Genomic DNA, 144,179 nt, shown 5'->3' with positions numbered 1-144,179 from the left:
TAAGCTTGATTAATTGCATGTTTCTGCTTTTTTTTTTAAAGTGAAAACCATGTTAAAAGCCAATTAATTACTAAAGAGGTACTTTATTAAAGTATCCGAGCATTAGTTATGTTAAAAAAGTACATAGTTTATTAAGACTTAAGTATATTAGTCAATGTTAATTTTACTCCAATAAATATTTATGATTAAAATAGACATTCTATGTGCAGCTATTTATCATTAAAATTAATAAAGTGAATAAAAGTAAAACTTTAATTAATTTGACTAAAACTAAAATCAAAAGATAATTCAAATGTCACTAAAACTAAAACTGCGGCCCGCGAAGATTTTTGAAACTTGAAATTTGGCCCGCGAGCACCAACTGCCTGCCGACCCCTGATATAAAGATTCATATTTTAAACGAACATATAAAATTACTGAAAATGTATAGATCCTAAATAAAAAGATTTCATAAGATCTGGGATTGTAAGTGTTTATTAATGAAAAATTGAAAATATATTTAAAAATATATTATTTAATGTGTTTTTAAATGTGCTAACCGTAAAAAAATTCAAACATGTATGATAAACGCAAAGTAATATAATATAATAATATAATCGGTTCATAAAATTTAACAGATTAATGAGTCAGCCAAATATGCTATCAATTAAAGATAGTTTGATATAATTTGTATATTTCAAATTAAATTCATATTCAGATGGTAGTATCCATCTTTATATAGTATCTAGTATAGACTTTAAACGATTAAGCATTGCTACAGTTTTTTTTTAAATAATTAGAGTTAAATATTGTTCTGAACCAACAAATTGAAAACTTTTCCGACTGGTTTTCAGATTAGCTTTTGTTATTATCAATATGAAACCAAACCCTGTAGTTTTTCTGTTTTCAAAGCCACTAAAAATTGCTAAAAGTTCAATTTATTTAATCTAGATGTACAATATTTTTTAGATTAAATTTAAAGAAAATTTTGTCGTAGGATAGAAGCAAGATTTTTTAAATTGTAAAAATAATAAAAAACTTATGTATAAGTTTTTTAACTGTTGTTTTAGAAAGTTACAAATATTATATCAAAAATGCTAAAAAAGTTATACAATAAATGCATTTGAAAACTTTTGGCTCGTACTTACTAAGCTTTTTTTTTTGTTTCACTTAAAAAAAATATTATAATTAAAATAGTAATTTTAATTAAAATTTGCTTTCCATTAGTAACTAAAATTGAGTAATTGAGCCGAAAAGTAAAACTTACTACAGAAACATTTTTTTTTCAATTAATGTGAAATAAATCACTTTATGACGTAACGAGACGAAAACCCGCAAGTATTTGCAAACGTTTTTAATATCTTATTGCCGTATTCCGAAGCAAATGCAGCTTATCAGCGTATTTTTTTTTAAACCACTAGAATGTGGATAGAGTCTCGAAAAATAACAATTAAATAAAATTGTTTGATTGGAACTTTCTCGTTAACACAGATGTTTGTATAGATTATGAACTTACAAAAGCAAAACAAAACAATAAACATAAAACTTAACTTTTTTATTTTTAATTGAAGATCTTTTAAGACAAATTAAAAAAGATTCAAAATTTTGTTGTCTCTTCTAACACTTACTTTATACTTAGTACAAAGTTGCAAAATATTATAAGTTCAAAACTTTTTTTAAATAAATAATTGTAATAAACTTTGTTATAATTTTTTTTTAATAAATGTTTTTCAATCAAAAAGTTCCACTATACTAAAAAAATTTAATATTTTTTTGATTTGAAACGTAATTTTTGCCAACAAAGTTAATTTTTGCTTCTAATTTGTACAGTTTGAAATCTATGTGCGTTAGCTTTTTGAAGAAAACAACTGTTTAAGCCAAAAATGCAACGTTTTTTTACTAAATGTTACACAAAATAGTTTTAGTCTTAAAAAACTGGTGTATGTTTTTATATGTATTTATTTAAATACACACTTTTTATATGGGTTTTTAATGTCGGATTTACTAAATTAAAAATTTTTAAAGCAACTAGTTTGTAGTAATTATCTAAATTTTTTTGACTTTTAATTGATAGTGTGATCAGTATAACAGTTTTTGCACCTTAATGTTAAAATACTTAATAATAAACATTTAAAATTTACAGTTTAATTCAAAAATTTTAAAATATTTAATGAATTAAAAAATAAAAAAATAATTAACTGTCTATATGTTTTTAGAAACCAAAGGCCTATAATATTCTTCATTTACACAACTAGTCACAAATATCTGCATCAAATTACTTTTTTGTTATTGTAATCTTAACTTTTGTTAGACTATATTTGAGCAATTAATATTTAAGTTCCAGTTTTTATTTTATCAGTTAGTATGTTTACAAACGTTATTTATCAATGTGTAAGCATAATAATTTATGTGAGAAATACTAAGTTTACTAAAAAGCTTTGAATAATTTTCTTTTATAATTTTAAAGTAATCAAAAAATTTTAAGTGTTAATACAGTTGCAAACCTAAAAAATCAAGCAGAACTCAGAAAAAAAAAATTGCAAATATTGTTTAAAAAAATACTGTTGCTAAAAATCAGTATAACAACAAAAATAATTATAAAAGCTGTATGTAGCTGTCTTTTGCTTCTAGTTAAATTACAAAGTAAACATTGCTTAAGTTTAAGTCTAGTTAATAGTAGTAAGAGAGCTTTTAGTGAGATGCATTTTAATGTAGCTAATTTTAACTGTGACGTAACTATTAAAAGTTTAAACGATTTTGTAATTGTAATAGCAGTAAAAATTTAAGATTTTGCTTTAATACCTTATATAAAAAGTTTTAGTTAAGAACAAATTGAACAATTCCGTCACATTAGAAACAATTACATCACAATAAAAATTAGCTAAATTAAAATGCATCTCAACTCAAAGCTAATTAGTACTGTTAAGTAAATTTTTACTTAAGCAATGTGTACTTTGAAAATTAACTAGAAGAAAAAAGAAAGCTACATAATTTTTTTTTTATTCCTGTTCTTATAATGAATTGAAAACTTAATAAAAGTTTAAACTTTACCACAAATTAAATCTCAATACTGAAATTTAATTTGTTTTGTTTTTAAGTATAAATTTTGCATAAAATTCGTTTTTATTTAATTGTTTAAATGCCATTTTCCATGACTGTTACAAATCATTTTAGATTTATTAAAGGAGTAACGAGGTGTTTGACCAAAACTTAGTTTGTAAAATAGAGTCTTGAAAATATAAACTCATTATTTCTTCTCTAGTATTTAAGATCTCTTTATTTTTTTTCTAAAATTAAAAACTTATAACAAAACCATTAATAATAAAACAGTAAAATCACATTTTTTCAAACTGTTTTTTTTTATACTGTTCAATACATCTTCAAAAATCATACAACACAAATGTTGAATTTAAATACAAATAAAAATTAAATGTGGCAATAAGTAAAAAAAAAATATTGTTTAACAACAAATGACATCAATGGTACAAACAGCAAGTTTTTTTCTTGTATTTAGATACCAGCTATTTGTATTTATTTTCGTTTTATCTTACCTGAACTTTTAAGCAACTTGAAAACTACTACGAAGTGGTTAAAAACAAGTAAATTAAATTTGACACTATTGTCTAAAAAATGTTTATATGTTTTAAGAAACTTATATTTTCTTAGTACTAATATATGTTTGCAAAAACTTTGATTAGTATATTTTTAACAGATGATGAATGAATTTTCTGTTTTTGTTAAAGTATGAACAAAAAAGTATATCACTTCTTTTATATAATGCAATCGCTTTAAGACATGTTTTCATTTTCAAAGGCGTTTTAAAAATGTAGTATAAAAAAGGTTGCAACTTTATGACAAAACATTTATAAAAAAGAATTTAAAACTAAAACATGAAAACCAAGCAGCAAAACAATATAAAAAAAATATTAAAATTTTATTTTACTAGCTTCACGGTAATTATTAAAAAATCTTTTTTGATAATGCTCTTTAATATTGTTTTTTTTTTAATTTCAGGTGGATGCCTTCAAAAATTTATTTCACATATAACTTAAGTAACAATTTCTATTATCAATACATAAAGTGCGCAAACTAGTAACAATTAAATCAAAATATTTCTTACAACTTATGACGTCATTCGTATAAAATAAAAAACATTCGTTTAAATTTTTATATCTATATACAAGCTGATTACATCAAATGATGGACAACAATATCGCCGTTTATTTGGATACCACGTGAATGTGGTTAATAAAACAAAAATAATTTAAATTTTATACTATTATGTGAATAATTTCAATTTATTTCAGAACAACTGCTCTGTTTTTAGCAAAATCTAATTAAAAACCGACAAAGTTTTATCCTACTACTAGACAACCTATTTGTTGTAATACATTAAACAATCAGTAGAATACAGTTGGAAAAAAATAAAATTTTGTCAATTATTAGAAACATATTAGTGTTTAATAAGCAGTAAAACTTATAAAGATCTAAAACCATTTTTTTTCTGTCTAATCAAGTTGAACTTGAGATTTAAGTTTTAGCATTGTGACTAATTACACCTGACTAAACACTTTTTTTGTGTTCAAAAAATTAACAACATATATTTTTTGATAAAAACTATTAACACAACTATCTCTAATCACAATTTATTCCTTTATTTAATTTAATTTTCGTCTAATTATACAAATTCATTACTAGTCTTAAGAGTTGAACTTAAGAATTGTGAAAAAGTTAGTGATTAAGTTATACTTTATAAGCAACCAGTGGGACAAAAAGGTTTTATCTAAACTATTTTTTATATATTTTTCACAGACTGCCTCAAATTTTCTAATTGTAATTTGGTTTGATGTTAAACGATTTTGTGTTAAATGATTAAATATAAATTTCGTTGTAATATTTAAAATTAATTTTAAGGTCAGTGAAAGTGTACAAATTGTGAAAACAGTTTTAACCTAAAACGATTGAGAAAAAATTGAAGAAGATTTTTGCTATAAATATATAACAATATATTGTTGCAACTCGATTGACGTCACGATAGTAACTAAAACAGGTTTGCAATAACAAGTCTTAGTGTTTGCAATATTATTCATCCCACAAGTTTTATCTAGCTACAGAATATTTTTAATTATTACCAATTAATAAAAGAACAAAAGTTAAACTTAGGTCAATTTTTTTTCTTTTAATATTTTATTTAGATTAAAAGTTATTAGATTAGTGTGTTGTATAAACCCTTATTAAACGGTAAAAAACAAAAGTACAGTAAATAATAACTTAATAAAGTCGTTTCGTATTATTTAAACCGAGAAACACTCTAAAACTTTTGATAATTTTAAACAAGTTTGATTGTACGGAAAACTACTTAATAAATATATAAGTTTTCAGTTTCATTAAAAAATAAGAAGTAATAAAAAAAACCGTAAAATTGTTAAACCATTACTTTTAAACTTGCGTTATATTAGTTATTGTTTGATTTTTTTTTACTTATTTTGTAAACATATTATAAGTGTTAAAAATAATTGTGCTAACACATTTAGTTTTTTGAAAGATTATCAAATTCAGAAAAAAAAGGTAAATAATTTACAATTGCTTAATTATTAATTTAAAATCAATTATTAACTTATTTGATACAGTTTGACAGTCCTCGGTAAGTTTATTATGCTTAAAAAAATACAAAGCTGTGCGACCAAATTAAAGAAAAAATATTACTTTTGCAACTTGTGACGTCATTGATACAAAACGACAAACGTTCGTTTTACTTTCGTTTATTTATGAACAAAATTTTTCCATACTTTACCGTTCGTCTAGTACCAAAATTGTTTATTTGAGAACCATTTAAATGTGGAAAAAAGAAAAACTTAAGTCGTATACTTTAATTTCGGTGATTTATTAGTTTTGTATCAGTGACGTCACAAATTTAAATATTAATAATTTATGACGTCACTGTTACAAAATAGCAAATGCTTGTTTAGTTTACTTGCATTTATATACAAGCTGTTTATATATTAATTACTTCACAAAAATGGACACTCCAATTTAAAAACCACTAGAATGTATTTATGAAAAATAAAAAATAATAAGTAAATTTTAGACTTTATTAAACAGTATTATTATTAGATAATAAGTGCTTGAGTGTGCTTACCAAATAAAGTTATGTAGGGATTCAGTTATATTTACAAGGCTAATGATAATGAACTGAACAACATATAGATTTGTAAACCTAAGATTAACAAATTATGTTACAAAATCAAAATATAGATATATGATTTGTAGACATTGTTTTCAAAGATATTTTGATTGAAATATTCAATTCACTATAAGTGACTGGTAAACCAAAAATTAATAGCAATTTAGATATATTTTTTTTTGATCAAATAAAACATGTTTTTGAATCTAGTAACTTAATGCAAAAACCATAACTATGCTAATTATAAAACAATTTCATTCAAAAAGCTGACAATATTTCTTTTTTAAAGTATAGCCTTAAGTATTTTAGCTAAAACGTGGTTATAAAACATAAAATTGTTGTCAATGTGCACAAAATGACTAGTCTACCAATAAATTATAAATATAAACATTTTTTTTTTATTTACTAATTTAGTCAAGTTATCATTTAACTTAAGCTTTTTCAAAAGTGTTTAGTAATGCAAAAAATTATACTTTGTAAAAAAAATAGTTGGCCTAGAAAGATTTAATTTGTTGCATGAACACTTTTAAATTTGTATGGTCTAGTAATCAAAGTTATATTTTTGTAATTACTAAAAAAAGTTTATTCTAGTCTACGTAAATTTGCTATTTGTAATAAAAATTTTTAACTAACTACATTTTTATTCTATGTGTTATAAAATTATTTTATAATTCACTTAGAAATCACATAATAAAATAATAGTTATGATTTCTGTCAGTCTTACACAAATTGAAATTATTCAAAAGTTTTGTTACTTATTTTTATTGCTCAAAGGCATTAGTGAACTAGTTTTTTAACTGCATCCTCAGTCTTTACTTTCCCGTTTTTAAAAACTTAAGGTACGATATTATTTTAAGTTCCAGTATAGGGTTTTACTACCTCTCAGATGTACAAAACTATATTATGTTAAAAATTGTTAAACTTAAAAGGTAGTTTTTGTAAAGAAATATTAAAACACTTAAATTTTAGTTTAATTTTTAGTGAGACTAGTAGTCTATAGTTAATTTTTTTCTGTCAAAAATTTTATTTCTATTTCTGAGAAGTGAACTGCCAAAACTTTCTAAAAGATTACTAGTTAACTGTTACTAGTTTAAGCTTAAATTTTGCTTAATCTACTTTTACTTACTTATTACAACTTTATGATCGTTAAACATTTTTTATCTCCAGTATCCAGACAATAGGCAGAAACATTTACAGCTAGTAGTAACAGTTTTATAAAGTAAACAAAATTAGAGTTGAAAATAAAATTTTTTTGCCTATATAAATTTAAAATAAGTTTATTCCACAACAAAGCAATTAATTAGATAAATACAAATAAATTAAAAAAATTAATTTAATTAATAACTCAACAATGTATACAAGTAAACAAGCTAAAATTATTTACCAAAATTATCTTTTCACAATAATCGTACTATACTAAGCTCTAAAGTGTTAAGTTTTCATGAATTTCATTATTTACGTTAATTTTTGCATTAACTTTTATATTAATAATAGTTTCTTTTAGTCTATTTTTTTTAGTTAAGTTTGTTCTAAAATCATTATCTTGTAAGCACTGTCTAATCCTATATATTTAATATCAGTATGATGATTCTTAAATTAGTGTTTAAATAGATAGAATTTTCTCCTTTACTAATCGAGCTATAGTTTCCTTGGGAGTTTTTCCAGATACCTGTATGTGCGTTCCATCTTACATTGAAACTATTTTTAGTCTGGCCTACATAGATCTTTGAATTTTGAACATTAAGCAAAATATATTACTTATTTTTTACAGTTTAGTTTTAACTTTATCTCTATTATTCTGTTTTTTATAATTATTCTCATATATTTAGTTTTTATAATTGCTGTACTTCCCATATAGTACACAATTTCTGTATTTTTCTCGCATTTATTAAGAAGTACATTGCTTCCCTTTTTAGCTACCACAACTAAATGTGTTAAGCAGTTGAACAATAATTCTTTGCTTTGTGAAAGATGTTTATGCAAGTGGGACAGCTTCTTGGTTTTTTGTTGTAAATTTTAAAAACCTGAATTATTCTAATTTGTTTTTAACTTTGTAAGTAAAGTTTTGTTTTATAATAATTTTTTTTTGATTTATATAGCCTAAAAAGTGTAATCCTAAACCTTGACATAGTTTACTTTTTAACATTCTTACTAATAGTTGTATATGTTTTTAGCGGTTTTTCAATTAAAAATTTTTTAAATAAAACGAATTTACCTGTGAAATAAGAATCGTGTACATATTTTTTCAAATAAAGTAAAAGTAGTATTGTTTTCCAACAATAATTTTGATCTTAACTTCTTACTCTACTACTATTCTTGTTACTTATCAAACTAATGTAGTATAGTTATTTCACTGAATTTTCACTAAATTTACTACTTTTTTTTAGTTCAAGGTTGAAAAAAATGTTTACAGTAGGAAAAATCGCAAACTTTTGACCTGAAAACAAAAAACTTCGCATATTTCAATGCCAAAAAACGGTTGCAATTTTGCCTGACATCACATAACATTTAGAAAAAAAATTCCCAAAAAAAAGAGAACTTGACGAAATATATTGGAATGAAAAAAATTGAGTGTTCTTTTATTCATTAAAAAATTACAAGTTTATTGCTTCGGATGGGTGTTGTAATGTCAAAACAACACTTTAGCACGGACTTTAAGTGTATTTTTAGTTACTTATTTTGTAATTAATGTATGTTTTGTAATTTTTTATACTAACTGGTAATATAATAATCTAAACATCCTAAAGTTTTCATTCTATTTTTTTTAAAGGTAGAAAGTTTATTAAAATAAAATAATCTTTTAAATATTAACCCTATTTAATAAATTAAACACTAAAAACTTAATAAAATTAACAAAAAATTTTAATAATTTTATACTAAACTTTTTAAACAACTAAATTTTTTTAGCATTGAATTTAGTTTAATACAACATAACTTGTTTTATATTAAGTTTTATTTACTACTAGATTTTAAAAATCATCAAACTTATTCTAAAACAAAGCTTAAAATTAAGTTAGAATTTTCTATTAGTCTATGCAAATACGTTTCAATATTAGTAGCTATTGTTTTTAAAAATATGTGTGTTTTCAATAAATGAATTATAAACTAAAGATTGTGTGTACTTCTCAATTTTAAATTCTTAGCTATTAAATTTATAGTTTTTGATTTCAAATAAATCTATCGAAAGTGATTTAGTATAAATTGAACAGTGCTAAGTATTAATAGTATAAAAACCTTTATTGCAATCATGAAAAATATTTTTCTCTTAGAAGATAAAAAATCGTCAAGTAAAACAATTTAATGTTTATAAATTTGAATTATTTTTTTCGTATTAATCAAAAATTGTAAATGGAAGTCGTTTTGTATAACGTTTTTATTATATTACTAATTATTATAAGTTTAAAAAGACTATAATAAGTATAACCAAGTTTTGTAAAGTATATGATAATGCTTCTAGATAACTTGCTTTGTTTAAGATAAACTTACTGAATTTTCTGTAACTTACTGAAAACTTGTTATTAGTACCACACTGTTTTTAATATATATTTAATAAATTTATTCAAAATAAAACGACCCGCTGAAACATATTTTAGTTATTCGGCTATCATTATTAACTTTTTAATTTGGTTCTTCAATTAATATGTCGGTATAAAGTTAAATAATTTATTTTAAATGCTGAATTTATTACAATGAAAGAGTTATTTTACCACGCAGTATTCTCGTGGTGGCGTATTAAGTAGATGTGATGAGAATGTTAATATAAAAAATTAACTAAATTTAAAATATTTTTTATGTCAACATTGACAGTTATCAAATGCTTTATATAAAAAAAGTAAACATGTAATATGATGTTGTTTACAATCTTTAAAATTAAAACAATTATTAAACTTAATTAAACATTAACTCTTTATATAAAAATAAAATTTTTATCCGAAAACTGAGTTTCATAAACAAGAATATAACATAAACGATAACTAAGGTAAAAGTATTATAATAAACTTTAGTTAACAACTTAATTAATATTTGTTGTGTCTTTAGAATTATTTTCGACTAAATCTTAATATAACAAAAGTCAATGTTTTTTAGCAAAACGTCTGAGAAAAATCTTTTGAATTATTTCACTTCTTTTCTATGAAAAAAAATAATCAATTATACTTTAAATCAACAAATATTGTTTAGGTGTTTTACATAAAGTTTTTCTCGATTAGAAGTAGTATTAAAAAATGATTTAAGTTTAGCACAAACACTACGATATAAAAAGGCATTTACTATTAATGCGTTTTTATTACAACAAAATTAAATTCATAGAATACAAAAATAACTACAAGATAAAAATGAAAATGAACTCAGTTGTCAGTTATATTATAAAATTTAAAATAACAAAACTCCTATTTAAATATTTATGGGTTTTTGAGATTTTTGTTATAGATTAGGTAGTTTTTCAAAACTAAAATTAGCTGGAAAAATAAAATTATTTTCCAGTAGATTGTTTACAAAAACCCATTTATTATTATCGACGTTGTACACATACAACTCAGGACTACTACAAGAGTCTGCAAATACAATCAACTTGTTACTGATACGAAGTATTTTAAAATAAAACATGGTAAATTGACTTACTGGTCGTTTGATATTAAACAATGTAAATTTTCTAGAAATATTGTCATACATTTCAGAATGTGCTAAATAGCGTACATCTATTACAAACATTTTGTTAACCATACTAATTGCCGAATGGTTACTTTTAGCTGAATTCATATCAGATAAAAAAGTCCATTTGTTTTCATGATGATCATATGACTCGACTGTTTTCAAATGACCCTTTTTACTACTACCTCCAGTAACAACAATTTTACCTTCAAAAACTGTACAAGCTGAATCACTTCTTGCTATTTGTAAGCTTTCCACTTGATACCACTTATTGTCTTTTATCTCATACTTATAACAACTATTTGTATGTATAGATTTTTTGTTATAACCACCAACTGCATATACACGTTTCATAAACGAACAAACACTGTAATGATATGTTTCATCTAAAAAAGATGTTAAACTTTTCCATTCTTTTGTCCCTGAAGAATACATTTCAAAAGATGACGTCCAATCATAATTTCCATCATATCCACCAATTACATAAATATCAGAACCAATGACAGCTATTTTGCTGAAATACCTAGATGTTAACATTGAAGATTTATTAGGAGTTTGAAATTCAGGAACTTTTAGTTTAATAACCTCATTTGTAACAACATAATAACTTTTTCTTCCTCCACAAAAAACAATATCAAATTCATCCTGATTGCAAAAACGATTTTCATACAAAGTTGAAGGTACACTTCGACAAGGTAAGATCATATTTGTAAACTGAAAACTATTTTAAACCAAAATAAGCAAAAATTTAATAAACTTTTTAGAAGATAAAATTTCTGTAATACATTACGTCTAACAACATTTAAACTTAAGTTAGTGAACTAAAAACTGCTATTTTGATAATTTTATTACATATTTTGTTATTTCAAATATGGATTTAATATGAATTTAAAGTCATTATTTTATTTTTATCGTTTATCTTCAAAATGAAACTTATATTAGATAAATAAAATCTAAATTACTAATAAATTGATATGTTTTTTGAAATACGTTTTAGTAAACTATTTAAAAAGTTAACCTATCCTTTGACTTAATTTTACCGTTTTTGAGTGAAATTTAGATACTTCACAAAATTAAATGAAAGTTTATAGTTTTGTGGAGACTAACTACCTTTGTTTAGAATAATTTCACGGAGTTAGTAGATTTCATAGTAACTATAATTAGTGATTTAAATTGTGAATACCGAATAAAATAACATATCAATTTTTATTTGGTATTAAACATTTTCATTGTTATTTTAAGTGAGTTTTTGTTATTAAGGTTATAACTTTAATTAAACTAACATTTTTTTTTAATTACAGAAAACTAGCTTTTTTTTTAACACCCTATCAAACTGTATACTTTAGAAAATTTTTTTAAAAAAACATTATTTTTTAAATATTAAGCTCCAGTGCGGTGAAAGTTTTTCATCATGTATAAGAAAAGTGTTATAAAGTAGTCTTTAAATTTTTAATCTTTATATTTTTTAATAATGTTAGTTTGTATTTTAATATATAATTTTTGAAAAGCTTTAGGACACGACATAACATTAATAACTTTAAACTTTTACTTTTATCCAAAAAATATATATACTAGGACTTCTTTATACGGACTTTGAGATGTGTTCAAGAAGAAAAGTTTAAAGCTATTAATGTTATGTTGTGTCCTAAAGCTTTTCAAAAATTATATATTAAAATACAAACTAACATTATTAAAAAATTTAAAGATTTTTTGATTATTAAACTACTTAAATAAGTCTTTTAAATTTAGAAATTATTTTAAGATTTTTTGTGCTTACTAAATTAAGATATATTGACAAGTTTAATAAAATTTAAACAATGGCTTTTATTAAAAAAATTAAAAGTGTAGTATTTGATCGAAAATAAAATAAATTGAGGAAAAGTGAGTTAAAAAACAAAATTTACGGTGTTTCAGTTTTATTAAATATGCGAATTTGAATAAAATATTTCATAAAGTTCTTACTCGTAAAATTATTTATAACAATATATAGTTTAAGTAGTTGCACCACAATTTAAATGCGACAATATAGATCAGTATTTAACAGATAGCTTTGGTAAATAATAGAGCAAAAAAGTACAACTATAAAATTTTAAATCTTTAATAAAGCTGTGTTTGAATTTTTTTTTTTCAAAAATGTTTTATACATATAATTTCATATTAGAAGATAAAATTAAAAAAACAAGTAGAAATCATTACTTTGCAACTTGTGAATTGCTTTTAAAAACAGTAGTGTAATATATATTTAAATAAAGTGTAAACACTTAAATAAAGTTCAAACATTTGTTTCAGTGAAAATGGTAATGTTTAAAAACACAAACTTCGGAAGTTAGTAACAAAAACATTAAGTTTTTTATTGCAACATGTGACGTCGTTGGTAAAAAACAACGAACGCTCGTTTTATTTTCTTGTTGTTAGATATTGGCTACTTTCAGTTGTTACATATTTTATTAAAATGAACTTTACAAATTGGAAAACACTGTATTGTGATCATATAAATTCTTTTCAACATGTTAAGTTTTAGACATTCGTTTGAATGATATTTTCATTACAATTAATGCAACTACTTCGATAAGTTTTAAGTCAAACACCGGTAACGCTTTAGTTATGTTTTCAAGAAAAATTGCTAAGAATTATAAAATAATTAAAATTATAAGTCTAAGAATTACAAATAATGCAATAAGATTAAAATATAAAACGTCTAAAGAAAACATTAAATAAACTACTCAACTGGTATGAAATACATGAGTACAAATTTAATCGACAAAATACCATAAAAGTTGAAAAAAATTAAAAAAAAAAGAAATTTGCTACTTGTGACGTCATTTGTTTGAACCCGCTAACGCTAGTTTTACTTATTAACTTATATATGTTATAATTTATAGCTTTTTCATCAAATTTAGTTCACCAGTATTAAACGAAGTGTATGTTTAAAAATAACAAAAGCTTAATACAAATAAAATAATTTCTTATTATTTATTATTTATTGCAATTTTACTCAGCTGACGTCACAGTGGTTTATGAAAACAGTTTAGAACAATAAATTTTATTTTTACAACATTTTTACAAGATATTTTCGGAAATTCAGTAATAAGTTTCAATTAGCTTACGTTGACTTTGTATTATCTAACTTAAATTGATAATAAAATTTATACACATTTTATTGGTTATACTATAAAAGTTCACATAATTGTATTATTTTACAAACTTACTTGGTAAAATATAAAATAGCTAATATGAAAAACAAATAATTTTAAAAATTTTTCAATCATTTTAAAACTTCTCAAATATATTAAGTATTTTAAAAATCACTTTGTTCAAACCACTAATTTGTGATTAATAATTCAAAATACTTCTTACATACAAAAATATAAATGAAATACGTTTCAAGCAAATTTAGTTTCATTAAAACTAACTCACATAAGTTAAACATATTAGAATCATACTTTTGTAAAAGTTATAGTTGTTTACAGAAAATATTTTTAAAATTAGCCTAGTCATTTGAACAGGCTATAATTTTTATACTTTTAAACAATTCTGGATCACTAGTTTATACAACTTAATTTGCACTTTAATCTTGCATTTTATTAGTTTTGTAATAAAAGTTATGAAATAATTTGTCAAGTTAAGTGTAACAGAGCCCTTTATTAAGTAAGTCATCGGTTCTAGATAGCCTTGGAATCTCTTTTCTAAATTTTAACACTAAAGACTCTAGAACTACTGTTTAACTTATTTTGCTTAAATCTAAGCTTAAGATTTAGTTATACTCTGACTGCTAAATATATTAGAATTTATTTGTTTTTAAATGAAAACAGAAATTTATGAGTAAATCTTAAAATATATTTTTCACTTTGGTTTTATGTTCCTCAAAACTTTTAGGTCTTTAAAATTATAATAACTACTTAAACAAGCAAGTTTTTAATAAACAGCATACAAAACGAAAAGGAAAAAGTGAAAGTGTCGCATATAATAACGCAAAAATATTGCAATTTACTAGCTGACGTCACATAAGTTACTGAATTTTGTTTAGAATTAGTTTTTTTTTTTCAAAAAGGATTTCTTTATTTAACTAAAAAATTTATTTTAATTTTTTTTAAGTTTAAATATTCATTTTGGAAAATGGAAAAGTCATTGGTTAACAATTTGCACTTTGCTTTAAACAAACTTGTTTGATAAAAGTATAATAGTTATATTTTAAAGGAATCTATATTGCAAATTGAAGCAACTAATTACAAATAGTAAAACTTAAACCTGAAACAAAGTTGTTTTATGTTGTTTAATTGACAAATTCTTTATGGAAGAATTTTTTTATAAATAAAAACAATTTTATACGTAAAAGTACATGTATGGTTTTAGACATATACACTTTTAATTCTTGATTTAAACAAAATGAACAATTACAAAAAATCTAAAGTAATCGAACTTATTGTTTTGCGAAATATTTTTGTGACGTAATTTGCTATTTAACAGCGAAAGCTCGTTTTATTTTCCTGTATATTAATATATAATTCTAATATATAATTCAGGCTAGCAATCTTCGAGATTCAACTATTTTAAAACCACTAAAATGTGGTTTTGAAACTAAAATACTTTATAAAATAAAACTTTAGCATGTACTTAACTTTTTCTTTGTTTTTCTCTTTTAATTTTTTGTTACTCCTTTAGTTAAATTAGTTTATGCTATATTTTGTATAATTTTCGACACAATTAAATATTTTCGTGTGTATAACCTAAATTAACTTCTTTGAAAATTTTACTAAGTTTAATTTTTATTTAATTATATTACGAAAAGATAAAGTAGATTAGAAAAATATCACATAATAGATTTATACATAGAATTCTGTGATTATTTACTTAATAATTTTCTATATCTAGTTTTTGTCAGAAAAAAAAAACCACAAAACAAAACATTAAATTCAACATTTTACTGCTAGTGACGTATTTGGCTCCAAAACAGCAACCACTTGTATATAATACTTGTATTTAGATAAAATACTTTACATTAAATTAACAGCACATTGACGATCCATTATTTGAATCATTAATTTCAAAACCACTAGAATGTGGTTATAAAAAGTACTTATAACAGGTTTATAATTCACTGTAGACTTAGCTTTTTTACAAAAGCTAACTATTTTTTGATAATAAAGTTATGTAAAACTTTTTAGATTTGTTTTTTTTGACTAGATGATAATAAAATTTGTATTTTTTTTATTGCAGGGAATATAAATTAAGCATAAATAAATTAAAAAAGATATATGTTATAAACCTAAAAGATATACAAATATCATAATCAATTTAAAACTGCTATGATTAATAAATAAAAATATACTGTGGATATTTTCTGTACGACTTTTACAAGTTAAAGTTTAACGCAAACTCTCCAGTTGTTTAAAATCTAAAAAAATTTATTCTCTCAAAGCTTTTAGATGAGGTATAAAGTAGATATGGTAAAAAAATAGTTTGCAGCTTATTTTCCACTAAATGAAAACTACTTTAATTGTTTTAATATTTGTAAAATACGTACAGATATTTTCTCTAAAAATTTGCACTTCTAGAATTAAACAAATTCAAATTGAAAAAAAAACCTTGTATATCACATCGGAAAGTTGCTGCAATTTTACTCAGTTGACGTTTGAAAAAATAAATTTAGTTTTTACATTATTTTTACAAAATATTTTCAGAAAATCATTCATAAGCTTCTACAATTTAGGTTGACTTTGTTTTAAAAAAATTAAATTGATAATTAAATTTGTACACAGTTAATTGGTTATACTACAAAAGTTCACATAATTATATTTTTTTATAAACGATACTTACTAGATAAAATATAAAATAGTTTATTTGAAAAGCTAACATTTTTTTTAAATTTTTGAATCATTTTAAAATTTTTAAATATATTAATAATTTAAAAATCACTTTGTTCATATCACTAGTTTATAATTAATCATTTGAAATACTTCTTACAAACAAAAACATAAATGAAATACGTTTCAAGCACATTAAGTTTCATTATTTACTAATTCACATAAGTTAAACAGCTAGAAATCATACTTAAGTAAGGGTTATAGTTGTTTACAGCAAATGTTTTAAAAACTAGCCTAGTCTTATGAACAAGCTATATAATTTTAAAATTTTTCAATAATTCTGGATCACTAGTTTTTTATTATACAATTTGAAGGAAATCTTGCATTTTATTAGTTTTGCAATAAAAGTTATTAAAAAAATTTTCAAGTTAAGTGTAACATAGCTCTTTATATAGTAAGTCATCAGTTTTAGATTGCCTTAGGAATTCTTTTCTAAATTTTAACTATTGCACTAAAGTTTCTAGTACTACTTTTTAACTTATTTTGCCTACGTTTAAGCTTTAGTTAGAGTTTACTGCTAAATATATTAAAATTTATTTGTTTTTGACTTTAAAATGAAATTTATGAATAAATAAATCTTAACATATATTTTTTACTTTGTTTTATGTTCCTCACAACTTATAGGTCTTCAAAAGTACAAAAACTACTTAAACAAGCAAATTATTAAAAACAGCACAAAAAATGAAATAGAAAAAGTGTCGCAAAAATATTGCATTTTACTAGACTGATGTCACATAAGTTACTGAATTTTATTTGGAATTAGTTTTTACTTTCAAAATTTTTTGTTTATTTAATTTAAAACTTTACTTTAATTTTTTCTAAGTTTAAATATTCATTTTTGGAAATGAAAAAGTCATTGGTCAACAATTTGCACTTTTCATTAAACAAACTTATTTGATAAAAGTAAATTAGTTATATGTTAAAGGAATCAATATTGCATATTAAAGCAAGTAATTAACCTGAAACAAAGATGTTTTATGTTGTTTATAACCAAAAATTCTGTGAGGAAGAATTTTTATAAATAAATACAATTTTATACGTAAAAGTATATGTATTGTTTAAAACATATACACTTTTAATTTTTGATTCAAAACAAGTGTACAATTACAGAAAAATTTAAAAAAAGCAAATTTATGGTTTTGCGAAATATATTTGTGACGGAATTTGATTCTTAACAGCAAAACCTCGTTTTATTTTCATGTATTTAAATATATTTCAATTATATAATTCAGACTAGTAATCCTCGTGATTCAACTATTTATAATCCACTAGAATGTGGTTTTGAAAGTTAAATGCTTAATAGAATAAAACTTTAGCGTGAACTGAAGTTTATTTTTCTTCTTTATTATTTTAAAAATTTGTGTTACTCCTCTAATTAAATTAGTTTACGTAATATTGAATATAATTTTTGATACAATTAAATATTTTGGTGTGTCAAAACTAAATTAAGTTCTTTGAAAATTTTACTAAGTTTAACTTTTAAGTAATTATATTACAAAAGAAGAAATATATTAAAAAAAAAATCACATGATAGATTTATACATAGAATTCTGTCACTATTAAATTAATAATTTTCTAAAACAATAAGATAATAATTGTTACAACTAAAAAGGAAAATTCTTTAGTTACATTACTAAAAACAAAATCTAATATAAAAAAGTACTTGATGTAAAAGTATTAAACTAGTTTATTAAACTTATTAAACATACAAAATTGTGGTTGGTCATTACTAGAAAACCTTGTTAGAAATTTAAACACAAATAAACTTTATTTTAAATCGTTTTAAACATAATTGAAGAAAACATAATCTAAATATTTTTTTGATAAAGTTTTACGCAATACTTAATTTATATTTTGAGTTTTTAAAATCATTTTTATTAATTAAAAAAACTTGAAGCAAAACATAAAAGTTAAAGCCGAAGTATGAGAAACATAAAACTCTTAATGACCAAAATGAAGTAAATCAAAGTCATTTTCAACATGTTTCGATAAATTTTTTGACGATAAATATTGTTTCAGAACTTTAGTAATTATGTAACTCAGCACTAGTATACTTTTATCTTCATAACCAGTACTAATTGGATTGTTGTCTCAGTTTTATTATATTACTTTTAGTTACTGTGATCTCGACTTAATACATATTCATTACGTAGTTTACCGATAAATATTTTAATAAATTTATTCAAAATAAAACGACCCGCTGAAACATATTTTAGTTATTCGATTATCGTCAATAACACTTTAATTTGGTTTGTCAATTAATATGTCGGTATAAAGTTAAATAATTTATTTTAAATGCTGAATTTATTACAATGAAAGAGTTATTTTACAACGCAGTATTCTCGTGATGGCGTATTAAGTAGATGTGATGAGAATGTTAATATAAAAAACTGACTAAATTTAAAATATTTTTTATGTCAATATTAACAGTTATCAAATGCTTTATATAAAAAAAAGTAAACATGTAACATGATGTTGTTTACAATCTTTGAAACTAAAACAATTATTAAATTTAATTTAACATTAATTCTTTATATAAAAATAAAATTTTTATCTGAAAACTTAGTTTCATATATAACAATCCAACATACACGATGACTAAGGTAAAAGTATTATAACAAACTTTAGTTAACAACATAATTAATATTTGTTGTGTCTTTATAAATTATTTCGACTAAATCTTAAACATAACAAAAGTCAATGTTTTAAAAGCAAAACGTCTAAGAAAATCTTTTGAATTATTTCACTTCTTTTCTATGAAAAAATAAAACTTAATTAAAAGTACTTTAAATCTACAAACATTGTTTAGGTGTTTTACATAAAAGTTTTTTCTCGATTAGAAGTAGTAATAAAAAAAATGATTTAAGTTTAGCACAAACACTACGATATAAAAAGGCATCTACTATTAATGCGTTTTTATGACGACAAAATTAAATTCATAGAATACAAAAATAACTACAAGATAAAAATAAAAATGAACTCAGTTGTCAGTTATATTAAAAAATTTAAAATAACAAAACTTCTATTTAAAAATACTTATACGTTTTTGAGGTTTTTGTTATAGCCTCGGAAGTTTTTCAGAACTAAAATAAGCTGGAAAAATAAAATTATTTTCCAGTAGATTGTTTTCGGATACCCATTTATTTTTATCAACGTTTTACACATACAACTGAAGACTACTACAAGAGTCTACGTCATCAAATATGATCAACTTGTTACTGATACGAAGTGTTTTAAAACAAGAACTGGTGAAAGAACTTATCAATGGTTTAAAATTAAACAATGAAAATTTTCTAGAAACATTGTCAAACACTTCAGAACGTTCTAAATAACCTTTATCTATTACAAACATTTTGTTACCCATACTAATTGCAGAATGGTAATTTTTAGCTACAATCATATCAGATAAATAAGTCCATTTGTTTTCATGATGATCATATGACTCGACTGATTTCAAATGACATTTTTTACTATAACCTCCAGTAACAACAATTTTACCTTCAAAAACTGTACAAGCTGAATTACTTCTTGCTTTTTGTAAGCTTTCCACTTTATACCACTTATTGTCTTTTATCTCATACTTATAGCAACTACTTTTATATCTAGAATTTCCAATGTAACCACCAACTGCATATATACGTTTTATAAATGAACAAACACTGTAATGAACTGTTTCATTAAAAATTGATGTTAAACTTTTCCATTGTTTTGTCTCTGAAGAATACATTTCAAAAGAAGTTTTCCTATCATAATCTCCATCATATCTACCAAGTACATAAATATCGGAACCAATAATAGCTATTTTGCTGATAGACCTAGGTATTAACATAGGAGTCAATTTATAAGGAGTTTGAAATTCAGGAACTTTTAGTTTAATAACTTTATCTGTAGCATCATAATTACTTTTTCTTCCTCCACACAGAACAATATCAAACTCATCCTGATTGCAAAAACGATTTTCATACAAAACTGAAGGTATACCTCGACAAGGTAATATCATATTTGGAAAATGAAAAATGTTTTAAGCCTTAATAAGCAAAAATTTAGTAACCTTCTTAGAAGATTATTTTTTTTGGAAAACACTAAGTCTAACATTTTTTAAACTTGAGTTTTTAAACTAAAATCTGCTATTTTAATAACTTAATTGCATGTTCTGTTATCTCAAATAGGTACTTAATATAAATTTAAAGTCAATACTTAATTATTTTTATCTTTTTCAAAATGTAGCTTTTTCTAAAGAACTAATACTTAAACTATTGATAAGTTGACATGTTTTTAGATACACATTATAGTAAACTATTTAAAAAGTTAACCTAGCCTTTAACTTAATTTTACTGTTTTTGAGTGAAATTTAGATACTTCACTAATTAAATAAAAATTTATATTTATGTAGAGACTAACAACTTTTGTTTAGAATAATATCATGGAGTTAGTAAATTTCATAGTAACTATGATTAGTAATTTAAATTGTGAATACTAAATAAAATAACCTACCAATTATTTTTTTATATGTATTAAACCCTTACTTTGGTATTTTAAGATGAGTTTTTATATTAAGTGTTATAACTTAAATTAAACTGACAGTTTTTTTTTTTAATTTCAGAAAACTAGCTTATTTTTTTTAACACCTTATTAAATTATGTATTAAAAAGTTTTGTAAAAAAAAAAATTAATATGTTTAGCCATAATTCAGTCGAAGTTTTTTATATATTACATGAAAATTATCCTATACAAAAAGTAGTCTTCCTCTTGAACACACACGAAAGTGCGTATAAAGAAGTCTTTGTGTATATATATTGTTTAGATAGAAGTAAAAGTTTAAATTTACTAATGTTATGATGTGTCCTAATGCTTTCCAAAAATTAAATATTAACACTAGATCTAACAAAATTAAATGAAAATAAAGTTTATTTGATCTTTTTAAATAAGTTTTTATACTTATAAATTATTTTAAGATTATTTTTGCTTATTAAATTAAGATATTTTGTCAAATTAAATAAATTTTAAACAATGGTTTTTATTAAAACAATTAAAGATGTTACATTTTATTTTAGAACAAAAAAATTAAGACTAAGTTAGTTTTCAAATCAAATTTACCTTAATTTAGTTGTTTACATATGCGAGTTTAAATAAAATATTTAATTAAGCTCTATAATGATTTTTAATATATTATAGGTTTTTGGTCGCATTACATTTTAAATGCTACAATTCATATCAGTATTCAACAGATACCCTTGGTAAAAAATAGAGCAAGGAAGTAAAATTATACAACTTTAAACTTTTTACAAAGCTGTTTTAAAAAAAGTATATCATAAAAATGTTTTTTATACTAATAATCTCGTAGTTTAGGATAAATTAATAAACAAAATGAAATCATGAACTTGCAACTTGTGACATACTTTTGAAAAACAAATATTAAGTACATTTTGAAATATGAAATAAGTTTTTGAATAAAATTTGAATATTATTTCTAAGAAAATAATAATTTTAAAAAATATTAAATGCAGTAACTAGTAACAAAAACATAAATATTTTTTTGTAATTTGTGACGTCATTGGTGCAAAAAAATAATCGCTCGTTTTCTTTACTTTCATTTATAAATAAGTTTTTTGTAGCTTTTTATAGACTAACATGAACTTTTCAATTTAGAAACCACTAGAACGTAGTTAAAAATTTTCTGAATAATTAGTTTTAGACTTTTGTTTGAAAGGATTTATCTTTAGCAAATTATGCAACTACTTCGATTAAAACTTTAAAAATTAAACTATGACAACGTTTTAGTTATATTTTCAAGCAAAATGATTAAGAATCGAAAAATAGCTAAAATTATAAGTATAAGAATAGCGAATAATGCAATAAAATTAACATATAAAACGTCTAAATAAATATTATATAAACTACTTAACTGGTAAAAAAATACTTTAATACAAGTTTAAATGACAAAATAGCATAAAAACGAAAAAAAAAAAAATTTGCTATTTGTGAAGTAATTTGTTTAAACCAGCAAATGCTAGTTTTGTTTATTAATTTAAAATTGCTATAATTTAGAGATTTTTAATCAAGTATTTACACCAATATTATAGAGAGTGAATGTTTGAAAACAATAAAATTATAATATAAATGAAAGAATTTTTGTCATTTTGTACAGCCAGAAATATTTTATCAATAAGTGCTAAGTTTAAAGATATTCAATTACTTTTATTTTGTAAAATTAGTATTTTAGTTAATATTAAGTTAATTTGATTTTGTTTTTAATATGTTTTTTTAAAAACAACTACTAAATACAAAATGAAAAAAAAATCATTTGTGCATTTTAATTTTTTTTGTTAAGAATAGAGGAGTTATTTATTTATTTATTATTTAAAGAATAAAATCCACTAAATTTATCAATTATTAACAACATTATGATGGCATTAAAAAAAGCAAAAAAAAGTTCATAATATTACATCTTTATTGTTTTAAAAAGACGAATGATAATAAATATTTTATAATAAAGATTCAGTTTATATTTGCTGTTTAATTATGTTTCTTCACAAGGGGATATAAGTTGCAAGGTTTAAATATTTTAATTTGTATTTTTGGCTTATCATTGAAACAAATGCTTATCATTCAGTTCAAAATATAAGTCAACATTGTTTTGATGACTTTTAGATTATGAAAGCAGTTATCATTGCATTACTTAAAAGTTATTAAAATGATTTTAAGCTAAGCTTTCAACCCAAAGCAAATAAAACACAAAATTAGTAGTTCGTTACTCAAAAGCAACTTATTACAAACAAATGAAACAGTTTTTCACGTAAACTTGACCTAAATTTTAAAATATTAAGCTCTAAAAATAAAGTCCCCTAAACTTTCTTAAGTTTTGTGAAAACAAGTGCTTAGTGTATGTTTAGTTGTCGCATAAAATATATATTCATTATCTAAATGTTATATATCTTAAATCAGATATTAACTTCATTAAAATTTTATGATCTGCTTGACTAATGTCACATTAGTTTTGATAAGTCAGTTTAAAATACTCTTTTTTGTGTTTAAATTTATTAATTTTGTATAATATGCAGTTGTTCATTTTATAGTTTTTTTAATTGTTTTATTATAAAGCATTTATTTAGCAAGAGTAGTAGTATCACTTCACATCAAACAAATATAATAAAATACAAACATTTATTAATGTTTTAAAAAATAATGTTTGCTTCATATTTAAGCACATAATTTATTTTATGAATTCACATAACTTAAGCAAATAAAACTAAAACTATTAACAAAGTTGTTAATGTTTTAATCATCAAAAACGGTAATTAAATTTTTTGTTTATAGTTTAGTACAACATTATTCAAAAATTATTTTAAAAATATATTTATATCTGTTTTTGTTAAAAATAAAAATATACCAATAAAATAAAACACTAAATTTAGCATTTTGCTGCTAGCCTCGTATTTAGCTCCAAAACAGCAAACACTTGTATACAACAAGTGTTTATATATAAGACTTAACATTTAATTAGCGGCAAATCGAAGATCAACTATTTCGAAACCACTAGAATGTGGTTATAAAAAATACTTAAAATCATTTTACAATTCATTGTAGACTTATTTTTTTACAAAAGCCAATTTTTTTCTGATAAAAAAGTTGTGTGTAACTTTTAAGATTTGGTTTTTCTCACAAGATAATAATGAATTTTTTTATATTTTTAAATGCAGGGAACATATATTTAAAAGTTAAAACATTTTAACCTAAAATAACATGCATATAATATAATCAATTTAAAACTATTATGAATAATTAATAAAAATATTGTTGAAATTTCCTGTACGACTTTTACAAGTTAGAGTTTAATGCAAACTCCAGTAGTTTTATATCAATATAACTTTATTTTATTACAGATTTTTGATTAGATTTACAGCAGTTATTGTAAAAAAATAGTTTGCAGCTTATTTTCAACTATATTTAAATTATATTAATTGTTTTATGATTTTTAAAATACGTACAGATATCTTCTTAATAAATTTGTATTTGTGTGACCAAAGTATTAAAAATAAAATAAAACACGTAGCATATAAATTGAGAAACATGTTGAAATTTTACTCAGCTGACGTCACAGTAGTTTATTGAAACAGTTTTGAACAATGACTTTATTTTTTTACAATATTTTTACAAAATATTTTCGGAAATCCGGTAATAAGTTTAAACTAATTTAGACTATTTTTTGTTTTATTTTACTTAATCTGATTAATGAAATTCATACAGAGTTTATTGTTATTAATATAAAAGTTTACATAAGTGTATTTTCTTATAAATGATACTTACTAGATAAATTATAAAATAGCTAATATGAAAAGCAAACATTTGTTAAAACTTTTCAATCATTTCGAAACTTCTTAAGTATACTAAGCATTTTAAAAAACAAAATGTTAAATAAAATTGCGAAATGTTAACTATTAATCCAAAATTATATTAAAACATTCAAAAAAACTTTTAAGATTGCTGAATACAATAGTGATGTCATATTGTTTTATTTAAATTTTCATCACAGCTTTTCTTATAAAGATGTAATTTTTTTTTTACTTTAACATAGATCAACTTTAACACTAGCATCTTAAAATCACTAGAAAGTGGAAAATATATAAATAAAATATGTACAAACATTCCTTGCACTTTTTTAATTCTTTTTTAATAAATGTTAACGATTTAATTTGAATGTATGGAGGGTAAAGAAAAATTTCAAAAGCTTCTTAACTTATTTGATTATTTCAAAACCACTAAAATTTGGTAGAATAATTTTTTGATGCGATACGTTAAGTTTTTATCAATGACAATATAATATATGTACGTTGTAGAAATGCTATTAAAAACGACTTAACATTTCCAAAGTGTGTTTACAAAAGCTAGTGTAAAATTTTATTTTAAAAAATTTTAGCTTTTAGCATCTAAAACTACAAATCAATAAGGATAAATTAAAATAAAAAACAATTTAGCAAAAACGATATAAGAAAGATAAAGAAAAGTTTGTTTGTAAAAATTATTCAAGTAAACGTTAGTACTTTTTAATGAAAGTTTTACATGAAAAGAAATTCTTTTTAATGTTTTTTTTTTTAATATTGCTTTCAATATTTCAACTTTCGGATCGTTCTTTAAATAAGTCCATACAAAAGCGCTATAAACTTGGTGACTATTGTAAAGTAAAAATATATAATATCGAGTCTAATATTTAATTGACTAAAATATTTTAAATAGTTTATTGTTATATCATTCTCAAACTATTACATTCTAGTAGTAATAAATAAAATATGAAAAATTATTTTTTTTTGTTAATCTGTTTGTATTAAATTTAAATTTTTGAGATATAAAACACTATCCGGTGGCTTTGAAAAAACAAACTTAAACCAGTACACTTTACATTAGACCCTTTAAACATTTTGAAAATATGCAGTTACTATTTTTTGTTTAGATGCTGTTGCGTCGATAAGACATTAGAACTTTACTTTATTTGTTTAAGTTTTTTATTTCCGCTTAACCACTTTATTTCTTATTTGTTACTTTTCGAGTACAAGTCTATTGTTTTTTGTTAATATTAAGAGGTATAAGCAAATGTAAATCGCAAATTATTTTAACTAAATATAAAAAGTATTAGGTTAAAAACTGAAGTACTCTAAAATTTATGTGTTCAAACCACTTATTTGTGATTAAGAATTCAAAATTCTCTATTAAACAAAAACATATCAAAACTAAACTACATAAGCCAAACAACTTGAAAGTTGATACTTAGCTGTTTTTTCTCACCATGAAAAATATATCAAAATAGTCGTAAATATTAAAGATCAATTTTTTTTTTCCAATTTTACTCAACTGACGTCACTAAAGCAACTTGAATTTGCAATGTTGTATTATGGTATTTTTAATAACTGCTAGAACAGTTTTAGTAATAAAATTAAAAATAAAACCTAAAAAACACAATTTTGTGCTTTTAGCTATGTTTTGTATAAATACTTATTGCAAGTGTATTTTTTGTAGACGATGTGGGTTTTTAAGTTTAATTATAGTTTGCCTAGTCTTTTATAAGTTTTTAAATCAATATTTGAAGCTTCATCTTTATTTAGTTGTCTAGAGAAAAAAAAAGCACAAATAAAATAATTATCCAAATTTTTAAACTTAAAACTAAAATCCGACGATTAATACTATTTCAAACATTTAGTTAAAAGTTGAAAAAGTTTATACTATATCAATATCAAAGAACTATTTATATCTAAATTAAATACTTAGTAAGTTTATTTTACACAAAACATAAATACTAAAAACAAAGCAAAAAAATATCATATATTAGTAAAGGCAATTTTTGTTGCAATTCTATAAAACTAACGTTTCAGTAGTTTATAAAACAATTCAAAAGAATAGATTTAATCAATCAAAATATTTTATTAATTTTCAGTAAATTCATTTAATAGTATTCAAATAACAGTATTTATAGGTATTAATCATTTATTCTGCAAGAAAATTTTCGGCCAACAAATTTTTATATATTTTTGGTTATTTATAAAAAGATTTTTTTCAGAAAACAGTAATTAATAAAAAACTTGTCCTATAGAACTAAAATTTTGCAACTGGACAAGTCATCGCTTGAAACAGCAAGCGCTCGTTTTATTTATAAAATCATTTCACTATAAATAGTAGCTTTTTGATCAAGGTCATAGCACCAGGATCATTATATTGCTTGTTTAAAAACCACTAAATTGTAAATAAAATGGTTTAAAATGGTTTTAAATTTACAAAGCTTATTTAGTTTGTACAAACACACTAGTTTATCAACAAGATTTAAATTAAAATATTTAATTACTTTTATTGCGGTTCGTAGAATGTAAAAACAAGTAAAATCTTTAAATGAATAATACTAAGTTACCTTGATGATTTAAAAAAAATGTTTTATGAAAACCACTGGTTAAAACTAAAGGTAAAACGTTTATTGTTTATACACTTTATAAAGTTTTTTATTTGAATAAAAAAATTCTTTAAAATTTATTAAAACAATAAAATCAAATAGATTTGACCCAATTTTGAATTTAGACTTATTAACCACATTTTAGTGACTTTGGAAAACAGTAGAAAAGTGTTTATAAGTTCACCACTAGTACTGTTTTAAAAAACTAATTGTATGAAAAAAAGCATTTTACGACGAACAGTTTAATTTTTCTATTATAAACCAAAATATTGGTTTATTGTTTTAAGAAAATTAATGTATGAAACTAAATATTTATTATTTTTTGGTTTAGGCTGTTATTTGGTGAAGTCAAAACTAGTTACAATTAACATTTAATCAAAAAAGAATTTTTTGTGACAAATTTAATCATAAACAAATAAGTTGTTAATGAAAATTTTAACATCTAACGTAAAAATTTAGATATAAAAAAATAATCACACAAAGTAACAAAAAAGCGGCAATTTAGTATTCGTATTACATTATAGCAAGTAAAACGCTAACGATTACTGCAGGTTTGAATTTATTATTTGGTCTAAATATCTAACATTTAGATATCTATTTTAAATTCAGTCGACTTCGAAAGTATTTTTTTAATTCCACAAAAATGTGGTTTAAACTTAATCAATTTCGAATCACAAGTATAAACAATTTCTTCGTGTTTTCTTAAAGTAAGTATTTATTAGCATATATTGTTGTAACTAATTGGTTTATTATTTAAAATTGTCATACGTCGATACAAAATTAAGCAAAATTTAAAATTTTGAATTAGCTTTACTTATATAAAGTTTACTTATGACGGCTCTGTTCAAGACAAACATAAAACAGAAAACAATAATTTTTAATCATTCATTAATTATCATTCATTAATTATCATTTAATCATCAGTTCTTTTATACACATTATAAATTTTAAAATGGTTTTATAAATTTTGATATGCATACATTTTTTGTACAAATAAAAAAACAAATTGTGAATACTTTTTTATGAAGTCTAAAGCTAAAAATAAAATATTATTTTTGAGTAATAGTATAAATACTGCCTATTAGGTACAACAAACCAAAAAAATATTTTAGATTTTTCGTTAGACAAAAACTGTATTTTTGAATATTTTACTTATACTAATTTTTATTTATACTTAAACAAAATACAATTATTTTTGATATAATTTAAACACTGATTGCAATAATTTCATATTCTTTTACATAAATGTATTTTATCAGTATTGAAACTAGTTAGAAAAAAAAAACAAAACTTATAACTAAGTATACTTGCTTCTTAGTTTGACACTTACAAAAAGGTTTAGAAGGAGAATTAAAAATTGAAAACAATTTGCAATATTATAATGGTCAATCAAATAATAGATAAAATTTAAACTTATACGAACGCTAAATCTCATAGTTACGTCACTTTAATTTTACAGCAAACATTATATGCAGAACTGTTTATATATATCTATGGTCTTTTACTTTAAATGAGTTATTCTATGAGCGTCGTAAATAATGATAATTTCAATGCCGCCAGAATGTGGCTTAAAAGTATTAAAAAAATACAATAATAATTTGCACCTAGCTTTACTTATACGTATATAAATTTTATTTAAGATTAGTTTGTTACATTAAACTTTATAAATATAAATAATTGAACGTAAATTTTTAATGCATAATAATCTTCTAATTGTTGACTAGTTACTAACTTTACTTTAAATGTTGTTAAGCCAAAAACAATTTAGTGTTAATATCTTTCTAAACGTTTAATTATATAACTTTTAAGTGACATTTAATAATTTTGTATAGAGCTTTCATATTTTGATGTGTTTCTATATAACACCTTTGAAAATTTGAACTTTTAGGCTATCATAGCACTATAAAATAAGGTTTTTTATTTATTAATCTAATTAAAAATATCTAAAAGTATAATTATATTAAAATTGAAAAAAAAAACTTAAAATTTTTTTGTGACGTATGAAGCTTAAAATGACAAACGTTAAACATTTCTTTGTTATTATTGAAGATATTTTTTTTGCTATTAATCGGATTAAATACAAACTCTCTGTCATTTATAAGCCACTGAAATTTGATTTTAAAAAATATTCTATATATTTTTTAGGTCTTATTTACAACAAAAGTAAAAACAAAGTTACACAACATTGATTTATCTCTTCAGCAAAAACAAGCATTTCAGTACAGATTGATGATATTGTTTTAGGATTTGCTACTTTTATATTTTTTACTATTGTTAGTATTTTCTTCTTCTTAAACTGTAAGTTTCATGATTTTACTACAAATAAGTTAGTTTTTTAAAGTTTGTAATAATTTAATAGCATATATATTTTAAAATATATAAGTATCTAACTAGATTTTAGTAACTTAAAACATATAATAACGTTTTTAGTTTATGTAATCTAAATTAATTTTAATTATTTAAATATCTATATATTTATATCTTTACTCAGTTTTCTAAATACTTTCAAAAAGTAGTATAATAATAACTCAAGGATCATTGCCAAGTAAGCAGCTTAAACCAACAAACACTTAAAATATTTTCTTTAAATTAATAAATAATTAAAAAATATTTCAATTTTTTGTCTAACTATGTCGTAAGACAATGTTTAAAAGCCCCTAGATTATGGTTAAAAAGAATGCGTATTATAAGTAAATGTTTAAAAAAAATGCATAGTTTCTAAAGTTTATAAAGATAGCGTTATGTTAATGTTTAAGTGTAATTTGATTCCTTAAAACATTTCATTTAACTTTAGAATTTTTTAAAACATTTAACAACCAGTAAAAATTTTACAGATAACAGTAAAATAATGTGATCAATACTTAAATCTAAACTAAAATAAAATAACTTTCCAGCTATTATTTTAGCGAGACATTGTTTAAGATTTAATTTTATTTTGAAAAATATTGCAACAGCTATAATCTTGAAAAATACCTTTAATATAAAATGTATTAATACCATAAAAAAACAATTATTTTTGTACTTATGACGTATAGTTATAAAAACAGTAAGTGATTTTTTGAGTTTTATGTATATGAATAATAAAGAATTCATACTTACCGAATCATTTATTATACAGTCAGTTTAAAAACCATTGAAACGTGGTTAAAAAACAATAAAATTTTTATTTATTGGTATGATATATTGTACTAGTCGGTATAAAAAGTATACTATGCTTTCAGCAGTACAACTCATACTACCGGTTTAAAAATTTTAAAGCCATGACTAAAACATGTAAATCTAAAATTAATTTATAAATATCTAGAAAATTTCACATGTGATAAAATTAAATTTTATTGAGTTACTTTTACACATTTATAATGTTTTTAAATTAAACACGGCTAATTTTTTTCGTTTGCTTAAAATATTTTTGAATTCTAGTTTTAAAACCTATGATTAAAAAACCTAAATGTTTTAATTGAATCTAAAATTAACCAGTAATATCGAATTAATAACCACTGAATTATAAACTTCTTTAAATAAATACAGTCTAGAACTGCTGTTTTATATTATAGACGATAATGTTTAGACGAAATTAGTTTTTAGATATAAAAATCTTTCAATGCATAGCAAATGAAAATTTAAAAAACTATAGTAATGTTAAAAAATATTGACATTAAATAAACTTATTCGATAAAAAAAAAATTAGACCCTTTTTGTGCGAGGGCTTTGTTTTGCATCCGCATAAAACAATTTATAGTTTATAAGTTAATAAACCTTTGTTGTTAGTAAATATAATAAAGACTGGTTGGTTTTAATAAATTTTACCTAAATACATTTTATTTTAAACTTGTATAAACAAAAAAATTAAAAAAATATAGTATATAACGTAAAAATATTATGTTTTATTTGTTTCTACTATAAGTTTTTAGAAAAATAATAATTCAGTATTTAACAGATGTCTATGTTCTTAAAACTCAAAATTTAGTGTTTTTCCTATAATATTTTTTCGAAATATTTCTCAAATTTCAAACTAGGTCAAGTGGACTGTTTGGGGGTATATACAGAAATTTAGAAACTAAATCTCATTCTAGATCTAGAATAGAATTTCCCTAAGATTTTGTAAATGTCATAAAGTTTTCATGTAAATTTTTGAAAAAACCATAATTGCCTTGAGTTTCGATAAGTTAATAAAACTAATCAAAAATCCCTGAGTTTCCCAGAAATTTTCTACAACTTGAATAGAATAAAAAATTTGAAATAAATAAGTATTAAAAATTACTAGATTAGTAAACCTTAAACTTATTTATAAATAATTTTTACTCCAGCAATGTCATTAATGACACTATTAGTTATAATGAACACCTTATTCAAATATCTAATAATTTGTACATAAGTAAATTATGTTGTTTCAAATTAAAATGTGGTTTTTGTAATGTGGATAATAAGAAACTTCAGTTGAGTTAATATATAGCAACTTAATAGAATAATTAATCAATACAAAAAGTATTAGATAAAAAGCGTTGAAGAAATAGTTTCATCTAGGTGGAGATCTATTGATAAACAAAAATTTATAAGCCAAATTAAAAACGCTAAATCTCGCCGTGACGTCACATTTTTACCGAAAACGTTTAATACAGCTTTGCTTTAAAGTTGCTTTTAAATAATAAATGACTCTGTTTCCATTTCAGTCACTAAAAGACCAACTTCAAAGCTACTAAATAATGGCTAAATTTTTCAATTTTTTTTGTAAAAAACTAAATTTACTGTAAACTATGTAGTTAATTGCTTAAAGGTCTATGAGAAAAATTCAAAAAATTCATTTAAACCATTACTTTTTATTGTTTAAAAGCTTTCAGTTTTTGGTGTATGTTTTTAAATATCTTTACCAAAGTGAACTTTTAGCCTATATTACGGCTAAGCAAAAGGCTTTTTAAATAGTTTCAATATGTGTATTTAAAATTGTAAGTTTAATAAAATTCCATGCAAAAAAAAATTAACTTTATAAACACAAAAAGTAATTTTAGTTTTTTTGTCACGTATATAGCTTGAAATCACAAACTTTCAAAAATAAGTTTTTATAATATTCTACATAATAATGGAGCTATTGATTAATTTTATATTTAAATAATCAGTAATTTAAAGGCCGCTAAAATAGTGTTGAGTTATACAATTGTTTTAGCAGTACTTATTAACTATAAAATATATGTTTCTACATTTTTTATTTATACATAATTTTAATTATAGCAAAAATTCAGTGAACTTAGGTGAAACATTGTTAAAGTTTGCTATTTTTTATACTTTTTACTGTTGTTAGTGTTTTTTAAATGAAAAACTATAAGCTTTTTCATTAAAATATAAAAGTAAACTCTAACTTTTTTTAACATAATGACATACTTTATTATTTAAAAATGAAAACATATTTAGTTTAGTTTAAGTACCTAAAAACATTTAATAACGTTACTGTTTTATGTATTCTTAATGTTTTATTGAACGACAAAAGTAGAATTGCTCGAAATATTTGATCTTATGACCTGGTGCACGAAAAAACCTTTCGGTTTTCGAGTTATTAAATTTACGTAATTTATATATTTTCATTTTTTGATAAATCAAAAGAAAATACACTTTAAAACAGTTTTAAAACATACTTGAATGATAATTCAACGACTATTGTGTAAAGAAAGCAGCTTAAAATAAAAATGCATAAAGAGGTTTAAATCTTACTAATTATAAAACAACAGTTAAAAACTGCTATATAGCATTTAAAGAAAAAAAATTCAGTTTACAAATAGATGTATTTTACAATATAATATAAAAAATAGCACAGTTTTTAAAGTTTAATAACGATTTTCTTATATTAACTAAAACAAATTTTGGTTGTTGTGCTGCATAATCAGTAATAAAACCTATAACATTAAATGAAACATTTAAAATTTTTTAATATTTTAAATTAAGAAACTTAAATAACTTTTCAAGTTCTGACGTAATTGGCTACAAATAGTGATTGCCCTTTTTATTTTCTTTGTATTAAAATAATAAAAATCACATTTAGCCGAAAAACTCTAAAGTTAATAATTTGAAAACCACTAAAAGGTGGTTAATAAATTTAATAAAATTTCGAATTCAACAACAAATATTATATCAACTTGTTTAAAAAGGTTTTTATGTTATTTGCATTACAATTAATACTAGCAGTTTGAATATTTCTGAAGTGATGACTATAATATGTATTTATAAAATGAATTTATAACAAATTTCACAACAAGTAAGAATTAAGTTTCGTTTAATATCTTTTGCTTTTTAAAGGCTAAAATGAAGAATATTTATCTTTCCTTTCTTTCTTATAAAAACATGATTAAGTTAGAGTACCAAACACTGTGATTAAAAACAAAAAAAAAAGTTGAAGTTTAAAAATCAAAATTAATTCACTTAAAATAAAAAACTAAAGAATACGCTTAATACTTTCTAAATAGTCAAAGTTTAGAATCATATTGTGTTGTAATATTGATCATAATTTAGTAGCTTAGCGTAAATACAGTTTGTTCTCAGTTACTTATCTAAATGATGCATTTATATTTTTATATACTTATTGGTAAAAATGGAGCATATTAGTTTGTCTCTTTTGTAACAACTTATTTTGTGTTTTGATAATTTATTGAAATGTTAATCAATATTCCTAACTATTTTAATAAATAATTTTTATAATCTAGTGTGATTAAGTCATTTAAAAGGTGAAAATTTTTTAACTAAATGTGTTAATCGTATGATGAAAAAATACAAGTTTTGTGTCTTACTTAAATTATAAATTAGAAATTAAATACAAAAACTAATTAAGTGTTTTAGTATAAATTGTTGTACAAAAAAAAGATTTATTATTCAGGGTATTTGTTTTAAAATATCTTAATTTTAAGAATAAACGTTAAAAATGCAAAAACTTTTTATGCCACTGTTCTTAAAGAATAACATCAAACTAAAGATAGCAACAATTTAAAAATGGTGGTCACCTTTTAAGATTAATAGACATTAAAAAACAGTTTCATTACTAAATAAACTATAAACTAATTTCTTATTTTATTCATCATTCAATTTTGTTTTCACTATTTTATTTTGCAATAGGTTTTTTTTTTCTTAAGACTGTTTAGCAAGTGTCATAAAAGGGTATCAAAATTATATTTTTATAAAGCAGCTTTCGTAAAATTAAATTAAAACTAGTTTTACATGTTAAGTTATCTATAAGTTTTGGATAGCTTAAGCTAACCAGCTTTTTTTAATTATTCTACTTGATTTCAACTTGTCATAAGTTTCATTAAACATTTATTATTGTTGTTAAATGATTCTTTTTTTTGAAGATTTTTTTAAATAAAATTACTCGCTGAAATATATTTATTGTGTTTTACTATTATTCATTACACTTTTACTTTTCTTCAGTTACTTTTATGTTGGTCTAAAATTAGACAACATATTTAAAAGCTAAAATTTATTAATTTTTTTCCACACAGTTTTACACTCTTGTGCGATGGCCAAAAAAATAAATTTGATAAATATCTGAATATAGAAATTCAAGTAAAATTAAGTTAATTTTTTACCTAAATATTAGAAGTGATCAAATGATTTGCATATTAAGATGTAAATATATAATAAGATGCTTTTTAAATTTTTTAAAATGGAAAAACTAAAGTGAAGTTCAAATGGATGAAATCGTTTTATTAAATCTTAACTATTAAGTTAAAATAAAAACTTACTTAGTAAAAATGATTTATATATGAAGTTATTTAAGCTAGCAATAATATTACGATATAAAGAGAAACTTACTACTAAAGCGTTTTTATTACAACAAAACGATTTCCATACAACACAAAAAAACTAAAAATTGAAAATCATAATAAACTTAATTGTCACTTATAATATAAAACTTAATTTTACAAAACTTTTATTTAAAATTAATTGTGTGTTTTTTAGGTTTTTTTTTATAGTTTGGGAAGTTTTTCAAAACTACAATAAGGTGAAAAATTAATATTGTCTTTCTGTAGATTTTTTTCGAAAACCCATTTATATTATCGACATTGTACATATACAACTGAAGACTTCTATAAGAGTCTTCAAATAAAATAAACTTGTTACTGATACGAAGTATTTTAAAATTAGACCTGGTAAATTGACTCACTGGTTGTTTAATATTAAACAATGTAAATTTTCTAGAAATATTGTCATACACTTCAGAACGTGCTAAATTGTCTACATCTGTTACAAACATTTTGTTACCCAAACTAGTTGCATAATGGTATTTCTTAGCTACATTCATATCAGATAAAAAAGTCCATTTGTTTTCATGATGATCATATGACTCGACTGATTTCAAAGTACCTTTTTCACTATAACCTCCAGTAACAACAATTTTACCTTCAAAAACTGTACAAGCTGAATCACTTCTTGCTATTTGTAAGCTTTCCAATTGATACCACTTATTGTCTTTTATCTCATACTTATAAAAACTAGTTGTATATCTAGAATTTCCAATATAACCACCAATTGCATACACACGTTTCATAAACGAACAAACACTGTAATGTTTTCTTTTATTTAAAGAAGAACATAGACTTTTCCATTGTTTTGTCTCTGAAGAATACATTTCAAAAGAAGATGTCCAATGATCATTTTTATCATATCCTCCAAGTACATAAATGTCGGAACCAATAACAGCTATTTTGCTCCAAGACCTAGGTGTTAACATTGAAGTCAATTTATAGGGAGTTTGAAATTCAGGAACTTTTAGTTTAACAACCTCATCTGAAGCAGCATAATTACTTTTTCTTCCTCCACACAAAACAATATCAAATTCATCCTGATTGCAAAAACGGTTTTCATACAAGGCTGAAGGTATACCTCGACAAGATAATTCCATATTTGTAAAATTAAAACTGTTTTAAACCTTAATAAGCAAACATTTTTTAACGTTTTTAGAAGATTATAATTTATGTAAACCATTACGTCTAACAATCTTTAAACTGGAGTTATTAAACTAAATTCTGCTACTTTAATAACTTTATTACATTTTCTGTTATCTAATATATGTACTTAATATGAATTTAAAGTCAATACTTTGTTATTATGGTTTATCTTCAAAATGGGCCTTTTTTTAGAGAACTAAAATCTAAACTACTGGTAAATTGAAATATTTTTAGATACACATTTTTAGCTAACTATTTAAAAAGTTAACCTAGCCTTTAACTTAATTTTACTGTTTTTGAGTGAAATTCAGATACTTCAATAACTTAAATCAAAGTTTATGATTATGTAGAGACTGACAACCTTTGTTTACAATGATATTACGGCGTTTGTAGTTTTTATGGTAATTATAATTAGTCAATTAAAAATTTCAATATCAAATAAGAGTACTTATTAATTACTTTTTTCGAATACTAAAAATGTTTATTATTATTTGAGATTAATTTTATGTTAATAAATCTTATAACTTAATTTGAACTAACAGCATTTTTAAAACCACCCAAAATTAACTAACAAATTTAATTGTACACCTCACTATTTTATTTTCGATAGATTTAGTTAAAAAGTAAAGTTATAAATTATAAAAACTCTGGTGCTGTCGAAGTTTTTCAGGATGTTTACAAAATAATTATCTCCTTTAAAAAGTAGCCATACTCTTGAGTTCATGCCGAAAGTGCGTTAAAGAAGCCTTAGTGTGTATATTTTTTTGATAAAAGTAAAAGTTAAAAGTTACAAATGTCAGATATGTCCTTAAGCTTTCCAAAAGTTAAATATTAACATTAAAACTAACATAATTAAGTGAAAATAAAGTGTTTTTGATTATTAAACTTTTTAAATAAGTGTTTTATACTTATAAATTATTTTTAGATTGTATGTGATTACTAAATTTAGAAATGTTCACAAGTTAAATAAAACTTTAACAATAGCTTTTATTTAAACAGTTGAAATTGTAATGTTTATTTATATAAAAATTAAATTGAGACTAAGTTAGTTTCAAAGAAAATCTCAATGATTTATTTTTATTAAATATACGAGTTTTAATGTTACATCTCATTAATTTCTTATTTGTAAAATTAGTTAAAATTAAGTTAAGTTTAAGTCGTTGCATTACAATTCAATTTAAATGCGACAATTTAGATCAGTATTTGAGATATAGCCTTTGTAAAGAATAAGGCAACAAAGTAAAACTATAAAACGTTTAACCTTAAATAAAGCTGTTTTCAATAGTTGTTTCTGTCTTTAATTTAAGTTGAAAAAACTAAGCTCTATTTTAAAAAGTCTAAGTTATAAACTCAAAAAGATTAGAGAGAAAATTGTCTTTTTAGTTTTTTGCCAGTTTCATTTACAGAACGATTTAAAATCAACTACAGTGTAAATATTTAATTTGATTAAACATAGATTTGTTTTGCTTTTTACGGTTAATTTCTATTTGTTACATAGTAATTGCATTGTAAACAAAATTTAAGAATTATGATTAAGTTTTAAATGTGGTTTTAAGTTTACTGATTAAAAAATTGTGTACGTTTAATTTTTAGAACCATAAAGTAATTAAATTTGTCAAAATAGTAAAACTTTATTAAACAGACAAAGCTTACAATGACACGTTATAAATTTATTACGTAGACATATTAAGATATAAAAGTATAGTATTGTAAAATATAAAGATACTTTTACACCAATACTAACAAAGAATTTTAAATAACAATAAGGCTAGTAACAAAACAGCTCACAACTTTGCCACTTGTGATGTAACTCAGTTAATGACAGCAAACACTAGATTTACAAATCAATATATATAAGTTATTTGTTTGTATATTTTATGTTAAAATCGGCCACCACAGTGGAATTATAAGTTTTTTATCACTGACATTATGTGGTTTAAGTAAAACTGATTTCTTTTTTTACAATAATTTTTATTATAAAGATGTAAAAGTATCATTTTTTGGCCAAATCAAGTTTTAATGGAAATTAAGTTTTAATTAAACTATTTTAATGATAATTATTCTTTACAAAAACCTAAAAACAAAAAAGCTTAAGTAGAATACTAAGCTAGCCTAAATTAACAGATGTAAAATATAAAAACTATCTGCTAGAAATAAAGAGTTGATAAAATATTTTATTAAAAGTGTTAACTATTTATTGCCCTACTGTTAAAAAAATATTTTTTTAAACGTTTTAGATTTACCTTGTTGAAATGTAAAGTTATATGGAAATTTATCAAGTTATATTTATAGCTAAAATCTGAATCTTTTTAAAAAATTTAAAAACTACCCAATATAACAGTTCAATATAATTAAATGAAACTAAGAATGGTTAGTAAAACCTTATTTTTCAACAAAAATTTTAAACCAACAGAAAAATTATAGATGAAATTGATACAATTTGCCTGAATAAATAAAAAAAAAACCTTGATAGTTACCGATGTCCCAAAATATAATTTAGCTGTATCTTTAAACCAAAACTTGTTTATTTTATTTTAATTAAAACAAGGAACAGATTAAAATTGCACGAAGACACTTTTGCACCAAAGGTTAATTTCGTGCAAAATTGTCTGCGCGTGCAAAAGTATCTTCGTGCAAAAGTGTCTTTGTGCAAAAGTATATTCATGCAATTTTATGCACTCGTGCAATATAGTACGCTCGTGAAAATTTGACAGCCACCCACTTAAACATCTAGGTAAATATTTAACACATTTTTTAAGAAGAGTTTTTTATTTTAAACTTTATTTAGTTTTTGATATTCTAAACTAAATGTAAGCATAGCTACTACTAGTTCTCTTTCATACGTTTTTAAACATAAGTTTAAAGAGTAAAAATGCACACTTATTTAGCAGTTACGTAATTCAAGAAACTATTTTCAAATACAAAAGTTCGTTTTTTCAACAAAAATTAATTTAATGTTAACTATATAGTCAACTTCTAACAAAAATAAACATTAAAATTTATTTAAAAAAATAATTTTTGTAACTCTTTTGCAACAATTGTTTAAGATGCATCTATAAACTCTAAATTTTTACAATCTTTAATCTAAATTTAAAGATTTTTAAGTATTTTCATTAATACTAAGCTTAATACATATATTACAAAGAGGCATTTTAATTTTGTATGAATCAAGTATTACATACTATTTAGACTATATATAACCATGACTTTATAAATAAAACATGTTTTAGTGTTTCATCATACTTCCAAAATCTAATTTTTTAAATACTAAATTTTAAAAACAGTGGATATTCATAACAAAAAAAAAACATTTGTATCAAAAAATTAACAGAGAAAACAATGTTGCATAATAAAACAACTTATAATGTAAACGTTTGGTTTAAAAAAGAATGTTTGACGATGTTTCTAAAATAGGTTTTGATCGTTTATTTACATATATTTTTATGTTACACTTGTTAGTGCTTATAGAAAAGTAAATGTGTTGGATTTAATCTTCTGTTTCTTTTGATATTTCAAAATACATACACAAATTTAATTCAAAGAAAATACTACAAACATGTTAGTAATTATAATAAAAATAGACTCATAAAAGAGAAATAATATCAAACTAAATGTATTATATTAAAAATATGAAAACTTTACAATTCAACTTATTGGGCATTTTCTCAAATGAGGAGACCATAACTTATCAGGAGACTAATAAGCAAACTGAACATTAGCTAGTGAAAAACTGATATGTATTAATGAGAGCTAATTAGTTTTAAAATTTACTCTAAACCAGTATTAAAAATGAGTTTGGAAAACTTTTTTAAAAAGCTTTATTGTTGCGTAAAAAGCCTAAAATAGTAAATACTTCATATAATTTTTTTTATAAACACGATATATTAATATAACAAAGAGAGATAAAAAACTAATCCGTTTTTTAGCAACTGCATTTAAAAACCACTACAAAACGAATGTAAAACTTTGTTTTAAATATTAGACTACATGCAAATCAATATTAAGTTGCATTACTAAAACAACGATGTCTACACATAAATACACTCAATTACACTTTTTTATATAGTTTTATTTTATTTTATAGTTTGTATTTATTTGCATTAACACATTTTAAAAACTTATATATTAAATTAGAAGTTTATGAACGTATTATTTTGTATATATAATAAACAAAGACTTCATATATACGCATAGCTTAATTTTTTTTCTAAACATTAAACCGAATATAAAACCTACCTGTGTAATTTTATCCATTTTTTTTGTTAGGTAGCGAAGTCAAATAACTGGTATTAGCGTTGTCTTTTATTTTTTTTGTCTAGTTTTAGTGATAAAACTTTTTTACTTTTTTTAACTAAACTTTAACATGTTTAGACTTTATTTAGGTGCAACTTATGGTTTTTTGATTGTTGTTTTTTCTTTACCTAACCTAAATATAGAACATTCACTATAAAAGATTTTTTTTCATTTAGACTAATAATATTTACAGAAATTTTAAAGCCAAAAAAAAATTAAAAGTTGAGTTATATTGTATATAAAAAAGACTTAAACAAAACCATATCTCTTAGTAACGTCACAATATATTTTTTGCAAACATTTAGTTCAACTATCTTAATAAGAAAACATTTTTTGTTTGATTAACTGTCGACGTATGTAGAAACAAATTTGTATTTTAAACCACATAAATGGGGTTAATTATTAAAAGAAAAGAACTTAATAAAAGGTTTAAGTATATTTTTGTTTGTTAATATATGTTTAAGTATAAACTTTAAACTTGCACATTCTCTCTAAAACTCGATTAAAAAAAAGAAATATGTTAATATATCAAAATATTTAGTCAAAATATTAATGATAAGCTAAATTATTATTTTTTATTTAATATTTATATCTAAAGCTTTTTTATCTAATTAAATGAAGTTAGAACCCAAATTATATAAATAATATAGTATGATTTAACTCTTATATTCAATTTGTTTTTAGTTTTAGTATACAGTTGAAATATTTTTATATAACTGGTGTTTTGTTTTATAAGTTTGTCTTTAACGCCGAAATAATAATATATATTCGAGATACAAGTTACAGTAGTAAAACATTTTAGATTGAAACTTAAATTATACAATAATTAGGGGTTTATAAAAGGTAGCTTTTTTATTAACTTCTGTTGTAGCTTTAGTAACAAAAACTATATGATTACTTACACTTTAGTTTTAACATGTATAAATTTAGCCAATTATAGTTTAGAAATTATAACCAGCCATAATTCTAATCTACAAAATGTTTTTTTTACATACTAAAATTTTTTTTTAGTAATTTGTAGAAAAGTATCATTTTTGAACAGTTAAAAAAAATTCTTAATTTTATATTTATAATATAAACAGCAATGCATGACATTTTTGCTACATTTTGAATTCCTACTGACAAATTTTGTTCAATTTTTAATTACTTATTTTTTCAAAGATGATATAGACATTAAAAAAAAGATGAATAATACTTAAATGTTCAATAAAGTTAATTTTATCAACAACCATGTTTTACACATATAAGTTTATAGTTTTGATAAAAACTTGAAAAAAACATTTGAAATAAAACTAAAAGTTCTTACATAGAAACTTTTTTAAAATCGGTTATTTCTAATAATTCCAACACAATTTACATACTTTAACAAAGATCAAATATATTTTTTTATTACAATTTTGTTTAAAACCATACAATGCGGAAGTATTCAACTTATTGCTACTTGTGACGTCATTAGTAATAAAATCACAAACATACATTTTATTTTCTGTATATTAATATTAGTTATTTAAAATTTGTCATATATATGTCAGTGGCGTATTTAAATACCACTTAAACGTAGTAACTAATATATGGAAGAAATAAATTTTTACGCTTTTGTGTGATAAGTTTTTTTTTGAGTAAGAGTTCTTTTTTTAAATGTTTTTAGTACAACTACTGAACACGTCAGCGAGTTTTCATTTAAATATATATATCTATAACTTAGGTTTTTGTATAAACTATTTGTACAACTCATCTCCTGCCACCCTACTTATTGTCTATTTTATGTTCACTAGAATGTGGTTGCAACAAAAGGTTTTAAAGTATTATTAACACTTTTGTCTAACTATTAGAATAAGGTTTGGTATATTACAAAGCGACTATAACAATTTATTTTAGTCAAAAAGTAGAACTAAACTAAATATAAACTAAGTTTAAAAGAAAATTAATAAAACAAACACCTAAGCATTAAAATAAATGATTTATGAAATTCACACATATGGTACTTTTTTTTGCATATTCGATCATGGCTTCATTGAGCTATCAAAACAAAAATTTAATAAAAGACTAGTTTTTCTGTTGAATCAGATTTAATTTTATTAAAAATAAAATTGTTTCAAAAAAAGTTTACAGTATCAAATTCTTAATTCGATAACTAACATTTTAGTTTATACTTAGTTTTTTCACCTTTAAAAAGAATATTCAGTTTAAATTAGTTTAAGTAATTCAATTTTATACAATTTGTTTTTTTGTTATTTAAATATACTCACTAAGGAAAGGAGTTCTAAAATTTAAGCTTTATCAGTTTTTACGTTGCAGTTTTTTTAGTTAATTTTATTTCAAATATGCTTATTTAAAAAAAAAATTAGTTTAATATCTTTAAAACAAAAGTAGTAAAATATGTTAAATTTTAGTTTTAAATAGTTAAAAAAAATCAAACACTAATGGTGACGTAACAGCATTTACAAACAAAGTTTTATATACTTATTTTAACTATTTTTATTCTTTTTTTCTTCCTTTTTTAAGAATAATAGACTTTATTACCCTTTTTGCCAAACAACAAGAAAGCCACAAGAAAGTTGTTTACAATTAAATAAAAGAAAAGAAAAAAGTTCATAAATAACTGATAATTAGCTTAAAACTTGAGTTACATTAGTAGCAGTTTTAATTGTTTTAACGTTCATAAAAGTGTTCTATAAAATGCACGAATAAAACAATATTTACATCTGATTTTTGATAGTCTTGCTTTTTTTCATCCTATTGGCTCATAAAACTTTATGTAAACAACTATTTAGAAATTTTAATTGGTTGGTATATAAAAAGTATCATAAAGATTTTTCATAAAACAAAATATGTCCAAACTTTAGCATTTTTCTCTTGCAAAGAAGATCGAAGCTAAAATAATTCTACATAATATTAGGCTTCCACATAAAACTACAATTTGAATGTAAGTTATTCTATTTTTAATACCGTGATTTATAATATGTTTATTTACATCATTTGCCTCAGGCTATCTCAAATTGTTTATTATTTTTAAATATATTATACTGTAAAAAACTACTAAGAGGTGAAGCCTACTCAAGTTTTAATATAGGTTAGGTCAAGAAAATTATTTTCTGTTACAAATTGTTAGTCTGAAAAAAAAATTGTGAATAATAAAAGATGTTCAAATTTTTTAATTGATAACAATTTTAATGTTATTTAAATATCCATATTTTTTCTTTTTAAAAATGCGAATCTTTGGCGTAGAATTAAATACTATTAGTGAAACAATATTATGTTGCAAACAAGTTATATCTCAAAATTTTATCGAACTAACGTCAAAGTAATATGTTAAAACAATTTGCAATAATAACTTTTAGTGCCTAGAGTTTTTTTAAATGTACTTTATTGGTATTTTATTAAAAAGTTTTGTTTAATTTACGTTTAGGTTTTTGTTACTTTACTTAAAATTGTTTAATTTAATAATATTGAAAACAATTAAAAGTTTTTAGCATAAAGTTTTAAACAACCGTATTTTATATTAAAAAAAAAAATATGTTGCGAGAATTAAAAGACATTTACGGACTGTTTTGTGGCTTTTTAGTTCTTTCAATAATTTTTTTTAAAGATGAAAATATAACTTATATTTTATTTAAACTAATTTCACATATTTGATACTAGTTATTATTACTCAGTTATTATTACTTGAAAACTTTTTTTAACCAAATAAAGATAAAGGCAGGAAAACCATAATATTAGACCAAAACTTAAAAAACAAAAATTACATATATCTCAAAACATTAAGTTTATATAAAAGACTAAGACACTCGGAAATAAAGTTAATTCACTGAACAGTATTATAAACTTAATTAGAAGTTTGAATTTTAAGATAAAATTCATTGAATAAAAACAGTTAAAAGTTCCCATTTTCTCTATCTTTTCTAGCACCAACCTTATTAACCTAAACTAAGAACAAAAAAAAAAGTTTTAGCTCTATCATTTAGGTATGTACTTGGTAATTAATATAGTTTAAAACAAAGAAACTAATGTGTTTTGAAGTTTTGAATCATGGAAATGATTCGAATATCCCCTTATAATATATTTTTAAATATCCTCTTAATTTGCGATTAAAAATTAGTTTATGAATTATTTGTTAAAAGGTTTGTTCTAATGTAAGGAGCACAAAATAACAAATGCTTTATAAAAGCGTTTTGATTATTTTCATAATAAACTATAAATTTTTCTTTGCAATATTTTAACTAACTATTTTTAAATTTACAAGAATGTGATTGTAAACTAATTAAAAAAATTTTGACGTGCATTATGAAAAAAGTGACGTGACAAAAACAAAACAGTAAACTTTTAAATAAGCCATAAAAAAGTAAAATCCTGAACTTAATGTTTTTAAATATTTTTTGATTATTATATGAGCATTTAAATATATATAAAAGCACAAAGAGTTTGAAACTTTGCAGTGCATACTTTTTTTTGTATCAGGTAAACAATTTCGTTATGCATATTTCTAAGTTAAAGCTTCTTTTTTATAAATTAAAGTTGGAAGGAAAAAACTGTTTCTGAATAATCACATAAGTGTTTAAGTAATACAGGCTGAACATATATTTCGGCTTCATCTTTCAATCAAGGCTGGTTAAGGTTTTTGTCTTTATTATACCTATTTTGTTCAAACTTAACTGAATCAGAATTTATTTTAATTAGATTTCAAAATTGTTAATGGTTTTAAGCATAATGTTTTGCACAGTTTTAGTTTATTACAATTCATAATAGTTAGATTAAGTACAAAACAGTTACTTTTACAAATACTTTTTTTTAAGTTACTATACTTATCAAAAAAAATCTCAACTTAGAAAAAAAATAAATTAGAATATCTTAACTATTAATAGTTAAATATGCAAAATAAAAACATAAATGAACGCTTAACCTCATAGTGACGTCATACTACATTTATCGCAAACAATCATTGTTGGTCTTTGTAAACATGCATAACCTCTTTTCAGTAATATTTTTATATAAAGCCACAATTTAAAAGCCACTAGGATTTGGCAAAAATATAAAAGATAAAACAATTTATAAAATATTTAAACAAAAAATCATTGGCATTTAATTTTTATATTGCTAGTTAATTACAAAAAACAAAATACATAAATGCTTTAACTCAGTTACTTATAAATATTTAAAGTATAACAGAATGTGTCTCGATATCTAATATTATATTAACATCTAAGATATTTAAATATTTACTAGGAAACTTGGACAAGACATTAAAAGATATACGTGGTAATCTCGACAATCGGAAAGTTTTCTCGTGCACCAGGTCCTACAATAAAATATATTAAATGCTTTTATTTTGTAGTTCAATAACCAATATAAATGATAAAGAGCTTAAGAGTGTTTAATGGACATCTAAAAACTTTACTTTTAAGAAATTAATTAGCAAGTTCAAGTGAAAAACTAATTGCAATATTTCAATTATAATATATAAAACTGAAAAAAAACTTCAAATCTCGTTGTGACACCACTGAATTTTAAATACAAACATTTATTGTAGAATATCTTATATAAATATAAGTATTTTTTATATATAATTTTTGAAGCAACCACTTCAAACCGACAATTTGAAGACCACTAAAATGTGCGAGTTATAACTCAAAAACAAATTAAAAAAATATTTTCAAGTAATTTTACTTTTATTTGAAAACTTTTTAAGATTATTTTATTTCATTAAACTTTAAAAACAAAATATAGTGGCTAAGACAAAATAATCTAATTATGCTTAACAAAATTACTATGCTGTTCATAAAATAATAACGTAAATGAAAAGGTGAACAATTTTTTTACTGAATCCAATTGAAGTAAAAATAATTTTATCTGAAATCTCTTTTTGCTTTTCAGTACTGCAAATTTGGTACATATTAATTATTAGTTTTTATTTGTTAATTAAAATACAACAAAACTTATAATTGCAAAAATTAACTACGCAAACTTCAATTTTTATTTTCATACTATAATCTGTTTAATCCTAGCTGGATATAATAATATAATAAAAATAGAATGATTATAAACAACGTATGTGTTCTCAATTTTTTATAAATGTTTTAACAATTAATCTATGTATAGTAACATTTAGGCTGTATTTTCTTTTCGCACTCTTGTCTAGTAACGCGAGTTAGATTTCTCTTGATTTAGAGTTCTCTTTTTACTTTCCTCAAGAATCCTTTTAGGCTCTATGGGTTTACATTTTTTATTTTAGATGTGTTAACACTTCTTTATACCTTTAAGTCAAACAAGGTATATTAGTTTGAGAATCTTGAATACTGAAATATCAGTTACTTTTCATACTATTATCAAAAAATTAAAAGCAACATGTCTAGAATAACTATCTTTGTGATTTAACCTAGTGATAACTTTTTATAGTAATTTAATAATATTATATGATATATTATAAATTATCATATAATGAAAATACTTTTAATCAAAAAATTTAAGTTTAAAGTTTCTTTTAATGAGTTTAAATATTTTTTTTATTAAGTCAGTTTTCAGATAGAAAGCAAAATTTATACCTTAAAATATTTTTGTCATGCGTTCAAGTTATGATATACTGAGAGGTATAAGTATAGAGTAGTTTTTTTTAATTTTAGTTGTAGATTAAGCTGTAAAAATCATATAGTTTCATATCTAATTAAAAACAGATATATTTTTTGCCAATAAAAATAAGTATTTAACCACTAATTTAAAAACTAGTGTTTATATATATTAGAAAAAGTTCTTATGGCATATGTGTGAAAAACATTGCTATTAAATAGTTTTGATCAAAACTTTTTGCTTAACATTATATATATTAGCGGCATCTATGTGATTTTTTAAAAATCTTTAAAATCAGAAACATTTCACTAATTTTAAATATTTTGAAAATCTTATACTTCTGTATAATTAAAGTAGTTATATTTCACCATTAACTTTTACGACATCTTTTTTTTCAGGTTTTCGTCACATTAAAATAAAAAAGAGATTATAAACTTTTTTTTGTACAGTTTTAAACTTCTTTTATTTGAAAATATATAATTAAAAGTAAAATTAATTGTAAATTGTTATATAAAAAATAATAACAAAATACATATAAAATTAAAATAAACGATTGCTAAAAGACGTGGTGACGTCATAAAATAATTGTCGCAACTACTTGTTGCAAAACTTATTATAATAGTACAGGGGTCGGCAAACTGCGGCCCGCGGGCCAATTGCGGCCCGCGAAGGGTAAATCTGCGGCCCGCGAGCACCTTATATTTTTGAATGGAATGCGGCCCGCGAAATAAAATTTTGTGGCCCGCGAGCATGTAAAAGTGGCCCGCTGAGCAAAAATATATTTCAAGTAAAATTTTTTTCGGTAATTGGATTTAATTTGTTTAGTTTGGTGTTAAGTCTCTGTATAACATTTAAAAATAATTAGAAGAAGTTACTACTTTAATTTAAAATGTGAAAAAGACAGATTAGCATTCTAACAGGATATTTTTCTGAGTTTCATAATAACTTCTATTTTACAACGGCAAGTAATTATCTGAAAAAAGAGTGCTTGAATTTAATAATATAGTTATATTATACCTATTTATCAAATAAACTAAATGCAAATGTTTTCCATTTTGTACAAAAGTAATGCACAGTAATTAACTAAAGTGTCATTTCTTTATAGCTTAGATATTCTTTCCAATATTTTTTATACCTGAGTTTCTTTTATACATTTTTTATTTGTAAATGTTATGTTTTAGTGTAAAAACATTTAAGTTAACATAGTAATAAAAAAAAAAGTTTGTTTAAGTTTTGTTTTGACACATTTTATTTTTTTTAGAAGTTTTCTTTGCACTTGAACTAATTTATATGCACACAAACTAAAAAAATGCTCATATTTTAAACCCCTTTTTATAAAATACTTTAGTTAGTTTAAGTTTAGTTTATGCATAATTTTCTAAGTTTGTTTTTTTTACATGTAAAGTCTAAATTTGTACAGACACAATTAAAACAATATATAAGACAAAAACTAATATAGTTTTTGTTAGGTATACATTTTCATTTTTTAAACATTGATTTTGTCAAACTAAGTTAACTTTTATGCTTTCCATATCAATACACACATTTGCTGTTTTTTGGAGCTACCTATTTAATATAAACTAGACTTAGGGATAGTTTATAAACATTGACACACACTCAGACTATCACTATTTGAAGACTTCAAATCTCAGGCAAACTAAGTCATTTTATAAGTTTTTGGCTAGAATTGTTTTTTGTATACAAAATTATCAGGAATGTTTTTGTTAATTCAGGCTGGCTTTTTTGCTTAATAGAGTACCAAATTAAACTTACGATGTAAGTTTTGCTCAACCCAAAGTGTTAGTTTCAGTTATGATATATGTTGTGATATATCAAATTCAAGCTTTGAACTTGAAAATTTATGCTTAAAAATTTTGGAAAAAAACTTGAATTTGAGAACTTTTGAAAAAGCCTGGAGTTTCAAACAATTTTTACATGTAAAGTAGTGAAATTTCGATTTTACACAAAAAATTTAGCAAATAAACATTTCTTTATTAAAAAATATACTAAAGTAGCTTAACTGTGTTTTTTAATATTGATATACTTTATAAGACACTTTTTAAACTTTAATTAAACTTTATACTAAAAACAAAAGAAGGAATTGTAATTCTAAAAACTTTTAGTGCATTGCACCTTTACTTGTAAAATTTCACCGATTGTTGTGCTTTGTGTTTGAACTAAACCAAGAAATTATACTAAAGTGTCAATGTTAAAAAAACATCTCTAATAAAAATTCTCAGATGAGCAATAGTTTTTCTATCAGTGCTCTCATCTTAACATATTGATTAAAGTCATAATTCGATTTATGCGACTTTATAACCTTAATGGATATCCTAAATAGGACATTTTGTTGTCATGGAAGAAATAAACAAAAGTTTTCCATTACTGCCAACAAAAATTCTTTAAAAAGTTTTCAATTATAAACGGTATCTTATCATTAATAATAAATTTTGCTACTTCATAACTTGCCTTAACAATTTTTTTTCTGATAATTCTGTAGTTACTGAAGATAATCATGTGCTTTGTTGGAACTGACTTTGGTGATTTGTTTTTTTATCGTTTCTCGCAATAACTCCTAACTAACGATTTTTTTTGTTGCTCTTCTTTTATTTTACAACTGATATTTTTAAATTCTTGTTGCAGATAAAGAATTGCTGTAATGCTTAATTAAAAAGAGGTTTTTCTCTTCGCTAATGACTCGATAAAGTTTTATTCTTTTGTTAAAAATGTTTAAGAAAGTTAATTGTCCATTCCAGCTTACTTATATTTTTTTGGCATTTAATTTGTTTACTGTTAATAAGTTTCGTTATTTCTTTATGTTGTGAACTTTGTTTTAACTGGGTTGCTACACAAACAGGCTATTTTAAAAGTTTGAAAACTCAGATGTGTGTGAAACTTTTATTTTAAACATTTTAAATAAAACTTAGAATTCCCAGAATAGTTTTTATGACTTTAGTGTAGTTTACGAATTGTAGTTTTTTCTTGTTTTTTTACACTTTGTGTTCTTTTTAATGATGATGATATTTTTACTAGGTACTTAAGCTTGATTTACAACGATTTACTAGCTTTTTAAACTTTTAATGAACTTAGGCTGGTTTGATACATTTTTGCTTTTTAAGTGACAACCATGTAAAAGACTAGTTACTAATAAGATATTTAATTTAAGTATTCGAGAATAAATTATGTTCTAGAATTTGTTCTTGCTTTCTATAATACAAATAGGTATTAATTTTATTAAAATAACTAATTACTAAATTTTTTAATGAATGTAAACTATTTAACACGCAAAAACTTTTTTTTGAAGTTAATATTCTTAGAAATATGATAAAAGGGGTTGATAATATAACAAATATATAAAAGTAACTAATAAATTGTCTTTCAAATTTGGTTTTTATAGAGAGTTAAATTGTATGTAAAATTACAAAAGTATTAAATTTAACTTAGTAAATGCTTATGAAAGTATATAGTTTATTAACACTTTACTATACTAGTCAATGTAAATTTTATTCTAATTTTATTTTATTCAATTTTAATAGTCATTCTGTGTATAGCTAAAAGTTATTTAATATGATAAGGTGAATAAAAGTGAAACTTTTCTCTAGTGTGACTAAAACTAAAACCAAAAGATAATTCAAATGTCACTAAAACTAAAACTGCGGCCCGCGAAGACTTTGAAAACTTGTAATTTGGCCCGCGACCACCAACTGCCTGCCGATCCCTGATGTAAATCGTAACCTAATGAATATTAATTTGAATAGGCATTCTATGTATAGCTAAAAGTCATTTTAAATAATAAGGTGAATAACAGTAAAACTTTTCTCTAGTGTGACTAAAACTAAAACCATAAGATTATTCAAATGTCACTAAATCTAAAACTGCGGCCCGCAAAGGCTTTGGAAACTTGAAATTTGGCCCGCGACCACCAACTGCCTGCCGACCCCTGTAATAGTATTATTATGTTTTTGTACATTTGTTGAGTTCTCGGTTCACCGTAATAGATATATTTGGATTTAAAAGCCATAATAATATGGTTAAAATACTATAAAAATAATTCTTAGAAAGTTTTAAATAAACAAATACCAAAAACTTTTTAACGTGTCTTTAAAACTTTATTTTTTCAAATAAATTAATTAAACTAAAATCAAAAATTTTTAAAGTTAATTTGACTTTATTCGTTTATTAGGACTGCTTTTTTATATTTTTTAATTACTTGTTTTTTATATTTTTCATACACTAAAATAAAGTGATTGTTTTAACACAATATATTATAATGTTTAAGTTTTTTTATTAAGTAAAAAGATAACTTATAGTTTTTTGTAATAAGCAAAAAAAGTTGTTACTATGTTTAAATATTTAAAAAGTAAAACAACAGTATTAAAAAGAGAAAGTTAGGTTTTAAAATAGTATGCTGTACTTTTTAAAACAGTTTTTTTTAACTTACTTTGTTTTAGAGGTTTAATAAAAAGTAATTTTTGTACTTTTAATCACTTTAAAAAGTTAGAATTGTTCTCACTAAAATATTGTAAAAAAATATTTACTAAAATTTGTACTTTTAATTAAATTTAAAACATTTAAGCAATAATAATGTTACATTGCTCTGAATTGATAATAAAAACAAAGTATAAAACTGAAACAGAAATGCATCTTAAATCTCAAAGTGACATTAAAGTAACTTTAAATATGTTTTAAAAAAAAAATTACCGCAAAATTTTAATATAAGTTGAGTATATGACAGTCATTGATTTTGATAGAGAATTATGAAACGATCTTTTTAAATACTATAAATAAATTCAGTATTATGAGAATTTTTGAATCTTAAACTTCTTTTTATAGTAAAAGTTTTTAACTCTAAATTAAACTTTTCTACTTCTATAAATTACATTTTATAAATCAGCTGAAAAAATTAAAACTACTTGATTGTGTGACTTACTTTTTAGAATTAGAATAATTATTGAAAATAAAAATTTTATTAAAGTTATAGTTTGTTGAACTACAAAAAACGACGCTCAAAAAATTTGGTCCTTGGTGCACAAAGAACCTTTCGATTATCGTCGCATTACTTGTACTTAATGGAAATTTTTAAACTTACACTAGATACGACAGGATTTTTTTTAAACTAACAGTTGTTATTCTAAAGCTAATAATGAAGAGAAAAGAGGACTAAGGTGTATTTAAGGGAATTTAAAACTTCATTACGTAATTCAAAAATTTAGAAAAGCTACAACTTTGAAAAGTTGAGAGTTGCATAGAATCAATAAAACATTTAAGAATTAAATTATAAGTTGAATTGATATAAAGGTGTTCCTATCCTATAGTGAAATTTTAAGTTTTATCAACTACAAAAGACTTTAAGGAATATAAGTTGCACATTTTTGATAATAAAAATAACTGGAAGGGTTTATGCTGTTTAACGAAGAGCTTTGATTTTTTTGATTCATAGTATTAGCTTAAAGAATAACTATCATATTATGAGTATTACATGTTATATTAAAAGTGTTTTAAACTATTTAGTTTAACAACAAACCGTTGAAATGAGCTGCTGCAAAATACCTTGTATTGTCATTGTTTGAACTAGAGCTAATGAGTGTATTTAGAGCTTGATACGGTTGCATGCACGAGCCAAACAAAATACAGGCATATTCGTACACTGACGCAATGCTCAGATATATATACTGATGCAACTAAACATCAAAACATAACACTTAATGTGAGCAGCTATTCAGTTTGTTTTGTGCAGCTGGCTGATAGACCTCAATAAATCTTATCTTGAACTTATTGTATATCTTATTGTAATTATTGTTTTGTATAAAATTAATATTTCAACTGGTGTTTAATTGCTTAAATATTTGAGCAAAATTTACATATCAAATAGTTTATTAAACATTTTACAGTTTATTTCTTACTAAAAGTTTTATTTAAATTTACTTAATTATTTCTAGTATTTTGTTAAAGATTTCAATAGCTACAAGTTCTTAAAGTGTTATCATAATAGTTTATATTTTAATACTTTTCTTGTATTGTTTTATGGTTCTATATATAATAGATTTATCACTCCAAACTGATTTTTCTGATTATATAAAGTAGTCTCAAATAGAATTTAGTATTTATTAGATAGTAATTAAATAAGGTAGGATTTAATTATGATAGGTAGTACTAATAAGTTAAATGTACCACAATCAATACCTCATACCGTACACAAGTAGTTTTCATTATTTCAATAAGTTCTACATCCTTAAATAACAGCCTAAAAGCGGTTAATTAAGTGTTAAATTTTTAATTTGAATGATATAGATTGATTAATTAAAAGAAATTTATACAATAAGATATACGAGACATACAACTTCAATAAAACTAAATATATTTTGAGCAGTTCTCATCAGAAGAGTACAAAGCTAACAAGTAGTAAGATTTTACAAAATTATATAGTAACCAAATAATCAGGTAATCGAGAGATTGTTAAACGACAAAAACAATTGGTAACAGTTAAAAGCATTTAAGCTTACTTACGTTATAATATATCTACAGTTAAATTTAACATAAATAAAATAATATCAATCCCTACAAAGTTTTACAATAGTAAAGAAATAGTACAGTCAAATTTTTTTGCTTACACAAAACAGGTAACTTAACAAAATAAAAATGGCTTCTAATTTAATGAAATCGAAATTTTGCTGCTAGTTTTAATAACTTTAAATCTATTTAGATTATAACTGTTTGCACAAGTTAAATTTTTGTAATGCTTTATAGAGATTGATATCAATTAGCTTATGCTTAGTTTGACTGTAGATCAATTATAACGTAAGTAAGCTTAAATGTTTTAGCTGTTACTAATTACTTTTGTCTTTAATTAGTCTCTTGAATGTTTTATGATTACTTGATTACTTGGTTACTATATAATTTTTTAAAATCTTACTACTTGTTAGCTTTGTACTCTTCTGATGAGAATTGCTCAAAATGCATTTAGTTTTATTGAAATTGTGTGTCTTGTATATCTTATTGTACAAGTACTGGGCACTAATGTTCTAATATTTGAAAAATAAAGTTAACAAAACATTTTGGCTTATAAATAAATCTTTTTGAACGTGTATTTTGTTTTGTTTTAAATTATTAAGTTGCTATAAACAACTAAACCAACAAACATTAGCTAATTCAATGAAAACACTTTATAAGTAGCTTTAAAGTTAACTTTTATTCTTATAACTATGTTCAATGAAAGTTAAGTTCATGTAGCTAAATGTATATTATCGTTCTTACTAAAAAAACATAATTTTTAATTAATCTGTCTTATGTTTGTAAGAAGTATTCAAATAGTAGTTTAAGTTTCTGTCAAGTTAATAAAAATTCTCTAAAGTGCTTATAAACTTGAAAAAATATCTGGTCTATCTTTTGTAGCTGAAGTCTAAACTTTTATTTTTCTTTTAAGCACCTAATTTAATCTAAAGCTTCAAAAAGAAAAAGGTTTATTTAAAACCAAATTTTATTTCGTTTAAAACTTGTATACATTTTACAAAAATGTGATTAACATTACTCTTACTGTTACATTTTTCAGTTACTTTAACCCTTGCTCAACAATCTTATACAAAATGTAGATACTGAAAAACTAAAAATAAAAGAAAAAATTAGAAAACATTTTAAGATAAATCAAATAAAAAAAACTTTTGAGTTTGTTCAGTACTAAAAATACTAATAACTTCGTAATAAGTTAATAGATTATAGTTTAAATAAGGCAATTTTTATGATCTCTTAAAAGTATTTGTAGGACTCAAACCTTTAATAGTTATTGAAAACTATATAATTTTACAAGCATTACAATTTAATCTTAAAGCAAGGTATTTAAGGTACATTAACATTTTTTTTCTTAATAACTTAAACTACAGCAAACAAGTTTAAATTTTTAACTTTACCTTATATACAAAAAAAGTTCACAACTTGTTTAAAAGATCTAAGTTTTGGCATTAAAGGATTAATACATTCAAAAAGTAAATTTGAAATTTTCAGATAGTGTAATCCTATTCAGTTATTAAGGAAAATATAAAATTATAATATAAGTAAAATTAAGTTTTATTTTTGTTTTCATTTTAATAGTAGTTCAGCATTATAATATCTATCAAAAAATATTTCTATTTTCAAAATTGTTAGTACAAGTTTTTTTTAATAGAAAATGAGATTAAAAAAATTAAGTTTAAGTCAAAATTGATTAAAATTACACTTCAAAGCAAAACATGGAACATAATTTCAAAATTTTGGTTCCAATAGTTGTTCCTAGATTTAAAAAAATAACACAAACAATGTGACATCTAAAAATAGTTTGGAGAAATTTTAAATTCTAAAAACTTTTAATAAATCTTTCTTTAAATATTCTTTTAAACTTTTAAAAATTAATATTACAAATTTTAGTTTTAGTTCCAATTTCAAAAACAATTTTAAACTGTTTTTATATAAATAAAAATGATTAATTTAAACTGAGCAACTTATACTTTTTATGAATAATATAGCTAAAAAAACTTTTTTTTAATATCAAATTTAAATTTAGTATTTGAAAGATGGTTTTATGTTTTTAGCGTTATCTAAGAGCTTTTAATTCCTAAATTGTTCAAAAAGTATTTTCTTTAGAAGTTAAGTAAAAAATCTTTTTTTTTTTAAATTTAATAAATTTTTTATACAAAAATACTGTGACATCACCACAAGATCTAGCTTGCATTTGTTTTCTTTTTGTTTTAATTAGTTTTAAGTAGTGTTTTTAGACATTATTTTTACCTAAATGTTTTAGAATTATCCGAAACTACCACATGAAGTAAAACTTTGTCATTTATGTTTTGTAAGTAGTTTTCTAAACTTTTAAAGAAAGTTCAAAAAACAAGGAATACGCTTTATAAAACTTTTAAAACATAGTATTTTTTAAAGAAGTAAGATAATTAAGTATAGATAATTATTCTAAAACCTTAACCTCTTAATAATCTTATTAAACTTCCAAAGTATTTGAAATTGGTATTTTTTTTACTGTTTAATATAAAATTTTATAGCAAGATCTAATAAACATGTAAAGATAACTTAAAGTTTTAAATTCTTATTTTTTAGTTCTAATGACTAAACTATAGAAATTCAAGTTCATAGGAACGCAAAAAACAGTTTAGAATTTTATGTATAAAACATTTTTTAAAAACTACTTATAATAGTTTAACCACATTCTGATGGATTTTAAATTACAATTTGTGTATGATGATTTTGAAAAAAACTAATTATAATATATAGTTAAAATTGCAACAAATGTTTGTGACAAAGATATAGTGACGTCATTACAACTTTAGGTGTTTGTTTTTTAATTTGTGTCTAATAGTTTTATTAACAAAAAAATACTTTTTTTTTATTATTTATATAGCATTTTTTTTAAATATTATACTGAAAATAAAGACTAAAGTTTATAATGTAATTTTTTTCAATAATAAACATAATAAAATATAAAATAAATTCTTTTATAAATACATTATAAAAATAGGAATATTCTTAAAATGAAAAAATATCCATCAGACTGATTTTAGAAATATTGTAAAAAAGTTGTGTAATGCTGTTGATATTATAAAGGTATTACGGTATTATCTGGCCAGAAAATACTTTAATCACTACATTAAGGCAAAAAAAAAATTCATGGACTTAAACTTTACAGCCAAAAAGTTATGAATACTCTAAATAAGATTCATTTTTATAATTGCTATATTAACTCCAAAATGTAAGTCAAACAAACAGTAGTTTTAATTTTTTAGTTGGATTTCAAAAAGTACTTTATAGAAATAGAAAAGTTTAACTTTAAGTTAAAAATTTTTCTTAAAAAAAAATTGAGCTACTAAATTTCTTATTGTGTTGAATTTACTTATAGTGTTTAAAAAGATTTTCTTAAACTTTAAGTCACCGTGCATAAAAGGATTTACACTAAAATTGAGTTAAAAGCATTTATATTATACAAATAACTGTAATGAATATTTTCTATAAAAATACTGTATATCACTTTGAGGTTTATCATGTATTTCTGTTTCAATTTTGTTGTTTATTTTTTATCAATTTTAAGTAATAGTTTTTTTTAGACATATTTTTTGCTAAAATATTTTAGAACTTACTAAAAGTACAATGTTTAGTTAATAATTCTTCACTATGTTTCAAAAGAAACATTTCTAGTTTCTTAAAGTAAATTAAAGTACTAAGAATGCTTTCAATTAAAATTCTAAAACAAAGTAAGTTAAAAAAAAGTTATACGAAAACGTACAGAGAACTATTTTAAAACCTAGCTTTGTCGTTTCGTTACTTTTAATTATTTAAACTCAGTAATTTTTTTTTTTTTTTCATTAACAAAAATTGTAAATAGTTTTTTTTTTCCGTAAAAAAACAACAATATTTTAAAATTTTGTTTTAAAACGATTATTGTTTGTTTTTGTATGAAAAATATAAAAATTAAGTAGTTTAATCAATAAAAAATAGCAAGACCTAATAAACGAATATAGTTAACTTAATTTAGATAAATTTCTGATTTTAGTTCAGGTAATTCAATTTAATAAAAAAAAAACTCACATTAATAAAAGTTTAACATTTTATTTATTCACAGCAATCTAAAAATATTTTTATAGTATTTTAGCCATGTTTTTATGGCTTTTAAATTACAACATCTCTATTAACGTGTATCAAGAACTCAACAGTGAGCTTAAACAGATTATATAATATAATAAAAGCTGCAACGAATGTTTATGTTGAACATTTTATGACGTCACAACGTCTTTTAGCGATTGTTCCTGTTTTTTTTTAATTGTTGTTAATATTTTCGTATACCATAACACAATTAGCTTAAATTTTTTTTTGTATTTTTTTATGAGAAGTTTTTAGTAAAAATAGAAATTCACTACTTTATTTCATCTAAAAACTACTTAAATCATATATAAATGTTAAACATTAAATTTTCTACACAATCTTTTATTTTTGTTTTTTGGTTATATAAGTATTAAACATTTAAAGTTTTCTTAAAATGGCCATTCTTAAAAAAATTTTTAATTATCCCTCAAACAATTATTTTGAATTTAAGAGATAAAATAACTTTTAATTATTAATTATTTAATCTAAACACTTAGTTAAATTGCATGATAATCCTACAGATTTTAGTAGCTTTATCAGAAAAAAAAGTTTATAACGGGGAGTAGTCAAGTATGAAGGAATACACTTTCGCATAGAGAGTAAAATATGCACGAAGGGTCCCTTTTGCACGATGACAACTTAGCACGAAGAATAATCTTGAACTAATACACTTTTGCAGAAAGAAATTTTTGCACATACAGTTGATTTTTCACGATAATAATTAAAAAGTAACAATTATACTAATTGAAAAAAAAAATTGAATAAATACTTAAAAAAACGTAAGTTTTAAGGGTAACAGTGAAGGTAAATAACAGTAAAAATTAGTAAAAATATAAATAGTTCATCTAAAAATCATAAAATTCGACAAAAGTTACAGGTTAGAATAACATTGACATTGAAAAATAAAAAAAAAAAGTTACTAACACAGGGTAAGTATCAATGATTAAAAAATATTAATGAGATTAATAAATATAATAAAAAAAATTTAGTCAAGCAATGTAACTAAGTGTTTAGATTAATTAATTAATAATTAAAAGTGATTTTATCTCCTAAATTTAAAATAATTGTTTTGGGAGTAATTAGAAAAGTTTTTAAGAATGACCATTTTAAGAAAAACTTTAATTTTTATTACTTAGCACAAAAAACAAAAAAAATATTATGTACCAAATTTAATTTCAAAATTTATAGATTGTTCAAGTAGTTTTTCTTTCGTAAATATTACGACATTTTTTTCAGTTTTTAACCAAAATTTGTAACTGAATTTTAAATCGAGTAAATTAGTTTAATTAACATCTTTAAATTTTACTGTGGTTGTCTTTTATGATCAATACGTAAAAACTACCTTTTGTAAAATTTACTCTTCATCTTGAGTACTTTCTTTAAACATAATCAAAAATTTCGCAATCAAGAAGCTTAGTAAATTTGTTTTTATAAAAACTACGGAAATTTTAAGTTACCTATGTTCAAATATTTTCTTAAGCCTTGTAAAAATTAAAACTATTTTGAAAACGTGTCAAAAATGAAGAACGAATACTTTTGCACAGATTTAATTTTTTTATTATATTTATTTTATTAACTAATCTCATTAACATTTTTTCAATCACTGATACTTACCCTGTGTGAGTAACCTTTTTTTTTCAATGTCAATGATACCCTAACCTGTAACTTTTGTCGAGTTTTATATATTTACTAATTTTTACTGTTATTTGCTATTATATTATATTTATATTATATTTATATTATATTTACTGTTATTTTACTGTTAACCTTAAAACTTACGCTTTTTGAGTATTTTTTCAATTTTTTTTTTCAGTGCTTAATCTATTTAAAATTAAATAAAGTTTTAAAATGCACACAAGGTTAAATAAACATTATAAAAGTTAAGTTAAAATATTTAGCTACATTCCAGTAGCTTTGAAATTGGGATTTAAAATTTTCACCGACAAAGTTTTATCTAATACACAAACAATCTATATAAAATAAAACCTGCAATAAATGTTTGCGGTAAAAATTTAGTGACGTCACTACGAGATTTAGCATTACTTTACAATTTAGTTTTAATTCTTCAAATTATCATAATTTTCTTTCAACAATTTATAACTGTTTGTTAGAGCTAGTATTTGAGTTAGTATTATGTAGTGCTAAACAAACAAAGTATTTTAAGATTTTATAAAATCAGTCACAAAAGTACAAACTCGCTAAATGCGTTCAAAAAACTAAAATTTGCTAAGGATAACAGCTATTTAAAACTATAACTTGAACCTGATTTGATAGCTAGGTTTTTATAACTTAAGAATAAACGCATACTTTAATTTAAACTAAAAGGAAACATAAAGTTATATGTTCTGTCTATACATTTTATAACAGTTAAAAAAAATGTACTTATGTTACGAATTTAGTACATTTAGAAAATTTTTGCAAAGTTTTTTAAAAATATTTCTTTCAAAAATAGTTTATGACTTTTAAATAGACTTGAATTGATTAAAATTGTATAAGTGAAAATAAAATTTTACAGTAAATTATTTTAAAAGAGTTTAGGAAATAACATGACGTTAACAAATTTGAGATAGTTTAGTTGTTTTAAAATCATAGAAACCTTGTTATAGCTTATGAAAATTTTTTAGCTACCTTTTTATGCAATAAAAAGAAAATGTACCCTTTCAAAATAAAATTTGAAATAACAAGTAGCTGAGATAAAATAGCTTTTACTTCTTTTTATAAAATGTAGTATACTTATACTGTACTAAGATACATACGGTTGTTGTTAAACAAATAAAAAACTTTAAAAACTAATAAAGTGTAAACATAATTAATTTACTTTTTATAGACGTATTCTGGTAAAATATAAAAGTCAATAGCTTAGCACACAGGACAATGCATACGAGTTTATACAGAAATATAAAACGAAAACAATTGTTCGTTGTTTTGACTATGTTACGTCACAAGAAGCAAATGATGATTTTGCTGTTTTAGTTTTTATAGCATTATTTTTATCTAATACAATTTTTTAAAGAAATATATGACTAAACTATGTTTTCCTTATAGTACTATATTTGGTCAACAATAAAAGTTTACTTAACGGCTTTAGTTGATTTCAAAAGCAGTAAACAACTTGAACAAAAGTTTTAATTTCGTAGACTATAATGGTGTGCTTTAATTTACAATCCAGGCTTTTTCTTAAATTGTAATTTTTAAGTTATTTTGTTAAAAAGGGACTGAAACATCTAAAACAAAGTCTACTCTCAGACAAATAATTGCAACTAAAACACGTGTTATTAATATTCCAATTCAAATAACAGCGAATTTTTAAAAAACAAATAGTAATCGTATTAAACCTACTTTTGTTATTTAAAATGCTTTTTTGAATTTTTTAGCAAAACTTAGAGGCTTTCAAATACTTAAATTGTATAAAAGGACTTAGCATTACAAATTTGTTTGAACAGATTTAGAATGTATCATAGTTATATTTAAGTGTAAGAATATTGTTTTTGGAAAAAAACTTCAATATCAGATTTAGCACTCACTTCTTTTTTTAATTTTATAATTTTTTTTTTAATGTTTTTATATAATGATTTGTATTATATTCATACATTCTGATAGTTTCAAAATTTAAAATTAACCAAAATTGCACTATTTTGTTCATAATTCGTTACAGTTTTCTACCGAGTACTTTTCTTACGTTTTAAACAAGACTAAAAGTACAACAAATATTTTTTAAATAGTTTCTAAAACAAAGTAAATTAAAAAAATAGAAAATAAAGATGAAAATTATTTTAAAACTTTAACTTTGTCATATTGATAGATTTATTTTACTTTTAAGATATTTAATATCGGTATTCCTTTTTTACTATTTATAAAAAAATAAAAATCTCGTGTTAAATAAAAAATTTAAACAAACTAATTGTTTGTATTAGCAAACACCTTTTGTTAATGTATAAAAAATAAACATTAAGTAATTTAAGCAGTAAAAATAGCAAGACCTATTAAGCAAGTAAAGTAACTTAATTTTTAAAGCTACTTTAGTTTCAACGAAAAAATAAAAATTACAAAGCTTTAAAGGCACGTAAAGACTGTTTAGAGTTTATGAACTTACCCTTCGCTAAATACCAATTTTAATAGTTTATCCACGTTCATATGACATTTAAATTACAACATGTCAGATCACAAAACACTTGACGTACGTGAAGTAACTGATTGTAATATATAGTTAAAATTCTAACAAACATTTGTGGGAAAGATTTAGTGACATCAGCACAACTTTTAGCGTTTGTTTTCATTTTGTTCTTTAAAATTTTCTGAATTACAAATTACTATTTGGTTTGTTTTTAAAAATTCATTTTACCTTACTAAGTATTAAACTGAAAATAAAAACTAGACTTTTTAATGACTTTTTTCCAGAGTGGCTGAAAAAAAAACATAGTAAAAAATTATCTCGTAAAAGTTACAGGTTAAAACTGCCTTCATTAATACATACAGTAAACAGTTAGCAATTTATTCATAAAAATTCGACATTCTAAGTTTAGAAGGGTTGAAGAATTACTGTCAATGCTGTTGATATTATAAAAGTTTTAAAGTATCTGGCCGGATAATACTTAAGTCACTACAAAAAGACAAAATAATTAAATTTAAGGATTTAGACTTCACAGCCAAACATGAAAATTATTTTTCAATCTTTTGGTTCAAACAGTAGTTTACAAATTTTATAAAAAAAAGTAACATACCATAATGTAACTTTTGGGAAAGTGTAAAAAATATCATATTTTAAATACTCTTACCAAAATTTTTTTAGTACCTTTTTTAAATCGAAAAAGTTATTCACACAAACAGAAGTTTAATTTTTTTACTTGGATTTTAAACTGTACTATATAGAAAAAGAAAAGTTTAATTTTAAGTTATAAAATTTAGTTGAAAAAAAAATTATAGCTAAAACATTTCTTTTCATATTAAATATAGAATTTGTATTCGAAAAGGTGTTATTAAAGCTTTTATTTTGAGTCAATGGCTGTCATAAACTCAACTTTTATAAATGGATTTTGCAGTAAGAACTAGTTAAAAAACATTTTTAATATATAATTAATTGTTAACAATGTTTTTAATTAAAGTACTGTAATGTCACTCTGAGGTTAAGTATGCATTTCTATTTCAGTTTTATTTATTTTAATTTTGAGTAATGGTTTGTTTTTTTTTCTAAATTCTTTTTGCTTTAGTATTTTAGAACTAACTAAAAGTAAATACTTAGTAAATAATTCCCTATGATATTTTAGTAAGATCATTTATAACTTCTTAAAAAATATTAAAGTACAAAGTATATTTTTTAAACTTCCCAAGTAAAGAAAACTAAAACAAAATTATACAAAAGTATACAAAATTACTTCAAAGCCATAACTTTCTCTTCAAATGACTTAATAATATTTTTATTTTTACTGTTTCTAAAAAAAAACTAAACAACACTTTTTATTATTGTATGAAATATAAATCTCAAGTAATTTTAGCAGTATAAGAAAGCAAAATCCAATAAACAAGTTAAATTACTTAATTTTAAAAATTCTTATTTTACTTTTAATAATATATATTATAAGATAGGTTACAAAGGCACGTAGAAGACTGTTTAAAATTTTACGTTTTTAAATTTTTCAAAACACCATTTTTAATAGTTTAGCCACGTTCTTATGGCTTTTAAATTAAAACATGTCAGATTACAAAAACCTTAAACGTAAACAAACTGATTTTAATTTATAATTGAAATTGCAACAAACATTTGCAACGAAGATATAGTGACGTCAGCACAGCTTTTAGCGTTTGTATTTATTTGGTATTTATTTATTTAATTTAATGACCATCAGTATTACTGCAACACAACTTAAATAAAATAGAATTTTTTATATTTTTAACACAAGTATCACTGTTGTTGACATAATAAATATTGACAAACTAATAGCTTTCTTGTAAACAAGTCGAATATATAAACACCTAGTTTTGTCAGCAAATAGTTCTTTCAGATTATGTACCGAATGGCTTTAATGAGTTCGTTTAGTTATTAGCATATACATCTCACTAAATAGTAAATTGAATATATAGAGGTAAAAAACGTTTTAGGCTCAACTCTCTACTTAAGGAGTTGAAACAAAAAAGGCAGGTTATTTAACTACAATCATTGTATAATTTTTGTTTATGTTAAATTTGAATACATAATTTCAATTTAATGACCACCAATATTACTGCAACACAACTTAAACAAAATAGAAGTTTTTATATTTTTGAAACAAGTGTCACTGTTGTTGACATAATAAACATTCACTAATTAATAGCTTTTTTTTTTTGAACTAGCATAAATCATTTTTGTATGTGCAGAACCAAATTCCAAGTAACCTATTGCGAAAATAACATTTCTGTACAATAATAAAATGTTAGAGCAGACAAAAAGCTTTAAAGATAATAACAACTATTGTATTTAGTGCAAAATACAACAAATAAAAACAATCATCATAAAATCAACATTGATGTTGTTTAACTTTATAAGATTAACTTCTTACTTCCGATGAACAGTTACCTACCCATACAGACGAGGGACCATACTTTTTTACTTACAGGGATGAGTTTCATGTTTAGACCACGTTACACAGTGGTATGCAAATACTCACGCTTGGAGATGAATATCATGGTTTGATATATCCGGTTTTTAATATAGTGATTGTGTACAAGATTTTGCGTTTTTGTTCAGTTACGTCACAACTAAAAAGAGTTCAGATATCAATTATATCTTTTTTAATTTTAATGGTATTTAAAGGTTCAAAAAACTGTGATTAATAAAAATCAATAATAATCTAATTATGTAAGAAGTTGTTGATAGTAAAATATTTTGAAAGGTTACTCAATACTCCAAATGTTTAATTGTATTGAAAAAAATAATGAATTGATAGCGTATAAATGTTAAAAACTTATGTATGGTATACTTCATCTTGCAATAATTTTATTAAGAAGTTAAATTGTAAAAACATCTAGTTTTAAGACCAATTAATTCTATTAGAAATTGTATCAAATGATTTTAATAATATGTTTAATTTTATCATATACATCTCACTAAACAGTATTTATAAAAGCAGAAAAACTATTAAATTCTAGTCTCTACTTAAGAATGTAAAACAAAAATACCTGGTTATAAATTAACTACAAATATACTTTTTTTTGTATATTTAATTATTGAATACATGATTTTTTTTTCATAATCATCAAAATTAGTGATACACAACTTAAAATATAAAGGAATAATATTATACATTTTAGCAGATTGTCACTCTGTTGACACAACTAATTACTTTACTAGTGAATTAATTAAAGCTAGCTTAGTAGTAAGTTATTATTTAGTTAAGAAACTTTTGTTCATAAGTTATAAATAACTTAAAAGTTACTGAAAAAACTGTTTTTTTTTTGTATATTTGGTAGTTAATACAAAAGAACTTTTGACTTAATGATTTTTTATGGTCGAGTAAACATTGACAAAAAGTTTTCTGTACAGCATAAAAGAGTTGGATCAATTAGATCTGAGAACAGGGGTTCAAGCAAAAGATTACTTAAATTAAATAAGGGTAACAAACTACTTGCTTCAGAAAAGTGATGAACTTACCACACAGACACCCAAGTTAACTCTCTGTTTACAACATGATTTACATGTTTAAACCACATAGTATAGTGGTCTGCAAATACTCTTTACCGATCTGTCACTTATAAATTTGATGATCCGGTTTTTATTATACAAATATAGTGCACAACAGTTTGTGATTTTGTTCAGTTACGTCACTACAAGAGAGAATTCGGTTGATTCTCTCTTTTTTAAACTTTTTACTTACTATATTGTATGTGATCAATAGATGTATGTATAAAAATCTACAAAAATATGTATTCAGCAGAACTTTTTATAGAGAGAAAAACATGTTGAGAAACTTCAAAATCTTACATTCCAACTTGCAATACTTTTGTGAAATCTCATTTTTAAAAGAACATTTTGATTATTCTAATTTTAATAAATTTAAGTTGTACTTTTAGGTGTTCAACGTAAAGTTAAATTAGATTAAATTTAATTTAATACTTAACAACAACGAAGACACAATTACTCTTTAACAAACTATTAAGTTAATTTGTGTTAATAAAAAAATTAAACCGATTTAACATATTTTAAGTATAAAATCATTTGTAGTTCAATAGAACTACTTTACATAAACAATATTAACACTGCAATTTTGAACAAAACATTTCTTTTTATGTAACAGTACAACCTCTAAGTAATGGATTAAAGAACCAATTAAAATATGTGTATATGTGACTTTATATTATAAAAAAACATTTCTCGTCAAAATAAAAAAAATATTCACGTCATTGAACAGTTCAAAATGAAGTTTCATAAACTCTATCAGCACAATTGCTTGAGGGTCTCAAACTCTGATGTTCAATTTTACTTGTTGAATTTTTTAGTTGTACTGCATTAAGTGTTTTATTCAAAAAACGATTAAAAACTATTTTCGTTTGTTCAAGGTTTAATTTTTTTTACATTAAAAAAAGTGTGCTAAAATAAAACAACTTAAAATTCTGAGTCGAGTATTTTTCGAGTATTTTTCAAAATATAATAACTGCTTGTTCAGTAGATCATAAATACAAAAGGGGTTCAAACAAAATATTTTGAATATTAGTAAAAACTCTGCAAACATTTGTATATAATTACATAGAATGCAAACTTTCGGGTGTGAAATATTGAAAAGTTTTGTGCTAATAAAGAGGATAGCATCTTTAATCAAGTTTCCTGTTTTAACCACATAATGTAGTGGCTTGATTATATTAAGCTTAAGGTAATAATGTATCTTTTCAAAACTAGTTTTTAATATACAACTATAGATTACACTATTTTGCCATTTTGTTCAATTACGTCACTACAAAAAAGAGTTTAGTAGATTTCTTTTTACTTTTATATTTTTTAGCAACTAAATAATGTGTGAACTGTTTTACAAAACTTAATGTTTATACAGTCAATTTTTTTACTAAAATTATAACAAATACATATTTAACAAAAAACATCGGCGTAAGTCTGCAGAACAGAAGTTCGGACTTTCGTTTGCCGTGAGACAAGCTCAAATTTAACAAAAGGGTTGATCATGCCAATTCGATCATCAGACCACAAGTTTAGGTAGACTGAGACCGGTTTCGTCCTTATTAGGACTCAGCAGTCTGTCACAACCGAAAAACTTGCAGTCGTCAATCTTCAAACGGTTTATGATGCTTTCACATGAAGCAACCATTTGCTGGCAATGATTTGTTGGCAAAGACAATGCTGACGTCACTAATCATTGCCAGTAAATGGTTGCTTTATGTGAAAGCATGATAAACCGTTTGTAGATTGACGACTGCAGGTTTTTCGGTTGTGACAGACTGCTGAGTCCTAATAAGGACGTAACCGGTCTCAGTCTACCAAAACTTGTGGTCTGATGATCGAATTGACATGATCAACCCTTTTTTTAAAATAAATATTCAAGTAACAGAATTTTCGATAGAGTAAAATCAAAGATGCTCTAATTTAACTTGCAATACTTCTTGTAAAAAATTCATATGTACAAACCCTTAGTTTTAAATAAAAACAGTGTATTAAATTTGATACCAAATGAATTTAATTTGTTTAATTATTAGCATTTAAGGCCACTAAACAGTAGATTAAATTTATAAAAAATAGCAATCTTGTCTACTTAAGAATGTAAAACAAACATATGTTGTAATAATTTAACAACAATATATTTTTATACATGAAGTACTGAATACTTTTTTCATAACGATTAAGATTAGTTAGACAACTTCAGTTACAAAATATCGACTTTTTCTTTTCAGTAAACTAGCATGAAGTTAATTTTACGTTGGAAAAAATGCTAAGTAATTATTTAGAAAACATCTTACAGTAAATAAAAGTCAAAGAAGGCAAACAAAATATATAAAGATAAAAACAACAATTGTATTGAGTGCAAACTACAACAAACAAAACAAAAAAAAACATAAAATAACACTGATGCAGTTGTTCATCTTTACAAGTAACAGTAATATTCAACACTCGTATTGAACAACAACACCAGTGTTTTTTATTTGGTAGTTGATACAAAACAACTTTTAATTTAATAATATTTAAAAAAAAAGTTTGCATGACTAGCTCAAGCTCATTTATATGGACCTGTTAGTCCAGGGGTCGGCAGGTCAAAAAGGAACGTTTTTTTATGTGCTTTAAAAAACATTTTTAAAGACAATTTTTTTGAACAAAACAAAATTTAGGCGATAGAATATCCTTAAAATTTAATATTAATTTTTTTTTTGTGTTTTCGAAAATATTAGTATACTAAACTAGTTGAATAAAAACTTTAATGTGGCCCGGGGGCCGCAGTTTGACGACCCCTGTGTTAGTCTTAAAAGATCTCGCAAAGATAAACAAAAAGAAAGTTTTCTGTACAGCGTAAAAGAGTGGGATCCATTAGATCTGAGAATTAGGATTCAAGCAAAAGATCACTAATTTTTAAGCAAAGGCAAAAAACTCTTTTAGTGAAAAAGTCCAATTTAAAAACACATCATTTTAAAGGCAAAACAATTTAATTACATTTGATCGAATGGCTTTAAACAGTTTATTTAGTTATTAGCATATACATATCACTAAACAGTAAGTTGAATATATAGAATCAGAAAAATTATTAGGATCTACTCTCTACTTAAGAAGTTTACACTAAGAAAAAACAGTAGTATTTTAACTACAATCATTGTATAATATTTGTTTTTAATTAATTAATCTTAATTATTGATTACATAATTTTAGATCAGTTACTATCAAAATTAGTGATACCTAACTTAAAATAAAACATATTTTAAACACAAGTGTCACTGTTGTTGACATAATGAATATTGACTAACAAATATTTTTTGTACTCAAATAAATTCCAAGTAACCTTTCGAAAATAACTTTTTTTCAATAATAAAAAGGCGGAGCAAACGAAAAGCTATTAAGACAATAACAACTACTGTATTGAGTGCAAACTACAACAAATGAAACAAAACATTTGTAATAAAACCGAAACTGATGCAGGTGTTCTACTTTACAAGTAACAGTAATATTCAACATGCACAATGAACAACAACAACTGTATTTTTTGTTAATACTAAACAACTTTTAATTTTAATAATATTTTAACCGAATTCGCATGTTAACTGACTCGAGTTCGTTTTATCAACCTGTTAGTCGAGCAAAGATTAAAACAAAGTTTTCTGTAAAAAAAAAGGGATTCATTTAAGAATTGGGATTCAAGCAAAATATTTTTAAACAACGGTGACAAGCTCCTTGCCTCAGATGAGTTATGACCAGTTACCTATTATGCAGACCTGCACGTTGGCTTTTTGCTTACAAAGATGATTTTTAAATTTAAACCACGTAATAAAGTGGTCTGCAAATATCTTCCCTTAGTCTATAAATTATAGAATTTGATGATCCGGTTTTTAATATACAAATTTAATATACAACAATTTGTAATTTTGTTCAGTTACGTCACTACAAAGGAGAATTGGGTTGATTCTTTCCATTTAAAACTTTTTACTTACTGTATTGTATGTGATCAATAGATAAATGTATAAAAATGTACAAAAATATGTTTTTAGCAGAACTGTTTATTGAGAAAAAAATGTTGCAAATCTTACAGTCTAACTTGCAATACTTTTAGTAAAAATGTAATTTTTAAAAACATTTAGAATATTTATGGTAATATAGAAGCAGAAAAACTAATGGGTTCTAGTTTCTACTTCCAACTCAAATATGTAAAACTAAATACCTGGTAACAAAATAACTACAATTATATAAACTTATTGTTAAACTTTTATTGCGTTACGCCGTTTCCCTGCAGAGCAGTTCATCAGACACTAAAAAAAGCTGAAAACAAAAGTATACAGGGCGATGAATTGGAAAATAAAAATACACACATAAATGAAAATAATAATTACATTTGAAATATGAGTTTTAAATAATATGTAGTTTACAAAAGTTAAATTTTAAAGTTAAGTTAAATTAAAATGAAATATAGGTAAGTTTAGTTTAAATAATTTATTAACTATAGGTTTTATATGTTTTGAAAATTTATTTACTAAGCATTTAATATATTAGGATTTTGAAAAAATGTAAATACTAAGATTTGTAGGGGATTTTTAGAAAACAGAAATGGTCTTTTTACGGGAATGTTGTAACTTTAAAACAAAATCTTTACACAATACAAACATAAATACAATGTAACAATATAATTAAATAGAATGAAATAAACTAAATAAACTAAGTTAATGCGATAAAAAATAAACTAAAAGTATTCCTTAGGGTAATGAGGGCATTGCGTGACTAGTTCATTTCTTTTATTAAGGATTTTTCTCTGGTTAGCATTTGCTATAAACAGTCTTTCAAGGTTACATATCGAGCACATGAAGTTTGGTTTAAATCTGCTTTTTGTCTGTCGGAGAATTTTCCATTCAATAGTGGGTTTCTCGCCTTTTTCATATAATTTCCACATGTAGTTGGCGAGTTGTGTACAGTTGGCGGGCTTCTTCTTGTTGGGTTTTGGAAATGATACTCTATGTTCGTACAAACTATTTTTGAATGCTCTTCGGGTGGATCCAATATATGACATTCTCTTATTTTTCTCAGATGAGACGATTGCTTCGTATATTACATTTTCTAATTTACATTTATTCATTACTGGACATTGCTCTCTGTTTCTGCAGTTGCATAGCTTCGGTTCTATTTGTGGTTTTTCTAGCAGTTTCTTATTATGTCCACTTATTAGTGCTTTAATGTTTGGGGAACAACAGTATGATATCTTGGTGGAACTTCTATTGAAGATTTTGTGTAGTTCTGTTGATTGTGGGAAGTGCTTGTCAAGCAGTTTTAAAAAGAGGTTTCCGAATTTGGTTTTCACTGATTCACAGAAAGGTGGGTTGTAAAATATACATTTTCCTTTTCTGTTTTTTGCTTTGTTGTTATTAATTGTTGGATTATATTCGAGCTTATGATGGAAGTTGCTTTTGCTTAAAGCGTTTTGGTAGATTTGCTTCGCATTATCAAATGATTCTTTGCTTTTTGTTAGTTTTGAAATTCTATTTTCGATCATTTTTGGGATATTTTTCTTAATTGTTCTAGGATGGTTAGAATCTTTGTCAATATAGATGGTCTTTGCGTTTGGCTTTACATATGGGCAATAATCATCAGTTAGGAGGTTTAAATGTATGTCTAAAAAAAATAACTACAATGGTTAAAAAAGTATTTTTTTCTATATTTTTAGTATTGAACACATAATCTGTTTTAGATAACCTTTAAAACACGATTTCAAATATAATAAAAATTACATATTTTCACTGAGTATCACACTAAATTGTACAATTGGTGTCTTTTTATTTATAATACAAACAAATGCATTAATAAGCAAATTAAACCGATTTAATGTATCTCAAGTATATAAACTTTTGTAATCCAATAAAACTACTCTGTTTAAATAAAAGACTAGCAATATTTTCCTGAACAATACATTTCCTCTACATTTGTACTCAGTACAACCACTAAGTAATGGATTACATGTTGATTACAGCGAGATTTGAATTATGTGAGTGTATCGGTGGCTTTATTTTTTTATAAAAATTTTCCTGTTAAAATACTTTAAATAATTCACGTCAATAAACAGTTCAAAATGAAGTTTCATAATTTAATAACACAATTGCTTGAGGGTCTCAAACTATAATGTTCAATTCTAGTTGTTTTAACTTTTAGTTGTTATGCATTAAAAAAAATAGTTAAAAACTATAAATGAGGTTAATGTTTCTATTAGATGAAGGATTAATTAGTTTTTACATAAAACAAAATGTGCTAAAACTAAATAAGTAAATACTCTGAAATGCAAAAAGTAGAGCCGAGTGTTTTTCAAAACCATACCGTATAAAAACTTTTTTTTTTATAAAAAATTAAAACAAATGGGGATTCATACAAAATAGTTTGAATTAAAGTAAAAACTCTGCAAACATTTGTACACTGTTATCTTAAAAGCATACTTGGGGTGAGAAATATTAAAAAGTTTCTGCTAATCTGCTACTTAGTATTTTAAGATGAGTTTTCTGTTTAAACCACATAAGATAGTGGTTTTCATTTTTTTTTAATAAAAGTTAAATAATAGTAATAGGTTATCACCTATTTGGTTTTATATATGAAAATATATTGTACAAGACTTTGCAATTTTGTTCAATTACGTCACTACAAAAGATTAAATAATATTACTTATCTTTATTTTAAGAATTGCTTTCAAAACATTCAAAGTACTGTGAACAGTAGATCTGTGTACAAACATTTTCAAAAACATTTGAAAAAATCAGAATTCTTGACAGAGTAAGTTAAGCACGTTCCAGTTTGCAATGAAATTTTCATAACAATAAGACTAAACAATGGCGAAAAACGTGCAAAGTGTAAAACATTAAATTATTTGTTCAAATTTCCAGCGCAGACTTTGAAAGTTTGTTTTAACCACACAACAATGAATTTGAAAAAAAATCATAACTTCGTGTTTTATATTAACCTGACATACAGAAACGCTTACCATAATTTTGGTCGAGCAATATTTATTCCACTTAATACAGTGGGTTGCAAATTCAAAAACTGGGAGTGAATATGAGGACCGTCGCAATAATATATTTTAATATACAGTTATCCGTGTAAAAGATTTTGCGATTTTGTATAACTAAGTCACTACAATAAAGAATTCACTAGATTATCTCTTTTATTAAATTAATGATTTTACATAATCAAAATAGTGTCATCAGTAGATACATGTATAAAAATCTACATATAACAGTTATATAACAGAATTAGGAATAGAGAAAAAATTTACATAAAGTAAACGTTTACAAGAGTTATTTCTAAGTTTAAATCACATTAAACAAAGGCTTGCAAATTACTACGATAGTTGGTAGAGCCTTTTCTAAAACAATATGATGACTCGACAGTTTTTCATAAAAAAAAATTTTCAAAATGAATGGCTCTAGAGTAGAAGTGGGCAACGTACGGCCCGCGGGCCGGATCCCGTCCCCGGAGTCAAAATGACCGGCCCCCAAAACTTTTTTTAATTTAAATAGAATCCGGCCCGCGGACAACATTTATCCAGCCCGCGAGTGGATGATCCGGCCCGCTAGGCATTTCCAAAATTTATATGAATCCTACAAGCCAATGTAAATATTATAAAATTTGTACAAAACCTTTTTTTAATTATTTTCACAAAATAAACTGTGAGACTTTAACCTGAAAACGTTTTTAAAAATGGCTTTTAATTTTTATAGTAATAAAAACACTCTTTTGTTGTATTACCTTGTTCTGTTTCAAGTCAGTTGAATTAATTCTTTCTCAAATAATCCAAAAAAAATTGTTTGCTGAACTACCTTTGATGATCTTACCTATCATAATGATTTTCATAAAAATGACATGTAAAAAATTGATGTCTTTCCCAGATGTGCATTAATGAGTTGTTATTATAAATATTAAGAAAAGTAGTTTTTAATAACATTGACACCTAATTTAAGTAAAACTGCTCAACTTTACATTTTAGTAGAATATTCCAAGTTGAGACTACAGTTTGCACTCTTTTCTGCTATTGATATTTTAGTTAAAGAATTTTTGATTAATTAAATGATTAAGTTTAATGATGACCAACTGATGACAATATTTCAAAACAATATCTCATTAACTTTAAGTATGATATGTTCAGGAAATTTATTTGTGCATGTTGTAATAACAGTTTACAATCTAACAAAATTTTGAATGAATCTTTATGAATTTTTTAAATAAAAGATAGTAGTTTAATATTGTAATGTTAGTTAACTTTTGAATAATATTATTAATGTAGCCTCGAGCCAAGGATTACCAAAATTAGATAATTTCAAAAAGTTAAAAGTTGTTAATGTTTTAGTTAGAAATCTTAGGCTCGAGTATAGTAAGTAAATTATTGTTTTTATAAAACTAACTAGTATTAATTCGGTTCATAGTTGTAAAAATAGAGAATTATGAGTACTTAATAAAAATTAACATAAATTGCACACTTGAGAACCTTGGTAGTTAATAAATTGATTCAAAATTTTAAAACACCAGATCAATTAGCATCGAGCCGGATCCAAGTCTTTTGAAATTAGTTTTATTCGGATACGAAACCTTGTCTAAAATTAGTATTTAGTCGGATCCGGATAACATTTTTGATTAAAGATCCGGATCTAAAAATGGATCCAACTGAATCCGGTAGATCACTTTTAATATAATAAACAGCTAGTGAAAAAATACGTATCAAGATAAAAATAACTGTTTTACTATTTACATTAATGATTATTTACATGTTTAATGAAATTTGAAAATTATAAGTTATTTAAATGTGTTTCTAAAAGTTTAGTCTATTTTTTTTTATAAAAGTTAAATATTTATTTTTCTTTTAAGACCATTAAATAATTAAGTTAAACTGTTAGTTTTACAGTTGTATTTATGTTTTTTTACTGTTCAGTTGGGGTTTCTGGTACATACTAATCTGATCAAAATTGTTATTTAACTAAACTGTTAAACGAATAATATAATTTGCTGACTTTTTTAGATTATAACAACATAACAAATGTAAATTAAACAACACTTCTGAAAATTTTTTGAAAAAGAAAAATTTAAAACACTAAAGCTTGTTATTTCATAATTATTTTTATTACAGTAGTGACTTTAGTTCAGTTGCAATATTATTTTTTATTAAAAAAAATTAAAAAAATAAAATAATAATAAACAATTCATTAAAAAAAAGCCAGCGACCGAGGGTAAGGGTTAGCGGTAACATTGACAGAAAAATATAAGGAAAAACAAAAAAAAATTAAATTAAAAAAAACTAAAATTAAATAAAATACCGATCAAGAATAAGGGTTAGCGATAACAGTGATAATAATAAAAAACTAAATTAATAGAAAAATAATAAATGAATAAAGTTAATAAAAATTAAAAAAAATAAAGTACAATTCAACCCTCGCAAAAAAGTCTCCATGCAATTTTATGTTAGTTCGATTTTATCCCCTCGTTAAAAAGTGTCTTCGTGCAAAAATATATTCTTATAATATTGTGCCCTCGTGTAATTTTGTCCCCTCATGCAATTTTGTACGCTCGAGCAAATTTGACAGCTACCCATTTATTCTTAAATATAAAAGACTGATCAATATTTCATGAAGAAAAGTAAACAAAACAGTCTGTATACAAGGTCATAAAAATACTTAATAAACTAACTACTTACACTCTACGAGTATAAATTTTCAAAACTTGATTTATTTAGTTTGATTTCTTAATTATTTAGACTCTACTGTATCAATGTAATCAGTAAAATTACATGAACAAATTTAGTTATCAAAATTTTAATAAGTTTGAAACAATCAAATCTTTTAAATTAAATACATTTTATTACTTTAAACTGAGTTCTTAAATGTTACAATAAAATCAATAAAAGCTTTTTTTCTCAATAATAGTATTTCTATTCTTTTTAAAAATTGTTGCTACTTTTCAAAATACCTTTATTATCTCAAAAACATAATATTTTTATCGGCTTTAAATAAAACACAATTATAAAAAGTTAATAGTGTGAGAAACATCAATTTAATTTGGGTTTGTCTTATGTTTTATAACTTTAATAAAGTAATATAATGAAATTAATAATGCTAAAAAAGATGTTTTTGTTTTAAATATGGCACCAGATGTAAACTGAAGTATAATCAATAGGAAAAATATTTATTAGTTACATTATTATTAAACAACATTATTTATGAAAAGTTAAAATATATTTTAAAGTCTTATTTATAAGCTTGTAAAGATTGTTTTCTAAATACATACTAGAATAACATTTTTTTTACTCCTGTATACTACTCATGTACGTAATAAATTTCACGTATTTCAAAACTAAAAGTTTTTAATAACTCACAGTTAGATATGTATAAAAATGAGTAAAATTGATAGTTATTAAGTGTATAGTTAAAATTTTTAATATTTTTTACATCTAATATAAGTATTCTTTTTTAAATCATTTTGTTTTAATATTTATTCTCCTTTATTACTTTTAGCTAAAAGTCTCAAATCTTCAGTAAGTGTTGTTAACTACTAACAGAATTTATAATGTTAAACTTTTCTCTAATAACTTTATTATTTTATATATAAACTTTTTTATTATAAAAATATATTTACTAACCAGTTTAAGAAAAACAAAAAAAAAGTACAATAAACACTTACTGAGTTTTTAATCCTTAAATAGCTTAATTATTATTCTATTTAGACATTAAATCATATTAATGTATTGATGTTAATGTTTAAATGAATGTTAGGTTGTATTTTAGTTTGCAGGTAGTTTCATTTTTCTGATGTTTACTGCTTTTTAAACGTTGATTACTTCTTAGTTAGACAAACAAAACAACTTTTTTCTCTCTTTTCTTAGTCTCTTACGTCTTAATTTGACTCTAAATTATCATGACATCATATATTAAAAACAAGTATATTGTGCAAAACTACAAAAATAAATTGATTGAAAGTGAACGAAAGCTAATCTTCAAACATTTCGACGTCGATCCTATTTTTCAAAGCCACTTTGATGTGGTTTTTCTTTAACATTATATCAAAATGAGCAAACTAAAGTCTTTCGTAGCTTGCATACAATCACAACAAGAGGTTAATTTAACTAATACACTATATCTTAAGTGTGCTCATCAAAACACCTAACATCACTACTTTAAAAGAATATTGTTATAAACGTAATTTTCAAATTTATTCTTTGTATTTCTTGTACTTAAATACAGTTTCAGAAGACTACATACAATATAAACTGTATTTACATAAGACCGTTAGATTTAAATAGCCTAATTTACAGCAGGTAGAAGCTGAATTATTTCGAAGTAACTATTTAAAAAAGATATAAAGTACTTAAAACTTTACAGTTCTAAAATGAATATAAAAAATAATTGCACATCTTGTTAAAAGAAAAAACTCGTAGGCTTTTATCTAGTGAATTGTCTGACTTTATTGAAACCTTTTAACTTGTTACGTTTAAATTATTTAGACTAGCAAAGATAAATTAAATTTTCACTATGAGCTAGATATCAACTAAATAGAAGTAAAGTAAATCGAAAAAAAGTAAAGTTTGAAGTTCTGATTGCATTCCTAAATGGTCTTCTCTATAATCATTAGGCAGCCCTTGAACATCTAGGTTCGTAAAAAACTATTCATTAATACATTTTAAAGCACTTATAATTTGCCAAGTTTTTAAAGTCTCTTTTTTTCCTATTGATTCTATCAAATAATGTAAGAGAAATTAAAACAATCGGATTTTCTTCCAGAAGGCTGATGTGGAACACCCAGAGGATCTCTAAACTCTTCAAACTATCAGCAGTTAACCTGCGATAACAAATAAAGTGAATACAGCTGATAAAAATACAAACAAACATTTTTAAATTTTTAAAATTCATAAATATCTAATAAACAGAATATAATAAAGTTACTGTTAAAATTATTACATATTTCGTCTTTTCTAGAAATGTTTTTTTTGTTTATTATTTGTCATTTAGATCTATTTTTGACAATTATTTTTGTTATGTTATTGTTTATGAGTATTTCGTTTTTCAGTGCAGTTTAAACTTTTAAATAGTTTTTTTAAATAATTTTCTCCTTGAATTATTGGTTTACTTGGTTAATGTAAATCAATCTTATTCAAAAAAAATATTTTGTAAACATAAAACAATGTATGGTTTTGTCAAACTTTTGTGTTTTTTTTTTTGATTTGGCGCTACATTTTAAGTATTTGAGTTCAACGGAGCTGTTTGTCCTGCCTTTTCTTAACACGTTGGCAGAATTACTTTTCTGTTCAGACTTTAACTTGTTGCTCGAATTCCAGATCCCTATTTTGTTCGATATTCAGCTCGAACAACAATTTGTCGACCAACTTGATCATCGAGTTATTTTGTGAAGTTTTTGATGGATACTGTAACACATTTTTTTTAAATCAAAATTATTAAATTATTATTAATACAAATCTGAATTATTTGTTTTATCATGTCTAGTTAGAAGTATGATACGTACAACAAAAAATAGTTATGACACCTGTTCCAAAAAAAAAAGTCTACACTCTCTTTTAACCCTTTGGTAACCTTATTTTATTGTAAAAAATTTAAAGTTTTACAAACTGGATTGCTTAATATAGTTTTAAATTTCGTTGTTTATAATAAACTTTTAAACAATTTTTTTTTTTCATTTTCATAAAATTTTTAAACTTAATAGTTTTACATAACAAAACAATATAACGTTTTTAGAAGTTTTTAAATAGTTCAAGCATTATTAAGTTATTGAAAAAAATTCAGACTCACTTAAACTGTATCTTTTTTATTTAAACTTCGATATAAGTTATCTAAGAATAAATTTACAATGTTCATATCTAATATTTAACTAAAAAATGTCTTTCTAGTTCTATATAAGGAAAACTAAATACAATCTCATTAGATATTTAAACTAACTAGAATTTTAAGTAATAAGTTGAAGATATAACTGTACAAAAAATATTAAGTACATACAAAGTTTTAGTTTGTTCTAGTGAACGAAAATTAAGTTAAGACCTGCTTATGCTTCAAAAGTTATTAATGTTGCATGATCACTTATTAAAAAACATTTCTGTTTATAATATAATTATGTAAACATTTACAGCTGTTTACTAGATGTTCTGAGATAAACGATCGTTTTACAGCTTTCATGACATTATTAGGTTAGTTTTTTTCTATTTGTATTTAAACTATTTAATATACTTCTTTGTATATGTTTCTTATCAGTTTTTAGTAAATTGAATCGATGTCATTGCGGTAGAAATTGCTTCATAGATGCATTTAAACTAGTTACTTGTTTTTCTAGATAACAAATATTTTCCATAAGGTCTTAATAACTAAAATGATGCTGAATTATCACCCAATATTTACTCAATTTTCAGAAAATTACTTATCATTAGTTTTTGTACGTTCCCTAGTATTTCGTCGAAAATACCAATGTTTGTTAACATACGCTAAAGAATAGGAACTTTATTTTATAAACATAAATGCACCCTTTAATGTTTTTTGATTTTTTTTTGAGAAATCTTAGTATTTTTAATAAATAATTAAAAATATTTTTTTTTATGTTCTAAATCTAAATAAAAACTAGAAAGTTTTGACTCTTTTTTTTGTGATACTTGAAACTAACTTTTTGTTGTCATTCTTACATTGTATGTCTCTGAAAATATAAACTAAATTATTAACTAAACATGCAATCAAAGAAGTTAAGATTAACTCTGTCAAATTAGTAAAATAATTTTTTTATTCATTGGTTTTTCATAACTTGGTGTATGTTCATATGTTTTTTGTCTTAACGACTCTTAAGTTTCTTGTAAAATTGTCTAAATATTGCAATCTACTTTCAAATTAAAATAATATAGTTAGTGTCAAAGCACCATAACCGTTTTTGATATATAAAATCGATGTAACTGTTATTTTTCAAAGTAATAACATTTTTTGTTTTAATTTAGATACTGTCATTCAACAAATAGAACTACGATCAAATTTTTAAGCCTACGAACCACTGATGGTTATTTTTTTTTCTCTGAACATTAATCATACAACATAAAACTTAACTATAAAAATAGCTTACTTTATCATTTATTCATTATATTCAAAATATACGGTCTATAATTTAAACTATGTATACTGCTAAATATTGATTAGGCGATTAATAAAATAATATTAATTTTTTAAGCATAGTCTTGATTAAGTTTTCCGAAAAAATTTCACTAAAAAAGGCTACGGCACCTCCGACAAGATTTAAAAAACTATAAACTAATTAAAAAACTGCTTAAGACCTTTATTTTTGCTCTCCATCATCAACTCCATAATATCCACTTATTGACTTAAGGTCCATAAAGCTCCTTTAATATTCAAGGTACCTCTTTAGCTGTTTTGCAGCTTATGGCCACTAAATCTCAGAATTGGCCTGAACTGGTTTAGATCCGTTAAAATGCGACTAAATTTATATATATATGTGCTGATCAACTTATAAGGTGTTTATTAAACAAAGGCTATATTACGATAACTGAAATTACATAATATTTATAAAACTAAAATGTTAACAAACGAAACGAGGTTTAAAAAAGTTTCATATTAATCTAAATAGTACTTTACATAAGACACCGACCACAAATTTTCCAAAACTTTACAGTTCTTTTTTAGTGTTTGTTTTTTGCAAACATCATAAATATATATACAAGTGTGGAATTTATACGCTTCTCCATTTAAAGGCATTGAACAAAACACCACAATTTTACTTCCAATACATACGGCTTTGTAAATGAAATACAGTCCCATTTCATATCTGGGTAGCTTAAGTTCTATTGAAGTAAATTGTCTTGAAAAACTGTCGAACACCTCACAGTTCCCACTAAATAGACCACCAATAACAAACAGCTTGTTGCCCATGCTCACTGATGCGTGATGGCTTCTTTGTTCAGTCATTTCAGGTAAATAAGTCCATTGGTTACCATAAGAATCATGTGCTTCTGCTGATTTCAAATGTTTGCCGCCAGTGACAACAATTCTACCTTCATAAACTGTACAAGCAGCCCAATCTCTAATTTGCTGTGTGTCAGCTATTTGATTCCACTCGTCATTTGCCAAGGTGTAAACAAAACATGAACCGTTGTTTCGAATTAAATACAATTTTTTCATGAAGGAATGTACACAGCATTCAAGGTATCTGAACTCTGGCTCAGGTTTGGATGTCCAAGTTTTAGTTTCGTTGCAAAGTACTCTAAGTGAACGATTAACCTCAGGAACTTCCTCTGTAAAACCTCCATAAACAAGCAAATCAGAATGAATAACAGCTAATTTGCAACAGCTACAAGCTTGTGGCATGTAAGTGTGTTTTTTTAATTTTAGTTCAGTTTCGCAAAGATTGAAAACACTTTTCACAGGTTTGTTCTTTTTAGTCAATTCTCCACAAGTTAAAATGCTGAAACCATCTTGGTTGCAATACCTGTTTTGATACAGATAACTTGGTGGAAAATCTTGGATGTTTTTTTCTTCCAAAATTACAGCTAGTCTTGAACTTATTAAATTTGACTCCATCTAACAGTTAAATAAAAGCTTTAAATTATACAAAACAACTTTTGAAACAAAAGATAAAACTTAAGTATGAAATCACTTATATACCAAATAGATATGTATATGAATATTTTATGTTCTAAGTATTTAAATAAACATGTATAAGTTTAAAATCACAGTACTTTCTGTTTACTTAACTATTTTTCAAAATTATAAACATTTTAAAAACTCAATATCTTTTAAAAAGTAATTTAAAGTTAATCATTTGTTTGTTTAGTTAATTTTATCGTAATTCAACACTAATAATAGCAAACCAAAAAAGTTAAGATAAGTTTTAAAACATTTTTTCTATCTTTCTATTGAACATTGTTTGTTAGAATTTTAGTTTAAATTAACTTATTTCGAAAGTTAAACAGTAAAATCATTACTATAAACTTAAATAATTTTAAATTACAATTATAATTTTACGAAAAAAATACTTTTTTAATTTATCAAAAGCTATAGGTAGATAATTAACGGTTGTATTTAAAAAATATTTTTGTAATAGATGAAAGTTTGATTTAAGAAAAAAATTATCATTAACGTAGTTTAAAATCAAAACTTAATTATTTGATATCTAATAAACATCAAACTTTAAAACTTTAAAAGTTTTAAACTAAAAACTTTATCTAAAACCGTATAGCAATGTTTTATAAATGTTTTTTTTTAACAGTAAAAACTGCAGGACAATAATTTTAAATTAACGTTATGGCAAGCTAATTTTACATTATTATATTTAGTTGAACTTTTTTTTTTTAAAGTTTAGGTTAACAGATTTGAAAATTAAAAATTAACTTTAACAATTAAATTTATTGACATAATTTTGACAGATTAGTTCTAGAGTCGAAATAAATCAAAATACTTAGTTTTATAACAACTAACTTTAACTGTTATGAAAAAAACTAATCTCTAAGTTTTTTTTTGTAAAGTATTCTAAAGAGTACATAATATTTTTACAAATAACATTTTATTTAATAATAAAATATTTACCGTAATGGAATTTTTTACTGTTACTTTATTTAGTAATTTAAATAAAACTATTTGTTTATTTGTTGCATTTTAAACGTTATAATAAAGTTTTTATGCTACTTAGATTAAACTATTTATGTTGTTTCTGTCTGTTAGGCTAAAAGTAAAACGAACTTAGAATGGTAATGGAACAAGATTTTTTTAGTATTTGTTTTTACTTGTTTTTGAAGTTAATTTTATTTAAACTAAAAACTGTTTGAAACACAATAAGTATATATCAAAGTTTACACTATGGTAGTTCTTCAACTTATTTATTAAATAATAGTGGTGTACATTCAAAATTAATTTATTTAACAGGTTTAAAAATTTTCACTTTTTGTTATACCAAACCAAGTAACTACTTTAAATTAGCACTTTAAGCACAAAGTCTTTAACTTACAGCCAAACACTAACTTAAACTCTCACATTGTATAAAAAATATAAATTTATCGCAATGCTCCATAAGATAAATAAATAGTATAGTTGATTTTTCTAAATAGTGGTATATCATTTTATCGTGCAATTAGTAGTACTTAATTAATCTTCTAGAAACTTGTATGACTATATATCGTGTTAACACATTTTAATTTAAAACTAAGACTATTTTCATAAAATTTCAATTGTCTTTTGTTTACTTTATTCAATACCAATTTGGACACAAGTGCATAACGTTTTTTTTTATTTAGCGAAAATTAGTATAAATGAACTCTTCTGTTCTCATATTTATAAAATACTAACCAATTGTTTGATACTATCAAAAATTATAACATTATAAAAATAATTATTTTTTAATAAAACTTATTTTAAACTTAGCTTATTAAGTTTTAATAAATATGTTTTATAATAAAGTTAACGGCTAGAAAAAAATTGAGACAAAGGTTTTAAATATTAAATTAGTATAAATTATTATTAGTAATCTCTGAAATTTTAACAAAGTTTGAAAAATATTATTTAGTGTAGTAAAAGAAAGTTAAAATTAAAACTTAAAAATTTAAAGTTATAAAACATAACTTGATATATATAGGAACAGCTTATTTTACTAATACTTGTGTTTTAATATTGTGGTTTTGGTTTTTTATATTCGGATTTCAAGTGAAATTTAAGAACATTTTAAGATACTAAAGGAATTTTTAAATTTTTTATCAGAAAATATCATTTCCAGATCAAAAAATAAAGTTAAATTCTAAGTTTTAATAGTTATTCTAAAATAATGATTTTTTGCTTCATAAGCACGTAATTCCGGCAAATAAAATTAAAGAATTTAACAAAGTTGGTTATGTTTTAAAAACAACGAAGTTAATTAGTATAATTGTTTACAATTCAGTATAACTTTATAAGGTAAGTACTCTTAAAAATTTAAACATTTATGTTTTTGTCGGAAATAAAAAACAAACAAAAACACGATAAATTTAACATTTTACTGCTGGTGACGTATTTGGCTCTAAAACAGCAAACGCTTGTTTATAACATTTGTATATATAAAATACTTTACTTTCAATTTACAGCACATTGACAATCCATTATTTAAGTCATCAATTTCAAAACCACTAGAATGTGGTTATAAAAAAAACTTATAACAACTTTATAATTCAGTTTAGACTTATTTTTTTACAAAAGCCATTTTTTTGATAAAAAAATTGTGTATAACTTCTTAGATTTGGTTTTTTCACCAGATGTTAATGAAATCTTTATGTTTTTAAATGCAGAGAACATAAATTAAAAAGTTAAAAGTTATAAACCCAAAAAAATACGCAAAAATTATAATCAATTTAGAACTATCATAACTAATAGATAAAAATATTGAAGATATTTTCTGTACGACTTTTACAAGTTAAAGTTTAATGCAAACTTCAGAAGTTTTAGATCTAAAAAAATATTATTCTCTCAAAACTTTTTAGATTAGATATACAGCAGTTATTCTAAAGAAATATAGTTTGCAGTTTAATTTTCACCAAATGTAAATTACTTTAATTGTTTTAAGATTTTCAAAAGACATACATACATTTTTTAAAATTTTGCACATCTTTGACAAAAATTTATAAATTTAAATAAAACACGTAGCATATCAATTGAGAATGTTGTTGAAATTTTACTTAGCTGACGTCACAGTAGTTTATTAAAACAGTTTGGAACAACAACTTTTTTTTTACAATGTTTTTACAAAATTTTTTCGGAAATCCAGTAATAAGTTTCAAATAATTTAGACTAAATTTGTTACATTTTACTTGGATTGATTAATGATATTTATACACAGTTTATTGTTTCTACTATAAAAATTAAAATAGTTGTATTTTTTTACAAACGAAACTTACTAGGTAAAACATATAACATGAAAAGAAAACATTAAAAAAATTTTCAATATTTTTAAAACTTCTCAAATATATTAAGTATTTTAAAAATCACTTTGTTTAAACTACTGATTTGTGATTAATAATTTAAAATACTTCTTACAAACAAAAACATAAATGAAATATGTTTCAAGCAAATTTATTTTCATTAAAACTAACTTACATGAGTTAAACAGATTGAAATCATACTTTGGTAGGAGTTATAGTTTTTTACTTCAAATGTTTTTTAAATTTGCCTAGTCATTTGAACAGCCTATAATTTTTATAGTTTTAAATAATATTGGATCACTAGTTTTTAATTATACAGTTAGAAGGAAAACTTGCTCTTTATTAGTTTTGCACAAGTTATGAAAAAAATTGTCAAGTTAAGTGTAACAGAGCTCTCTATTAAGTAAGTCATGGATTTTAGATTTCCTTAAAAGTTCTTTGCTAAATTTTAACACTATAGACTCTAGTACTACTGTTTAACTTATTTTGCTTGAATCTAAGCTTAAGATTTAGTTATAGTTCGACTGCTAAATATATTAAAATTTATTTATTTTTAAAAGAAAACAAAAACTTATGAATAAGTCTTAAAATATATTTTTCACTTTGGTTTTATGTTCCTCAAAACTTTTAGGATTTCAAAAGTATAAAGACTGCTTAAACACGCAAATTATATTTAAATATTTTTACGTACTGTTTTTCGCAATACTTAACTTTTATTTTTAAATTTTGAAATTATTAGTTTTCATTAATCAAAAAAAAACTCCTAGAAAAACATAAAATTTAAAGCTAAAGTGTTTAAATATAAAACTCTTAATGACGTAAAATGAAGTAAACCGATGTCATTTTCAACATATTTTAATAAAATTTTTTGACTAAAAATATTGTACCAGAACATTTATAGAATAATATGTAGCACAAGTTCTTATTAAACAGTAAAACTCATAAGTACAATTATGAAACTCAAAACATAAAATTTAATAAAGTCGTTCTTAAAAGTCAGAAACGTTCTATACAACTTTAATAATTATAAATAAACTTAACAAGATAAAAAAGTTTTTGTAAACGTATAAATTTTCAGTTTTATAAATACATTATAAACCTTACAAAATTAAAACAGTAAAAACATCTTTTTTCAACTCGTAATATGTTTTTATCAAACTTTGTACGATATGCTCAAGTTTATTGCAAAACATTAAGTATTTATTAGTATTAAAAAAGTAAAATAACTTTATGATATAAATTTTTATATATAAATTAAATACCAAAATTATACGCATAAAAAATATTTGTTTACTTGTGACGTAATTTTCTTCCAAAGATAAACACTTGAAATAATTTTTCATATTTAAAAAACCTACAAAGAAATAAATTATAATTTGTTGTTTGTAGCTAAATATTTAAATGCACTGTTATGTGGATAAAAAAGCTTAAGTAACATTTTTAAGCTCTAATTAAGTTGTTATTTTTTTAAGATGTGTTCATAAACTTTTTCTTGTCTTTCTCTCAAGTATGTACTTTAAATATAATCCAGAAGCAGCTAGAAAGCCATTGTTTTTGTTTTACAAACTTCCTTATATAAAAGCTTCAAAAATTTAATATTCTGAAGATAACTTAATTCTCATAAAACTTTGTGTTTTGAAAAAGTTAAAATATAATTTCAAGCTATGAAGCTGTTTTTATTTCTGTTAATATAAATATTTTCTTTTATATTAGTATTCTTTCTCTTGAACTCGTACTTTGAACACTAATATTCAATAGTTTGTACTAAGAAAGCTCTTGTGTTTTTATATTTATGTTTGAAAACATTAAAATTTAAACTAAACATAATATGTGTTTTATTTTCACAATTAATTTTAAAAACCCTTGTACTTTCTTAAACTTATTAAAAAAATAAATTTAGATGACTTCTAAAAAAGTTTATTTTATATGGCTTTTCTTTTAATACTTTTAATGTGCAGTATTTGTATTAACAAGTGCAGTATATATGTTTAAACAAAATATATGACCTCGAGACATAGTTTGTTTATTTAATGAAGGTTACATTAATATATTTTTAGTTTGCAAGCGTTTTTATTTAATGATTTAATAAAGTCGTTACTTGTAAAATAATTTATAATCGAGTATAGTTTAAGTGGTCACATTAAAATTTAAATTTTTAATCATTCTAAAACTTTTCAAATTTACTAAGCATTTTAAAAATCACTAATTTAAAATTTTGTTCAAATCACTAATTTGTGATTAATTATTCAAAATATTTCCAACAAACAAAAACATAAATGAAATACGTTTCAAGCACATTTAGTTTCATTAACTACTAATTCACATAAGTTATACAGCTTGTAATCATACTTTGGTAAGAGTTATAGTTGTTTTCAGCAAATGTTTTTAAAATTAGCCTAGTAATTTGAAAAGGCTTGTTTATCTATTTTCTATTAAACTTTTATAAAATTAAACAATTATTTAGCGAAAAGCAAAATATTTAGATTAAAAAATGTCACTTCCTATTTAAAAAACATATTTAAAAACAAAGTTTTAGTAGTTATTCTAAAATAAGAACTTTTTGCTTTATAAGCAGATAATTCTGGCAAATAAAATTGAAACATTTAACAAAGTTGGTAATGTTTTGAAAACAACGACGTTAATTAATATTATAGTTTATAATTCAGTATAAGTTTATAAGATAATTATTTTTAGAAATAAGAACATTTATGTCTTTGAAAGAAAAAAAAAACAATAAAATAAGACATTAAATTTAACATTTTGCTGCTAGTGACGTATTTGGCTTCAAAACAGCAAACACTTGTATAGATAGAATATTTTAAATTCAATTTATAGCAAATCGAAGGTTCATCATTTAAGTCATTAATTTCAAAACCACTAATATGTGGTTATAAAAAGTACTTGGAAAGATTTTACGATTCAGTGTAGACTTAGTTTTTTTACAAAAGCTATTTTTTGTGGTATAAAGTTGTGTATAATTTATAAGATTTGATTTTTCTGACCAGATGATAATGAATTTTTTATAATCTTAAACGCAGGGAATATAAATTAAAAAGTTTATAGTTATAAACCTAAAAAACCATGCTAACATTATGATAAACTTAAAAATGTTATGATTAATAAGTAAAAATATTGTGGATATTTTCTTTAGGACTTTTACAAGTTAGAGTATAAAGCAAACTCCGGTAGTTTTATAATAAAAAATATTATTCTCTAGCAGCTTTTTAGATAAGATTTACAGTAGTTATTGTAAAAATAATAGTTTGCATCTTATTTTCCAATAAATTTAAATTATTTTGTCTGTTTTAAGATTTTTAAAATACGTACATTATTTTGTAAAAAAAAATGGCACATCATTGAGAAAAATATTAAAATTGAAAAGAATACGTAGCATAATTTTTGCAACAGAAAAATGTTGAAATTTTACTCAGCTGACGTCACAGTAGTTTGGAAAAATATTTTTTTTACAGAATTTTACAAAATAATTTCGAAAATCGAGTAATAAATTTAAATTAATTTAGACTGATTTTGTTTTATTTTATTTGAATTGATTGATGAAATTTATACACAGTTTATTGGTTATACTATAAAAGTTCACAAAATTGTATTTTCTTACAAACGATACTTACTAGGTATAACATAAAATAGCGAATTTGAAAAGCTAACATTTTTTTAATTTTTCAATCATTTTGCAACTTTACAAATATATTAAGCATTTTGAAAATCAATTTCTTTAAGTCACTAATTTGTGATTAATAGTTTAAAAATACTTCTTACAAACAAAAACATAAATGGAATACGTTTCAAGCACATTTAGTTTTATTAAAACAAACTCACATAAGTCAAACAGCTTGAAATGATACTTTAGTAAGAGTAATGGTTTTTTACAGCAAATGTTTTTAAAGTTAGCCTAGTCATTTAAACAGTCATTAATTTTTATGTTTTTTAAATAATTTTAGATCACTAGTTCTTGATTAAACAATTTAAAGGAAATGTTGCATTTTATAGTTTTGCAATTTTTATTAGTTATGAAAAAAATTGTCGAGTTAAAGTTAAGAGAGCTCTTTATTAACTAAGTCATTGGTTTCAGATTGCCTTTGAAGTTCTTTTCTAAATTTTAAATATTGCACTAAAGATTCTAGTACTACTGTTTAAGTTATTTTGTTTAAATTTAAGCTTGAGCTTTAGTTATAGTTTGACTGCTAAGTATATTAAATTTATTTATTTTTGAATGAAAATAGAAAATTATGAATAAATCTTACCACATACTTTTTACTTTGTTTTATGTTCCTCAAAACTTTTAGGTCTTCAAAAGTATAAAAATTGCTTAAACAAGCAAATTATTAAAAACAGCATACAAAGAGTTTTTGTTTATTTAACTAAAAACTTTAATTTATTTTATTTTAAGTGTAATTATTAATTTTTGGAAATTGAAAAGTCATTGGTGAACAATTAGCACTTTTCATTAACCAAACTTGTTTCATAAAAGTATATTATTTATATGTTAAAGGAATCTATATTGCAATATGAAGTAAGTAAATACAAATAGTAAAACTTAAACCTGAAATAATTTTTTTTTATGTTTAAAACGACAAAATCAGTATGGAATAATTTTCTATAATAAATACAGTTTTATACGTAAAAGTATATGTATTGTTTTAGACATATAAACTTTTAATTTTTGATTCTAATAAAATGAATAATTAAATAAAAATCTAATAAAAGCGAATTTATTGTTTTGCGAAATATTTTTGTGACATAATTTGCGTCTTAACAGCAAACAACCTCAATTTATTTTCATGTATTAATATATAATTAAATTATGAAATTCAAGCCAGTAATTTTTGTGTAAACTATTTAAAACCACTAGAATGTGGTTTTGAAAGTAAAATACTTAAGAAAATACAATTTATGCGTAAACGAAACTTTATTTTTATTTTTTAATTATTTAAAAAATTTATGTTACACATTTAGTTGAATTAATTTACGTTATATTTAGTAAAATTTTTGTTACAATCAAATATTTTGGTGTGAGTAAACTAAATTAAGTTCTCAAAATATTTTATTAAGTTTTGCTTTCAATTATTTTTATCAATAACAGAAAAAAGTTTAAAAAAATTTCACATAATAGATACATACATAGAATTCTGTCATTATTGTTTACTCAATAAAAATTAAAAAGAATAAAATAATTAGTCCTATATTATACAACTACAACTATCTTATCAATAATTATAAAGTTTAAAGATATTTAATTGTTTTTGTTTAAGTTTTTAGAATGTAAAAACTTGTAAAATGGTAAATAATTTATAATTTTGATTTTATTTTTTAATATATTTTTTATGAACAACTAGTAAAAACAAATGGTAAAACAATGGTTGTTTGTCCATTTTTCTTTTGAATAGAGAAGTTATTTGAATATTATTTAAACAAAATAAATTGATTAATCTGTGTTTATTTAAACTTCTCAATTATTAACAACATTATGATGGCATTTAAAAACAGCAGAAAAAATTAATAGTTTTACATCTTTTATTATTTCAAAAAAAACGTATAATAATAAATTTAGTATATTAAAGATACAGTTAATACTTGCTGTTTAATGTTGCTGCTTCACAAAGAAATTTAAATTGCAACGTTTTAAATATTTTGTTTTGTATTTTTCGCTTATCATTTAACCATTTTAACTATATTTGTTATTGGGATTGTATAAGTTTTTGTTATTTTTTACAAAATATTAGCCAACATTTTTTTTGATTATTTTTTGAGTTTGAAAGCAGTTATAATTGGATTGCTTAAAAATTATTAAAATTACTATAAGCAAAACTTCAAACTCATTGCAAAATAAAAACACAATATTAGTACTTTGTTAAGCAAAAGCATACTTATCACATATGTATGACACAGTTTTTTAATAAATTTTGAGCTAAATATTAATATTAATCTTGAAAATCAAAATCCTCTAAACTTTCTAAAGTTTAATGTTAACGAAAGCGTATTTATATATAGTTTTCGCATATAATCTATATTAATTCTTAAAATATCATCTGTTTTTTAATCGGTTATTAAATTTATTTAAACATTTTATGATGCACATGAACAATGTCACGATAGTTTTGAAAAGTCAGTTCAAAATACTTTTTTTGTGTTTGTACTTATTACCTGATAAATAATATGCAGTTGTTTATTTATTTTTTATTAAATTCTTTAGTATAAACAAAAATTTTTGATTACAAAATATCACATCCCATGCAAAAAATATAGTAGAAAACAAAGTTTTTGTAGTTATTTTGAAATAAGAATTTTTCGCTTTATAAGCACATAATGCTGGAAAATAAAGTTAAAACATTTAATAAAGTTAGTAATGTTTTAAAAACAACAATGTTAATTAGTATTATTGTTTATAATTCAGTATAACTTTATAAGATAATTTTTTTTTAATATAAACATGTATGTTTTAGTCAGAAAAAAAAAAGAAAAACAAAGAAAAAAAACGATTAAATTCAACATTTTCTGCTAGTGACGTATTTGGCTCCAAAGCAGCAAACACTTGTATATAACACTTGTATAGATAAAATACTTTACATTCAATTCACAGCACATTGACGATCCATTATTTGAATTATTAATTTCAAAACCACTAGAATGTGGTTATAATAAAGTAATTATAACAGTTTTACAATTCAGTGTAGACTTATTTTTTATACAAAAGCTTGTTTCGATAAAAAAATTGTGTAAAAATTTTTAGATTTGGTTTTTCTGACCAGATAATAATTAAATTTGTACATTTTTTATTGCAGGGAACATAAATTAAAAAGGTAAAAGTTATAAGCCTAAAAAGTATGCAAATATCATAATCAATTTAAAACTGCTATGATTAATAAATAAAAATTTACTGTGGAAATTTTCTGTGCGATTTTTACAAGTTAGAGTTTAACGCAAACTCCAGTAGTTTAAAATCTTAAAAATATTATTCTCTCACAGCTTTTAAGGTTATTAATACAGTAGTTATTCTAAAAAAATTACTTGCAGCTTATTTTCCACTAAATGAAAGTTATTTAAGTTGTTTTAAGATTTTAAAAATACGTACAGATATTTTCTTAAAAATTTGCACATCATTGAGAAAAATATTAAAATTGAAAAGAATACGTAGCATAATTTTTGCAACAGAAAATTGTTGAAATTTTACTCTGCTGACGTCACAATAGTTTGGAAAAATAATTTTTTTTTACAGAATTTTAGAAAATAATTTCGGAAATCCAGTAATAAGTTTGTATTAATTTAGACTGATTTTGTTTTATTTTACTTGAATTGATTAATGAAATTTATACACAGTTTATTGTTTTTACTATAAAAGCTTCATAAGTGTATTTTTTTACAACGGAAACATTCTAGGTAAAACATAAAACAGCTAATATGAAAAGAAAACTTTTAAAAAAATTTCTCAATTATTTTAAAACTTCTCAAATACATTAAGTATTTTAAAAACCACTTTGTTCAAACCAATGATTTGTGATTAATAATTCAAAATACTTCTTACAAACAAAAACATAAATGAAATATGTTTCAAGCAAATTTAGTTTCATTAAAATTAACTCACATAAGTTAAACCGATTAAAATCATACTTTGGTAAGAGTTATAGTTTTTTACAGCAATTGTTTTTAAAAACTAGCCCAGTCATTTGAACAGGCTCATTTCATTTTTATATTCTTAAATAATTTTGGATCAATAGTTTTTGACTATACATTTTAAAGAAAATCTTGCATTTTATTAGTTTTGCAATAAAAGTTATGAAAAAATTTCTCAAGTTATGTTTAACAGAACTCTTTATTAAGTAAGTCATCGGTTCAAGGAATTCTTTTCTAAATTTTAACTAATGCACTAAAGATTATAGTACTACTGTTTAACTTATTTTGCTTAAATTTAAGATTGAGCTTTAGTTATAGTTTGACTACTAAATATATTGACATTTAATTTTTGACTGTAAATAGAAATTTATAAATAAATCTGTAAATATATTTTTCACTTTAGTTTTGAGTTCCTCAAAACTTTTAGGTCTTCAAAAGTATAAAAACTATTTAAACAAGCAAATTATTTAAAACAGCATACAAAACGAAATGTAAAAAGTGTCGCATATTACAACGCAAAAATATTGCAATTTACTAGACTGAACTCACATAAATTTCTGAATATTTTATTCGTAATTAGTTTTTATTTTCATAGAGTTTTTGTTTATTTACCTAAAAACTTTTATTTCATTTTATTTTAGTTAAATTGATCATTTGGGAAATGGAAAAGTCATTTGTCAACAATTTCCACTTTTCATTAAACAAACTTATTTGATAAAAGTAAATAATTTATATGTTAAATGAATGTATATTGCAATATAAAGTACGTAATTACAAATAGAAAAATCTTAAATCTGAAACAAAGTTGTTTTATGTTGTTTAAAACGACAATTTCTGTATGGAAGAATTTTTTATAAACAAATACAATTTTATACGTAAAAGTGTATGTATTGTTTAAGACATATAAACTTTTAATTTTTGATTCAAATGAAATGTACAATTACAAAAAAAAAATCTAAAAAAGCGAATTTATGGTTTTGCGAAATATTTTTGTGACGTAATTTGCTTCTTAACAGCAAAACCTAGTTTTATTTTCATATACAATTCAATTTTACTATTCAAACTAGTAATCCTGATGATTTAACTATTTAACTACCACTAGAATGTGGTTTTGAAAATAAAATACTTAAGCGTGAAAGCTAAATACTTTAGCGTGAACTAAAGTTTATTTTTCTTTTCTATTATTTTAAAAATTGTGTTACTCTTTTAATTGAATAAATTTACGTTATATTTAATATAATTTTAAATATAATTAAAAATTTTGGTGTGTTTAAACTAAATTAAGTTCTTAAAAAATTTTATTAAATTTTTCTTTTAATTATTTATATTACGAAAAGCAAAAATTTTTATAAAAGATATCACATGATAGATTCATACAAAGAATTCTGTCACTGTTATTTACTTAATAATTTGATATAACAGTAAATACTAACTTAAACAGAAAAATTCTTTAGTTACATTACTAAAAATAAAATCTAATATCAAAAAGTATGTTATGTAAAAGTATTAAAATTGTTCATTAAACTAACAAATAATACAACATTGTGGTTAGTTATTATAAGAAAACCTTATTAAAAATAAAATTATTTTTTTAAGTCATTTTAAACATACCTGATGAAAAAGTGGTTAGTTTTTAATTAGATTTCTAAAAACAGAAAACTTAATAAAATTAAAAATATAATACAGTATAAAGATTTCGTATTTTTAATGAAATTAATGAGTTTTAATAATTTTAAAAGTTATTTGTGTTTAAGAGATAAATATAGAATAAACTAAAAAGTCAAGGAGTATATTTTATTGGGCAGCTGCCAAAATTGCACCAGCGTACAAAATTGCACGATGGGACATAATTGCAAGAAGAAACTTTTGCACGATGAGTCACTTTTGAACAAAGACATTTTTCAGCGGGTTGAATTTTTTTCAAAATATTTTTTTACTATCACTGTTGCCCCTAACCCTTACCCTCGGTCGGTAGCTTTTTTTTCGTGTTGAATAAGTTATTTTTATTAATAATTTATATTCTTATTAATTTTTCAAGTTACTTCTTTATATTTTTACTTTCACTGTTACCTCTAGTCTTAACTCTCAAAGGAATTATTTTTTCCATTTTTTTTTATTAATTTATGTGTTTTTTAAAATTTTTTGTTTTCTGTTTTTATATTACTCTAATGCGAAAATGTGCCTCTTTGTAAAATTGTCTTTGAGCAAAAGTATCTTCGTGAAATTTCGTCTTTGTGCTATTTTGACCTATTCCCATTTAATTAGTTGATTAGAAAACACAATTGATAATGACAAATTGTAATGTTTAGTATCTGTATTTACTGATTAAAACACTTAAGCAATAAAAATATAATAATAAAAAATAGTACAAAAAAAATCTATAATAATTTAAACTATATTTAATTAAAAATCATTTTTTTTTAAAGTTGTTAACTTATCATTATACATTTAAGTCTAAAAAAGTATGAGTTTGAAAATTATCGCAAATCTATGAACTAAAAAAAGCAAGCATAACAACAAAAAAGGAGCAAAATAAAATTATTTCAAGTATTAATTACAAAATGTTGTTGCAACTTAACGGACGTCACTGTAATAACTTAAAGTGATTTGCAATAAAAAGTTTCTGTATTTAAAATATATTTTTTATAAATCTCAAAGAGTTTGTTTTAAACTACTCTATTTTTTAACTTATTATTTTTTTTTTAAAGGCAAAGTTTTTGCCAAAAAACAACACTGTCCTTATAACATTCATTTGAATAAAATGTTAATAGAATAGTGAGCACAAGTTCTTATTAAACATTAAAACTCATAAGTAAAATAATTAATATCATACAATTAAATTTAATAAAGTCGTTTGTGTTCTTAAAAGTCAGAAACATCCTATACAACTTTTATAATTATAAATAAGCATAACTTTATAAAAAAGCAATTTTAAACATATAAAATTTCAATTTTATAAGTAAATTACAAATCTTATTGAAATTAAAACGCTATAAACATCATTTTTCAACTTGTAACATGTTTTTATTAAACTTTGTAAGATAATTTTAAACTTACCTATAAACATAAAGTAATTTTTAGTATTAAAAAATTAAATTACTATATGATTTAGATTTATATATTTAATTAAAATTAGTTATCAAAACTATAAACATAAAAAACATTTGGTTACTTGTGACGTAATTTGCTACGAACAAAAAACAGTCGTTTTAATTTTTCATATATTTCAAAAACTACAATAAAGTTATGACTTCTTTTTAGTAGCTATTTATTTAAAACCCATTGTTATGTGAGTAATAAAGCTTAACTAATATTTTGAAGCTCTATTGAAGTTGATATTTTCTATGATGTGTACTTAAACATTTCTTCAGTTGTATACTTTCTAGTCATTCTTTAGAGTACATACTTTAATACAGCCAAAAAGCAATCAGAAAACCGTCGATTTTTTTACAAACTTCTTTAAATAGAAATTTCAAATATCTTATACTTAGAAGAAGTCTTAATTCTCCTAAAACTTTGTGTTTTGAAATAGTTTAATTAGAATTTCAAGCTTATAAAGCTGTTTTTATTTCTGTTAATATAAGTATTTTCTTTTATATTTAGTATTCTTTCTCTTAAGCTCGTACTTTGGACACTAACATTCAATAGTTCGTGCTAAGGAAGCTGTTGCAATTTTTGTATATTTATATATATTTTTGATAACTGTGAGCTTAAACTAAGCATAAAATGTGTTTTATTTTCATAACTAATTAATAAATATTTTTACTTCCTTAAATTAAATAAAGAATTTAACTTTTTATATACTTAAAAAGTTAATTTTAAATGACTTTTCTTTTAATACTTTTAGTGGGTAATCTTTGTATGTAAAAACAAAGTATTTGACCTCGAGACTTAGTTGGTTTATTTAATTAAATTTAATGAGTTTTTCATAAACCAAGTTTAATAAAATAAAAAAATACTTTATAACTCTTTTCAAAATATTTAAATAAAATTTTGTTATGAACAGATTATACAACATTATTTTTCAGTAATTTTTTTTCTAGCGTTGGTATGTCATTAGCAACCACAAGTTTAAGTAAAAATAGATAAAAAAAGCTTTTTGTGACGCAATAGCTTTTTAACCACAGGTAGTTGCAACAAAATCAAGTCACTGGAACGTGGTTTACATTTAAGAATTCAAAAATTAAATATATGGTTAGTTTGAAATGTAACAAAAATTATAATTTAAATCACCTTATTTTATGATTTAAACACTTATTAAGTGCACATACAAAAAAACGTATTATCTTTAAATTTTTCACTAATTTTCTAAATATTTTACTTTTTATAATTTTGTTTTAGTAATGAACAAAATAATATGTTTACATTTGGCTAAAAACTATCTTTTTGTTTATGAAAAAAATAAACATTTAAAAAAAGATGTTCAAGTTAAATATTTTATTTATAAATAAGTAAAATTGCGACCTATTCAAAATAGTTTGTTTCTGAACTTATAATTATACACACTAAAACAAACTAGAACACTTTTAATAAGTCTCTTTTTGTTTAAAGTTTGTGAGTAAAGTCAAATAAATCTTTTAATAACAATTCTGAGTAAATATTTAAAGTAAACCCTTCTTTTTTTTATTTTCAGCGCAAAACCCTCCCTCCATGATCACGCAGAAAATGAGTAGAAGCCAAATTTGGTCGAAAACTTCGGGGTTATAATTGAATTTCGATGACGAAAAATTGCGACCTAATCAAGTAAATAAAAAAGTGAACTTTACATAACAATGTTGCTGATATATACTGTTTAACATCTTAATAAATGTACAGTTACTTGTTTAATTATACCTGTAGAGGTCACAATTTTTTGTCACTGAAACTTAGTTGTAAATAAAAAATTTAATTTGCACATCTTTATTTAAATAAGCTTTTACATTTCAGTAAATTGAGCAATCTTTTTTGGTTAAGACAAATAACTATATAGTACAAAAATTAACAAAATTAATCTTATATTCTAAATTGTTAATATATTTTAGCTTTTTCTCTGCAGTAAAAAATTAAAATTCATAGAATTCAAAAAACTAAAAGTAAATAAGTTTATACTATTATTTTTTCTTAATTAAATTGGGTCAAATGAAAAACATGAAAGTATTTTTAGTGCACAACTAATTGTCTTCCAAAGGTAACGTCAAGCTGTTACTTATATTAAAGTTTTATATAAATAAAATCTTTAATTATGCTCTAAAAGAATATACTAAAAAACTAAAATTCACCTTATAAATGTATAATTATTGGTGAAAATATTTCAAGAAACAAGTTATATAATTATTGCTAAAATCACTAATCTTAAGCTAAATTAAAATAATGAAAACTTTTGTATATATTAAATCACTATTATTAATACAATGCTGTACTGACATCACACTAGTTACTAAAATAGCTTGCCATAGTACTTTTTGGTTTTTACAAATTTTTTGTTTTTCCAAAAAATCAGTAACTTTATTCAACTTACACCTACTTTTCCTTTTTATCTTACATTTAAGTAAAGTTACTAAGAACATTATCAAATTTAGTTGTAAACAAAGTATAACTTCGCTTTCAACTAATTAGTTAAATTTAAAAAAAAAGTTTTTGATAAAAACCCAATCAAAAATTAAAGCACACAACTACAATTGTAAAACAGAAACTTTTAGTAGATTTTTTAAAAACAGTAATGAAAAATTATGCATGTGAATAAGTATAAATTTATATAGAAAATAAATTTTAGTACAATTAAATTTCTAGCTTTTTCATCACTTATGATTAAATAATTACTAACAAAACTGCTATGAAATATGGTATTTAGCTACTAGTGACGTAACTAACTACAAACAACAAACGGTTGTTTCATTTTTTTGTATATAAACATAAGCTATTTCTACTTATTACCAAATAATATTAGCATTCCACTATTTAAGAACCACAAGAATGTGGTTACAAAAACATGATATGATAATAATAGTTTGTAAATATCAAATTTTTCTAAAAAAAATGTATGTATTTTTCTATATTTGACTTTTTTATTAAAAATAAAATTCAAACGTAGTTATGTTTATTGACAGTGAGTATTTAGTAGAAAAATTAAAATTAGAAAACTAAAAGAAGACAAAAAACATTCAAATGTTATAAACAACATAAAACAATTATAAATTATAAAATTATAATTTGGTTTCGTTCTGTACGACTATTTCGGGTTTTTACTGAAAATCCAAAAATAAGACAATTGTTATATTACGGAATTGGGCAGCAATTCAACCAAGTCACTAATTTAACAGTTGTTTAAGCAATAACAAGTTTCAGTGTTTATAATGTTAAATGAACGATAAAAATAATTGCTTTAAAATAACTGGTGCAAGGTTATTCGTCTAACAAGTCGCACACCACGGACACTTTTTAACGTCTTGTCCAGGACATATTACAACATATTTTACAACATTACAATTAAGAATAACAAATAATGCAAAATAATTAAGATATAAAACTAAAAAAAAACTAAATAAACTACTTAACTGGTGAAAAAGAATACTTGAATACTAATTTATTCGACAATATAGCATAAAAACTTTAAAATAATAAAAAAGAGAACTTTGCTTCTTGTGACGCAATTTGTTTAAACCATCAAACACTAGTTTTATTTATTAATTAAAAAATTTTAAAATATATCGGTTTTAAATCAAATTTATTTCACTATGATTATACGGATTGTATATTTAAAAATAATAGTAATTTAACATAAATAAAATAGTTTTTTGTAATTTTATACAACTAAAACTATTTTATGACTAAGTTTTAAATTCAAAAATATTAAATTGCTTTTTCAAATTTTTTAGAATGTAAAAACTAGTAAAATAGTTAATATTAAGTTATTTTGATTTACTTTTTTTATATATTTAATTAAATACAATTAGTAAATTTAAAGGGTAAAACACTGATTGTTCGTGCATTTTAATATTTTTTTTTATTTGGATAGAGGAGTTATTCAAAAATTATTTAAACAATAAAATTAATTAGTTTGTATTTATTTTAAATTAGTAACAACATTATGGTGGCTTTAAGAAACAACAGAAAAAAGTTAATAAATTCACACCTTTAATCGTCTTAAAAAAAATTGTATAATAATAAACGCAATATAACAAAGATGCAGTTAGAATTTGCTGTTTAATGTTGCTGCTTCACAACAAAACTTAAACTGGACCGTTTAAAATAATTTGTTTTGTATTTTTGGCTTGTAATTGAAACAATTTTTACTTTTTGAATACGAATTGTTTATATGTTTTTACTAAATACAATATTTAAGTCAGTATTTTGTTGATGATTTTTAGAGTTTGGAAGCACTTATTATTGGATTACTTTTTAAAAGTTATTTAAATGATTTAGAACACAAATTCAAACCTAACGCAAAATAAGTACTGTGCTACGCAGCAGCATATGTATCAGTATATGAAACAGTTTTACATAAAAATTACACTAAACTATAAAATAATAAACTTCAAAAATTAAATCCTCTAAACTTTCTAAATTTTATGTAAACAAGTGCGATTTAATGTTAATTTTCACATATAATATAAATTTATTATAATAATATTATATACTATTTAATTAATTTTCAAACTTAATTTAACATTTTATGATTTGTTTTAATTTAGCTTTAAAAAGTCAGTTTAAAGTATTTTTTTGTGTTTAACTTTATTAATTGCTGAATAATATGGAGCTGTTTATTTAATTATTTTTATTAAAGTCTTTTAATATCAAATATATATTTAGCAGTAAATTTTTTTGATTACAAAATATCACTTCTCATTCAAAAAAGATAGTTAAAAACAATTTTTTTTAGTTTAGTTTGTAATACGATTTTTTTGCTTCATAAGCACATAATTCCGGTAAAGAAAATAAAAACATTTGTTAAAGTTGGTAATGAATTTTTTAATCAATGATGTTAATTAGTATTATTGTATATAATTAAGTAAAACTTTATAACGTATATATTTTAGAACTATAAACATTTATGTTTTTGTCAGAAAAAAAAATACAAACGAAAAAACGATTAAATTTAATATTTTCTGCTAGTGACGTATTTGGATCCATAACAGCAAACACTTGTATATAACACTTGTATATAAAAAATACATTATTTTAAATTTACAGCAAATCGAAGATTCACTATTTGAATCATTAATTTCAAAACCACTGGAACGTGGTTATATAAATTACTTAAAACTATTTTACAACTCAGTGTAAGCTTATTTTTGTACAAAAGCTAATCGTATTTTTTTGATAAAAAAATTGTGTAAAACTTTTCAGATTTGGTTTTTCTGACCAGATGTTAATGAAATTTTTAAATGCATGGAACATTAATCAAAAAACTAATACATTTAAGCCTATAAAAAAAACGCATATAATATAATCAATTTAAAACTATTATGATTAATAAATAAAAATATTGTAGATATTTTCTGAACGACTATTACAAGTTAGAGTTTAACGCAAACCCCAGTAGTTTTAAATCTAAAAAGTATTATTCTCTTACAGCTTTTTAGGTTAAATATACAATAGTTATTGTAAAAAAAAATTGTTTGCAGCTTGTTTTACACCAAATGTAATTTACTTTAATCTTTTTAAGAATTAAAATACATACAGATACTTTCCCTAAAAAAATTTGCATATCTTTGACAAAAATATTAATATTGAAAAAAAAACGTCGCATATCAATTGAGAAAATTGTTGAATTTTTATTTAGCTGTCATCACAGTAGTTTATTATAACAGTTTAGAAAAATAAACTTACTTTTTACAGTTTTTTTACAAAATATTTTCGGAAATTCAGTCATGAGGTTTCAATTAATTTATGTTGGTATTGTTTCGTTGTTACGTTGTATACGTTGTTTTATATAGTTGTAGTTTTTTTACAAACGAAACTTATTAGGTAAAATATAAAATAGCTAATATGAAAAGAAAAGTTTTTAAATTTTTTTAATGTTTTTTAAACTTCTCAAATATTATAAGTATTTAAAGATAAACTTTTTTCAAACCAGTGATTTGTGATTAATATTTGAAAAAATTTCTTACAAACAAAAACATAAATGAATACGTTTAAAGCACATTTCGTTTCATTAAAACTAACTAACATAAGTTAAACAGCTTGAAATCATACTTTGGTAAAGGTTATAGTTGTTTACAGCAAATGATTTTAAAGTCTAGTCATTTTAACAAACTATAATTTTATATTTTTTAAAAATTCAAAATCACTAGTTTTTGATTATAAATTTTAAAGAAAATCATGCATTTTTTTAGTTTAGCAATAAAAGTGATGAAAAAATTTGTCAAGTTAAGTGTAACAGAGCTCTTTATTAAGTAAGTCGTTGGTTTTAGAATTCTTATCTAAATTTTAAATATTGCACTAAAGATTCTATAACTACCGTTTAACTTATTTTGCTAAAATTTAAGCTTGAGCTTTAGTTATAGTTTGACTAAAAAGTATATTGAAATTTAATTTTTGACTAAAATTAAAAATTTATGAATAAATCTTAAAATACATTTTTTTCCTTGTTTTATGTTCCTAAAAACTTTTTGGTCTTCAAAAGTACAAAAACTACTTAAACAAGCAAGTTATTAATAAACAGCATACAAAAAAAAAAGTGTCGTATATTACAGCGCAAAAATATTGCAGTTTATTATACTGACGTCACATAAGTTACTGAATTTTATTTGGAATTAATTTTTTTTTTTTCAAAAATTTGTTGTTTATTTATCTAAAAACTTTATTTCAAATTAATTTAAGTTTAAATATTCATTTTGGGAAATGGAAATTTCGTTTGTCAACAATTTGCACTTTTCATTAAACAAACTTGTTTGTTAAAAGTATATTATTTATATGTTGAAGGAATTTATATTGCTTGTTGAAGCAACTAATTACAAATAGTAAAACTTAAACCTGAAAAAAAGTTGTTTTATGTTGTTAAAATTGACAAATTCTGTATGGAAGAATTTTTTTATAAATGAATGCAATTTTGTACGTAAAAGTATATGTTTTGTTTTAGACATAGACACTTTTAATTTTTGATTCAAATAAAATGTACAATTACAAAAAAATCTAAAAAAACGAATTTATTATTTTGCGAAATATTTTTGTGACGTAATTCGCTTCTTAACAGCGAAACCTCGTTTTATTTTTCTGTATATTAATATATATTTCTATCTACAATCAGGCTAGTAATCTTCGAGATTAAACTATTTTAAAACCACTAAAATGTGGTTTTGAAAATAAAATACTTAATAAATTAAAACTCTAGCGTGAACTGAACTTTTTTTTTTTCTTTTTTTTTTTTGTTACTCCTTTAGTTGAATTAGTTTTTGCTTTATTTAATATAATTTTCGATACAATTAAATATTTTCGTGTGTATAAACTAAATTAAGTTCTTTGAAAATTTTACTAAGTTTAACTTTTAATTAATTATATAACTAAAGGAAAAACTTAATTTTAAAAATATCACATGATAGATTTCTACATAGAATTCTGTCACTATCTAGTTAATAATTTTCTATATCTAGTTTTTGTCAGAAAAAAAACCACACAAAATCAAAAGTTTTTGTCACAAAAACGATTAATTTCGAAATTTTACTGCAGGTGACGTATTTAGCTCCAAAACAGCAAACTCTTGCATATAACGCTTGTATTTAGATAAAATACTTTACGTTTAATTAACATCACATTGAAGATCCATTATTTAATTCATCAATTTCAAAACCGCTAGAATGTGGTTATAAAAACAACTTATAACAGTTGTACAATCCAGTGTAGACTAAGACTTTTTTTACAAAAGCTAATTATTTTTTGATAAAAGGTTGTGTAAAACATTTTAGAATTGTTTTTTTTGATCAGATGATAATGAAATTAGTAGTGTTTTTGCAGGGAACATAAATAAAAAAGATAAAAAATATAAATCTGAGAAAGTAGTGAATTATTTAAAACAATTTGAACTGTTACGATTAATAAAAAAAACACATTAAGGATATTCTTTGTTTGACATTTTCACATTAGAGTTTAAAGCAAACTTCAGTAGTTTTGAAGCTAAAAAATATTATTCTCTTACAGCTTTTTAGATTAGATATACCGTAGTTATTCTAAAAAAATACTTGCAGCTTATTTTCCACTAAATGAAAATTATTTTAGTTGTTTTAAGATTTTTAAAGTACGTACATATTTTTCTTTAAAAATTTGCACATCATTGAGAAAAATATTAAAATTGGAAAAAACGCGTCGAATATTTTATGCAACAAAAAAATGTTGAAATTTTACTCAGATAACGTCACAGTAGTTTGGAAAAATATTTTTTTTACAGAATTTTACAAAAAAATTTTGGAAATCCAGTAATAAGCTTGAACTAACTTAGACTGATTTTGTTTTATTTTACTAGAATTGATTAATGAAATTTATACACAGTTTAATGTTTTTATAATAAAAATTTACATAAGTGTAGTTTTTTACAAACGAAACTTACTAGGTAAAACATAAAACAGCTAATATGAAAAGAAAACATTTAAAATAAAAATTTCAATCATTTTAAAACTTCTCAAATACATTAAGTATTTTGAAAATCACTTTGTTCAAACCACTGATTTTTTAATTAATAATTCAAAATACTTCTTACAAACAAAAACATAATTGAAATACGTTTCAAGCAAATTTAGTTTTATTAAAACTAACTCACATAAGTTAAACAGATTAAAATCATACTTTGGTAAGAGTTAAAGTTTTTTACAGCAAATTTTTTTAAAATTAGCCCAGTCATTTGAACAGGCTATGATTTTTATATTTTAAAATAATTTTAGATCACTAGTTTTTGATTATATTGACTATACAATTTAAAGAAAATCTTGCATTTTATTAGTTTTGTACACCATATAATTTATGATAACATTTGTCAAGTTAAGTGTAACATAGCTCTTTATTAAGTAAATCATTGGTTTTAGATTGCCTAAGGAATTTTTTTCTAATTTTTAAATATTGCACTAAAGATTCTAGTACTACTGTTTAACTTATTTTGCTTAAGTTTAAGCTTGAGCTTTAATTATAGTGTGGCTGCTAAATATATTGAAATTAATTTTTGACTGAAATAGAAAATTATGAATAAATCTTTAAATATATTTTTCACTTTGTTTTATGTTCCTCAAAACTTTTAGGTCTTCAAAAGAACAAAAAATACTTAAACAAGCAAGTTTTTAATAAACAGCATACAAAACGAAAAGGAAAATGTGTCGCATATAATAACGCAAAAATATTGCAGTTTACTAGACTGACGTCACATAAGTTACTGAATAATTTATTTGGAATTAGTTTTTATTTTCATAGAGTTTTTGTTTACTTGACTAAAAACTTTCTTTTTTAAGTTTAATTATTAATTTTGGGAAATGGAAAAGTCATTGGTCAACAATTAGCACTTTTCATTAAACAAACTTGTTTGACAAAATTTATTAGTTATATGTTAAAGGAATCTATATCGCAAATTGAAGCAACTAATTACAAAAACTAAAACTTAAACCTGAAACAAAGTTGTTTTATGTTGTTTAAATTGACAAATTCTGTATGGAAGAATTTTTTATAAATAAAAACAATTTTGTACGTAATAGTATATGTATGGTTTTATACATATAAACTTTTAATTTTTGATTTAAATAAAATGAAAAGTTACAAAAAAATCTTAAATAATCGAATTTATTGTTTTGCGAGATACTTTTGTGACGTAATTTACTTCTTAACAGCGAACCCTCGTTTTATTTTCCTGTATATTAATGTATAACTCTATTATATAATTCAGGCTAGTAATCTTCAAAAATCAACTAATTTAAAACCACTAAAATGTGGTTTTGAAAATAAAATACTTAATAAAATAAAACTTTAGCGTGAACTGACCTTTTTATTTTTCATTTTTTTTATTCTTGTTACTCCTTTAGTCGAATTAGTTTATGTTATATTTAATATAATTTTCGACGCAATTAAATATTTTCGTGTGTATAAACTAAATTCAGTTCTTTGAAAATTTTACTAATTTTAACTTTTAATTAATTATATTACGAAAAGAAAAACTAGATTGAAAAATAATTTAACATGATAGATTTATACATAGAATTCTGTCACTTTTTACTTAATAATCTTCTAAAACAATAAGATAGTAATTGTTACAACTTAAAAGGAAAATTCTTTAGTTACTTTACTAAAAATAAAATCTAATATAAAAAAGTACTTGATGTAAAAGTATTAAATTTGTTTATCAAACTTATTAAAAATACAAAATTGTCGTTAGTCATTACTAGAAAATCTTGTTAAAAATTTAAACATAAATAAACTTTATTTTAAATCATTTTAAACATACCTGAAGAAAACAAAATTTAAATATTTTTGCGATGAAGTTTTTGACAATACTTAATTTATATTTTGAGTTTTTAAAATCATTTTTATTTATGAAAAAAAAAACTCGAAGCAAAACATAAAAGTTAAAGCCAAAGTATGAGAAATATAAATCTCTTAATGAAGTAAAATGAAGTAAATCAAAGTTATTTTCAACATGTTTTGATAAAAAGTTTTGACGAAAAATATTGTATCAGAACTATAGTAATTATGTAACTCAGCACTAGTATACTTTCATTTGCATAACCAGTACTAATTGGATTGTTGTTTCAGTTTTATTATATTACTTTTAGTTACTGTAATCTGGACTTAATACATATTCATTACGTACTTTATCAATTTTAAGCTCACTTTAGTACTGGTTATATAAATAAAATAAATTATTTTACAAACTGTTATACGGTTTAAGATTGTTTTGGTGAAAAAAAAAGCGTTTTTGAGAGTACACCTAAGTTAACATTTTAAATATTTTTAAGGTGTTCAAAAACATAAACAGTGTTTATAAAGCTGCAAATATTTAACCGAAGAAAGAAAAGAGAACTTAAGACAGGAAAAATATAAAATGAATGTATATTAATTTGCCATATCTATTTTATAATCTTTCAACTAACGTCAAGTAGGTTTCCAAAAAAAATTTTGCAACAATAAATTTTAGTGTTAGCTATCTTTTGTTTAAAAATTTCTAGTATCTGAATTAACTTATACTTGTTTATGATTTTTACCATTTATTTAAAGTAAAGCTTTGGGCAAAAATATGGCTTTGTGTTCCTAAAAGTCTGAAAAATGTTATAGAACTTTATATTTGTATCTAAGCACATACTAAAACCATCATTTCTCAAATCGTAACATATTTTTTTAAACATATTGTTTATTGAACGTCAAAAAATACGCTTCAAAAATTTAGTTCAAGGATCGGGTGTACAAAACATAATTTTGTTCTTAACTTCTTACTTTACTACTATTATTGTTATTTATCAAATTAAATTAAATATAGTTATGGTGTAAAAGAGTTTTAAGCTAAATTTTCACTAAATTTAATATTTCTTTTTAGTTTAAGGTTTAAAAAAAGTGTTAACAGTACGAAAAATTGCAAACTTTTGACCTGAAAACAGAAAACTTCGCATATTACAATGCCAAAAAAACGGTCGCATTTTTGCCTGACATCACATAAGATTTAGAATAAAAAGTTCCTAAATAAAAGGTTTGAAATGTTTTCAAAAAATCTAATTAAGTTGATTTTTCTTAGTTTTATTTTGTTAATTTACCATTTATTTAAAAATAAAGTAAAATATTTGTTTTTTTATTAACTATTGAGTCAGATAAAAAGTATTTCTAATATTTTTAATAAAAAATTTTTTATAATAAAAAGTACAATTATAAATTGATAACTTAAATAAATTTTTTTTACATTTTTAAAAGTAAACAAATATCTAAAGAAAATTTATACGAATAAAATTTTAGTAAACAAAAATATCTTTAAACATATAGATTTTTAATTAAAAAAATAATTACAATTTGTAATTAAAAACAAATAGTAGATTAATTATTTTACAGTTTGTAAAGTAATTTAGAAATTATTGCTTCAAACATATTAAAACTTTATTATTAAGTTACTCCATAACCGTATTATAGATACTATTATAAAATTCAAATAACTTGACTAATTATAATTAAAACATTTTAAATTGATAAAATACGAGGAAAATTAATAATATTATATTGCAACTTGCGACGTCATTTATATAAACAGCAAACACTTGTTTTATTTTATTGTACTTGAAAATAAGTAACTCGTACGGAGTTAATTTTTAATATTCTTCATCTAAAACTATTTTAAACCACTAGAAAGCGGTTATGATAAAGTTATGATTTTAAGTAAGGCTTTTATTTTCGAATCACTTCTTTTCTTGATAATTAAATACATACTGCCTTCAAAGGCTACAAACAAATAGTTTAAATTAACATATTAAAATTTAAAAAACTATGTTTTTTCATAGAAAATACTTTTGTTTTACATGGAAAACATCTATTAATAAAAGGAAGCAATGACGGAAATAAACGCTTTTAAATTTGTTTCCAAATTTATAACATCTTTTTTTGCTAGGAAAAATAAAAGCCAATTTTAAAATTTATACAAAAAATACTTAAATTTTTGGTGAAGTAACAGCGTTTAAACAGCAAACACTTGCTTCAATTTTTTATATATAAATTTAGCTGACTTTATTAGTTAACTCTCCTTGATTGAGAAAGCTGGACTCCAGATTCCGTGTTTAAAAGCCACAAGAATGTGGTTTACAACTTGAATGATAAAAAAAGCATAACAAAGTATAAGTATAATTAGAACATGATTAAATAACAGTTTTAACCCAATTTGTGATCATAAAAGCATATTATAAGAGGCGCAAACAAAACAACATTTTCTTTTGTAAAAAAAAACTTTTTTGTTAAAAAAAAATGTTTGCAATTGGAACTGCGCTAGTTATATTATTGTTTTAATTTTAAGGTGTTTAAAAACTATATGTAGTATTAAATTGCTGCAAATATTTCAATAAAAAATATAAAAAGCAAATAAAAAAAATTACTGACGTCACATAAATTTCAGAAAGACAGTTGTAGAAAAAACAATTTTGGTGTTTACATTTTGCTACTTAAACTCTGGTAATTTTAATCAACTTACATTTGTTTTTGTTTTTTAACAGTTTAAAAAACTTAAAGTTTTGACCAATATTTTATTTTTCATTTTAATATTTCAGTTAAAGAAAAGTTTATTAAACTAGTACTTAAAAGAAACTCTTAACAAAATATAAAGCATAGTGTACAGTTTTAATATTAAAACTTTTATTAAAATCTTATTATTGTACTAAAGACTAAAATACTTTACTTAAAACTTAAGCTTTAATAAATATTTCAAAGAAAAAAGTTCAAACATATAAGTTTTCAGTTTATTAAAATTTTGACTGACTGCTTTTTAAGAAAAAGTATTTTTTTACAATTTATAGTTATATTAAAAACGTTGCTCAAAGTATTATTAAGCTATAAATATATGTAAAATAGATGTTAAAATAAAATTCACTTAAATATTCCAATTTAAACTTTATTCTTTAACAAGTAAACACAGGATTTGATAACAAAAATAACTTATCAGATTGCTACTTGTGACGTAATTAGCTACAAATAGCAAAAGTTCGTTTTTTATATTGTATTTTATAGATAAACTATTTGGGTATGTTAAAAATTTTGTAGAGAACAATTTAATAACCACTAAAATGTGGTTGAAAAACGATAAGTTTCGTCAATTAGTACAAACATTATTATTCTTTATAGCTATTAAAAATTAAAATATTTTAATTTACTCAAGTTTAGTCTAATCAAATTATAGTTGATATTTAGTTACAAACAAGTTAAACAACATAGTTAAGGAGAAAACTAAGCTAAAAATACGTAAATTAAAAATCAAACGCTTATTCATTCACGGTATAATTTAATTTATGATTTTTTTATGACATATTGATACACTAATACTTTATTTTTTTGAATTAAGTGGTTCCTTAACCAGAATAGAGAATATTGATTTTATAATGAGGTAATTTATAAAGTGAAACTCTACAAGCTTTACGTTATGTAAAAAATGATAATAAATGATATATTTAGTCACAAAATATGAAAACAGTGAATATTTAGTCATCTAATATTTTTGATTTTCAAACTAACTGCTTGCTATATTTTGTATGAACCAAAAAACATATTTAGTAATTTTAAATATTAAATATTTTAATTAAATTTTCCATCCTTCCTGTCAAGTAAATGAATCTAAAACTTAATTAAATAACTGAGCTTTTTCAGTTGCATTTACTTTTTTTAATAATAATTTCCCTAATATATAAGTTAAGTAACTTTTTAAGTTGTTATGATGAACATTATAATTTATAAACACAGCTAACACTGATACTCTGTAAACATTCTTTAACACCTCAGCGATAAGTTTAAGAAAACCAAAGTAAAACATAACTTAGAAATAACTTTCCACATTGCATAGCAAAACTTTCGTAACTCAACTGACGTCCTAGTTGTTAAAGTGATTTGCAATAATATGTTTGAGTGTTAACAAGAATTTTTAGAACTGAATGCAGAAAAAATTTTAAAATTAACTCTCAAAAAGCTTTAGTTTGATATTTTAGCATTTATTAGTGAAAATGTAAAAGTTTTTGGCTATATAAAGAGTTGTAACAACCAAACAAAATTTACTAACACACAATGTAACCTAACAAAATAAAAAGTATTGTTGGACGAAAGAATTTCTTTTATTTTTAAAAACTTACTTTTATATAACATAAGATGCAGAAGCTGTAGTTATCTTGATCTTGACGTCAAACCATAAACGATTTTTTTGTGTTCTTGTATTTAATTTTCAAAATTTGTAATATTTTCTCTTGATAAACAACAGTTATAAAATTATATTACCTTTGTTTCAAAACCATTCGAATGTAGTTAATTAATAAACATGTAAATAATTTTGGTTTACTTCTATTAAATTTTGTGTAAATAATTATACGCTTTAACATGGATATTAATAATAGTAATGATAAAACTACTACCTTTTTTGTAAAAATTAAATTAATATTAAAATGTTGCAAGTGCACAAATATCATAAGCTTTATCTTTGAATTATAATTAATATCTACGACCTAAATGTTAAAATGTGTATTCTAAAATGTGTATTCTATTGTTAATTATTCAAAAGAGTTGTAAAAAATATTTTTTTACTTATATACTTTAAGTAACCAATGACCCATAACGCTTCTTATCTACATAATAAGCCTCAAATATCTACCTATGAGAGTTTTTTTGTGATCTGGCATTTTGTTAAACAATATTTGTGTACATTAAAAAGTTTTATCTTCACTAGAGTTTTTTATCAGTTGCTTTAGTCTAATTTTTGTATTAAAATTGTAATTCAAAATGTAAAAAATAAGTTGCATTAAATGTTTTTCTTTTAATACAATTTAACTTCATTAAAAAAATATGAAATTTAAAAACTGTTTTAAATTTTTGACCTTAAAAATAAAATTGAGTAAGATTTTGGAAATAGTGTGCTACAAAATAAAGCTGCAACACAACTGACGTCACTGTAACTAAAGTAATTTATATTAGAAAAGTTAAGTGTTTATCTTTATTAATTTCCGTAAGTTTTGTTTTGTTTACACTATTTTTATTTTTATCATTTTTTTTAAAAGGTAAAGCGTTGGTCAACACATAATACTTTCTTTTTAACAGTTTACTTATATTTAAAGATATTAGATTAGTGTGTAGTAGAAAATTTTATTGAAAGTAAAAAAGTATAACATCAATAATTCACCTTAAACCTTCGATTACAATAAAATCGTTTCGTGTTCTTAAACTTCAGAATTTGTTTCTAAGGTTTTTAGTTAACTTACCCTATTTTTTTTTACTCAAAAGGTAAAGATTTAATCATACTTTTCTTTTAACGGTTCAGATTAATAAATATTTTTTAAGACTAGTGTGTAGTAGAAATTATCACTAACTAGTAAGCTTAATAAAGTATGTTTGTGTTCTATAAAGTAAAATACACTCTGTGTAACTTAATACTTATCGATAAATATAATTTAAAAGAAAAACAATTTAAAAACTCCCAGCTTTAAAATTCATAAGAAATAAGAAACTTTTTTCAAAAACACAAACTGAAAGTATTATTTTCAACTTTTGATATCTATATTTTTTAATTTTTGTTTACAAAATACTTAAATATATTATAACTACAACACAAGTATTAGCATAAAATTCTAGTGGTTAAAAACAAAATATGAATTAAATTAATATTGTTGTGAAGATAATTTTTTTTTATAATTTTTTTTATATATTTCAAAGATGTATGCATCAACTTTGATTTAGAAATATATATCAGATTTTAATAAAATTTTTGGTTTTTGCTAAAATATGTACATAAAATATATTACTTATGATATATAATGCAATTGCCTTGCTTAAAAGAAATATTTTTTATTCAAAATTGAAACATTCAATACAAAAGTTCCAACTTTGTAACACAACATTTAGAAATAAGGATTTAAAAGTCAAACATAAATGTTAAGTAGCAAATTATGTTTTAAAATTTTATTGCATTTTTAGTTGACTGATAATGGTAACTAATAATAAAAAATAGAATAAAAGATTTCTCAAATTTTTCAATAATTTCATTTAAGGTTAAACGATGTAAATTTTCTAGAAACATTGTCATACACTTCAGAACGTGCTAAAAAGCCTACATCTATTACGAAAATTTTTTACTTATACTAATTGCAGAATGGTTACTTTTATTGCAGTCATATCAGATAAAAAAGTCCACTTGTTTTCATGATGAGCATACAATTCAACTAATTTCAAAGTATATTTAATATTATTACCTCCAGTAACAAGAATTTTACCTTCAAAAACTTTACAAGCTGAATTACTTCTTTCTGTTTGTATATTTTTTACTTTTTTACCACTTATTGTCTTTTATCTCATACTTTCAACAACTATTTGTGTATCTAGATTTTTTAATATAACCACCAACTGCATACACACGTTTCATAAACGAACAAACAGTGTAATGAATTGTTTTATATAAAGAAGATGTTAAACTTTTCTATTGTTTTTAAAGAAAATTAATTTTTTAATTAAGTAGTTAGTAATTGGTGACGTCATTTGTTTCAAACAGCAAGTGCTCGTGTTCTTATAGGCTATTTATAATAGCTACTTAGAAAATTATGTTGCACTAGATTCATACGTGTTATTTGTTTGAAAACCACTAAAATTTAGTTCAGAAACCGAAATTTCTTGTCAATTTGTACAAACAAAACTATTTTATCAGAAAGTTATAATTTCAAAAACATCTAACCACTTTTATTCAAGTAAGTAGACTGTAGAAACGAGAAAAATTTGTAAATGAATATCATAAAGTTTTTTTTATGCTTATGAAAACGACTAGTAAAAACTAAGAATAAAACGCTTATTGTTTGTGAATTTATAACATCTCTTTCTTGAATGTACGGGTTTTCTAAACATTTTTTATCAATTGAATCGATTAATGTTGTTTTAACTTTAAGAATTATTGACAAAATTCTAAAGGCTTTTAAAAGCAGAAGAAAAGGGTTCCTAAATTGACAAATACTTATGTTTTATAAAACTGATAAGATGATGAAATACAGTAAATATTTGTTGTTTAGATACTGTCGTGACTAAAAAATTTAAAATGCAAAATTTATTATTATATTACTCTTTTACCTCAAAATTTAATATTGTGTTACTACTCGATCGTGTAATTTTATGTTATTTAACATATAAGTTTAGCCAAAAATTTAATTTTAATCTTATAACTTTTAAATTGTTAAACTGAAGATTATTTAGTAAGTAAAATAATATTTAAATGAAAATGTAAACTCGAAGCAAAAAAAACACAAAATAAATATTTTGCTTTACAACTGCATGTAAGTCGAAACAGTTTTTTCATGTATACTTGAGCTGATATTTAAAAACAAAATCTACTTAGTTTTACACTTTCAAAACCACTAGTTTGTCGTGAATAGTTCAAAAAACTTATATTTAAACAAGAAAATAATTTAAATAAGTTTCAATCTCATTTGTGTTTATTCAGAAATAAAAGTGATCAGAATTAAGTTTCGTTTTACCATTTAATTAAATATTACTCAGTATTGTAAAGTTTCTAAAAACAATATAGTGAGTATGAAAAAATATAAAATTTCTAAAACACAAATTTAAATAACGCAAACTTTAATAAAATCAAATAAATTTCGCAAAAATTGCTGCAATTTTACTCAACTGATTTCTTAGCATTTTATAAAAACAATTTGCGTAATAATGTTCAGTGATTTTGTTTTTTTTTTGTATATAATTTGCTTTTGTTCGGCTATAAATATAAATAACTTTTGTTTTTAGTTTCAATGATTTTTTAACGAAAAATATTTATTTAACTTGAAAAGCAAACCTAAAATTTAAAACTACTAACTTAAAAAAAACCTAGAATGTAAGTTAAAGCTCATTATTATAGCAAACAAAATTAGAGCTTTTTGTTCAGTTTTTTTTACTGCTTTTGAAATTGAACATAGCCGTTACGAACTTTTTTATTTTTGAAGAAGTATAATTTAATAAAATTTTTTTAGGCAAACATTACTTTAGAAACTGACTCTTATAAAAGTAATGCTACCAAAACTAAAATAAAAAACATCGTTTGCTGCTGGTGACGTCACTTAGTTCAAAATAACAAACGCTCGTTTTATTTTTGTAATTTAATAAACTACTTAGTTTCTATTGTTTCGGTTGCTGTTTTATTTTCAAAACCACCTAAATGTGGTTAAAAAAATAAATTGAGTAAACTTACACTATAGTGTACATAAATTTTATTTATAAAACAACCTTAAAGTTTTTTACAGTATAAGTATGCTGCATTTTATAAAAAAAAGTAAAAACTGTTATATTTTAGCTGCTTGCTATTTCAAGTAATATTTTACAAGCGTACTTTTTGATTTTTAGGCATAAACATGGATTCAAGTAGTTTTTAAGTTAAAATAGGGACTCTATAGTATAATTAATTGATTTTGTAATCTTAACTTGCTTTCAAATAAAATGTTTGATACTTGATTGACTAAAATGAAATTGTTTCAAACCAAAATTACGGTATGAAAATATACGAACTTTTACGTTTTTATTTACATAAATTTTATTTCAAAGTTTGTTTATAAGTTTCTTACATAAGGTATTATTTCTACCAGTTATAAAAATTATACACAACTTTTTTATAAAATATTTTACACAACTTTTTTATAAAATATTTTACAAAAAATATTTCAAGCGCACAAAGTGAACAATCGAAATGAAGTTTTATTCACCTGAAAAAAGTTATTGACATATAGTAATAAAAGTTGTAAAAACTGTAGATACCTTTTTAAAAAAACATTTTACAAAAATTTTTGAATTCAAAAAGAGAATAATTAACATTAATTTTTATTCAATTTGAAATAATATTGATGATAATTAGAAATATAGGTTTCTTCTTAGATTAATCAAGTTTTTGTAGTTATTTTAAGTTTAGAACTAAGTATATCCCAACATGTTTCAACTATAAATTCAAAAGCTGTTATCATTGATATATCAAATAGCTAACATTAGTAAACTTTAACTTTTTAAATCCATTTACCATGTCTGTGCTTTTGTGACTGATTTAATCTTAAGATACCTTATTGATTTAGTTTAGAACTACTTTAATACTTACTTAATGACTACTTTAATGACTTCACAGTATTTTTATCACAAATATTCATTGCAACCTTTCTAATTTATTAGCTGATTCGCTAAGTATATTGACCCGACTCTATTACCATTGAAGTCACTGAATGACCAATTTAAAAGCTACTAACATGTAGCTAAATCTTTCAACACAATTCTTAAAATATTTATATGATTTTACCAGCATTTCAGAATTTTGTTTAGGTTTTGATAGACATGTATAAAATGAAATTAGGTACTTTTAGTTTTCATTTATGCTTTTGTATTAGAGTTATTGTACATTCCAAAGCTGTAAACTTTATCGGTTTTTTAAATTCTACAGAAAATTTTGATTTTTTTTATAAAAAATTTAATTTTGTGTAAACTACATAACGAATTTTGAAATATAAACTTAACTTAAAAATTCAAAAAACTTTTTTAGCTTAGCTTGTTTTTTGTGTTAAAATAAATTAAAATGAAAATGATTTTTTTGCTCTAAGCTACTTCGAAGGTTGATTCTATATTTAGTTCATTATATCTTTCGATTAAATTAAGCTTAATATTAAATAATAATACTTTAGTACTAAATCAACTATTCACATCGGACAAGCTAGATTGTACATAGAGATAATTTTATAAAAAAAAGTCTACGTTGTTTATTGCTTTCAAAAAAAGTAATACTTTATAGATTTAACTATTTTACACAATCAAGTGCAGATTACAAATGTAATGATGTGTAAAAAAAATCAGTTATTAATTAACAATAAAACAAAAGTTTTGTAATTCGATTTCATAAAAAAATTATGTAATTTTTTATAAGCATTTAAATGCTCTTAAGTACTATAAAATGTTAGAAACACTAGTTTGTATTTTTTTCTCAATGTATCTAATGTATGTTACATATAAAAAGAAAGAAATTATGTATTTTTTGAGCTGAAGTTTTTTAAAATTTGAGGCTTAAGTTAAAAGTTATTTTAAAAAGTTATAACCGTTTTGCTTATAAGGTACCCGCAGTCCGTAAATTATTTTATATGTAGCTAAAAAGTAGTTTCAAGCTAAAGAGAGTTAAGTTTATGTTTTTACTAAAACAAAATGAGATGTCGTCTCTATTTAATTTTTTTTTTATTTTAAGTTAAATATAAACAAGTTTATGGTTTTTAGCGCTCTGTATAATTGTATTTGTTAAAATACATACTAGCTGAATTTAATACAGAAGAGTGAAAATTAACAAAATTTATGTTTTTTTTTACTTTCAGTTAATACTTCTCAAAAAACATTAAGCTTTTTAAACAATCAGAAGTTCAAAAAAGTTGCAAAATCTTAACTGTAATATATTAGTTAATACAAACAGTAAATCACATAGTGACGTAACTAAAACTTGAGAATTTTTTAAACACGGAAACCATTTAATATTGAAATTTTGTGAAACTTTAATTGTTCAAACGTTAAATATATAAATATTGTAAGGAGTAATTTTTAAATTTAGATTTAAACAAGTCGTTTGACTATAAAAAACTAGAAAATAAATAAATTATAATAAGTAAATCTAAAAATATATAGTGCGTTCTTTCCTTTATGTTATGTAGCAATATTCAAACTGTATATGCAGTGATATTTATTTGTTAAAAATATTATGTTGTAAGTCAAAAAAATATTATTTTTGTCTGTATGATAGTTTTTATTATGTATTTTGTAAGTGTGATGGCTAATAACAAAACATCTTAATAATTGTTGTTCTACCTGTGACGTAAAAGCCTACAGAAAGCAAATGCTTGTTTTATTATCTAATATATATGTAAAATTAATTACTTGTAGATTTGTATCATTCTGCCATCCGGCTGCATTTTCATTTAATAACCACTAAAATGTGGTTGCAAAATTCTATAAATCTATTTTCAGTTAGTACAAGATAACTGTTTTTTATGATTAAAAAAAAATTTAATGATCTTAAACCACTTCAATTTGCCTAATAAAGTAATGAATTAGACTTTATTTAAATCAAAGTGACTAAGTTTTACAGAAAAAAAAATTGAAACTAAAGTTTAAGAGAAAAATATGCTAGAAAAATAAATGTAATCAATTATAAGTTTATTAGATCCTAAATTCATTAATTAACCAATTTATAACCCAATAAGATTAATGAAACTATCATTTATAATAAAAACCTAGTTCAAATATTTGTTATTTATACATAAGCAAACATTAATAATTTTTTTTTGTAATATGGATAAAAAGAAACTTCGGTTTAATTTTCAATTCAGAGCAAAAAAATAAATTTATACCGAAAACAAAAAGCATTAGAAAAAAAAGCATAAAGAAAGAGTTTTATTTAGGTTGAAAACTCTTGATTAACAAAAACTTATAAGCGAAATAAAAAATGCTAAATCTCATAGTGACGTCACACTATTCTTATTACAAACGTCTATTGCAGCTTTTTCTTTATATTGATTTGCTTTCCACGAATTATTGACTCTATTTCCATTTCAGTCCCTAAAATACCTATTTAAAAGCTACTAAAAAGTAGCTAAAACTTTCAATATGATTCTGCAAATGTTTTTTTTTTTAGTTTTACCTGCATCTCAAAACGTTATTTTAGTTTTGATAGACTTCAAAAAGAGCTACTATTAGTTTTCTATTATACCTACATGATATACAAATTTAAGTTGTTAAGTAAAACTGCAAAACTAGCAACTTATTAATTTAATTGTCAATTCATTTTCAAAAAATGTTAGTTTTTGTATGAAATACTTAATTTAGACTAAACTAAACTAAATTGTTAGTTTCTTAAGATGTATAAGAAAAGTTATAAAATATCTGTAAAATTACTATTTGTGTGTTGCGAAATTTTTTTTTAAGATACATCTTTAAACTGTATATACTCTGAATAATCACAACTTTGATTCTAAGTTCAAAGTTTTTTATTTATTTCGATCTGAACTAAGGTCAATACAAATATAACAAAAACACATTTTAGTTTAATATGAGCAATATATATCACACTAGCTAGATAATACATTAATGTGTTTTTATATTTCGTCTTTTTCGGTAAACAAAAACTGGTTAAGGTTTTTAAGTTAGTTTGTAAAGTTTTTGTTTGTTTTACTTATGCCAATTTTCATTTAAACTTAATCAATTTTCAATATATTTTAATATAATCTTAATGGTTTTTAGCATATCATTTTACATAAATGTTTTTTATTACAAATCAAAATCTATACAGTAATTTATTTTCGCTTTATACTTCCAAGAAGTATAAAGCTTGTTTTTGACCTAAAAATTGAAAACAAGTTGCAATATCGTAACGGCTTATCCATTGATATATATAACAAAACCTAAATTAACGCTAGTTATCATAGTGACGTCACATTATTTTTACTGCAAATATTCATTGAAGATTTTCTGATATAAATTCAAGCCACTTCATTCTAAACAATTAATAGTTTATAAGCCATTAGAATGTGGGTTTATATTGCAAATAGAAACGTTCCACTACGCTTTATTTTTACGTGAGTACTTTCATTTAGTATTGTTTTTTTACGTTTAACTTAAGAAGTATAATAATTTCAGTGAAGTTACATGTTACATAATAAGATTTGAGATTATAATTATTTATTAATCTTAATTAGAAAAAGTTTTCCAAACACGTAAAAGGTTTAGTATTGATATATGTTCATACTATATAAGTCTAAACATATACTAAAGTATTTTAAACAGCTAGATTTATATACTACAGTTTATTTAATATCAATTGCCTGTTCATAGAACCTGTTAATCAACTTTCAAGATGCTTAATTAAAAATGCTGTGCCACTCTAGTGGTAATTGTCTCTTTTTTTACTTTCTTCTTTTTTCTCAAGCAATATAAAGTCGATAGTCTCGATTGATAGACAGTTCAGTACAGTTCAGTTTTTCTAGTTGCTACTTGATTGAATGGTCTGAACTCAGTGCAGCTTTTTGCTGCACTTAAGTTTTAATGGTTTCAATCTTGTTGAAGTGATTTCGATTTTAGAATGTTTTTTAGTTTGGTTTAAACATGTAGTGTTTAGTTTCTATTATTCTAGTGTAATGTTGCGCAGTTTTTTATCATCTTTTCGTTTCGCATTTTATTGGAAATATATTCATGATCACAAATTCGAACTCAATTTAAATTAAGTAACTGATTTATTAAACATTTAGTAAATAGTAAGTAATTCATATTAGTATATTTAAGCAATTATAATTTAAGCGTTATCTTGGGAATTTCTACTTTATATAAGTTAGAGCGCACGTTGCGTATTAAACCAGGCCAAAAATAGTTATATAAGTAGAACTTTTACGAGATAGCGTCATGATGACCCGGACGTCCAGTTATTTATAGCTGGAATCGAACACAGATACCTTTATTAAAATTTTTACGTTTTGTAGATCGTGACTTGAAAATAGAGTAAAATAAACCTTATTTAATAATATTATAAATTCGATAAACTTAAGGGCATTTATTTAACCCAGTCATCTGGTCTGTAAAGTTTTAAAAATGAGTTTAAAATTTCTAGTTGGAAAAACAACTAAGTAGTTCGAGTTTGTGAGGATTTGTGTTGTTTTTTACAAAAAGTAATTAGCTTTATTGTGTTGAATTTTATGTTAAAGTGGTTTGGGTAAAGCTAATGGACATGTGTTAGAACTAAAATGTATTTGTTGTGTAGATATTATTGCAATTCATTGTTGAAGCGTTTTTCAAAATGAGTTTTAAACTTGTACGAGCAAGTTTAAACAAAAGTTAGTCTTGTTTTCAAGTTGTTCCGCGTTTTGTCAAATTAATTAAATATCGTTCAATCGTTTTAAACATTTTATTAAAAATTAAAATGAAACTAAAGGCTTCTAATAATGAAACTTTCTTATAACAAAAAGAGTTTTAAACGTCTATAAAAGTTAGCAACTGTAAAGTTTAATTGTTTTGTTTTCAAACAATCGGTTTAATTTGAACTATAACGGGTAATAAACTTTTTAAACTGCATGTAAAAAACATTGTTGTTTTTTCGTTCGTCCTTGTAAAAATATTTGTATGAGGTTATTAAAACTTGTTTTCGAGTGCATAATCGGTTATTAAAGTGAAATTTCTTAAATTTATGAAGCTTAATTTATATTTAGCAACAATGTTATGTTCAAATTTTAAAGTATAATATTTACAGTTTTTTTACAATGACCTTGTTAATTGCTTGTAACAAACTTTATTGGCATGTTTTTTTGGTTGTTTTAAATCTATCCGTACATACAAAAAATAATTTTTAACGAGGTCATTCGATCTATTAAATGTCTTACCCGGTATTTAAATCTGAAAAAAAAAACAATTTTGTTTAAAATTAGTTAGCATATTAAAGTTTTCAAAATCAGTACAAGTTTTGTCAACTAATTCGTGTAAAATGTGAAATGTTTTTTATTTTAAAGCTTGTAGAGAATTACTGTATATTGATTGGAGCCATAAATGTTTTTCAACTATTTTAAAACATACAAGACTTTTAAGATAAAAATAAATAGACTAATCGACTAATGTAATGTTATTGCTAACTAAAAGCATGTAACTTGTTACTTTTTTATGTTTTAACTTGTTTTTAAAATTGATATAAAGTAGTGTTACGTATTTCTATTTGGACTTTCGCACGAACGGCCCGAGAAAAGAATCAGCGAGGAGCGGTACGAGGAGACCGAGGTTTATGTACAAGGAGAGGAACGAGGAGATGTACGGAGAGACGGATCAGAGGATTCCGTAGCGCCAAGAGACCGCTGGGTGAGGCAAGGAGACGGTTCCGTAGGGCCAAGAGACCGCTGGTTGAGGCAAGGAGACGGTTCCGTAGGGCCAAGAGACCGCTGGTTGAGGCAAGGAGACGGTTCCGTAGGGCCAAGAGACCGCTGGTTGAGGCAAGGAGACGGTTCCGTAGGGCCAAGAGACCGCTGGTTGAGGCAAGGAGACGGTTCCGTAGGGCCAAGAGACCGCTGGTTGAGGCAAGGAGACGGATTCCGTGGCGCCAAGAGACCGTTGGGTGAGGCGAGGAGACGTATCAGCATAAACCGGTCAAACGACGTGGAGATGTACAAGGGCGGAGCGAGTTCCAGCAGCAAAGATTTTTTTTAAAAAAACATTTGTCTGTCATTTAGAAAACTGTATTATACTTTTATTAACTTTGTGTATTTTAAATTAATGCTTTTTAAACTAAGGAGATAAAAGTCGGCGGTCGTTTTTTCGTTAATTTTTCTATATAGGGAGTTTTAAGCATTCTTACAAGTATTAATCAATAAAAATTAATGTTTCTTTTTCGGAAAACCAAGAAAAAATTTTTAAAGTACGAGGGTAAGAGGAGAAAATGTGCCACTCTAGTGGTAATTGTCTCTTTTTTTACTTTCTTCTTTTTTCTCAAGCAATATAAAGTCGATAGTCTCGATTGATAGACAGTTCAGTACAGTTCAGTTTTTCTAGTTGCTACTTGATTGAATGGTCTGAACTCAGTGCAGCTTTTTGCTGCACTTAAGTTTTAATGGTTTCAATCTTGTTGAAGTGATTTCGATTTTAGAATGTTTTTTAGTTTGGTTTAAACATGTAGTGTTTAGTTTCTATTATTCTAGTGTAATGTTGCGCAGTTTTTTATCATCTTTTCGTTTCGCATTTCATTGGAAATATATTCATGATCACAAATTCGAACTCAATTTAAATTAAGTAACTGATTTATTAAACATTTAGTAAATAGTAAGTAATTCATATTAGTATATTTAAGCAATTATAATTTAAGCGTTATCTTGGGAATTTCTACTTTATATAAGTTAGAGCGCACGTTGCGTATTAAACCAGGCCAAAAATAGTTGTATAAGTAGAACCTTTATGAGATAGCGTCAATGCTTCATATTAAGTAAATTGTAATGGTAATTCTAAAAAGTATGAATATTCTACGGTATATACTAATATGTTTTAATGATTAAATTTTTTTAAATAGTGTCTAGATGTTTTTTTTGACAAAAGCCACAAAACAGTAGTGATGTGATAGTATTTCTAATAGTAGATATTTATTTATATGTTTTTTAAAAAGTACTAATAAAAATCCTGTGAAAGCTTGAACCTATCTGGTAAAGTTTGTAATGTTAAAGCCATTAAAATTTAGTTAAATAAATAAAATAGTCTAAATAAAAATTATCATTATTATTTTTACACGCATTTGTGAACCTCCCTTTCTTTGAAATAACTCACTGGATAAACATTGAACTGTTTGAATTTAAGATACTTTTTTTTATATAATACAAAAGCTAGAGCTGTTTTAACTTCAGCTGAGCATTCAAAGTTGTGGTAATGATATAAATGATTAGTTATACTTGAGACTCAATACTTTAACTTAAAAAAGTTTATTTTTTGTTAACTAAATAGTAGAAAAAATACAAAATCAAGCTGTAAATATCATAGTGACGTCACAGTATTTACCTCGCGAATGTTAATTGTTGGTTTCTAAATCATAAATTATAGTATCTTTATTATTATGTCCTAGTGTCTAAATCAGTAGAAGCAGATTTTTAGCGCCCATCATAGTGTGGCTTAATTTTTTCAAATTAAAAAGTAGTCTTCAAATTAATTAATAAAATAAAACGTTTTGCGCTTACATATAGTAAAAATAACAACTTATTATAATTTTAAAAGCACAATTTAGCCTTTAAACTAAACAAATTAAAATTACTGAATTTAACTTAGATTTATACTTGAATGAGAAACTGTTAGAATCATTAAATAAAAAAATCCTCTACTTGACGTTTGTTTAATTTAAAAACACATTTTTCAAAACAAAATTTTTATGTTTAATTATTATAAAAATATTCTTTAAAGTGACTTTTAGCAACTTTGTCCAAAGCTTTTAATTTTAATGTGTATTTTTAAACATCTTTACAAAAGTGAACTTTTTGGCTATAATACCACGATGCAAAAATTTTTTAAATAACTTCATTACAAGTATTTAACATGATAACTTATTTAAAATTTCATGCTAAAAAAAAGCTTTAAAAAATAAAAATAGATTATAGTTACTCTGTGACGTATAAAGCTTAAAATGACAAACGCTTAAGAAAAGGTTTTGTTCATTTTCAAGATAATAACTTTGTCATTTATAGGTTTTAAATATAAATTATCTGTCATTTAATAGCAACTAGAATGTTGTTGGAAAACATTATTTTTAGTAGTACTCATCTACTATAAAAAAGACAGATTTGCATACTATTGATTTTAATTTCACAATAGCAAAAATTTCAGTACATATTGGTAATAAGTTTTTTATGTTTCTTACTATTGTTAGAGTTTTTTTTTTTCATTAAAACTATAAGTTTTTTTTCATTTCAATACGTAAAAGTATATTCTGAATTTTTTTTTAATTTAATGGCATACTTTATTATTTAAAAATACAGAATACAAAATAATGTAAAAATTACCTTAAATCTATTTCTTTTTGCACAGTCGTTTTGTATTGAATTGTTAATTAAATTTCATTTAAAAATAAAAACACACCTGAATTGTTTAAGTACCTAAAAATGTTTAATAATGTTAATAGTTTATGTAATCTAAACTCATTTAATTTACATAAATTATATGTATATTTATAATTCTTTCCTGTTTTGCTTATATTTTCAAAAAAAAAATTGGATGATATTTAAAAGACCATTGTGATATAAGATTTCAAATTACAAAACAAAAGTAGCTTTGTAAAAAATTTTGTTCATAAATAGACTACTTTAAGTCTTATTAAATAAAAATTTAAAAAAATTGCATTTAAAACCTACTACATGGTAATTAAAAAGACGTTTAGTTTATAAATAAATATATTTTACAACATAATCTAAAAATTGCACAGTTTTTAAAGGTTAATAAAAAGTTATATACACTAATTAAAATACGTTATAGTTGCTGTGCTACAGTTATAATCACTAATAAAACCTATAAATTGAAATAAATGAAAGTTTTATACATTTCAATTACAAAAACTAAATAAAAATAAAGATGAAAAACAATAGTTTCTCAACTTGTGATGTACTTGGCTACAAAAAGTAAAGCCCGTTTTATTTTCTTTTACTTAAAATCAAATTGAAATGTATACCAAATAAGTAATAAATTTTACAATTTAAAAACCACTTAAACGTGGTTAATAAAAGTTGTGATTAAAATTTTAAGTTCTGATATGAAAGAATATATTAATTTGTATAAATAGTATAATATGTTATTAGCAATAAAATTAGTACTAAGAGTTTGAATATTTTTCTAAGCCATGACTATAACGTCTAATAATAAAAGGAATTTGAAAAAAGTGTCACACCTAGTGTCACAAAAAGCTAAAAACAAAGAACTTTCTTTCTGATTAAAATCTGATTGAGTTTTAGTTTTTTAAACACTATGATTGAAAAGAATAAAAAGCTATAGCTTTAAAATCAAAATGAAATAAATTTAAAGTAAAGAACAAAAGAAATTTTTTAATACTTTCTGAATAATTTTAGTTTAGAAATATGTTTTGTACAGTAGTTAATTTCATAAGTAGTGTTATAAAATGAGTCATAATTAAGTAGTTGAGCATGAATACTGTTTTATCTCAGTTGCTTATTTAAATATTGCATTTAGATTTTTATTTTACTTTTTGGTAAAAAAAGAGCATACTGATTTGTCTTTATTATTATATCATGGTTAATTTGTGTTTTAAAAATTTATTGTAAGTTCATTAAATATTCTTAATTATTTTTATTCATTTTTTTCAGTTTAATGTAGTTAAAGCATTTTAAAGATGCAAAAAATGTTGTATAATGTATTGTTCGTTTGATTGCAAAAACTTGTATTTAGTTCTTACTTTACTTATAATAAGTAAATTTAAATATAAAAACTAATTAACTGTGTTAATAACAGTTATTTTACAAAACAATTTTCTTATTTAAACCATTTGATTTTAATTATATTAGATTTAACAATAAACGTTAACAATTAGAAACATATTGTGCATTTACTCTTAAAAAATAACATCACTCTTTAATTAACAACAATCTAAAAATAATGTTAGTATATAAGCTAAAACATATCAAAATTTATATAGATTATAAGAATGATTTCATTACTAAATAAAGTGTAATCTAATTTCTAAACTTTTTCATCTTTACTATTTCGATTTTTTTTTAAATATTTTGTTTTGCAACACTTTTTTTATGTAAGTCTGTTTAGTAAGGTTATAACCAACATCTTTTTGGAAAGAACCATTTGAAAAAACAAAAAACTAAAGACCACTTCTATTTATATTTCTTAAAAACTTTCCTTAAATACGCTCAAGATAATTGTGTTTTTGCTGTTCACCGTCATTTTAGAATATCTAGTATAAGCGTTTAATCATGACCCCGCGTTTAAGCCTTTACAGCTTATTGCCCCTTAAGTTTCTAAAAAGGCCCCAAAAATCCATATGGCCTAATATTAGTAACCCTATGTTACAATAACAGAAAACGTTTTAATATCAGAGTAAATTAATTAATTATTAGTTTAAAATGGTCAGTTTAGTTTAGGTGTTCAAAAGACAAATTTAAAACCTAGATTAACGAAATTTTAGATTAAAAAAACTAAGACCAGGTTTATAAAAATTTTATTAAAACAAAATAGCCACTTAACGTACTTATTAAACAGTTTTTACAAGAAAAAACTTGTGCTATAAAATGTATTAGTTTAATTAAAATAAATAGTTTTAGCTGTGTAAATTTATTTTACATAATATTACAAACAAAATAATAAAACTAAACTTGTAAAGGTTTCTTTAATTTTTTTTTACTGCTTGTAATATTGTTGCTTACTAAATCTGCAATAGCAACTAAGTAACTTAAAAATGAAATAAAATCATTAGGTACAAAGCTTTGCAAGCTTTTAATCAACTTGAAGCTTTTATTAGATCTATAAAGCGAAGTTTTTTATTGGTTTTGTTTTACAAAAATCCATATATATTAAATAAATTTAAATTCAAAATCATATTAGACTTCTTAAGAAATTATTTAAGTAATACATAAAATTTTGATATTTTTAATGAGTGCTTTTTTACTATAAATCTAAGCTTTTTATAAAGTCATATGGTCAGATATCTAAAATTTTTCAATTAATCTTTATATTCAAAACTAACAAACTTACATTTTATAAAGTCTTTTTTATTAAATAAAATTTCTTAAAACTAATTTTCACTTTAAAAAAATACTTGTCTGCATTAAATTATAATATTTTAATTTATTGGTTTTGTATAAGTTTTCTTTATTTAAGATTGTAGCATACATGTTTTTGTATTTTTATAAGTCTGCATAATTAAAACTATTGTACGACTATTCAAGTACAAAAGTAGTTTTTAGTCTAAAATCATAAGAAAAATCATTTATAACAAACATTTTCCAAAACACAAAAAGAATAGTGTTTTTAAATTAAATGCGTAATTGCCACTTTTTTCAAAACGCTTAACTAACATAATAAACTTTTTAAAAGTTAAAAAAGTGACGATTAAATTAATAAATTTGTTATAATATTTTATTAAGTATAAATAACAATTGACTAAAGTTTTAAATTGTCTTAATTTTTTAAATCGTTTAGTTTGTAAAGTTTATGTAGGTAGGTTTTGTCAAAATAAATATTTAATTATTCTAAACGATTTTGCAGATTTATAATTAAAGAAAGGCTTAAATTAAGTTTTCGACAAACTACTTTACAAGAAAGACTAAAGTTTGGTTTTAATTATTGATTTAAAATTGTATAGCTTCTAATTGTTATGGTGTAAATGTTATTCTTAAAACAAAATGAATTTCAAAACTAAGTGCTGTATAGCTTAAGTATACTACCATTAGACAAACCAAGAACTAAATTTTTTATAAAGAATATGGAAAAAGGACTTGTTATATCTCAACAAAGGCGTTGCTATCAAATTATTTTAATTAATAAAAAACTAAACACTAAATAAATTTTTAACCTTTACTGATATATACATTATTTAACAGCAAAATATTCGATTATATACGGTAGAATATATTTTTAAATAGTATGTTAAATGTTATTTTAATTTTTGTTACCACCTCTAGTTTTTTTTTTTGAACGGTTAGTTTGTTTTCTAAAATAGTTGATTATAAGGTTTAGCTGGTTTAAAAGGTTGTGAGGTCTAGCTCAGGTATTTTTTAGTCTAAAAATTAAATTTAAGTTTGTAAGTGCAACTAGGTAAAACGTATAGAGAAACATTACACGTGTTATTTGACAAAGAGGTTAGACTGGTTAAATATTAAAATAAAACTTAGTTTAATTGGTTTGTAGTGTAACTAGGTAAGACAAAAAAGAAACATTTAACGGGTTAAAAACTTCCCAGGTACAATTATTCAAACTTATTCAAGATTATTTGTTAGCTTTTTTGGGAAACAGATTGGCTTCTTAAACCCAATTCAAATATTTGAACAACTTTGCTAAATTGGTATTTGTGGTAATTCTTCAAAAATTTAAAAAATTAAAACAGTTAATGCGTAAGTAAAAGTTCAGAATTTTAAGCATTTATTGCTTGAACATTTAAAAACCATGAAACAATATTAAGTAGAAGGGGTGGATTGAAAGGTAGTACATTCTTAAAAACTTTTGTGCATATTATTTTCTCAAGACTGTAATCTTAGGTTTTGTCACAGTTTTATTTAATCGTAGTATTTTTATAAAATTTTAGATTTACTAAATGAGTTTTAGATTAGTCAAAATTGAATTTTATCAAAGTTTTGAGTTTCACTCACAATTTCAGTTTTAGTAACTAAGCTAGTCTTGGTCACTGTTGTAGTTTTCCAAAAAATGACCAAATTTTTGAGCATCTTCGTTTTTCGCTTTTATTCAACACTAGAGGTTTAAGCCCGTAGTATTAGTATTTTAAACTCAGCTATTGTTAATTGTCGTTTCAACTTTAGTTCTTGTAATATTCATTTTCAATTTGTTCAATGGCAAGTATTTAAAACTGCAGCCTTTTAAGCGAGTAAGACAGAAATAGATTAAACTGTTTTTATTAAAAAAAAATAAGCAGATTGTTTATAAAACAAATAAACATTTCAAACATAAACTTAATTCAAACTGTTTCAAATAAGTTAATTTTATTGTTGTATAGTACAAAAGCTAGAGCAATTTAGCTTAAGCTGATTATTCGATGTTTGATTATGTTATATGCGATTAGTTTTAGTTTAGACATATTATTTTAACCACTACATGAAAAGAAAATTATTGTTTATATAATTACCAAAAAAAAAACAGAAACAAGCGGTAAATATCTTAGTGGCGTCACAGTATTTACCTCGCAAATGTTTATTTGTAGGTATTAAAAAATATTTAAAAAGTTTGTATTATCATGTGTTAGCGTGTAAAACGGTAGAAGTAGATTTTTAGCAGCCATTATAACGTGGCTAAAAGATAAAGTAATCTTTAAATGTGTTAAAAAGTAAAAAAATGGATTTGCACTTTAACAATCATTTTGTAAAACAAATACAAATTTTGTATTGAAAACAACATTTTTAGTTCAATTACTTAGAAACATTTTACAAAATACTATTACTTAATACAATTTACTATTAATTTATAATCATTAGTTTCAGAATCTTAATTAAACGATTTAAAATTACCCAATTTAAGTTAGATTTATACTTGAATGAGAAAGTATTCGAATCATTAATTAAAAAACCAATAACTGCGATTTATTTAATTTCTGAGATTTTTTTTGCAAAAACAAAATTTTGTTTTTAATTATTATAAAAATATTCTTCAAAGTGACTTTTAGCAACTTTGTCCAAAGCTTTTATTTTTTTTATTTGTGTTTTCAAATATTTTACAAAAGTTAACTTTTAGCAAATATTACCACTAAGCTAAAGTTTTTTTCTTAATAATTTCAATACAAGTATTTAACATTATAATTTATTTAAAGTTTCATGCATAAAAGTAAACCTTAAAAAGATAAAAAGTAATTTTATTTTCTTTTAGACGTAAAAAGCTTAAAATGACAAACGCTTCAGAAAAAGTTTTGATTATATTCAAGATAACAATTTAGCTTTTCACATTGTTAAATATAAATTACCTCTCATTTTAAAGCCACTAGAATGTGGTTGGAAAACATAAATTTTTTAGTAGTACTTATTTAGTAACATATTTAAATGTTAATTAAAACACATTTTGGTTGTTGTGCTGCAGTTATAATCCCGAATAAAACCTAAAAAAAATGCATAAAACATTTTAAACATTTAAATATTTTTAAATTGAAAAACTTAGTTAATTGTTCAACTTCTGACGTAATTGGCTACAAACAACGATTGCCCATTTTATTATCTTGTATTAAAATAATGAACTTTCATCGTACCAAAAAACTTCTGAGCTTATTAATTTAAAAACCACTAAAAGGTGGTTAAGAATATTAATAATTTTTTGTGTACTAGGATGAAATATTGTAATAATATGTTTAATAAGTATATTATGTAATTCCAATACAATTACTACTAAGAGTTTGAACATTTCTATAGATATGACTATAATATATAATAATAAAATGGATTTATAACAAATGTCACATCTAGTAAGAATAAAACTTTGTTTATTTTCTTTTTGTTTTTTAAAGGCTAAAAATGAAGATTTTTACTTTTTTCTTTCTTTCTGATAAAATCATGATTTAGTTTTAGTTTAAAACATAGTGATTAGACAGAATTAAAAGCAGAAGCTGTATCAAATTAAAATACATTTAAAGTAAAAACCAAATGATTATGCTTAATATTTTTTCAATGATAAAAGTTTAGAATTATTTTTTGTTTAGCAGTTAATTTCATAAGTAGTGGTATAATATTGATCATAATTTAGTAGCTTAGCGTGAATACAGTTTTATCTGAGTTACTTATTTAAATGGAGCATACTATTTTGTCTCTTTTGTAACACCTTATTTTGTGTTTTGATAATTTATTGTAATGTTAATCAATATTCCTAACTATTTTAATATAAAAAATTTATAATCTAGTGTGATTAATTCATTTAAAAGTTAGAAATTTTTAAACTAAATGTATTAATCGTATGATGAAAAAATAAAGGTTTGTTGTCTTACTTAAATCATAAAAATAAATTAAATACAAAACTAGATAAGTGTTTTAGTATAAGTTGTTGTACAAAAAAAAAAGATTTATTTTTCAGGCTATCAGTTTTTGAATATCTTAATTTTAAGAATAAACGTTAAAAATTACAAAAACCTTTTATGCTTTTGTTCTTAAGGAATAACATAAAACTTAAGTTAGCAACAATCTAAAAATGGTGGTCACATATAAGCTAATACCTTTAAAGATTATTAGAGATTAAAAAACAATTTCATTACTAAATAAACCATAAACCATTTTCTATTTTATTCATCTTTTCATTTCCATCACTATTTTATTTTGCAATAGGTTTTTTTTCTTAAGACCGTTTAGCAAGTGTCATAAAAGGGTATCAAAATTATAACTAGAATTTCTTAAGATAACTAGCTTTATTTTAATTATTTTACTAGAATTTCAACTTGTCATAAGTTTCATTAAACATTTATTACTATCCTAAATGATTTTTTTTCTTTTTTAATAACAATTTTTTAAATAAAATTACTCGCTGAAATATATTTAATTTGTTTAACTATTACCCATTACACTTTTACTTTTCTTTGGTAATTAATATGTTGGTCTATAATTTAACAATTTATTCTAAAATCTTTTATTAAATTTTATCCTCGCAGTTTTACACTCTTGTGTGATGGGATAAAAAATAGATTTGATAACTATGTGAATATAGAAATGTAAGTAAAATTAAATTGTTTATTACCTAAATATTATCAGTGATCCAATGATTTGTATATTAAGAAGTAAACATATAGTAAGATGCTATTTGAAATTTTTAGATGGAAAAACTATAACAAAATTTAAATGGATGAAAAACATTTTATTAAATCTTAACTATTAAATTAAAATAAATAATTTACTTAAAAAAACAGAGATTTATAGATGATCATCTAACATACATGATTAATGTCATTAATTAAGTAAAAATATTAAATAAAAACATAATTACATAGTGTTTTTTGTGTCCGAAAGTATTATCTTCGACTTAAAATTATATATATAAAAAGTTAATGTTTTGATAGCTTTAAGTCTGATGAAATAATAATTCTTGATAATGTAATTAAATTATTTCCCATTTATTAATAAAAAATACATTCAACCTTTAACCCTTATTATAAAAAAATATCAATAATTTAAGTAATTTGCATAAATTTATATTCTCAAAAAGAAACATTGATAGAAAAAGTTATTCAAGTTAGCAATAATATTACGATATAAAAAGAAACTTACTACTAAAGCGTTTTTATTACAACGAAAGGATTTCCGTACAACACAAAAAAAGAACTATAAAATGAAAATCATAATAAACTTAATTGTCGCTTATAATATAAAACTTAATTTTACAAAACCTGTACAGGTTTTTTTTATAGTTTGGGAAGTTTTTCAAAACTAAAATAAGCTGGAAAATTAAAATTGTCTTCCAGTAGATTATTTTCAAAAACCCATTTATTCTTATCGACGTTGTACACATACAACTGAAGACTACTATAAGATTTTACCTCACGAAATATGACCAACTTGTTACTGATAAGAAGTGTTTTAAAGCAAAAACTGGTGAATGAACTTATTAATGGTTTAAATTCAAACAATGTAAATTTTCTAGAAACATTGTCATATACTTCAGAACGTGCTAAACTGCTCACATCTATTACAAACATTTTATTACCCATACTAATTGCTGAGTGGTAACTTTTAGCTGCAATCATATCAGATAAAAATGTCCAATTGTTTTCATGATGATCATATGATTCAACTGATTTCAGATAACCCTTTTTGCTATTACCTCCAGTAACAACAATTTTACCTTCTAACACTGTACAAGCTGAATTACTTTTTGCTATTTGTAAGCTTTCTACTTGATACCACTTGTTGTCTTTTATCTTATACTTATAACATTTGTTTGTAAGTATAGAATTTTTAGTACAACCACCAACTGCATAGACACTACTCATAAACGAACAAACACTGTAATGATCTGTTTCATCTAAAAAAGATGTTAAACTTTTCCATTGTTTTGTCTCTGAAGAATACATTTCAAAAGAAGATGTCCAATCATAATATTCCTCATATCCTCCAAGTACATAAATATCGGAACCAATAACAGCTGTTCTGCTGAAAGACCTAGCTGTTAACATAGGAGTCAATTTATAAGGAGTTTGAAATTTAGGAAATTTTAGTTTTATAACTTCATTTGTAACACCATTATTTACTTTTCTTCCTCCACACAAAACAATATCAAACTCAACCTGATTGCAAAAACGGTTTTCATACAAAGCTGAAGGTATACCTTGGCAAGGTAAGATCATATTTGTGAAATGAAAATTATATTAAACCTCTATAGGCAAAAATTTAATAATATTTTTAGAAGAATATATTTTGTGTAAAACACTAGGTCTAAAACAACAGTTAAATTTAAGTTACTAAACTAATGACTGCTATTTTAATATCTTTATTACATATTCTGTTATGTACTTAATATGAATTTAAAATCATGAATTTATTTTTTTTGTTTATATTCAAAATAAACTTTTTTAGAGAACTAAAACCTAAACTATTGATAAATTTATATGTTTTGTAATGTACATCTTAGTTAAGTGTTTGAAAACTCAACTTAGCTTTGAACTTAATTTTAACTTATTAAGAACTTTGATATTTCACAAGCTTAAATCAAAATTTATGATTATGTAGATAATAACAACCTTTGTTTTCAATGATATTACGGCGTTTGTAGTATTTATAGTATTTATAATTAGTTAATTAATAATTGTGAATACAAAAATCTTACAAATTATCTTTCACAGATATTAAACATTTTTGTTATTATTATTTTAATTATTTTTAGGTGAATTTTAACTTGTTAAGGTTATTACTTTATTAATTAAATTTCAAAATTACACAAAATTAACTAATACTTTTGTTTGCACACCTCACTTAGGTTTACATCATTTTCTTAAATAAAATATTAAAATTTATATGTTAATCTTTAGTGCGGTCGAAGTTTTTCATTATAAAACAAATAAATTATTTCTTTTAATTAAAAAATTTGTTAAAAAATGGTAATATAAAAAAGTTCAAGATTTTTGACACACCAACTTATTTACAAAACAGTTTTTCACTTTATTAATTAGACTAGCGAGATCCTCAGTTTTTATAAGTACGCTGTCTGTGTTGCAAAATAATTCCATTTTGACAAACAGAATACAATTCAACAATTTTGTTTTATACTTCAATTTAAATGCAAAACAGTTTTCTATAAAGTATAATTACTTTAAAAAATGTATTTAAATAAAAAAACACTAACAACCTACATTATATTTCAGCTGTATTTCACAAACAGGTTTCTTAAGATATTTCTTTTTTATTTTTATTAATTGTTTTTAATTATTTTAAAACTTGATCCAATTTGAATTACCGTTTTTGTTTGCAAACATGATGTTTAGATAATTTAATTTCATAATTTTTAACTAAACAGAGAAAAAAACAATTAAGAAATTAGCTTTCATTCTATGATATATTTGAATCTAGTAGTAATTTAGTAAGTTATAAAAAATTTTATTACTAAGTTTCATGAATGTTTAAAACTAGATCAAGTTTAGAAAAGTTACAAAAGCCACCCTTTACAGGTAATATTATATTTATTTTATGAAGTGTTCAAATATGGATGTATAAAACAAATCAATCTCAAAACTATTGAATATTATGATTATGCTGCAGTAATAGTATTGTTATTTACAGTGATTTGAATTAAGTTTTAAGCATTAGTCTCGTTCTTTTCTTAGCTACAAATAATAACTGCATAGTTGTTTATGTATTTTATCTATTTTTTATCAGTTATTTGTAGAAGTAACTTGATTAAAAGCATTCATTAAGTTCTTGTATGTTTTTAATATAATTAAAACATTTGTTTTAAGATCTGTAAGTACATTGTAATTAATCTTTTTTGCTGTTAAAAAGATTTTTAAACCAAACAATTTTTATTATAGGTATATGCTTTAATTTATATCAAGTTATTTACTTAATGTATGTGTTTATGTATTTGTTCGAAAAATAATACTTATCTTGACTTGTTACTAAATTAATTTGACTAATATTTACTTAATCTTTAGTATTACGTTTTATGTATGTGTTTATGTATTTGTTCGTCAAGTATATTATTTATAAAATGCGCCACTTTAAAAAAAAAGCAGCTTATCATACAACAACTTGTGACGTATATTGCCACTAATGGCAAACGTTTGATTTATTTTCTTGTACTTAAATACAAGCTGTTTGTAATAATTAACTACATTTCCTTATAAGCTTCTGTCATCGCAATTTGAAAACCACTAGAATGTGTTCAAAACAAAAACTAAATAAAGTTTTACAGATTAATGTAAATAAGTTTCTTTGTATTAATACAACCGTAAAAACGTTAAATTAAAAAAATAGCGATCCTGGCTTCGCTTTTCTATTCAAATTAATATGGAGTTTTAGTTAATTTTTAAATTTAACTATATTTTATAAATAAAAATCTAATTAAATTTGTAATTGATATAAACAATTTAAGAATATTATAATAAATAAACACAGTTGATAATGATAAGTTTTTATGACCGATTATCTGTATGTTGTTTCTTATTAAGAGAAGTTCTAAAGGGGTAATAGGGATAGTAAAGTATATTAATACAACAATCTAAACAAAAATTAGTTTTTATTTAAACGAATTAAAAAACACAAATATACATTATAACTACATCACACTACACTAAAACTACATGTGAACACAAATGATAATAAAATACTAATAAGTATCTTAGAACTTTATCAAGAAAGCATCTTAAATTTAACGTGTTTGAAATGTATCTTAAGTTTAAGCACATCAGTAACTGCCGAATGCTCATAACTTTCAAAATGTTGTTTATTTTATATCAAAAGCTAGAAAACTTCTTTTTCTTACGTATTCATTGAAAAGAAACTAACTCCTAACAATAAAAAAATGTTTGTTATTACAATACTGAAGCACGTCGCGAAAACTGTGTAAAGCAGTTTACAGCATCCGCTTTTAGATAAATTGACACATTAAATTTTGGTTTATAAACACATTTATATAGATATACAAAAACTGTCGTAAAGAAGTTGCAAATCTTTGACTCAAAAATAAACATTTTAACTGAAAAAAACATGTTGAAAAATACAAAAAAAAAGACATATACAAAATATGTCGCATACTACATCGCAAAAATGTTGCATTTTTATCTATACTAACCTCGCACTAATTTTTATAACTTATTTTAGAAATAAAACTTTGTGTTTTTCATAGTTATTTTTTATCTAACTTATAACTTAACTTAAAATTTTAAATTAAAGATAATTGAAGTTATTACCATTTTTTCTGAGAAACGATAAAGCTTTACCAAACTGAAATTAGACTGATTTTAAAGTCTACTTCATAGAAAAAATATTATTTTTTTTTATAAATCTCCTATTGTACAGTTAAGCTTATATGTGTAACTGTAAAACTCAAACAATTAAAGTTTATTATAAAGTATTATGTTCTTCAAACAAAAGACGCAGTAAAAAATTAATTCTAAGTTATAAGAAGATATAAGTTTATTTATTTAATTAATAATTTTTATTATATTAAAAAAGTAAAATCGGCGTTTTCAATTTGTACCTATATTTAAAACAATTATTTTTTATTACTTTATCATAAATCCTAATGTTTAAATAAATTTAGTTTTCAAACCCAACAATCGCTAAATAGAAACATTATTATTTAAGTGTTTTTGACGTCATTGGCTACAACCAGCAAACGCTCGTTTTGTTAACTGAAAGCTAAATCTCATAGTTACGTCACTTCATTTTTATCGCAAATACTAATGACAGATGTTTTTATACAAATTTAAGGTTTTTATGTTTATTCATCAACTCAGGAAACAACCTGGCAATTTGAAAGCCACTAGAATGTGGCTAAAAAAATATTCTAAAAATATAAACAAAAAACTTCACCTAGCTTTACTTTCACGTAAACAACTTTTATTTAAGGTGAGCTTGTTACGTTAAGATTTATAAATAAAAATATTTGAACGCAGTTTTTCAATGCATAATAAACTACTAGACATCAATTTCACTTCAAAAAGCTTTTAAACACGTAAACTATTTAGTGTTAATACCTTCTAAATTTTCAATTTTATAAGCCTTTAAGAATATTAAAATAATGATAGTAGCAAGTTTTAAACGCTACAATTCTAAAAACATCAGTTTAAGATTAATAAAATTATATATTTAACTTTAAAGTCGCCTAGTTAAAAAAAAAAAACTAGAAATTTAAGTTGAAACAATATTAATAATGGAAAGATTATTATATGTTTTAAAGTAAATAGTTCTGAAAAAGTTTCTCGATGTTTGTTCGACAAAAGATAAATCTCATAGTGACGTCACAGTAATTAAAATAGCAAAAGTTCATTGTGTTGTTTTTTAAAAACTATAAGCGATTCTAGCTCAACTCTTTATTTTAGCTCAACTTTTTATTCTAGCTCAACTTTTTATTTTAGCTCAACTTTTGATTCTAGATCAACTTTTGATTCTAGCTCAACTTTTGATTTTAGCTCAAGTTTTGATTTTAGATAAAAATTTGATTCTAGCTCAACTTCTGATTCAAGCTCAAGTTTTGATTCTAGCTCAACTTATGATTCTAGCTCAAGTTTTGATTCTAGTTCAAGTTTTGATTCATACTCAAGTTTTAACTCTAGTTCAATCTTTGATTCTGGCTCAACTTTTGATTCTAGCTCAACTTTTGATTCTAGCTCAACTTTTAATTCTAGCTCAACTTTAGATTCTAGCTCAACTTTTGATTCTAGCTCAACTTTTGATTCTAGCACAACTTTCGATTCTAGCTCAACTTTTGATTTTAGCTGAAGTTTTGATTTTAGATAAAAATTTGATTCTAGCTCAAGTTTTGATTCTAGCTCAAATTTAGATTCTAGCTCAACTTTCGATTCTGGTTCAAGTTTTAATTCTAGTTCAACTTTTGATTCTAGCTCAAACTTTGATTCTAGCTCAAGTTTTGATTCTAACTCAAATTTTGTTTCTGGTTCAACTTGTGTTTCTTGCTCAAGTTTTGATTCTAGCTCAACTTTCGATTCTAGCTTAAGTTTTAATTCTAGCTCAACTTTTGATTCTAGCTCAACTTTCGATTCTAGCTCAACTTTTGATTCTAGCTCAACTTTTGATTCTAGCTCAACTTTTAATTCTAGCTCAACTTTAGATTCTAGCTCAACTTTTGATTCTAGCTCAACTTTTGATTCTAGCACAACTTTCGATTCTAGCTCAACTTTTGATTTTAGCTGAAGTTTTGATTTTAGATAAAAATTTGATTATAGCTCAAGTTTTGATTCTAGCTCAAATTTAGATTCTAGCTCAACTTTCGATTCTGGTTCAAGTTTTAATTCTAGTTCAACTTTTGATTCTAGCTCAAACTTTGATTCTAGCTCAAGTTTTGATTCTAACTCAAATTTTGTTTCTGGTTCAACTTGTGTTTCTTGCTCAAGTTTTGATTCTAGCTCAACTTTCGATTCTAGCTTAAGTTTTAATTCTAGCTCAACTTTTGATTCTAGCTCAACTTTCGATTCTAGCTCAACTTTTGATTCTAGCTCAACTTTTGATTCTAGCTCAACTTTTGATTCTAGCTCAACTTTCGATTCTAGTTCAAGTTTAAATTCTAGCTCAAGTTTTGATTCTAGCTCAAATTTTGACTCTAGCTCAACTTCTGATTCTAGCTCAAGTTATGATTCTAGCTCAAATTTTGATTCTACCTCGACTTTAGATTCTAGCTTAACTTTTTATTCTAGCTCAACTTTAGATTCTAGCTCAACTTTTGATTCTAGCTCAAGTTTTAATTCTAGCTCAAGTTTTGATTTAATCTCTTGTTCTAGCTTTTCGAATTCAGATTTTTGCCCAAGCTCTTAAAATTTAGATTCTTCTTTTAGTTTCGACTTAATTTCGATTTCTCAGCGCTATAACTATTTTTATCGTATGAGTGAAAAAAGTGAAAAATGACAAACTTTTTGCGAATCCTCAGAAATATGAAAGGTGAGCAGCAAAGAAACTTATCTCAGATTTCAGAAACTTTATCAGTTTCTTGTACTTTAGGTTCTGCTAAAGTCTATCATATTTCAGATAATTCTTCAAATTTAGGTGAAGAGCAAAGAAGATTATCTGAGATTTTAGAAATTTCTATGAGTTCTCAGGCTGCAGGATATTCAGAAACTTCCTTAGTTTCTTATACTTCACATGATAGTACCGTTTTATATATTTCAGAAGATTCTTCTAGCTTAAAAGCTTTGCGATAACTATTTCTCAGGTTTTAGATTTCTCAGCGAACACATTTTATATGGATGTTCTAGATGTTAAACAAAATAGTAAATATAATTTTGAAATAATTTATTTTTCATTGTAATTGAGTTGTCTTTTTTAGTGTTAAGATGTTTTAGCTGCACTTGATTTAAACTTTAAAATTATTAGTTATAACCGTATCAAATATTATAACTTTTTTATAATTTAAATACTGTTAAATTTAAACATTTTTTTAATTATAACTATTGATTTTAATAGTAACTATAAGTAAAAACAAATGTTTTAATGATGTTCACAAGTATATAGATTATTAAAATCAAATGAATAATGACTATATATAGCTTTAGTGTACTAATAAAGGAATTAAGTTATTTAATATAAAAAATAGTCTTAAAATATTTTGGTTCTTCTGTTTTTTTGTTCTATCAGCATAAAAATTAATCTTACCCTGCAGTTTTGAGAAGCATGTAAATAATGTGGGCAAAGTTTAAAAAAACATTTTATCCTAGAAAGCTTTTTTAAAGTGTCACATTGTAGACAGAAACGAAAATTTTAAAAAAATTTACAAAAGTTGTCAATAACTCTGAATTCAACGTATTTTATTTGAAATAAGGTCAACAGTCTAAAACTTTGATAAAAAAGCAAATATTATTTTTCTTTAACAAACAAAATTTTATGAAATATGTATGTAAACTTTTTAAATTAAATTATAAGCTGCTTTAATGTCTGTAATAAGTTTTATCTTGTAAATAGTTTATAAAACAAGATTAAACATTTTTATGTTAACAAACAAGTGTAAAGTGTTTATTAACCTGTGTTCTGTTTTGCTACGCACAGAAAGTTTTAAAATAAGTAGTAAAAATTTGTTCAAATTAAATGTATTCTTTGGTTGTTTCAATAGAATATTTTTTACATTTTTAAGTTAATAGTGTAATAATTTTTTTGAATATAAAAAAATTTCGGAACGGAAATTAATTAACAATTTTATATTTATTTAACTTTAATATTTTAACATTTCCTGCACTAATGAATAACAATTTCTTCTGCCGTTATGTATCTCCTAGTTTAATAAGTGGGACTTGGACAATACAACTACTTTTTTTAACTAGGCATACCGACTACTGACTTTCTACAATTATAAAACACTTGTTACAAAGCAGCTAAACTCAAAATCGCCTGTTTTCGTAAGCTTTATTAATGTTAATAAATTAATTTTATTAAGAATAAAACTTTTAACAGTAAACTTGCAATAGTCAGCAACATTGCAAAACTTAGTTTTAAAATTAAATATTTTTTACTTTAGATTTAGGTAAAAAAATATAATTAAAGAAACTTTAAGTTTAGTAAAAATCTAATATATCCAATTATTTTATTTAAAAACTATTCTTTAAATAACATCGTTAGCTTTTTTTGAATATGACTTTAATAAGCCCAACAGAAATTTGAAAATATTCTATTATTATTGCTAAGTTTTAGAGAATATTATTTGTAATAAATATTATTTGTTTTAAACAAAAGCATGGTTGTTTTTGAACATTTGAATATAAAAAAGAATAGTTTTCAGAAAAAAACTGAAAACTTAGTTATAGATCAGAATATTTTTTACAATATAACTAAAAGTTTGCCAAAATTGTTTTATAATCCTTTCTCTGACTAGTAAAAAGATTTAATAAAAGGAGCATATTTTCATTTTGTACTTCATTGGGGTAAATAAACAAAATGTTATTGAGCAGCATTTCATAAATGAATCAAAAAGTAACAAACATTTTTTTATAGATTTTAATTCATACAGTAATTAAAATTTCCTTATGTTATAAGTTAAAACTAAGTATCACAAATATCCACACATAAAAATCACTTCCACATTTGGTATGTTGATTATAAATAATGAATAAAATCTCTACCTTAAAAAATAAAGTAATTATCCCAATTTATCTTTTAAAATAGTTTTTTTAAAGAAAGTCAAGTTAAAAAAGATCATTTAACTAAGATTTAAATAGTTTAGTTTTAGATGAATCTAAGAATTACTTAAAAAACATTTTTTTGATAATATCCTATCAAATTACATGCTTTTTCATACTTTTTGTTTATATGTTGGCCATTTGAAATAATCTTGCAATATCAGAAAGTTTTCAAAGCTGTCATTAGGACCCTCTACACCATCAGGTCTCATATTTTGAAAATTATATAATTATTTTTGTTTAACTAATGCTAGTATGTACAAATTCAAGTGTAACAAGTGTTTGTAAAATGTTTATTGTTGAAAATCAGGTGTATAAAAAAGATAGAAAGATGAGATGTGAACGCTCACAACTAAGGTTAATGGATTGGTGTGGAGAAAGACCTTTTGGTTATCAAGCTGCACACCATTTACTTGTAACTAATTCTTTGAGCTAACGTAAAAACAATTATGAACATATAAAAACAAAAACTTAAAAAGTAACTATATATACAAATTTTTTTTTAAAGTTTTAAAATGATAAGCATCCTTTTTTAACCTATTACTGCCAATATTGACCATGGAAACCATAGTCTACCATGGGCTCCACACGGTCTCCTCCCCTAGATTTCTATTTTTATGATCATGATTTTATGATCACATTTTTCTTGTTGTCCTTTCTACAAGAGCAACCACAAAAAATGCAACAAATATCTCAAAATTTAATACATGGGGAGAGTTAGTAATGACAGTATACATAAAATATTTAGTAATGTTATAAAACTGTAAGAGAACCATGTTTTTTAAAATAGTGTCTTGAAATTTCTAGTATATGTGTTTGTAGGTAAAAAAAGTAGAGCAAAAAAAAATTGTTTAACTGTTTCATAGAATATGCTCAGTGCGTACCTTAAGTTGATGCCTTAAGATATTAAATTTGTACTATGTGCGGGTGCGTACCTTACGCGGTGTTTAACATCTTAAAAGTTAGTAATTAATTTATATTTGTACTGTAGCTAAGTTTACTCGAATATCAATCTGAAAAATTGACCAGTTTAAATTTTACTCTGAAAAGAAGCTTGAAGTTTTTTTTGACCAGTGAAATTGACCAGTGAAAAACGACTATGTTTCATAGATTTGTAAACAATTCAGTTTCTAATCAATAAATTCTAGCACTAATAATTGATAGAATTTGTTTAAACTACAAATAAAACCACTCCTAACAATAAACAGCTAAATTTGAAAAACAAAATAATAAAAGTTAACAAATATTCTGAAAAAAATAAAGTAATAATAAAAGTATTTTAATTGATTTTAATATACTGTTTGTAAACCTAGGACTAATTTGTAACAAATAAAATTAAATAACCAGAATTACTAAAAATATCAAGTTTTTAATTCTAAATTTTGAATCTCTATCTTCTGAAACAAATAAACAATTAATATATATTAAGAAAAAAACTACAACATAGAATTAAAAAAGAAAAATAACACATCTACTTGTTTAATCACACTGTCTATGAGGACAAAACAATACTATTAAACTTTATGTACAAGAAACAAATTAAAAAAGAATATATGATAAATAAAATAATAAAACCAACCTTTACTAATCCAGCACTACCTTCACCCAGTTTATAAGACCAACAGCAATCAGCCAAAAAAAAAGTTTAAGACAAACACCAATACAAAGATATAAGTTTAACTATTGGTAAAGATTAATCTTGATATTCTTCTAGTGTCTTTTAAGTAAGTTTTCTCTCATTCCATATTGAAATGCTCCAAGATAGCTCTGATCTATTTAGTTTTTAGGCAATTCTTCCCATAGTATAAAACCAAGGTAAGATAATGTTTCAAGACCAAAGAGACTATTTACTCTGGGAAAAAATAGTTTGTTTCTGCAAATCTTGCTAGATGATTATGCATTTTATTCACGTTTGTAAAGTAAGGCTTAAAGTTAACTGGCAAAGTATCTCTTTTGAATTTGTGCATAAAAACTCCTACCTCATACTTTGACTTTTTTTTTTTAAATCTAATTTTTTCTTTTCTATTTTTTCACTGTTAACACTTTCATTCCAACCTTTGGAATGACTGCACCTTAATGCTCTATTAATGAGTTAACTGATCTCAGTAATTTAAGTTTTACTTGCCCTACCCCAACACAACAAACCGTATCTTACATGACTCATCAGAAGAGAATTAAAAATGTAGAATGAGGAATTTTGATTTAAAAAGTATCTTGTTTTGTATAAAATACCTATTGTCTTCAATAGCTTAGTTTTTACTGCTTCAATATGGTCAGACTAATTGAGGTTACTATCAATTGTAAAACCGAGATACTTATAATTTTCTACCTTTAATATAGATGTATTATCTATTTTTATATGTAAATTTGTGTTTTTCAAAACTTTTGTTTTTCCAGAGTGAAAGAGCATGTACCTTGTTTTATCAGTATTTAGTTTAAGCCTATTATCCTTTAACCGTTTTGATACATTATCTAGTTCTGAATTAAAGTATGCAGCGCCTGTTTTGTAATTGTCTTTTTTAAATGTGGTATATAATAATGTATTGTCTGCAAAATTTAGAACATTTAGACTGGTGTTGTTTTGAAGATCATTTATATATACCAAAAAAATAATGGTCCTAATACAGAACCCTGTGGGACTTCTTCTTCTACACCCTCCCAATCTGATTCATGCCCATTAAAATTAAAAAATTGCTTTCTTTCAGTTAAATATGGTTTTATTATTTATGCATTTTTCCATTTATTCCAATATATTCTAATTTGTCTAACAAAATCTTTCTATCCACACAGTCAAAGGCCTTGCTCAGATCTAATAAAACAGCACAAACTGCATTTCCCTTATCAAAGGAGGACAATGTACTTTCGACAAACTCTGAAAGAGCTAAGGTAGTAGAGTGTCCCTCCCTAAATCCAAACTGAGAAGAATTTATGATACTGAACTTTGTAAAAAACTTGTATAAACGACTATATATGGCTTTTTCTATAATTTTGTTAATATTTGATAAAAGTGAAATCGGTCAATAGTTTCCTGGAAGTGCTTTGAACCTGATTTAAATATTAGGTATAATTTTAGCTAATTTTAAACAATTTGGGTAATCACCTTCATGAAATGCTTGATTAGTTAGTTCATTAATAATTGGAGCTATATGATAGTTTATTTTCTTTAGGAGTTTAATAGAAATATTATCTAATATAATGAATATAAATGTAGTATTGTTTTTTATTGGAAAATAAACATTTTAAACTGAATTTCGAAGTTTATAATTTATGTTGCTAGTTTTCAAATCACACATTCCATTAAAATTAAAAAATATAAAATAAATTTACTACAAACCACTGGACCACCTGACTTTAAAAATGTATGGTGTCATAAGAAGTTGTTTGTTAAAAAACTATATAAACCATAATTAATTTGAAATTTAAAAAAAGTAAAGCTGACAGATGCCTTATTTTTTATTATAGTCTATTTTATTAGCATGATGTTTAAATTATTTGTTTATTTTTATATAAAAAAGTCTGAAAAACTGTTATAATGTTTTCATATACTTAAATTTGACTTAAGATCTCAAAACTTTTAATTAGTACATATAAAAATTTTGTCTTTGTTATGTAATTAAATTGGTCATTGAACTGTTTTTTATAAATGGTGAAGTGTCCAACACAAAAAAAAGATTTTCAAGTGTTTCCATGGTTACCAACAAACCTTGAAAACCTAGAATTTTGAACAAAAAATGCTAAATAACCTGGAAAAACATGGAATTTTAGATAACTTTTACATGTTATATAGTTAAGTTTTAATTGGACACAAAAATCTAACGTAAAGGTAAATTTTCGTTGTCATCATCAATTTTTTTATTAAAAAACAC

Source organism: Thalia democratica, chromosome 1, assembly GCF_965202585.1.
Source record: "Thalia democratica chromosome 1, ktThaDemo2.hap1.1, whole genome shotgun sequence".
Taxonomy (NCBI): Eukaryota; Metazoa; Chordata; class Thaliacea; order Salpida; family Salpidae; genus Thalia; species Thalia democratica.
Note: the sequence above shows the minus strand (reverse complement) of the source record.